Source organism: Populus euphratica, unplaced genomic scaffold (genome assembly GCF_000495115.2).
Source record: "Populus euphratica unplaced genomic scaffold, PopEup_1.0 scaffold3.1, whole genome shotgun sequence".
Taxonomy (NCBI): Eukaryota; Viridiplantae; Streptophyta; class Magnoliopsida; order Malpighiales; family Salicaceae; genus Populus; species Populus euphratica.
Genome location: NW_011499847.1, coordinates 2,646,181 through 2,775,039, shown reverse-complemented (window position 1 = coordinate 2,775,039; position 128,859 = coordinate 2,646,181). Strand labels below are relative to the sequence as shown.

Here is a 128,859-nt window from a genome sequence, read left to right as displayed (position 1 = left end):
CCCTTGAACCCCCTCATTCCTGCTTCCCCAGGTGTTTGAGTTGCTGCTAAAACCTGTTTATCAAATGTGTTTATTATCCATCACTACGTTACGAAAGAAGCATGTTAAAATTAAGATTTGATGCAATTTCCTCAATTAAATTCCATGGTATTATAAGAACTCCAGATTGGATAATGTCTGATCAATGTTGTCTTTGAGGTTTTCTTATCAGACATCTGCCAAGATAGGATGATTAGCAGTTTCTTGATCAGGTCATTGACAAGAAGATTTACCAAAAGTAACTTCTAGTATTGTACCGTGGTAAATTAGGAAATGTGAAATATGATTATATATCACTGGAAGAAAACTAATTTCAAGGTTTGATTGCTTTCTCTCAACACATAAATCCTGCGTAATAGAAAAAGGATAGCAAATGGCATCCTGGATTCTGTTTGCAGGAAATTTCCGATTCCAAAAACTGAAGTCAGAGAAATAAATACTCTAAGAATGGAATCATACCTCCACAAATCCATCCCCAAAGATAATTCCATTTCCGAAATACGTGCGCGCAAGGTGCCGGTTCAGGGAAGCCGAATTGAATTGGGTCAAAACAAAAATCTTGTTTATCCCACTATTGATGCAGTTGCTCATTGGGATGTCTATAAGCCTGTAGCACCCTCCAAGAGGTACCTGCAGAATACCATGAACTGCATGTTTATATCTCGAACTTTATAATAGTAACTCATAATCTTCTATAAATCAAGCATATTTTCTTACAGCTGGTGTTGCTGCCCTTCTGGTAAGGGGAAACAGCTGAGTCCCAGCACCTCCTCCTAATATGATTGATGCCACATTTTTCGGGTCTGCTTTTCTTCTCTCAAATCGTGGTGGTTGAAAGGTCTGCCATAAATTAGAAACCGTTCAAGGATGAGTACGCATCAAACTATGATCAAAGTCATGCGTGTTTAAAAACCAAAATCATTCTTATTCAGAAATTGAGATGGCCATATTGATATTATAGGAAATTTTAGATATGGAGGATATCAAAGAATGATCAAGAAATACAAAAACTGATTATATTGTCTAATCAACTTACCACAGTTTCTCTGCCATTACTTGATGTCAAAACAGAAAAGGCAACACCAGGCTTGAACTTATTGACACTCTTGTCAACTTTAAGGCTTTTTGCCAACTGATTGACCCAAACACTGTTATTTAAACTCCCTCTGATCCTTTCACCCCAAAACTCTTTATCTCCATTGTTGAAGCCACCTTTGCTAGCTTTCGCCACATGAGTGGTGGCTTTCAAGGTCGCACAACAAGAATCCATTGCAGCACTCTCACAGGTAACCCGCTTGATGATAATCTTGATGGATCACAATAAAATTGTTGCACCCGCAAAAAATACTGGATACAAATCCCAATTAAAGCTGAGTTTTAAAATAAGTAACCAAGTAAAGTACAGATCACATAAAGATATCGTACTAACCAACTATATAATCGTAAAAATGGTGACAGTTGTGCCACATGCTCTTACAAACTTAGGGAATGAAGAAGGTACCAAATCTAACCAGCCAAAGAGTCAAGTTTAACAAAATAAAACTAACTTTAAGTACAACCGAGGTAACAGAAGCTACTAAGAATCAAGAATCTAAAGTTCCAAAAAGCAAAAGAATCAAACTTGTCTGGAAATATATTAAAGATCACTGTAGAAAACACACCGAAATGTGCTTCAAGATTTGAACTTCAGGGACAGGGAAATGATCAAGTGGGTTTTTAGAAGGTTGGAAATGGGAGTGAAATACGTGAAATGATCAACCAAATAAAAAAAATACGTGAAATGATGCTGACAGTGGTGGTTAATATGGCTTTATTGGCTTGTGATTCCTCACGAGAAATCAGGCACTTTTGCTGTTTTATTATTTTATACCTTAAATTGTTGAATGTAACCTCTCTAACTCTCTGGGTCTCTGACCACCACCCTCTCTGCCTCTGCCTCTGCCTCTGCCTCCTCGTTTTCAAGAATTCAAGTACACTTCTTACTTTAGTCCAGGTTTCCAGGCTCCCCCTCTAGTTATATATAGATGCCCTATATACCGAACAACTGTCCAAATCAAAAAAATGATATTTATCACCGCATTCATGACTAGCACTAGACTACAATGTCGGTAGACTTCATTGTCGGTTTCTTGGCAAGTTGTAAGTGCATCATACTTCCATGAATTTCGTGTCAGGTTTTAAATAGAGAACATCTTGATTTATCACTATATTTTTTTAATTTGTTTTTTATTCTAGGCTTATATTTAAAAGAAGTAGAGGCAATGTCATTACCGATGATAAAAGGTGGGGCCTAGGTTCATAATTAATATCTAAAGATAGGAAGAATACCGTGTTCAAATGATATTGACCTGGCTTGCTTCCGGGTGTAATTTACTATTTTTAAGTTTCGCTGTATACTGAGCGTGAATATATATTTTACGTGTTGAGTAAATTAAATATTTTTAAATTCAGTCAACTGTTAAGTTGAAATATATTTGAGTTTAATAAATTATTAAATTTAATATTCTTAACAGTTAAAATATATTTGAGTTTAATAAATTATTAAATTTAATATGATCATTAAATCCAAATATACATAAATGTGGTGAATTATTATACCTAATGTTTTTTAATTTAGTCATGCGTTAAATTTAAGTAAATATAAATCAAGTAAATTGTCAAATTCATTATCCTCGAACTTGACATCATGTTAAGTCAAAGTGTATATATACCTGATAATTATTATAGTTTTTATAATGGTGCATGATGTTGTGTTTTTTTATTTTTATAACTTTTAACATAAAATATTAATATAAAAAATACTCATTTATTTACACTCTTAAGTATATTAATTTTTTTTTAAGAATTTATCATATTTTTAATAACATTAATATTATAAAAAAAATATTTATTTTTTATTAATATTATATAAAAGATACTTGTTGATATATATGTGTCTGTATGTATGTGTGTATATATTATGTTATTACTACAGAGGAAGATGATTCTTTATCAATTTCACACTAGCCATAATGATAAGGTGAATCACCTAGATAAAGATTAATAATTTTTGTTATGAAGTATTTGTATTTTAATTTTTAAATTATTTATAATACAAAAAATAAGAATAAAAAATCTTATTTTTTAATTTATTTAATTTATTTATTATTATCGGTTATTACAAAGTTATTAATTTTATAACATGAGAGTTTCTAAACCGCATAAAAAAAAAAGTTTTAATGGTGTTGAGTTTTCTACTATCAGCCATATTATAGAGAATATTAATGTGAACAAATTGTTATTCACTTTACAAACACTAAAAAACCTCGGAGCATATTATAGATTGAGAACATCGTATCTACTGGGCTCTCGAGGTGACCCGTGAGCCAACGCCTAGATTTACTAGCGTTGTTATTAGTGAAGTTAATTAGACATGCATAGTTAATTAATTCTGTGTAAAAACTGTGAAGGAGACGCCTAGTAGCTTAGCAGTTGAGAGAAGGTTTCCTCATTACACCCTTGGCAATTCAAGCTGTTGTAATCTGTCATTTTTCAGCTAAGATTAGACATGTCCCGCAACTTGGACATGCTGTCAATATGTAATTGATGATGAACTGACTAATTTCTCCATTGTTATGAACTTAAGGTGATGTTACCAATAAATCATCAAATGACAGTGCCACTCCCTGAAATGGCACTGCTCAGGAATCAATTAGCGTGTTTCTCTTAAGATCCTGGAAAAACAGAAGGGAAAGGAAAGACAAAAGATCCCCACTGTTCTTCAAGTTGGTTTTTTCTATATTAAATTACAAGATATTTAAAATCTCATTGTTCTACGTATAGAATGGTATGCCATTGGCCGGAGAATTTTATGAATGAAAGAGGTCATATGATTGCTTTGGTGGTGCAGAAAAGCCTGCCCACAGGAAATAGAGGTGTCACCTTTCACTCTAGTTTGTTTCCGATTCATTGAGAAAAGGGAGTTAACAGTATACAAATATTGAACCCTGCCAATTATCAAACACTCTATGCTGTGTTCATATCAAGATTTCCTGCCACTGCCATATCTGATCTTGGAAATGTTGCAGCTTCCGCTTTAAATAAATTTTATTTAAAAAAATCATCAAATTAATATTTTATTATTATTTTAACAGGCTAATATTAAAAAAATATTTTTAGAAAACCCAAAATCACGCTACTAAACACATACAGGGATCCTTTCTTAATCTTTCACAGTACCAATCACGCAGATCCTTTCTTGATCTTTTGAGTTTAATCAATTTTGTTTTGGATGCAAGTGCAAATGTGCAGCTCCACTTTCATAAACTGCTGGGAGGGGCCATTGACAGTTTGTTAAATTCTTCGATGATGTGCTTGGTGCTTCCCTCCAGTTTTGGACACATGTCATGCCTACACCCGTGGACGGTTCTTATTACATTGAGCAGAGGCCCATGATGCCCTCGCTAGGCCCACGTGATCTCTCAGAAAAATGATTGCAGCTTTTGGTGGGACATCTTTCCATTCTACACCTTAGATTTTTGTTTTTGTCTCTTTTCCTTTTTCTCATTTCCTTTTCAGTAATAATTCAACTACTCTGCGCCGTCCACCCAAAAACCCACAATAATAATAATAATAATAATTTTAAAATAATTTTATGTTATTTTAATATATTGATATTAAAAATAAAATTTTAAAAATAAAAAATATAATTTTAAAAAACAAACCCATTTACAAAATCAAATCAAAATAATAAAATTACAAAATCAAATCAAATAATAAGATAATAAATTATAAATATAAAGAATAAAAATATATTATTTTCCCTTAATAATTATAAGAAATATAGTTTAATTGGTTAGATTTTAAATTTATTTTTTATAAATTATCAATATAAATATCATAAATTTCAAAACCACTAAAAATAAAAATAGAGACACGGGATTAGTAGTGGACCCTGGCCCTTAAAATTTTTTTTCTCTTTCTTAGAAATATTTATATTTTTAATCTAAATAATAAAATAACTAGTATTTTGATCATTTTAATTTTATTTTTTAATTTCATCCTTATCAAAATTTTATATTATTAATTTTAAGATTTTAAAAAATTAATTAAAATATATATAAACTAATCTAAACATCAACCATTACTTGAAAAAAAAGTTATTTTCTCCTAATCTTGTAAATCAAAGGATCTCCACTATTCAGAATTTAAATAGAGGCTTCCCTGTAAAATTGTTATTTTGAAATCAAACCATACACATGAAATAAAAGAGAAAATATGCATATATGCAATGCAATGAAATCCAAGAACTCGACATGGAAGTGAAATGGGACTTGCCAGCAAGCAAATCGGAGCTAATATCTGACGAGAGAGGGCACGAAATATCAACAGGAGGGTACATTATATGGATGCAGCTAAAGTAGACAGTGAAAGGTGGCGAAAGGGATTGATTGGCAAATTGTGGTTCAGTGACTGCATCGACCATGGCTGAGATGAAAATAATCTAGGATGCATCCAGACAGAAGACGCTGATGGGCCATTTGACTTCAACTTTGGACAGGGGACACGAGTCTAATAGGGCCTGCTGCTTTCTTGGCCGCACACTTGTCTCAGTTTTATTTGCATTACTATTGTAAGAAATACTAAAACGTGTGGGGGAATTTACCGTGCAAAACGCATTCCTTATAGTTTTTGTTTTTTTTTTCGACCAGATTGTAGGCTAAATTTTTACGAGTACGAGATAAAAAAATAAAGGATTAAAATAAAAAAAATTAGATGTTCTTTTATATCCTATTTAATTTAGTTTAGTTGCCAATTATATCCTTTTGTTTTATATTACACACTAAAAAAGTTGTTGATGCATATATTGCATGTATTATAGCAGCTCCCATGCTGTTTAAGGGTTTTTTTTTTAAAAAAATTATTATTTAATATTGAATTATTTTATAATTTTATTTATTTTGTTTTTATTAACAATTTATTTTACCTTTTCATTAACATGAATGATTATTTAATTAAATACAATGTTTATTAAACGTGGTTGAGTACTTTGACTTGTGCTATAATGTTAAATAGCTTAATTATAGTTGTTTTTTAATTAAATATTAATTTAATTAATTAAATGTGTATATAAGCAAGGTTATGAATTTTTTATATCTAATAACACATGGGAAAGGCCTATATATTTATTTTTCTACTAAGTCTTTTTTTACTCAAAGCTAAACACGAATTAAATAGTTAATTTAAAATAAAAATTGTTTTAGTATATATGTTTTTTAAAAGAAAAAACAATGGTTTTGAATAATTTTATTTTATCGTGTCAACTTATCCAGTGATCAAAATTTAACCTCTTGAAATGCAATCCGAATGTAATAATTGTCTGATATATATAAAATGACGTGCGCTACAGTTATAAAAATCGGCAAACAGTCGGTGAGTTGGATTTTTTTTAAGCGATGAGTAAATAGCATAATAATGGAAAATCTGACTTAATTAGCGTAAAAGACACTGAGAAACCTTGTTAAATGTATTTAATTATCCAGGAAGCTACCTCCTCCATTAAGAGAAATAAAATAAAAATAAAGATATAGACCTGTTGGTTGATAATAATAATAATTGCCAATATATTTTCCTTAATCACAATGGTAATACACTACAAATTGTACACGCAGAGATAATAACAAGATGAATCCATCTTCATTTTATTCTCTATACAGGTATATAACTTGTTAACTACACGAGATATATGCTTAACGATTCCTTTTTCTCATAGTATTCGTACCAAGACCAGGCAACAGGAAAAGAAAAACCAGCCAGATTAGGTTAAAGTTTATCACCTTAAATTTTCATAATTTCCACAGTTGGAATCATCAATCAAATGACAGGAGCGCCATGTATGTGGTGCGGATTGGTGACAGGAAGGAACCCAGTCATGTTTTATTCGAGTCGCCGTCGTGACTGTTAAAGAAAAGAGGCAGCTCTGAAAAAAAACAAGAATACACAAGCAAAAGCTAAATGCGTAATGCTACTTGACAAAATTTCACGTGGCCTGCTAGTAAATTATGAGAACAAGTCACCCACTTGAGATCTCTGGGTGATATCAAATCTTGATCCACCATCTCACCCACACTAAATTGAAAATTCACCGGGGCCCTGAAAAGATGAACCAGAAAATAAAGCATTGCCAATCCTGAATATTTCAATGTTCAATTGTCATTTTCATGCATGCCCAAATAAAAACATCCTCGAACTGTCCCGGGCCGTTAAGGTCAAGTTGGGATGTTCTTTAAAAAAATGAGGAAATGAATGCGTGGAAGGAGCTCGTAGGTCTCAGATTTTCAGTAATATCAATTGATTCAAGGAGGGAAAATGGTCGGAACCAATCCGAAGCAGCACGAATCATTTCCTTTCTCCTGAACGGCCTTTGTGAAGAGGGTTGACTATGGGAAATTAACCTAGGTGAGAAAACACCCTTTGGCAGGATCTATCCTCTCCTCTTTAAAAGGGTGGCTGATACATTACTAGACCTTTTTCTTTGGAGGAATCATTTCCTTATTTTATTCGACAATTTACTTATCGATAGGTAAATGGCATTAGGCCTAGTACATTACTAGTTAATCCAATGAACCACGTGGTGGGGCAACCAACACCATTCTACAAGTCAACTCCCGAAACACTTTATACTTAATTGAATGTTCAAAATCAAGAAACTCTACGCTATAGGCTGCACAAAGACATACTTCCCGAATGGGCACTCTAACACGCACCAAGAAATTTGTGTCTGATCGATACCCAACTAACTTCTGAAACCAGCGATGCGCGACTTCATCCACAAACAACCAAAACAACTCAAAACAAAAGGCAACAAATCATGCACAAAAGACCCAAACCAGTGGAACAGGGAAATGCATGTCACATGGCAGAACATGGTTTCAAGATACATATCCAGCATCTCAAGAACTCTGCAAAATATTCATTCAACACAAAAGGTAAGGAAACGTCTTAAGATTGTACTCACAATCACTTGAACAAAAAAGTAATAGTAGCTGAGAAACTCGGCAACATACTACTTAGAACTAAATAACCAAATACATCAAGACACCTAGGTGTTGGTTGCCCTGGTGTAAATCTGCTGGCTTGCATGGGAAGAGACCATCCTAATGGAACCTCTAGCCATCAGTTCCCTGATTGCCTTCCTTGCAAGTGATCCACTAATCTGAAAGATACATTAACACACAAAATCAAATGAAGCATGTACACAAATTTAAATAAAACATGAAATCAGAGTGGTATCAGTACTGGTCAAGCTAATGAAAAGGCATTAACAAAACAATGCCCGGGTAGAACACACGAAGGCATGTATAATAGTTTACAGATTCTCAACCCCAGTAGAGAGATAAAAAACAGTACAGTAATCATAGAATAGAAACTTTTTAGGTACAGAAACGCAAACTCACTAGATCTCGAAAACATCCTAGACATAAATAAGCATACGAGAAATAGACAAAAGGTCAGCTTGACTAATTGTCAAAACTAAATACAACACACCGGAAGTGACATTGCGATGTCAACAAAATAAGGGACCTAAATACCCAAAAAACAACAATCTAATTCATGATAGTTTCAAGTAACTTCAATCTTTTATCACCTAAGGAAATTTAAAACATTCTCTCAAACTCTTCCACCACTTTACCACTACAACTTACGAGAACTATTAAAAATATTGCTACCGACAGCTAAAACTTAATATTCCATAGAATGGCAACAGCTTGTACCAAGTTAGAAACTTTACTTGAAGAGCTAAAATACTCCTTAGAAGTTATGCTACATCACCTGAAACCTAACAGTAAAAAATGCGCGACATCTGACGGCAGACAGGTTCCACAATTGTTTTGGCGAGTATATATTTGAAATAATGCTAATATTACAGAGATTCTTCCAATAAAAGATCCTCTCCAATTGACTAGTGGATCCGACAAATTCAACGGTTGAGATCCTTTCGGACGTTTATAAGTGAAACTAGTATTGCTCGTACATTGGTACTGCACTTGGTCCTAAACCCAGTAATCGAAAAATTCTAACATGATCAAAAACAAAAAATAAAATTAAAACCCCGCGATTTGACATAACAAAAAGCATGAAAATGGCGTAAGCTTGAATGAAAAAAGTAGTAAAACGTATTATTACCCTCATACGATCGGAGAGGACAGAAGGAGTGATAAGCTTGTACTTAGGAGCTTCGGAGAGAAGCTTATCATAAGTAGCTTGATCAAAGAGAACCATGTTGTTGACTTTCTCCTTTTGCTTTCCCTTGCTCCACTTCTTCTTCTTCTGCTTCCCTCCTCCTGATTTCGCTGGCTTTGATGACGGTGGCGGCGCCTTCTCCTTCTTCGGTGCCTGCAGACAACCAAAGAGAGAAACCGTTAATCCAATTGGGATTGTCGAGATTTGGATAGTTTTGTTGAGAAAGAGAGGATTACCATTGGATTTGTTGATGTTGTGTGAGAGGAAAGGGAGAAGAGGCTGCTGCTGCTGCGGGGTACGCGTTGTGTTGCTGTTATTTGAGTAGTGTATCTAGGGTTTCTAGGGAAGTTCAGTTAGTTTACTGGGCTGCTTTTATTGTTTCAAGTTGAGTTAAAAGGCCTGTATGGGCTATTTGTTAGAAAGCAACGTATCTATTTTAATCTTGTGCTAAGCCCATGAACAAGTACATTTCAGCCCATATCCTTGACCACTGCTAATTTCATTTAACTTTCGAAACTCCCCGCACACTCTATTCAAAATTCAAGTGGGCGAATCCTAAATCTTTAGAAAGGTGATTTCGGATGGTATTTTTAGGGAGTCAAGATTTTTATGGAATTTTCGCTCGGTGATGGTTTTGATTCATGCAAATTTTTTAGTTGAATAAATAAATCATGAATTGATGGTACAAGAGTGGTATAGGACTTTTATATGTTTAACTAATGTCTGATCAACAATACTGTTGTTTATCAGTATTCTCAATGATCTTAGAATAGTTTTTGAATTAAAAAAATAATGTCACCTCGATATATTTCACTTTTTTATATCTATGCGTGAAAAAAGTTTTTGAATTATTCATGATGTAATTGTAAATCCACATGGGTCAACCATCAATCTCGTGGAGATCATTCTTCTAAGCACAGAAAGAGATAGATTTATAGCGTAGAAAAGGAAGGAGAGGATCAAACTTGAAATCTCTTTAAAACTCGACGATTTCTCAGGTGATACACATATCATGGTTCATGACTAGCAATCGAGGTGCCAGAAGCATGCAAATCCAGGGAAATCAAAGTGGCAAGCACCATGCATGGCGTCCTTTCATTCCTTGCACTGCTGGTCACAGTTTGGCGAGCTGCCACAAAAGCAAGTCCATGTCTTGCTCCGCTTCTGCAACCGGCATCCATGGAACACATGTCAGTATACAATACTGAGCATAAAACATGAATTTCTCTTCTCTTTTCGTTGTGGTATTATGCAGATTTTCTCCCTCAATTTCTTTAGGCTGGAGGCTTTTTTCTTCTCACTGATCTAGTCCTTCTATTCTTTATTTAATTCAATAAAGTTTCTTGCGATACTTTTATAGATTAGATTAATATATTTTAAGTATCCGTGATCAACAAAACCGACCTTAGCTCAGTTGGCAGAGCGGAGGACTGTAGTGGTGCCTGTAATCCTTAGGTCGCTGGTTCGAATCCGGCAGGTCGGACAATCCTTTTTCAGACTCTAGAGTTTGGGCCTCGAAAGGCTGTCCACTAATAAATCCATTTAATTGATCCAACCGTTGATTTTAATTTTGGATCAGAGTCCAAAGATAGTTAGGTACCTACATCAACCCAACCTGGTTTAATTAGTAAGTCCATAGTTCGAGGTCCACCATGTAACTTGCTTTTTCAGCTTCTTTTTTTAATTTTTTTTTTTGATATTTTAATGTTAAAAATAAATTTTAAAAAATAAAAAAATAATTATTTTAATATATTTATAAATAAAAAGTATCTTGAAAAACAACATCTACCTCGCATCTTTCTTTTAAAATAATCATATACTATCATTTGATATTGAGAAAAAATAATAATAATAGCCGGAGTGGACCATTTATAAATTAAAAAAAGAAAAGAAAAAGGAGAAGTTCTTGCTAAGGAAATAAATTGAGCAACAAACACAGTTAGTGGGATCCGACTCAACAATCACCGAATCCAACGTAGTTGATTTTGTGGGCAAGTAAGCAAACCGAGGGCATATTTACTTATTTTTCCTTGTTCTTCTTCTTTTTTTTTGGTAAAGAATATATATTTTTCATATCATATAACTATCCACATAAAGGAATTTATAAACTTTGTGTCACAAAAACAGAGGGTGAATCTTAAGCTCCCGTGTCATTGAATCAGCCTCCAATCCTTCGGAGGAGGATCAAAAATAAAATAAACCGAGAAAAAAAAAGGGAGCTTGATGTTACATCAACTCAACTTGTGAAACAATTAATTAATCACCCAAATTAAGCTTTCAGTTATTTTTCTAACGCCTTATCTAGACTCCAAAACCTTTACATGCAAGGAAAGTTTGCTTTATTAACATCTTGAAAAGAAATATTATTCTTGGAATGAACGTGGGATTCGAAATTCTTTGCTTCCGAGTTCGGACCCCATTCCGAATCGACTCCTTAGTTGATAGCCACGTTTCCATCTTTAAAAAAACAGGAAGACTCTTTATTTTCCCGCTTCTTGTCTCTTTTATGCTTTTTCCCCGTCACTGTTGTCAAAATAATAGAGCAAATGGAGCCCAGAGATCTAGGCCCATTTGAAGTTAAAGTGAACCCTGTAAAGTCCAATACTCAATTCTTTTATTTGTCTGCCAAGTGTTTTTTTTTCTTTTTCCCTAATGATTTTTTTTTTCTTTTTCCTACATGACAATGTAAGCTATTTTAATGGAACTAGGGAGGACAAAAGCTTGGAACATCTCTACTTCTTGCTTAATAATCAAACATCGAATGTAGATGCCAATTAAGTGATCTGGATTCAATAACGCTTACCTGAAAGACGGGAGGGATTTGGGAAACGAGAGGCTAATAGCTCGTAATATAAGCCGAAAAACTAAAAAAACCATTCGGAATTAATTTGATCTCAAAGTTTTGAGAGTCAGGCCTGTCTATTACAGGCAGTGGATTCAAGGAAGAAAGGTACTGCTTTAACTTGTTTCTAAAAGAAGGGGAAAAAAGAGGGTAAGAACCGAACCGTTGATGCCTCCTGAATCATTCAGGGTCTCGGATCAAACAACAACATGAAAGAACACGAACAGTTCTGATTTTGACAGAGAAAGAGAGAGATTGAAGCTAACCCACAAGAAGATAACAAAGAGCCACGTGTTATCATAACGAATGTAACGCGCAAGGAAAAGAAAGCTGGTCGTCCACTCTGTAGTGGGATCATTGGTGGGTCTTGTCTTGAAGAACAGGAGGATTCAGTAACGGAATGCCGGTTGAAGGTGAAGAAAGTTGATAAAATAATGGAAATAAGGAGAGAAAAGCAACATTTTTTTTTCTTAGTATGGAAGAAATGGGCCTGCTTTCGCGATGATTTGTTACTGTAATTGCCATGTCCCAAACTTTTTACCTAACATTCTACGAAATAGTGTTATTACAGTGACATTCAGGTCATCCTTCAACAAGATTCAACCTACCAGATTACCAGATCTTTTTATCTATCATGTAAAAAGAACTTTTATGTTTATTTGTTTTGATTACAAGGGGGATTCTTGTTCTTTCTTTTTTTTTTCAATTTTTCCGAGGAGCTTAATTTTTTTTGGTTTTAGCTAACATGAAGATAATTTTAGTAAATAACATAATTATTAAACCCAACTAAACCTCATAAAATAATTAAGAAAATATACAATCTAGAATTTTATTGAAATTATGTTTCAAATTAAAGTGGTTTAGTATTAATTTAATTAAGATTGACCATAACTCAATTAATAGGATCAAACTCAGTCTAAACTTTACCAAGTTAATATAAAAAAAATTAAAAAAATAATATTATTTTTAATAAAAATAATAGATCAGAATTGACTTGCTAACCTATAAATTTACCCAACAACACAGTAACTTGGATTTTTTTCGGGACAAACCTTGAGCCAGATCTAATAACATGTAGTACTTGATGTAACATAACTGGATTGAGTGCAATGCGACTATTTCATGAGAAAGTTGGAACATAAACCTAGTCATGGAACAAGATTCTATCTTGTAATATTGCTGATGTATTCTAATATTCCATGAACATCATGATGCGCAGGTCAGTGTTGAATAACGAAACTGGTGAGTTCAATGTATGCCTGCTCTTCTAGTCGGTTCATGGGATATTCTAAAAGAATGTGGGTATATTCGGCAGAATAATTTCCCACCAAAGTTGAAGAGAGTCTTCTACTAGGTGTAAAATCTAAGCTTCAAGGGAGGTGGGAATAATAGGGCAAGATAAAAAGAAGTAATAATGGTGTGGAAAAATCCCACAACTTGCACAGTTCGAAAAATGCTAAAGATGGAATATAATACTTTTACCCAGAAAAATTACAAATTAAAAACATATAAAGAAAGATTGGATGTAAAGAAAAAAAAATGGATCACATATTCCACCATCTATAAATAGTCTACCTCAACAACCAACGGCTTCAACAAGAACAGCGACATTTTCTAGTTGACAAGCACAGAGGGAGAAAAAACAGAGCTGCGCTCTGATTCCCCTGCTTCTCTCCTTTGTATTGTTTTCTTTCTATCAGTTTCCATGCTCCTTGGCAGCATAATACCTTCACTGTATACTATAGGTATGGTAGATTCAGTATTGACTCTACACAGAGAAATGGAAGCTACCGGCGCTTTGCTTGTTTACAACTTCTCTGAGTGAAAACCCATAATCCTACATCTTCTCTGCCACCTTGCTGTTGCTTTTAATTCTCAATCCCCATCTGTAAATGGATTCATTTAACATCACCAGCATCAAGATTGAGAAGGCGAAAGCGATCAAGAAGCATAGGAAGATTCAAAAGATTTCAAGTTTGTTCAGGTTAATAGAAATAGGCGCTGTTCTAGCTTTGATTGCCAGGTTTTCCATTCAACTCCCGGTTGCTATCAAGAACTCTAGTGAGTATTTCAAGGACTTAACAGTAATCCTCGTAAGTCCTTGGTTTGTGTTCGTTCTTGGTAACATGATAGTCATCACTCTCTTTGCAAAGTCAGGCCAGTTTTCAGGTCAAGATTCTAATAGGAAGAATCCAAGCACTGATCTTTATGACGAGTTTGTAGAGAAGAGTGAAAAGAGTCAGGAAACTCATCAATATGAAGCTGAATGCAGAGAGAAACAGGTCACTTTTGTTGAGTACAAAGTCACTGAGGATACTTCAACTTCTTTAGAACGAAAGAAATATCACAGGAGTCAATCAGAGAAATTGGAGAGGCCAGATAGTAGCCGGGAACTGAGGAGGTCAGCGACTGATAAATGCAGGAAAACCATTGATTCTGCTAAGGAATCGGAGAAAAGTTCATTTCCCAAGGATAAAATGAGCAACGATGAGTTTCGGAGCACGATCGAGGCTTTCATTGCCAGGCAAAAGAGGTTTCTAATAGACGAAGAGAACTCTTATATTTTATAGTAAAAACAGGGGTGTGAGAAAAATCCAAGTTCCTTTTTTCCCTTTTTTGTTTGCATATCTGTAAGACTATAGGCGTGTGTACATTGCTAAATCATAAACGCAGTGTAAATTTACCTGTAAGCTCTTTTTTTGTGTGAATTACAATTTACAACTTTATGCTTTACATTTTCATGGCTTTATCAAGTATAAAATCTTAGCAGAAAAAAGGATTAATTCTTGCAAATTTCCAGCAAAGTCAATTAGATGCCAATTCTGATTTCGAGATTGGATAGTCTATGCAGATACGGAATTTCCTGAGGTCCAAGACTTTCCATGCTCTTAATGTAAGATGGATATGGCATAATAGGAAGATTTACATTCTAAACTCTTGACGAATATATGCTTTGATTCTAGTGTTGCCTAGTTGGTCATGTCTTGAATTTTTCAACAAAGAGCACTGCCAAGGATGAAGCAAAGATAATAGAGCTGCTCTATTTTTTGACTGGTGACTGGTTAGGCCTTCCATGCACAACCCATATAATATAATAGCATCTTTATCTTTTCTCTCACAAGTCTAAAGCATAACCAAACCAGGAGAGAGTATAAATTCTGGCACAAGTAAATTCTGGAACAAGTAGTAGACGTGTTGTGTGAGCTGGAATTCACTGAAAAATAGCATCATTATGATTTATGACTCTGTCCCACTTGCAGCGTACTCGTTTCTTTTAATCAACAATGGAATTTGCTCGTGCACATTAGTACAAGATAATATGAGTACTTTCATTTGTCATCGGACAAAGTTTCTGAAAATCGATTTCTGGCTTTGAACAAAACCAATAGATTTTGCTTAGAGAAAATTTGTGTGGGTGATTGACATAAGTTTGCTTTTCATCTCATCCTTGGAGTTTTATCTGAAAGGATTGGCATCTTATGACTGGGATCATCAATCTAGGCTTGTCCTGGCATATGATTAAAGCCCTTTGAAAAAATTATTCCTTGCATGCATCTCTTTACATTTCATCACTAGATTTTTCTTTTACTATCTATTCCATTCCTTTAAATCCTATTCCATATTTTCATAGTGGCTTAGATCCATGTGAAAAGGGAGAGTGTAGAGCTGGACATTTCTTTCAGCCTGCTTTTGGCAGCCTAGAGATTCTGGACATTGCTAGTAATTAAAAAAGTAAGATTTGGGCTATATCTTGCACTGTATCCATTAATTGAGAGCAGGTTGGTTTTTTAATTTCATCATTGGTAGCATAATCAAGCTCTTTGAACATTTGAATTATGAAAGTTGCAAGTCAGCTTGATCCAGTCATGAATCCACATAAGACTATAGAAGAGATTCAAAGATTGCAAAAAACAACAAATGTTCTTCCACAAACCAAGCTATTCCCACATGAAGTTGGAAGCTATTTTGATAAAGCCAAAGTTAGGTTTATACCACAACCCTCCTCCTTTATCCGGGTTTGGGACCGGCTACTCTAACCTAAGATACACAGGCGGAAAAGTTACACTGCAGCAATATTAAGTTGAAATCATTTCCCGGAAGATCATTTAAAATGACAGATTTTAGATGCTCATCAGGACCATACATTTCAGGTGTTCCTGAATGATCATCCATGAAATGATTTCAACGTAATATTAAGGTCGCTGCCTAGCTTCTATGAGAAGATCAAGAATGACATGGGAAGCGATTTTGGGCCATGTTTCACAACAGGAATGCTTGGAAATTTCTATGAAAGGCTGTTTCGTAACAATTTTTCTCATTCCCATCTTCAATGGCGTTCACCGGTTAGCAATCCTTGAAGTTTTCCTTTCACAACACCGTCAAGATGACTTGTACTATTTCCAGATTGCTAAAAAAATTCCTCGAAAATAAGCAATGGTTTGTTCTTCATCAACTCCATTTAGTTTTTTTTTTCCCTGTGAAATCAAAGGAAAAGACTAAACCCTTCAAGTTGAGAATTCCACTTTGCTTGATTTATTTTGAATTCTCTAGACTATTTACTGTTAGAAAATTAGATGAAGTATGATATATGATTTATGTAATTCTCTAATATTTATTTAAAAAAAAAACATGCTTGCTCCCTAAAAGGCTTGTGAATGAGAAAGGATCACCATTGAGTAAAGGGAATATTTATCTTTCCAAGACAACCCCCCCAGTATGTTTAAAGCTTACTTTGTTCTTTTCGAGAATGATTTCATGGTGTCTCTGAAATCACGTTCAGAAGAAATGATCCCTGGAGGTCATATGGTCCTCACTGTGATTGGCAGTGATAGGAAAGCTAATTTTTCTGGCAACCAAAGATGAGCTATTTGAAAATTACTAGGAAACATCTTAATGACATTGTCTTAGAGGCATATTACAACTCTCCCTCTGTTAGAACATGGACTACTGCATTTGATACTGCCAAAAAAGGCCTAACTTACGATAGTTTACTGAATCTCACAACCTTACGATGTGCCTAGGTCAATGTTGCTATGGTTTTTAAGAACATTTTTGGTGTAAAACTACATTTTTGGTGTAAAACTAAACCAAGGATGAAGTATAGCTAGTTCTCATAGAAGAGGCAAAACTGGACAGGTTCAATCTGCAGCTCCTGCAGAAGAAGCTAGGCATATTATTGAAAAAGAAGGATCTCTCAATATCGAACGATTCAAAGTATTTCAAGTGGATTGGGATGCTTGCATGGGCAATGACTTACGTTTTGATAAACAGGCAAGAGGTAAGCACATAACAACAAGCATAAGAGTGGTGATAGAATCCAGTCTAGATAGTAAATCTGGTAGTGAGATCATGGAGGTTTGCTACGAAGGTAGTGGAGCATTCGGAGGTGGAGAAAGGTGAGTGCTAGGTATGGTCATTTCCATGGCCAAGGGATCGTGATATTTGGACCCCTGATATGGTTGGATAATGTTTCAAGTCAATTTTTATATCACGTCAATTGTGAGTGATTCCCATAGACGAGCAAATATTGCAATCTTCATTTGTGATTACTTAATAAATGACGATCATTGAAGATTGCAACTTAAGAGGCTTGATCGAGTTCCCTGAAGAGCATAAAATGTCAACTTAAGAGGCTTGATCGAGTTCTCTCAAGAGCATAAAATGTTATTTCTTTTTCACTTTTGCAAGCTGGAAGGCTACTTCCTGGACCTTGGCAAAGACTCGCAAAATTGTTAACGAGACTGTTCACTGCTGCTGGTCAATCTCAACTTTTTTAACAGAGGCTCGAAAGGACCCCATCAGCAGATAATTTCCGCACACAATCAGTTTTGAACTTCTGAAGGAATATTGGGATGCTTCCAAAGCAAGAAGGTCCGTATGAATCAAAAACTCCACACACACACTTAACACGGAAAATACTAAAAAATTATATTTTACTTGTCATTCTCACAGATTTTATAAAATCCAAACCAATGAAAAAAAATGAAAAAAGAAAGATTAATAAGAAGAAATTTTATTCTCATTGTTCGTGAAGCTCTAGAATCTAGGAATGGCGATAAAGGGATGCTAATTACATATATATCAACTCTCCTTTTTATTCAAAGAAAGAAAAGATTTCAAATCTTATCATGTCTTTGATTCCAAGAAAGCAATCCATTTGATTTTAAAAACCCTAAATTTTATCTATGATGAATCCCAAAAAATTTCCAAAATAAATAAAAAAAATTCTCTAAAAAAAAAAAGCTAAAAAATACATGCAAAAAACATAGATTCAGGTGTGGTAGCCCGAGCCCACACACCAGGAACCCTAGCACCATCGTGGGCTCAGGCTATCACATCCAAACCTAGCGTATTTAAATTATATTTTATAAAAAAAACATTGAACAATCAACTCTTAATAATTATATTTTTATGAAAATAAATATGGATAACTATAATGACCTGACCGACTTATGAGACCATATATAAAATGTATATGGTAGTTTAGAGTTGGTCATCCAGACAATAACTCAATGTAAAATTTCTCCCCACAACTTTTCAGAGATCTACATGTATATGATACAATAATTTGAATTCAAGTTCTATAGATAGATTAGATGATCAATGTGTTAAGCTGAATACTAGCATAAACATGAAGAAAAGTTCCATAACATTATTTAGTGTTATTTAGTAAGAAGACAAATTTACGTGAACATATTTAAAGGTTCAATAAAATAAAAATATTCAAGGTAGAAGAATTTTTAAGCCACTAGCTAAGGGGTTTTGATAAGAAAGGTAGATAACATGTTTTTTTTTAAAAAAATATTAATTTAATATTTTTTTAAACAAAAAATATTTTTAAAATATACTCAAATATAACTTTAACAATAATAATAATAAAAAAAAAACTCGAGACCTTAATGAATTTTGTCTTCGGAATTCACTCTAGCCATTCAACAATATGACCATCGTAACTGCAACGTTCTGTTCAAAGCGGCATAACTATTTCTTGAACCCATAATTCCTCTGGATGCACAAAGACTTGAATTTTCAATGTCCAGGACAGAAACTAAGTAGTCAATGTCCGTAGACAAAAAAAACAAAATTGTTGAAAATAACGATGCAAAATCTTCCCCTGAAAAAAACCAAGTCAAGCGACGGCAGGGGCCTCTGAATTGATGCCAAAAATAACCAAAAAGAACAGGAGGCAGAAGAAGCCTAGCACCAAGGCAGAGGAGCAGTAAGTCTTCCCTCCTTCCCATCTAATGGTCAATTTTTTATGCTCTGTTTATTTGTAAAAAGGTTGTTTTTAAGTAAATTTTTTAAAAAATAAATTTTTAGAAAATAAATTTTAGAAAAAATAAATTTCTGAAAAATAAATTATTTTTTTATGTTTGGTAATATTATGAAAAATAAATTGGAAAACACTTTCCAGTGTTTAGTTATGTTATGGAAAATAAACTAGAAAATAATTTATTAATGCTTTATTTTTCTCAAGTTTATTAAAATAATAAGGAACAAATTTTACAAATTAAAAAATTGAATAATAATGAAATTGAAAAAAAAATAATTTCATAAATTATCTCAAATAAAATAAATAATAATCAAAATAATAAAGATCAAATCTAAAAAAAAAAAGATGAAGAAATTAAAATAATAATAATTAACATTTCATAAAGTATTTTAAATAAAATAAGTAACAATCAAAAGACTGAGAACCAAATTTGATAGATATGAGAATCAAATTTGATATAATCAGCAAATAACGACATTTCTAAATTTTTCACAACTTCCGGAAAGTGTTTTCTCTAAATTTTTCAGGAAAGCACTTTCCTGAAAACCAAGCCAAATTTTCCTTTGACTAGAAAATATTTTTCATTTACCAACTTTCCTAATAGCAAACGAACACAAGAAAGTTCGAAAAGTGATTTTCCGGAAACCACTTTCTGGAAAACAAACACAAGAAAATTTGGAAAGTGTTTTCCCGGAAGAAAAAAACTTTCCTAAAAACCAAGTCAAATTTATTTTTGACTGAAAAATATTTTTCGTAGATCAGAAAGTATTTTTCATTGATCAGAAAATGTTTTTTGTTGACCAAAAAATGTTTTTCATTGACCAACTTTTCTAATAGTAAACAAATACTAGAAAGTTTGAAAAATAATTTTTCAAAAACTATTTTTCAAGAAACAAACATAACATTGATCTTGAATACTACATGATCTAAACACTGTTGTAAAACCCGGAAGAGGTTGTTCAATTGACTTAGAACCTAAACTAGTTTGGATTGAAAAAGAAATATATAAAGAAAAAAACAAAGTGGCTTGATCCAAAATTGTGGTTGACTCGCAATCCGAGGTCAATCAACTTGTTGAATTTTTTTATAGATTTTTTTAGTTAAAAAAATTAACAAACCTGAGTTAACTTGGTGAAATATGACCCATGTGGGTCGGGTTTTATACCTTTGCTCTCTAGAACAGGAGGCTAGCTTATTAGTCTCAAAGTCAAGGTTGATGCCGTTTGTATAGCTGAAACACGGATGAAGAAGGATATGCGTTTTTCTATGATACATGGCAATTTCTCTTCATTGAATTTTGTTTACAACCACAACGAGAATCCGCTGGGTAGAATGTGGTTCCTTTGAAAGAATACAGTAAATATCCAAATAATTGCTAAGCATGATCAGTATAGTATGTACGCTGTCAGATTCTTCTACCAGATGGCTCCTCTTTATCAGATGCATCATTTGTATATGGTTCATATAATGATTTTGTTAGAGAAGCTTTGATGAAAGAAAAATGGTCAGTATCAGCTCCACTTTAATTGAATATATTTTTCTTGAAAAACAAAACTACATGATGGAGAAGGTTTTTTTCAGAGGGAAGGAGAAGATTAGGTCTCTAATTTTATTATATTTGAATTTTATTAATTAGATTCAAAGCAGAACAGGAACCATGCTAGAAATCTAAATCGAGTAATTTAAGAATGTCTAAAACAGGATCTTAATGCAGGACTTGTCTTTAAATCAGACACATTCTGTCATTTTAGAATGTCTAAATCAAAATTAAAAAAATTATCATAATATTGGTAGTCAATAAAGTAATAAAGTAGCATAATCCCTTAATAATCATGGCCTATCTGATGATGATATATATATATATATATATATTATTTTAGTTAAAAGTTAGTTTAAAAATATCATCTCTCTTATTATTTAAATATATATATATATATCTGTCATTTTAAAAATTTAATTTAATTTAATTTTATATTTTTATATTATCTTATTATTTAAATATCAAAAATAATTTTTATAAAAATATTATTAAATATTTAAAAAAACAACTGCACCACACACTCATAATCACTCTCTCTTGACATTCGTTGTGAATTCACTGAGACTATTCATAGTCATCTGCCAGTGACTTTTGCATCAAAATACCATATTTTCTTTGTCAGTTTGCTTCAGTCTCTATATTTCTATTTCTCTGCAATTTCGTTGGATCACTTTGCATCGACCAATGCTTCTTTTACGTTTTCTTTACTATATAGCCATCGGGCTTGAAAGGGACCCCGTCAGAAGAGACACTAGCAAGTTTGCAAGAAACTTCGTAGCAGCAATGAATCAAGAACCAAAACCCTAACTCCACACTCGACAACAGAACATGTAAAACACCATTCAGTCGTGCAGCTTGTCCATTCCCCATCAACAAGTGAGAATTAGAGCGTGTTGTTCACTCACAATGTGCAATAGTGAGCATAGAATACCTAATTCCTTGACGACTTGAGTCAGAACGCTAAGTCGTTGGCATGCGTAGGGGGCAGAGCAAGAAAAAGTCTTCTTGGTGGGGCTAAAGTATTCGACGAAAGTTGCATTTCTTTTCGTATAGTATTTCTATACTTTTTTTTTTAATTATTGGAATGTTTATTTATATAATTGATTTAATTATTTCAATAATTGAATCATGAGTGAAATCCTAATCCCTAATTCTATATGGATTATTAAATCATTTCTAAAAATCAAAATTATGATGTTGATCACAAAATGAAAAGCATAAAAGTTTTCATGGCTAACAAACAAATGTTCTTCGGTACACAGCATCAATCATGCATAAGGAGTCTACCACCAAAAACACCGTCATTCACTCGTCACTCTTTCCTCTGCACTTCGCAAACACCATTCCTACTCTCAGATTTTGCATTATAATAAACAAAGAGTCTCCTCGATAGCATTTGCCAAAGGATCTGAAAGCAACAAACTAAACACCACAAATCCTCCAACACTAGAAACGCTAAGAGCCCTTCAATCACACAAATGTTTTGGAGGCCTAAAACCATGTTTCCCGGCAGTTCAGCCACCCAAATGCCCTCCGCTAAGACTATGATCTCTGCAGCAGCCTCAGCTGCTGCCACAATTGTGCTCTTCCGCTCCATTGTTAAGGAGTATCTTCCTTCTGAGTTCCGAAGATACATCTTCTACAAACTCAAAACCTTGATCAACTCTTTTTCTTCGGAGTTCACTTTAGTTATTGAAGAATATGACAACCTTAACCAAAACAATCTCTTCAAAGCCGCAGAGCTCTATCTTGAGTCCATAATTCCTCCGGATGCAAAGAAACTCAAGATCTCACTGATCAAGAAAGAGAGTAATTTCTCATTCTCTTTAGATAGAAACCAAGAAATCGTTGATCCCTTTAATGGGGTTACTCTGAAATGGAAGTTCATCTCAAAACAAGGGCCAAGAAAATATATACCAAGCCCTAATAATTTTAATTCTATACCAAACTATGAGGATAAGTTCTTTGAGTTGAGTTTTCACAAGAAGCATAGGGATATGGTTATTGATGTTTATTTAAAGCACGTGATTAAAAAATCAAAAGAAACGAAAGAGGAGAAGAAGAGTTTGAAGCTTTTCACGCTAACCCCTGACAGGATGTCGGGGAGGAGAGGGGATGTTTGGCAGTCAGTGAATCTTCATCATCCTGCTACATTCGATACGTTAGCAATGGATATGGAAGGGAAGAGGGTGATCATGGAGGATCTTGAGAGGTTTGTGCAGAGAAGGGAGTTCTATAGGAGGGTAGGCAAGGCATGGAAACGTGGGTACTTACTGTTTGGTCCACCAGGGACTGGAAAGTCGAGCTTGATTGCTGCAATAGCTAACTATCTTAATTTTGATATTTATGATCTGGAATTGACTGATCTTAGGACCAATTCTGATCTTAGAAGTTTGTTGATCTCAACTGAGAATAAGTCCGTACTTGTGGTGGAGGACATCGATTGTTCCATTGAATTACAGGATAGGCTTGCACAAGCCAGAGCAATGATGCCATCTCGACATTATCTAGCATATGACCAAGTAAACCAGGTAATTATTCCTCTCCATTTTATATTACGTTCAGAACCTATATTTTAGTCCTGAGGAGGATTTGATAAAATCCATATTATGATGAGATTACTTGGTATGCTAATGAAACATCGTTGACCTTTTCCTTTTTCCAAGTCAAGAATGGCATGGTATTACTGGTTCACACTTTCTTTCCAGATTATGACTGGTTGGATACAGGAGTTTGTGTGATAAGGAGTAATGTCTCAGGCAATGAGTTATATACCAGATATTCTCTTCAAGTAAACAATTTCCATGCATGACTGAAGGTCCTCCCCATACGGGGATCTGATATATAGATGACAATAATCAAAACACAAGCTTTTATTGCTATTTTAATGAAGCTTGCAGCGTTTCCCATTCTTGACAGACATGATTTTGTATAGTATCAGGTGACCCTATCAGGATTGCTTAACTTTGTGGATGGATTATGGTCAAGCTGTGGGGATGAACGAATCATAATATTCACTACCAATCACAAAGAAAGACTTGATCCTGCTTTGTTGCGACCTGGTCGTATGGATGTGCACATTCACATGTCCTACTGCACTCCATGTGGATTCAAATTGCTGGCCTCCAACTACCTTGGGTTTACAGAGCACCCACTTTTCCCTTGTGTCGAAGCGCTAATAGAGAAAGCGAGGGTTACTCCTGCAGAAGTAGGCGAGCAACTGCTGAGATACGAGGAGCCAGAGAGTGCTTTAACAGGTCTTATTGAGTTCCTTGAGGATAAGAGCGAAAGACTGAAGAGAGAGGACGGAAACAAAGATAGCAATGGAGAATCAGGAACAGCAGAGGGAAAACTTGCACAAGAGCTTGACGGGAACAATGGTGAAGTTGTGAAAAAAGAGCTTGACGAGAGTACTGGTGAAGTAGTGAAAAAAGAGGAAGGTGCACAAGAGCCAGATGGTGAAAGTGGTGAAATTGTGAAAGAGGAGGGTAGGAGTAGGGGAGCAATGGTAAAGATCCAGTAATTTAAAGCTTATTTTAGGAATGTGGTCGCGCTTGCTAATAAACGTAGAGTTATTTTGGGTTCCCATTTCCTTTCTGTTTGCTTTGTTTACGCACTACTGCTTCCCTGAAAACAGCTTCTTGGGACCTTTCCCATCAGAAGATTCTGTGTCATGTTTAGATGTTGATTTGATGGTTTTGACAGAAAATTTAAATGTTTATAGATAACAAAGCTATTCTGAAAACTTCATTGATTTTATTGACAAACATAAATCTTATTTAAACAACTCCTTGAAACACCAAAAGCAAATAAACAGCAGCAAAATCTGCTGCTGTTTGTTACATAACAGAAAAGAAGATTATGGCAAATCCTCACAAACTTTGAAAACTTCAATTTAGAATGAGTTTTGTTCAACACTAAACTCTTTCCATCTTCCACATCAGCAGCTTCTGAGACATTAATTCAACATGATTAATCAAACAATTACCCGATGATAAACCTAATTTCAAGCTTAGTTTTACTAGTAACCAAAATTTGCACAGCATGGAGCAGTAGTTTTGAAATGATTTTAGCTGCCCATCAGGACCATACATTTCAGGTGTTCCTGAATGAACCTCCATGAAATGATTTCAACGTAATATTAAGGTCGCTGCCTAGCTTCTATGAGAAGATCAAGAATGAGAAGGGAAGTGATTTTGGGCCATGTTTCATACAGGAATGCTTGAAAATTTCTATGGAAGGCTGTTTCCTAACAATTTTTCTCATTCTATCTTCAATGGCGTTCACCGGTTAGCAATCCCTGAAGTTTTCCTTTCACAACGCCGTCATGATGACTTTTACAATATCCAGATTGCTAAAAAAATTCCTCGAAAATATTAAGCAATGGTTTGTTCTTCATCAACTCCATTAATTCTTTTTTCTACCTGTGAAATGAAAGGAAAAGATTAAACCTTCAAGTAAAGTTGAGAATTCCACTTTACTTGATTTATTTTGAATTCTCTAGACTATTTACCGTTAGAAAATTAGATGAAGCATAGTATATGATTTATATAATTCTTTAAAAAGTATGCTTGCCACCCGAAAGGATCTCCGTCTTTCCAAGACAACCCCCCCTTCGAGAATGATTTCATGGTGTGTCTGAAATCACGTTCAGAAGAAATGATCCCTGGAGGTCATATGGTCCTCACTGTGATTGGCAGTGATAGCAAAGCTAACTTTTCTGGCAACCAATGGTGCGCTACTAGGAACATCTTAATGACATTGTCTTAGAACAACTCTCCATCTGTTAGAACATAGGCTCCTGCTTATGATAGTTTACTGAATCTTACAACCTTACGATGTGCCTAGGTCAATGTTGCTATGGTGCTTAAGAACATTTTTGGTGTAAAACTAAACCAAGGATGAAGTATAGCTAGTTCTCATAGAAGAGGCAGAACTGGACAGGTTCAATCTGCCCCATTGTGCAGCTCCTGCAGAATAACCTAGGCATGCTATTAAAAAGGAAGGATCTCTCAATATCGAACGATTCAAATTATTTTAAGTGGACTGGGATGCTTGCATGGGCAATGACTTAAGTTTTGATAAATAGGCAAGAGGTAAGTACATAACAACAAGCATAAGAGTGGTGATAGAATCCAGTCTAGATAGTAAATCTGGTAGTGAGATCATGGAGGTTTGCTAGGAAGGTAGTGGAGAGTGCTAAGTATGGTCATTTCCGTGGCCAAGGGATCGTGATATTTGGACCCCTGATATGGTTGGATAATGTTTCAAGTCAATTTTTATATCACGTCAATTGTGAGTGATTCCCATAGACGAGCAAATATTGCAATCTTTATTTGTGATTGCTTAATATATAAATGACGATCATTGATTGAGTTCCCTTAAGAGCCTAAAATGTCACTGCTTTTTAACATTTGCAAGCTGAAAGGCTACTTCCTGGACCTTGGTAAAGACTCGCAAAATTGTTAACGAGACTGTTCACAGCTACTGGTCAATCTCAACTTTTTTAACAGAGGCTAGAAAGGACCCCATCAGCAGATAATTTCCGCACACAATCAGTTTTGAACTACCAAAGGAAAATTGGGATCCTCCCAAAGCAAGAAGGTCCGTAAGAATCAAAGACTCCACACACACGCTTAACATGGAAAATACTAAAAAATTACATTTTACTTGTCATTCTCACAGATTTTAGAAAATCCAAACCAATGTAAAAAATGAAAAAAAAAAGATTAATTAGAAGAAATTATATTCTCATTGTTCGTGAAGCTCTACAACGTAGGAATGGCGATAAAGGGATGTTACATATATATCAACTCTCCTTTTTATTCAAAGAAAGAGAAAATTTCAAATTTTATCATGTCTTTGATTCTAGGAAAGCAATCCATTTGGTTTTAAGAATCCTTAATTGTATACGTGATGGATCCAAAAAATTCCCCCCCGACATATCCAAAGAAATCCTCTAAAAGACTCAGGTGTGATACCTCGAGCTCACACACTAGAAATCCAAGTATTTTCATAGACTCGGACTATTACACCTAAGCCTAGCGTGTTTGGATTATATTTTACAAAAGAAACACGTTAAATTAATTTACAAAGAAAAATATTAAACAATCGATTTTCTAAAGACCATATTTCTAAAAAAATAAATATGAACAACTATAATGACCTAACTGACCTAATAGAGCATGTATAAATGTACATGGTAGTTTAGAGTTTGTCATCCAGAACAATGACTCAAAGTGAAAAATCCTCCTCATAACCTTCCAGGGGTTTGCTCATGTATGGTACAATAATTTGGATCCAAGCTCTATTGATAGGTTAGGTAACCTATGTGTTAAGCTAATAGCACGCTTTAACACTATCATACCTATAAAGAAAAGCTTTGTAGAACTATTTGGGGTTACTCAACAAAAAGACGAATTTACACAAGCATATTTGAAGAGATTTGATAAAGAGATGCTCAAGGTGAAAGAATTTCTTGAGCAAGTAGCTATGAAGGTCTTGATAAAAGAGATATGAGAATATGCCTTCTAGAAAAAAATTTATACCTTACTAGACAAAAGTTTGCTTAAAGTAAAACAAGTCATGGAAAATCATATACCGGTGAAAAAGGTTGATTTGCTACGATATGACCTTCTTATTATATAGACAATCAGGGACCTTTCAAATGAATTCATTCTCCTAGTAACCCCCTTCTTATTATATAGACAATCAAGGACCTTCCAAATGAATTTATTCTGCTAGTAAAAATAAAAGCTCAAGAAAAAACCTTAATGGATCAACCAATAATTGTTTGGTATATCCCAAGAATCACTCATTTAAAGTTATTAGAACAGTCAAAGAAAATATTATGATGCTACCTCCATAACATGTTGCTTTTAAGAACCTTCCATGTACTTATCACTCAAATTATTTTAGGATGCATAATCCTCAATAGAAATATAAGATTATTTTTAAATAAAAATAATGTATTTATGACATGTATTCCCTAACTACAGATCTTTAGTGAGGACTTCCAACCACTCTGCTTAAAGGAAATTGACTTGATCTCCCTAGAACAATATCCTAACAATCATTAAAAGTTGATCTTGGATCCCTACTCTCTAGTGTAATCTTGAACTAACATATTGTCTAAGTGATGTCAAAAGGACTCTCATCAATTTGCTAGGGGTTAATCTTGAACCCCCCACTCTCTAATGCATTCTTGAACTGACACATTCTCCAAGTAATGCCAATCACAAATTCAACAGGGGTTGATCTCGAATCCCTCATTCTCCATTGCAATAACGAACTGACATATTCTTCAAGTAATGTAAAAAGATCTCTCATCAATTCATCAGGAGTTGATCTTAGATCCTCTTTATCCAATGCAATCTTGAACTGGCATCACTCTCTAACAGGAGGCTTTCATGTCTCATGCTATTATAAAAAGATTATATATCTCTTAGGTACCATTGACTATTCTTCAAGGAGAGGCTTCCTAGTCTCTACACCATCATAAAGAAGACTTGTACAGACCTCCCACTTTTTAGATCTTTCTTTAATTTAAGGCTTCTATGCCTTATTCCATCCTAGGGGGTCACATTCCTCTCACACTAAGTATGACCACTTTTTAAGAGATTAATTTGATTTTTCTGATGCTATAAAACTATCTTTTTTATAATTTTTTTTAAATATGGATATTATCAGAGATTACTCTCTTTAAGTTCCCCTCAACCCTTTAAAAATATTTTTTAAATATGATTATTACCGGAGGTCATCCTCTTTAGATTTCTTTTAGCCCGTTAGAAATTTTTAATTTGTTATTATTATTTTTTATATTAACACATTAAAATCATCAAAAAATAATTAAAAAATATTAATGTAATATTTTTCAAACAAAGTATATTTTTAAAACATACTCAAATATAATTTCAATCACAATTTCAAAAAAAAAAATCAAAACCTTAATGAATTTTATCTTAGAATTCACTCTGGACATTCATTAATATGACCATCGTTACTACGATGTTCTGTTCAAAGCAACGTAGCTATTTCTTGAATCCATAATTCCTCCGGACGCGCAAAGACTTGAATTTTCAATGTCCAGGATAGAAACTAATTAGTCAATGTCCACAGAGAAAAAAAAAAAAACAAAATTGTTGAAAACAACGATGCAAATACTACAAAATCTTCCCCAGAAAATAACAAGTCAAGCAACAGTAGGGGTCTCTGAATTGATGCCAAAAATCACCACAAAAAACAGGAGGCAAAAGAAGCCGAGCACCAGTGCTTCTGCATCAAGGGGAGCAGCAAGTCTTCCCTCCCTACCATCTAATGGTCAATTCTCGAATACTATATGGTTTAACAGCTCTCTAACACTGTTGTAAAACCAGACCTAAACTAGTTTGGATTGAATATTGAGTTGATATAATAAAATATAATTAATCTACACATTAATTTTTTTTTAATTTTTTTTATAAAATGACAATGTATTTATTTTTGTTAAAAAAATTAACAAGCTCAAGCTAACCTGATTCCATGTGACCCACTTGGATTAGATTTTTTATCTTTACCATGTAAAATATGAGGCTAGTTTATTAGTTTCAAAGTTAAAGGCTGATTTTTTTTTAATTAGTGTAGGTATTTAAATTAATTTGTGCATCTCAACTAATTTTATAGGATCTTAAAATTAATAATTATATAAATTTCTAATAATACTTAAACTTATAAGACTCAAACCAATAACTTTTAAAAAACAAACTTGGAACCAGTAAAACTACACCCTTCATGTTAATGTCTTCTGTATAGCTGAAACACGGGTGAAGAAGGATACGCATTTTTCTCTGATACATGGCAATCTCTCTTCATTGAATTTTGTTTACAACCACAACGAGAATCCGTTCGGTAGAATTTGGTTCCTTTAAAAGAATAGAGTAAATATCCACATAATTGCTAAGCATGGTAATTGCTAAGCATGGTCAGTATAGTATGTACGCTGTCAGATTCTCCTACCAGATGGCTCCTCTTTATGAGATGCATCATTTGTATATGGTTCATATAATGATTTTGTTCGAGAAGCTTTGATGAAAGAAAAATGGTCAGTATCAGCTCCACTTTAAACGGCTCTCCTTGTTTTGTTGCTGGTGATTCCAGCATAATCAGACAATCCACAGAAACAACGGGAGGTGCAGGTCATAGTTCCTCTGCTATGAACGATTTCGATCAGTGTCTTGATGATGGCGGACTAGATGATCATTCCTTCACTGGCCACTTTCACTCTTGGTTTAATAAGAAACTAGCCAACACCATATTCAAAAGGCTGGATAGAGTGTTTTTCAATGATGTGTGGCTCTCTCATTTTTCAAGCAGCACAGTTGAATTCCTGAGTCCAGGAGTCTCGGACTCACTTCTGAGAAGAAGGTTTCATTAATAAAGAAAGAAAAGAAAAGTTGTTCTTTGCTTTCCCCCCTTTTTTGACTCTCTAATTAATTGTTTTCTAAGGACTCTGTTTTTAAAAAAATTAATTTTTTTTGTTTAAAATTAATTTTTATATTGTTTTATTGTTTGGACATTAAAAACAATTTTAAAAAAATAAAAAAAATATTTCAATAAATTTTAAATAAAAAACACTTAAAAAACAAGGAATATCAATCACACGTTGGTTGTGAATTCACTGAGACTATTGACAGTTGACTTTCATATCAAAATACTATTTTTTACATCAACATATTAAAATTATTGAAAAACAATAAAAAATATCAACTTAATATTTTATAAGTAAAAAATATTTTTAAAACATACTCAAATATAATTTCAACCACAATACTAAACAAAAAAGCTCCAAACCTTAGTGAATTTTGTCTTCGGAATTCACTCTAGTCATTCAACAATATGCCCATCTTAGCTACAACGTTCTGTTCAAAGCAGCATAGCTATTTTTTTTACCCATAATTCCTTTGGATGCACAAAGACTTGAATTTTCAATGTCCAGGACGGAAACTAAGCGGTCACTGTCTGTAGAGAAAAAAACAAAATTGTTGATAACAGTGATGCAAATACTACAAAATCTTCCCCGGAAAAGTAAAAAAAAAAAGAGAGAGTCAAGCAATCGTAGGGGTCTCTGAATTGATGCTAAAAATCACCAAAAAGAATAGGAGGCAGAAGAAGCCTACCATCTACATTTGTTAACTTTGGTTATTTTTTGTTTTAAAAATATTTAAAAAAATTAATTTTTTATTTTAAATTAATTTATTATGTTTTTAGATCATTTTAATAAATTAATATAAGAGAATCAGTAGGTCTTCTCTCCTTACCATCTAATGGTAAATTTCTTAATCTCAAATACTACATGGTCTAACAAGTCTATACATTATTATAAAATCCAGATCAGCTTGTTTAATTGACCTGCAACGTAAACTAATTTGGATTGAAATATATATATATAAAAAGAGAAAAATCAAGTGACTTGATAAATTTTTTTGGTTAATTCGGGATTTGATAAAACCTGATCAATTAACTCTTTTTTTTTAGATTTCTTGTATTTGTTTTTGTTAAAAAAAACAGTAAACTCCATGTGGGTTGGGTTTTACAGCTTTGCTTTCTGGAATAGGAGGCTAGCTTATGAGTCTCGTAGTAAAGGGTGATGTCTTTGGTGTAGCTGAAACACGGGTGAAGAAGGATATGCGTTTTTCTACGATACATGGCAATTTCTCTTCATTGAATTTTGTTTACAACCACAACGAGAATCCGTGGGGTAGACTGCCTGATGAATTTTATTTTGTAGATTCATAGCAGAACGAGAATCCATATTGTTTAGTTATTCGTTTCGAAATATAGTTGAAACCATATTTTTTTTTTATATATTATTTTGCTATTTAAACATAAAAAATAATTTAAAAAAAATATTATTTTAATATACTTTTAAATAAAAAATATTTAAAAAAATAATTAAACCGCACTCATAATCACCTTTTAAGGGTCGATGTGAATTCACTATTTATAGTTATCTGCCAGTGACTTTTGTATCAAAATACAATATTTTCTGTTAGTTTGCTTCAGCCTTTATATTTCTTTTTTATTTTATTTTTTGTGGTTGTTATTTTAAAAAAAATAAGTGTAACAATAGTATAGTTAGTTGAGATTAGTTGAATTTAAATACATATTTAATAAAAATTATAGTTAAAATTTATACATAGCAAAAAATATGTATAAAATATTTAGAACTTGTGTAGTTGTAGTTATTTTTTAAAATATTTTTTATTTGAAAATATATTAAAATAATATAATTTTAATTTAAAAAAAATATTTTTGATATTAAAGTATCAAATTAATCTAAAAACATAAAAAAATATATTAATTTGAAATAAAAAATTCAATTTTTTTTTAAAATACTTTACTAAAAACCAAATAATATTTTACAAAATTCAATTAAAAAAACATGTAAAAACTACTTCACGCCAACTAAATTTTAAACTCAATTTTTCAATAAATTCCATGATATAAAACATAATTTTTACTGTTATCAAACACCTTTTATATATTTTTTGCACTACAAACATAACAGCAGGTACAAAACAAAGACAACCTAAACAGCCATCAGGCTTGAAAGGGAACACATCCCAAGAGACACTACCAAGTTTGCAAGAAACTTCGCAGCGACAATTATTAGATGAAGCATAATATATGATTTATATAATTCTTAAAAAAGCATGCTTGCCTCCCGAAAGGATCCCTGTCTTTCCAAGACAACCCCCCCAATCCCCCCAGTATGTTTAAAGTTGCTTGTTCTTTTCGAGAATGATTTCAAGGTGTGTCTGAAATCACGTTCAGAAGAAATGATCCCTGGAGGTCATATAGTCCTCACTGTGATTGGCAGTGATAGGAAAGCTAATTTTTCTGGCAACCAAAGATGAGCTATTTGAAAATTACTAGGAAACATCTTAATGACATTGTCTTAGAACAACTCTCCCTCTGTTAGAACATGGGCTACTGCTTATGATAGTTTACTGAATCTTACAACCTTACGATGTGCCTAGGTCAATGTTGCTATGGTGCTTAAGAACATTTTTGGTGTAAAACTAAACCAAGGATGAAGTATAGCTAGTTCTCATAGAAGAGGCAGAACTGGACAGGTTCAATCTGCCCCATTGTGCAGCTCCTGCAGAATAACCTAGGCATATTATTAAAAAGGAAGGATCTCTCAATATCGAACGATTCAAAGTACTTCAAGTGGACTGGGATGCTTGCATGGGCAATGACTTAAGTTTTGATAAATAGGCAAGAGGTAAGTACATAACAACAAGCATAAGAGTGGTGATAGAATCCAGTCTAGATAGTAAATCTGGCAGTGAGATCATGGAGGTTTGCTAGGAAGGTAGTGCAGCATTCGGAGGTGGACAAAGGTGAGTGCTAAGTATGGTCATTTCCGTGGCCAAGGGATCGTGATATTTGGACCCCTGATATGGTTGGATAATGTTTCAAGTCAATTTTTATATCACGTCAATTGTGAGTGATTCCCATAGACGAGCAAATATTGCAATCTTTATTTGTGATTGCTTAATATATAAATGACGATCATTGATTGAGTTCCCTTAAGAGCCTAAAATGTCACTGCTTTTTAACATTTGCAAGCTGAAAGGCTACTTCCTGGACCTTGGTAAAGACTCGCAAAATTGTTAACGAGACTGTTCACAGCTACTGGTCAATCTCAACTTTTTTAACAGAGGCTAGAAAGGACCCCATCAGCAGATAATTTCCGCACACAATCAGTTTTGAACTACCAAAGGAAAATTGGGATCCTCCCAAAGCAAGAAGGTCCGCAAGAATCAAAGACTCCACACGCACGCTTAACATGGAAAATACTAAAAAAATATATTTTACTTGTCATTCTCACAGATTTTAGAAAATCCAAACCAATGTAAAAAATGAAAAAAAAAAGATTAATTAGAAGAAATTATATTCTCATTGTTCGTGAAGCTCTACAACGTAGGAATGGCGATAAAGGGATGTTACATATATATCAACGCTCCTTTTTATTCAAAGAACGAGAAAATTTCAAATCTTATCATGTCTTTGATTCTAGGAAAGCAATCCATTTGGTTTTAAGAACCCTTAATTTTATACGTGATGGATCCAAAAAATTCCCCCCAACATATCCAAAGAAATCTTCTAAAAGATTCAGGTGTAATACCTCGGGCTCACGCAATAGAAATCCAAGTATTTTCATGGACTCGGACTATCACGTCTAAGCTTAGCGTGTTTGGATTATATTTTACAAAAAAAACATTAAATTAATTTACAAAGAAAACTATTAAACAATCGATTTTCTAAGGATTATATTTCTACAAAAATAAATATGAACAACTATAATGACCTAACTGACCTAATAGAGCATGTATAAATGTACATGGTAGTTTAGAGTTTATCATCCAGAACAATAACTCAAAGTGAAAAATCCTCCTCGTAACCTTCTGGGGATTTGCTCGTGTATGGTACAATAATTTGGATCCAAGCTCTATTGATAGATTTGGTAACCTATGTGTTAAGCTAATAGCACGCTTTAACATTATCATACCCGTAAAGAAAAGCTTTGTAGAACTATTTGGAGTTACTCAACAAGAAGACGAATTTACACAAGCATGTTTGAAGAGATTTGATATTATGCTCAAGGTGAAAAAATTTCTTGAGCAAGTAGCTATGAAGATCTTGATAAAAGAGATAAGAGAATATGCCTTCTAGAAAAAAAATTATACCTTACTAGACAAAAATTTGCTTAAAGTAAAACAAGTCATGGAAAATCCTATACCGGTGAAAAAGGTTGATTTGCTACGATATGCCCCCCTCATTATATAGACAATCAAGGACCTTTCAAATGAATTCATTCTCCTAGTAAAAATAAAAGCACAAGAAAGAACCCTAATGGATCAACCAATGATCGTTTGGTATATCCTAAGGATCACTCATTTAAAGTTATTAGAACAGTCAAAGAAAATATTATGATGCTACCTCCATAACATGCTGCTTTTAAAAACCTTCCATGTACTTATCACTCAAATCATTTTAGGATGCATAATCTTCAATAGAAATATAAGATTATTTTAAAATAAAAATAATGTATTTATAACATATATTCCCTAACTATAAATCTTTAGTGAGGACTTCCAACCACTCTACTTAAAGGAAATTGACTTGATCTCCCTAGAACAATATCCTAACAAACATTAAAAGTTGATCTTGGATCCCTACTCTCTAGTGTAATCTTGAACTAACATATTGTCTAAGTGATGTCAAAAGGACTCTCATCAATTTGCTAAGGGTTAATCTTGGACCCCCCACTCTTTAATGCATTCTTGAACTGATATATTTTCCAAGTAATGTCAATCACAAATTCAACAGGAATTGATCTCGAATCCCTCATTCTCCATTGCAATAACGAACTGACACATTTTTCAAGTAATGTAAAAAGATCTCTCATCAATTCATCAGGAGTTGTAAACTGACATCACTCTCTAACAGGAGCTCTCATGTCTCATGCTATTATAGAAAAATTATATATCTCTTATATACCATTGACTATTCTTCAGTGAGAGACTTCCTAGTCTCTACACCATCATAAAGAAGGCTTGTATAGACCTCTTGTTTTTTAGATCTTTCTTTAATTAAAGGCTTTCATGCCTTATTCCATCCTGGGAGGTCACATACCTCTCACACTAAGTATGACCACTCTTTAAGAGATTAATTTGATTTTTCTAATGCTATAAAACTACATTTTTTAGATTTATCCCCTATCTTTTTTATAAATCTTTTCAAGTACGGGGATCATTAGAGATTACTCTCTAAGTTCCCCTCAACCCTTTAAAAATCTTTTTTAAATATAATTATTACTAGAGGTCACCCTCTTTAAATTTCTTTTAACCCGTTAGAAATTTTTAATTTGTTATTATTATTTTTTATATTAACACATTAAAATCATCAAAAAATAATTAAAAAATATTAATGTAATATTTTTCAAACAAAGTATATTTTTAAAACATACTCAAATATAATTTCAATCACAATTTCACAAAAAAAAAATCAAAACCTTAATGAATTTTATCTTAGAATTCACTCTGGACATTCATTAATATGACCATCGTTACTACGATGTTCTGTTCAAAGCAACGTAGCTATTTCTTGAATCCATAATTCCTCTGGACGCGCAAAGACTTGAATTTTCAATGTCCAGGATAGAAACTAATTAGTCAATGTCCACAGAGAAAAAAAAAACAAAATTGTTGAAAACAACGATGCAAATACTACAAAATCTTCCCCAGAAAATAACAAGTCAAGCAACAGTAGGGGTCTCTGAATTGATGCCAAAAATCACCACAAAAAACAGGAGGCAAAAGAAGCCGAGCACCAGTGCTTCTGCATCAAGGGGAGCAGCAAGTCTTCCCTCCCTACCATCTAATGGTCAATTCTCGAATACTATATGGTTTAACAGCTCTCTAACACTGTTGTAAAACCAGACCTAAACTAGTTTGGATTGAATATTGAGTTGATATAATAAAATATAATTAATCTACACATTAATTTTTTTTAATTTTTTTTTATAAAATGACAATGTATTTATTTTTGTTAAAAAAATTAACAAGTTCAAGCTAACCTGATTCCATGTGACCCATTTGAATTAGATTTTTTATCTTTACCATGTAAAATATGAGGCTAGTTTATTAGTTTCAAAGTTAAAGGCTGATTTTTTTTTAATTAGTGTAGGTATTTAAATTAATTTGTGCATCTCAACTAATTTTATAGGATCTTAAAATTAATAATTATATAAATTTCTAATAATACTTAAACTTATAAGACTCAAACCAATAATTTTTAAAAAACAAACTTAGAACCAGTAAAACTACACCCTTCATGTTAATGTCTTCTGTATAGCTGAAACACGGGTGAAGAAGGATACGCATTTTTCTCTGATACATGGCAATCTCTCTTCATTGAATTTTGTTTACAACCACAACGAGAATCCGTTCGGTAGAATTTGGTTCCTTTAAAAGAATAGAGTAAATATCCACATAATTGCTAAGCATGGTAATTGCTAAGCATGGTCAGTATAGTATGTACGCTGTCAGATTCTCCTACCAGATGGCTCCTCTTTATCAGATCCATCATTTGTATATGGTTCATATAATGATTTTGTTCGAGAAGCTTTGATGAAAGAAAAATGGTCACTATCAGCTCCACTTTAAAGGGCTCTCCTTGTTTTGTTGCTGGTGATTCCAGCATAATCAGACAATCCACAGAAACAACAGGAAGTTCAGGTCATAGTTCCTCTGCTATGAACGATTTCGATCAGTGTCTTGATGATGGCGGACTAGATGATTATTCCTTCACTGGCCACTTTCACTCTTTGGTTTAATAAGAAACTAGCCAATACCATATTCAAAAGGCTGGATAGAGTGTTTTTCAATGATGCGTGGCTCTCTCATTTTTCAAGCAGCACAGTTGAATTGCTGAGTCCAGGAGTCTTGGACTCATCTTCTGAGAAGAAGGTTTCATTAATAAAGAAAGAAAAGAGAAGAAGTTGTTTTTTGCTTTCCCCCCTTTTTTGACTCTCTAATTAATTGTTTTCTAATGACTCATTTATTGCCTAAACTGCTCTTCTTAAACCGTCTTTCAACCACATAAATAAATGAAAACAGCTTTCGAAATTAATTGAATATGCTTTTCTTGAAAAACAAAACTGCATGATGGAGAAGGTTTTTTTCGGTGGGAAGGAGAAGATTAGGTCTCTAATTTTATTATATTCGAATTTTATTTTGTAGATTCAAAGCAGAACATGAACCATGCTTGAAATCTAAATCGAGTAAAACAGGATCTTAATGCAGGACTTGTCTTTAAATCAAACACATTCTGTCATTTTAGAATGTCTAAATCAAAATTTTAAAAAAATTCTCGTAATGTTGTTAGTCAATAAAGTAATAAAGTAGCATGGTCCCTTAATGATCAAGGGCCAAGTGATGGTGGTATATATCATATTTTACTGAGATATGAGTGAAAATTATGTTTTTTAAAAAATTAAATTTTTTTGTTTAAAATTATTTTTTTATATTGTTTTATTGTTTGGACATTAAAAATTATTTTAAAAAATAAAAAAATTATTTCAATAAATTTTAAATAAAAAACACTTAAAAATCAAGGAATCTCAATCACACGGTGGTTGTGAATTCACTGAGACCAGTCATAGTCGACTTTCATATCAAAAAATTATTTTTTTCTTCGTCAATTTGCTTCAGCTATATATTTTCTATTTCTCTGCAATTTCTGTGGATCCCTTTGCATCGACCAATGCTTCTTTTACGCTTTCTTTACTAGGTAAGGATATGTTTGGAATTGTAACGGTTCTGGTAATTTAATCAAGGTTGTTTTGATTCGAAGTCTTAGACGCTCCACTATTACTCTGTTTTAATTAAGTTTGGATTTTGACAATGTAATGAGTATTATGAATTATTATTTTGTTTTAATTACTGATGAAGAGTTTTGACTATCCTTTGATTTCATCAGCTTTGAGTAATATAATATTTCTGAAGATTATGAAATGCTGCGTATTTTTGAATATCTATTATTTTGATATGTATGTTTTGAGGCTTAGCGTAGGTGGGGTGTCCTTTCGACACTCCTCCTGCGTTGCCGGTCATGGACCCGGGATTTGGGTCGTGACACATTCAGTCGGGCAGCTTGTCCGTTCCCCATCAACAAGTGAGAATTGGACCGTGTTGTTCACTCACAATGTGCAATAGTGAGCATAGAACACCTAACTCCTTGACGACCACAGTCAGCATGCTAAGTCGTTGGCAAGAGTAGGGGCAGAGCAAGAAAAAATCCTCTTGGTGGGGCTAAAGTACTCGAAGAAAGTTGCAGTTGTTTTCGTATGTTATTTCTATACTTGTTTTTTTTTAATTATTGGAATGTTTATTTATATAATTGATTTTTTTATTTCAATAATTGAATAATGAGTGAAATCCTAATTTCTAATTCTATATGGATTATTAAATCAAATAAATTTTAAATAAAAAACACTTAAAAAACAAGGAATCTCAATCACATGTTGGTTGTGAATTCACTGATACTATTGATAGTTGACTTTCATATCAAAATACTATTTTTTACATCAACATATTAAAATTATTGAAAAACAATAAAAAATATCAACTTTCATATCAAAATACTATTTTTTACATCAACACATTAAAATTATTAAAAAATAATAAAAAATATTAATTTAATATTTTATAAGTAAAAAATATTTTTAAAACATACTCAAATATAATTTCAATCACAATACTAAACAAAAAAGCTCCAAACCTTAGTGAATTTTGTCTTCGGAATTCACTCTAGTCATTCAACAATATGCCCATCTTAGCTACAACGTTCTGTTCAAAGCAGCATAGCTATTGTTTTTACCCATAATTCCTTTGGATGCACAAAGACTTGAATTTTCAATGTCCAGGACGGAAACTAAGCGGTCACTGTCTGTAGAGAAAAAAACAAAATTGTTGATAACAGTGATGCAAATACTACAAAATCTTCCCCGGAAAAGTAAAAAAAAAAAGAGAGAGTCAAGCAATCGTAGGGGTCTCTGAATTGATGCTAAAAATCACCAAAAAGAATAGGAGGCAGAAGAAGCCTACCATCTACATTTGTTAACTTTGGTTATTTTTTGTTTTAAAAAAATTAATTTTTTTATTTTAAATTAATTTATTATGTTTTTAGATCATTTTAATAAATTAATATAAGAAAATCAGTAGGTCTTCCCTCCTTACCATCTAATGGTAAATTTCTTAATCTCAAATACTACATGGTCTAACAAGTCTATACATTATTATAAAATCCAGATCAGCCTGTTTAATTGACCTGCAACGTAAACTAATTTGGATTGAAATATATATATATAAAAAGAGAAAAATCAAGTGACTTGATAAATTTTTTTGGTTAATTCGGGATTTGATAAAACCTGATCAATTAACTTTTTTTTTTTAGATTTCTTGTATTTGTTTTTGTAAAAGATATCAATATACTCCAAGTGGGTTGGGTTTTACAGCTTTGCTTTCTGGAATAGGAGGCTAGCTTATTAGTCTCGTAGTGAAGGGTGATGTCTTTGGTGTAGCTGAAACACGGGTGAAGAAGGATATGCGTTTTTCTACGATACATGGCAATTTCTCTTCATTGAATTTTGTTTACAACCACAACGAGAATCCGTGGGGTAGACTGCCTGATGAATTTTATTTTGTAGATTCATAGCAGAACGAGAATTCATATTGTTTAGTTATTCGTTTCGAAATATAGTTGAAACCATATTTTTATATTATTTTGCTATTTAGACATTAAAAATAATTTTAAAAAAATATTATTTTAATATATTTTTAAATAAAAAATATTTAAAAAAATAATTAAACCGCACTCATAATCACCTTTTAAGGGTCGATGTGAATTCACTATTTATAGTTATCTGCCAGTGACTTTTGTATCAAAATACAATATTTTCTGTTAGTTTGCTTCAGCTTTTATATTTCTTTTTTATTTTATTTTTTGTGGTTATTATTTTAAAAAAATAAGTGTAACAATAGTATAGTTAGTTGAGATTAGTTGAATTTAAACATGTATTTAATAAAAATTATAGTTAAAGTTTATATATAGGAAAGGACATGTATAAAATATTTAGAACTTGTGTAGTTGTAGTTATTTTTTAAAATATTTTTTATTTGAAAATATATTAAAATAATATAATTTTAATTTAAAAAAAATATTTTGGATATTAAAGTATCAAATTAATCTAAAAACATAAAAAAATATATTAATTTGAAATAAAAAATTCAATTTTTTTTTAAAACACTTTACAAAAAAACAAATAATATTTTACAAAATTCAATTAAAAAAACATGTAAAAACTCCTTCACGCCAACTAAATTTTAAACTCAATTTTTCAATAAATTCCATGATATAAAACATAATTTTTACTGTTATCAAACACCTTTTATATATTTTTTGCACTACAAACATAACGGCAGGGACAAAACAAAACAACCTAAACAGCCATCAGGTTTGAAAGGGAACACATCCCAAGAGACACTAGCAAGTTTGCAAGAAACTTCGCAGCGACAATGACTCCACACTGGAGAACAGAACATGGAAAACACTATTCAGTCGTGCAGCTTGTCCATATCAACAAGTGAGAATTAGAGAGTGGTGTTCACTCACAATGTGCAATAGTGAGCATAGAACACCTAACTCCTTGACGATCGAATGTTTATTTATATAATTGATTGATTTATTTCAATAATTGAATAATGAGTAAAATCCTAATCCCTAATTCTATATGGATTATTAAATCTTTTATGAAAATCCAAATTATGACGTTGATCACAAAATGAAAAGCAAAAAAGTTTCTATGGCTACCAAACAAATGTCCTTCCGTACACAGCATCAATCATGCATAAGGAGTCTACCACCATAAACACCGTCATTCACTCATCACTCTTTCCACTGCTCTTCTCAAACACCATTCCTCCTCTCATATTTTTGCATTATAATAAACAGAGAGTCTCCTCGATAGCATTTGCCAAAGGATCTGAAAGCAACAAACTAAACACCACAAATCCTCCAGCATTAGAAACGCTAAGAGCCCTTCAAGCCCACAAATCTTTTGGAGGCCTAAAACCATGTTTCCCAGCAGTTCAGCCACCCAAATACCCTCCGTTAAGACTATGATCTCTGCAGCAGCCTCAGCTGCTGCCACAATTGTGCTCTTCCGCTCCCTTGTTAAAGAGTATCTTCCTTATGAGTTCCAAAACTACATCTTCTACAAACTCAAAACCTTGATCAACTCATTTTCTTCTGAGTTCACTTTAGTTATTGAAGAATATGACAGCCTTAACCACAACAATCTCTTCAAAGCCGCAGAGCTCTATCTTGAGCCCATAATTCCTCCGGATGCGAAGAAACTCAAGATCTCACTCACCAAGAAAGAGAGTAAGTTCTCATTCTCTTTAGATAGAAACCAAGAAATTGTTGATACCTTTAATGGGGTTAATCTGAAATGGAAGCTCATCTCAGAACAAATGCCAACAAAATATATGCCAAGAAGCCCTGATAATTTTAATTCTATACTAAAATCTGAGGATAAGTTCTTTGAGTTGAGTTTTCACAAGAAGCATAAGGATATGGTTATTGATGTTTATTTAAAGCACGTGATTGAAAAATCAAAAGAAAAGAAAGAGGAGAAGAAGAGTTTGAAGCTTTTCTCGCTAAGGCGGGGGGGAGGGGGTGTCTGGCATTCAGTGAATCTTCATCATCCTGCTACATTCGATACGTTAGCAATGGATATGGAAGGGAAGAGGGTGATCATGGAGGATCTTGAGAGGTTTGTGCAGAGAAGGGAGTTCTATAGGAGGGTAGGCAAGGCATGGAAACGTGGGTACTTACTGTTTGGTCCACCAGGGACTGGAAAGTCGAGCTTGATTGCTGCAATAGCTAACTATCTTAATTTTGATATTTATGATCTGGAATTGACTGATCTTAGGACCAATTCTGATCTTAGAAGTTTGTTGATCTCAACTGAGAATAAGTCCGTACTTGTGGTGGAGGACATCGATTGTTCCTTTGAATTGCAGGATAGGCTTGCACAAGCCAGAGCAATGATGCCTTCTCGACATTATCTAGCACATGACCAAGTAAACCAGGTAATTCTTCCTCTCGATTTTATTTTGCGTTCAGAAACTATATTTTAGTCCTGAGGAGGATTTGATAAAATCCATATTATGATGAGATTACTAGGTATACTAATGAAACATCGTTGACCTTTTCCTTCTTCCAAGTCAAGAATGGCATGGTATTACTGGTTCACCCTTTCTTTCCAGATTATGACTAGTTGGATACAGGAGTTTGTGTGATATGGAGTAATGTCTTAATATTATTCTCTAACACACCCCCTCAACTGAAAGTTTTTTGAGCTTGAAACTTACACAAATCTATATTACCTTATGCTTAATTTTTATCAAATAAATAGGGATGATGACATTCGAACTCGTGACCATTTGGTCATCAAGATTTTAATATTATGTCAAAGAATCATCTCACCTAAAAACTTAAACTGTTAAGTGAGATTCTAGAATATGATTTATATTATTTTCTAACACGGGCTTCTGATAAATAGATGACAAAGGTCAAAACACAAGCTTTTATTGCTATTTTAATGAAGCTTGCAGCGTTTCTCATTCTTGACAGACATAATTTTGTATAGTATCAGGTGACCCTATCAGGATTGCTTAACTTTATGGATGGATTATGGTCAAGCTGTGGGGATGAACGAATCATAATATTCACTACCAATCACATAGAAAGACTTGATCCTGCTTTGTTGCGACCTGGTCGTATGGATGTGCACATTCACATGTCCTACTGCACTCCATGTGGATTCAAATTGCTGGCCTCCAACTACCTCGGGTTTACAGAGCACCCACTTTTCCCTTGTGTCGAAGCGCTAATAGAGAAAGCGAGGGTTACTCCTGCAGAAGTAGGCGAGCAACTGCTGAGATACGAGGAGCCAGAGAGTGCTTTAACAGGTCTTATTGAGTTCCTCGAGGATAAGAGCGAAAGATTGAAGAGAGAGGACGGAAACAAAGATAGCAATGGAGAATCAGGAACAGCAGAGGGAAAACTTGCACAAGAGCTTGACGGAACAATGGTGAAGTTGTGAAAAAAGAGCTTGACGAGAGTACTGGTGAAGTAGTGAAAAAAGAGGAAGGTGCACAAGAGCCAGATGGTGAAAGTGGTGAAATTGTGAAAGAGGAGGGTAGGAGTAGGGAAGCAATGGTAAAGATCCAGTAATTTAATGTGCTTGCTAATAAGGACTTGTTATCGTCCTAGGAACATGGAGTTATTTTAGGTTTCGATTTCCTTTCTGTTTGCTTTGCTTACGCACGACTGCTTCCCTGAAAACAGCTTCTTGGGACCTTTCCCATCAGAAGATTCTGTGTCATGTTTAGATGTTGATTTGATGGTTTTGACAGAAAATTTAAATGTTTATAGATAACAAAGCTATTCTGAAAACTTCATTGATTTTATTGACAAACATAAATCTTATTTAAACAACTCCTTGAAACACCAAAAGCAAATAAACAGCAGCAAAATCTGCTGCTGTTTGTTACATAACAGAAAAGAAGATTATGACAAATCCTAACAAACTTTATAAAAAGTAGAGCTGTATGATGAAAATAATCTTTTGCCCTTTACTGCTAAATATGCTCCACTTCCAATTCTTATTTCAGAAATGGCAGTTTTATCAAGCTTTTTGAAAGCTCTTGATCATAGGTCATGTGGCTGATACAACCACCATCTCTATAAGCCAACTTTCTGTTGAGCTACTGGTAGCAAAGCATGATGCTATAGACAGTTGCTCGTCTTCAGGTTGTTCGATAGCAGTTTTGACTTCTCCTTCTTGTTGTTGTTGAGATTTGCATACCCTTTCAATATGTCCTAACTGACCACACTTATGACATTTTATATACGACCTCCACCAGCATCTGTTTTGTGAATGATTCGATTTTTTGCAGTAAGGACATGATGGAAATGTTGTGTTGTTATTGCTGTTATTTTTGTTTCTTTGTTGTATGTTGTTCTGTGATTTAGCAAAAAAAGCACCTTTCACATAATCTATTTGCCTCATAAGTCTTCTCTGTTCTTGAGCTTGCAGTGCATTTAGCAGTTCTGCGAAAGTGATGTTTGATGCATCCTTTGAGTTTTTTATTGATGATATTGTAGCTTCAAATTTTTCAGGAAGTGTTACAAGAAATTGTTTGAAAAATTCTTTGGATCAGAGAAATCAGAACTGGATTAGCTTTTGCCTATGATTTTCTTTGCTTCTTCTCTATATGATTTTTAATTTGAGCGATGGTTGGATCGTCAAGCAAAGGAAGAACTTCATGTGTATCTGCAATAGCTTCCCACCTATTAGTCGCGTTAAGATATGCTTCCATTCGTACAGCCCACGCTTGATAATTGGTTCAATGGAGAGTCTGAACTCATTTGAAGTTGATTGGTTTTTTGTATTTTGATTAAGGAAGGTGGTAAGTGTTTATGCTCTCTCAACCTCACAGGTCTCGAAAAGTTTATGGCTCTGATACCAATTTGATGGTTTTGACAGCAAATTTAAATGTTAACAGAGAACAGAGCTATTCTGAAAACTTGGTTGACTTTATTGATAAACGTAAGTCTTATTTAAACAACTCCTTAAAACAAAAGCAACTAAACAGCAGGAAAATCTGCTGCTGTTTGTTATATAACAGAAAAGAAGATTATGGCAAATCCTCACAAACTTCGAAAACTTCAATTTAGAATGAGTTTTATTTAGATTATGGCAAATCCTCACAAACTTCGAAAACTTCAATTTGGAATGAGTTTTATTTAACACTAAACTCCTTCCATCTTCCACATCAGCAGCTTCTGAGACATTAATTCAACATGATTAATCAAACAATTACCCGATGATAAACCTAATTTCAAGCTTAGTTTTACCAGTAACCAAAATTTGCACAGCATGGAGCAGTAGTTTTGAAATGATTTTAGATGCTCATCAGGACCATACATTTCAGGTGTTCCTGAATGAACCTCCATGAAATGATTTCAACGTAATATTAAGGTCGCTGCCTAGCTTCTATGAGAAGATCAAGAATGACAAGGGAAGTGATTTTGGGCCATGTTTCATACAGGAATGCTTGAAAATTTCTATGGAAGGCTGTTTCCTAACAATTTTTCTCATTCTATCTTCAATGGCGTTCACCAGTTAGCAATTCCTGAAGTTTTCCTTTCACAGCACCGTCATGATGACTTGTACAATTTCCAGATTGCAAAAAAATTCCTCGAAAATATTAAGCAATGGTTTGTTCTTCATCAACTCCATTAATTCTTTTTTCTACCTGTGAAATGAAAGGAAAAGATTAAACCTTCAAGTAAAGTTGAGAATTCCACTTTACTTGATTTATTTTGAATTCTCTAGACTATTTACCGTTAGAAAATTAGATGAAGCATAGTATATGATTTATATAATTCTTTAAAAAGTATGCTTGCCACCCGAAAGGATCTCCGTCTTTCCAAGACAACCCCCCCTTCGAGAATGATTTCATGGTGTGTCTGAAATCACGTTCAGAAGAAATGATCCCTGGAGGTCATATGGTCCTCACTGTGATTGGCAGTGATAGCAAAGCTAACTTTTCTGGCAACCAATGGTGCGCTACTAGGAACATCTTAATGACATTGTCTTAGAACAACTCTCCATCTGTTAGAACATAGGCTCCTGCTTATGATAGTTTACTGAATCTTACAACCTTACGATGTGCCTAGGTCAATGTTGCTATGGTGCTTAAGAACATTTTTGGTGTAAAACTAAACCAAGGATGAAGTATAGCTAGTTCTCATAGAAGAGGCAGAACTGGACAGGTTCAATCTGCCCCATTGTGCAGCTCCTGCAGAATAACCTAGGCATATTATTAAAAAGGAAGGATCTCTCAATATCGAACGATTCAAAGTACTTCAAGTGGACTGGGATGCTTGCATGGGCAATGACTTAAGTTTTGATAAATAGGCAAGAGGTAAGTACATAACAACAAGCATAAGAGTGGTGATAGAATCCAGTCTAGATAGTAAATCTGGCAGTGAGATCATGGAGGTTTGCTAGGAAGGTAGTGGAGAGTGCTAAGTATGGTCATTTCCGTGGCCAAGGGATCGTGATATTTGGACCCCTGATATGGTTGGATAATGTTTCAAGTCAATTTTTATATCACGTCAAATGTGAGTGATTCCTATAGACGAGCAAATATTGCAATCTTCATTTGTGATTACTTAATATATAAATGACGATAATTGAAGATTGCAACTTAAAAGGCTTGATCGAGTTCCCTCGAGAGCCTAAAATGTTATTTCTTTTTAACATTTGCAAGCTGAAAGGATACTTCCTGGACCTTGGTAAAGACTCCCAGAATTGTTAACGACCCTGTTCACAGCTACTGGTTGTTAGGATACTGATATATAAACCCGACAAGATAAAAAATAAGGGACAAGATAAAATAAGAAATGACACACAAGAATTTACGTGGTTCATCCAATTCGACTACGTCCACGAGCAAGTATAGAAGGATTTTACTAAGTAATGTGGGAATACAACTTCTCTCTAATAATAGGAGAATAACAAAAAATCTCTTTATTATTAGGAAAAAACACCTCGCTTACTATCTCACAAATACCTCACAATTTTGTGGGATTACTCTCTCCTCACCCTCTCTTCTTTCTCTCTTGTGGTGTATCTATAATGTTTGGATATATTGCCTATTTATAGGCAAACATCCATGCAAAAAACAAGGGCAAGGTAGGTAGCACCAAATTGGTGTTTAACATTATTGACAAAACATTGTTGACTTTGTCAACAATGTTAGGGTGGTTTCACACTGGTCAATCTCAACTTTTTGAACAGAGGCTAGAAAGGACCTCATCAGCAGATAATTTCCGCACACAATCAGTTTTGAACTACCAAAAGAAAATTAGGATCCTCCCAAACCAAGAAGGTCTGTATGAATCAAAGGCTCCACACACACGCTTAACATGGAAAATACTAAAAAAAAATATTTTACTTGTCATTCTCACAGATTTTATAAAATCCAAACCAATGTAAAAAATGAAAAAAAAAAGATTAATTAGAAGAAATTATATTCTCATTGTTCACGAAGCTCTACAACGTAGGAGTGGCGATAAAGGGATGTTACATATATATCAACTCTCCTTTTTATTCAAAGAAAGAGAAAATTTCAAATCTTATCATGTCTTTGATTCTAGGAAAGCAATCCATTTGGTTTTAAGAACCCTTAATTTTATATGTGATGGATCCAAAAAAAACCCCAGGTATCCAAAGAAATCCTCTAAAATACTCAAGTGTGATACCTCGGGCTCACGCACTAGAAACCCAAGTATTTTCATGGACTCAGACTATCACGCCTAAACCTAGTATATTTGGATTATATTTTATAAAAAAAACATTAAATTAATTTACAAAGAAAAATATTAAACAATCAATTTTCTAAGGATCATATTTCCACAAAAATAAATATGAACAACTATAATGACTTAATCAATCTAATAGAGCATGTATAAATGTACATGATAGCTTAGAATTTGTCATCCAGAACAATAACTCAAAGTGAAAAATCCTTCTTATAACCTTCTGAGGGTTTGCTCGTGTATGGTATAATAATTTGAATCCAAGCTCCATTGATAAGTTTGGTAGCCTATGTGTTAAGCTAATAGCATGCTTTAACACTATCATACCCGTAAAGAAAAGTTTTGTAGAACTATTTGGGGTTACTAAACAAGAAGACGAGTTTACACAAGCATATTTGAAGAGATTTGATAAGGAGATATTCAAGGTGAAAGAAACGCTTTAACACTATCATACCTATAAAGAAAAGTTTTGTAGAAGTATTTGGGGTTACTCAACAAGAAGACGAGTTTACACAAACATATTTGAAGAGATTTGATAAGGAGATACTCAAGGTGAAAGAATTCCCTGAGCAAGTAGCTATGAAGGTCTTGATAAAAGAGAAAGAGAATATGCCTTCTAGAGAAAATTTTATACCTTACTAGACAAAAATTTGTTTAAAGTAAAACAAGTCATGAAAAATCATATACTGATAAAAAAGGTTGATTTACTACGATATAACCCCCTTCTTATTATATAGACAATCAAGGACCTTCCAAATGAATTTATTCTGCTAGTAAAAATAAAAGCTCAAGAAAAAACCTTAATGGATCAACCAATAATTGTTTGGTATATCCCAAGAATCACTCATTTAAAGTTATTAGAACAGTCAAAGAAAATATCATGATGGCAACTCCATAACATGTTGATTGTAAGAACCTTCCATGTACTTATAACTCAAATCATTTTAGGATGCATAATCCACAATAGAAATATAACATTATTTTTAAATAAAAATAATGTATTTCTAACATATATTCCCTAACTACAGATCTTTAATGAGGATTTCCAACCACTCTACTTGAAGAAAATTGACTTGATCTCTCTAGAACAATATCCTAACAATCAGTAAAAGTTGATCTCAGATCCCTCCTCTTTAGTGTAATCTTGAACTAATATATTCTCCAAGTAATGTAAAAAGAACTCTCACCAATTTGTTAGAGGTTAATCTTGGACCCTCCACTCTTTAATGCATTCTTGAACTGACACATTCTCTAAGTAATGCCAATCACAAATTCAACAGGAGTTGATCTCGAACCCCTCACTTTTCATTGTAATAAAGAACTGACACATTCTTCAAGTAATGTAAAAAGATCTCTCATCAATTCATCTTAGATCCTCTTTATCCAATGCAATCTTGAACTGGCATCACTCTTTAACGGGAAGCTCTCATATCTCATGATATTATAGAAAGATTATATATCTCTTATATACAATTGACTATTCTTTAGTGAGAGGCTTCCTAATCTCTACACCATCATAAAAAAGGCTTGTACAAACCTCCTGCTTTTTAGATCTTTTTTTAATTAAAGGCTTTCATGCCTTATTCCATTCTGGGAGGTCACATATCTCTCACAGTAAGTATGACCACTTTTTAAGAGATTAATTTGATTTTTTTTATGCTATAAAACTATCTTTTTTAGATTTGTCTCCCATCTTTTTTATAAATCATTTCGAGTATGGGTATTATCAGAGAGTACTCTTTTTAAGTTCCCCTTAACCCTTTAAAAATATTTTTTAAATATAATTATTACCGGAGGTCACCCTCTTTAGATTTCTTTTAACCCGTTAGAAATTTTTAATTTGTTATTATTATTTTTTATATTAACACATTAAAATCATCAAAAAATAATTAAAAAATATTAATGTAATATTTTTCAAACAAAATATATTTTTAAAACATACTCAAATATAACTTCAATCACAATTTCAAAAAAAAAATCAAAACCTTAATGAATTTTATCTTAGAATTCACTCTGGACATTCATTAATATGACCATCGTTACTACGATGTTCTGTTCAAAGCAACGTAGCTATTTCTTGAATCCATAATTCCTCCGGACGCGCAAAGACTTGAATTTTCAATGTCCAGGATAGAAACTAATTAGTCAATGTCCACAGAGAAAAACAAACAAAATTGTTGAAAACTATTACAAAATCTTCCCCAGAAAAAAACAAGTCAAGCAACAGTAGGGGTCTCTGAATTGATGCCAAAAATCACCACAAAAAACAGGAGGCAAAAGAAGCCTAGCACCAGTGCTTCTCCATCACGGGGAGCAGTAAGTCTTCCCTCCCTACCATCTAATGGTCAATTCTCGAATACTATATGGTTTAACAGCTCTCTAACACTGTTGTAAAACCAGACCTATATATATATACAAGGAAAAACACAAGTGGCTTGATTAAAAATTTTGGTTTACACTATCTGAGTTGATATAATAAAATATGATTAATCTACACATTAATTTTTTTTAATTTTTTATAAAATGACAATGTATTTATTTTTGTTAAAAAAATTAACAGGCTCGAGCTAACATGATTTCATGTGACCCACTTGGATTAGATTTTATACCTTTACTCTGGTTTTAAAGTTAGGTTGATTTTTTTTAATTAGTGTAAGTGTTTAAATTATCTTGTATATCTCAACTAATTTTATGATTTTTGAAATTTAGACTTACCACACTCAAACCAATAATTTAAAAAAAAAAACAAACTTATAACATAACAAGTTAGCCTAGATCCTTCATGTGAATATGTATAGCTGAAACACGGGTGAAGAAGGATACGCATTTTTCTATGATACATGGCAATCTCTCTTCATTGAATTTTGTTTACAACCACAACGAGAATCCGTTGGGTAGAATTTGGTTCCTTTGAAAGAATACTGTAAATATCCACATAATTTCTAAGCATGATCAGTATAGTATGTACACTGTCAGATTCTTCTACCAGATGGCTCCTCTTTATCAGATGCATCATTTGTATATGGTTCATATAATGATTTTGTTAGAGAAGCTTTGATGAAAGAAAAATGGTCAGTATCAGCTCCACTTTAAATGGCTCTCCTTGTTTAGTTGCTGGAGATTCCAGCATAATCAGACAATCCACAGAAACAACAGGAAGTTCAGGTCATAGTTCCTCTGCTATGAACGATGTCGATCAGTGTCTTGATGATGGCGGACTAGATGATTATTCCTTCACTGGCCACTTTCACTCTTTGGTTTAATAAGAAACTAGCCAATACCATATTCAAAAGGCTGGATAGAGTGTTTTTCAATGATGCGTGGCTCTCTCATTTTTCAAGCAGCACAGTTGAATTGCTGAGTCCAGGAGTCTTGGACTCATCTTCTGAGAAGAAGGTTTCATTAATAAAGAAAGAAAAGAGAAGAAGTTGTTTTTTGCTTTCCCCCCTTTTTTGACTCTCTAATTAATTGTTTTCTAATGGCTCATTTATTGCCTAAACTGCTCTTCTTAAACCGTCTTTCAACCACATAAATAAATGAAAACAGCTTTCGAAATTAATTGAATATGCTTTTCTTGAAAAACAAAACTGCATGATGGAGAAGGTTTTTTTCGGTGGGAAGGAGAAGATTAGGTCTCTAATTTTATTATATTCGAATTTTATTTTGTAGATTCAAAGCAGAACATGAACCATGCTTGAAATCTAAATCGAGTAAAACAGGATCTTAATGCAGGACTTGTCTTTAAATCAAACACATTCTGTCATTTTAGAATGTCTAAATCAAAATTTTAAAAAAATTCTCGTAATGTTGTTAGTCAATAAAGTAATAAAGTAGCATGGTCCCTTAATGATCAAGGGCCAAGTGATGGTGGTATATATCATATTTTACTGAGATATGAGTGAAAATTATGTTTTTTAAAAAATTAAATTTTTTTGTTTAAAATTATTTTTTTATATTGTTTTATTGTTTGGACATTAAAAATTATTTTAAAAAATAAAAAAATTATTTCAATAAATTTTAAATAAAAAACACTTAAAAATCAAGGAATCTCAATCACACGGTGGTTGTGAATTCACTGAGACCAGTCATAGTCGACTTTCATATCAAAAAATTATTTTTTTCTTCGTCAATTTGCTTCAGCTATATATTTTCTATTTCTCTGCAATTTCTGTGGATCCCTTTGCATCGACCAATGCTTCTTTTACGCTTTCTTTACTAGGTAAGGATATGTTTGGAATTGTAACGGTTCTGGTAATTTAAAGTATTTTTGGTTTAAAAATATATTAAAATACAAATATTTATTTTTTAAAATTATTTTTAATATTAGTATGTAAAAATAATCTAAAAATATAAAAAAATTATTTTAAATAAAATAAAATAAAATTTAAAAACGGCACTCCAAACACCATACATAGCCATCAGGCTTGAAAGTGACTCCATCAGAAGAGATACTAGCAAGTTTGCAAGAAACTTCGTAGCAACAACGAATCAAGAACCAAAAACCTAACTACACACTCGACTACAGAGCATGGAAAACACCATTCAGTCGGGCAGCTTGTCCGTTCCCCATCAACAAGTGAGAATTGGACCGTGTTGTTCACTCACAATGTGCAATAGTGAGCATAGAATACCTAACTCCTTGACGACCAGAGTCAGCATGCTAAGTCGTTGGCAAGAGTAGGGGGCAGAGCAAGAAAAAATCCTCTTGGTGGGGCTAAAGTACTCGACGAAAGTTGCAGTTGTTTTCGTATGTTATTTCTATACTTGTTTTTTTTTTTCATTATTGGAATGTTTATTTATATAATTGATTTTTTTATTTCAATAATTGAATAATGAGTGAAATCCTAATTATGACGTTGATCACAAAATGAAAAGCATAAAAGTTTTCGTGGCTATCAAACAAATGTTCTTTGGTGCACAGCATCAATCAAAAAAACCGTCATTCACTCGTCACTCTTTCCTCTGCACTTCGCAAACACCATTCCTACTCTCAGATTTTGCATTATAATAAACAAAGAGTCTCCTCGATAGCATTTGCCAAAGGATCTGAAAGCAACAAACTAAACACCACAAATCCTCCAGCATTAGAAACGCTAAGAGTCCTAAAACCATGTTTCCCAGCAGTTCAGCCACCCAAATACCCTCCGTTAAGACTATGATCTCTGCAGGAGCCTCAGCTGCTGCCACAATTGTGCTCTTCCGCTCCCTTGTTAAAGAGTATCTTCCTTATGAGTTCGAAAACTACATCTTCTACAAACTCAAAACCTTGATCAACTCATTTTCTTCGGAGTTCACTTTAGTTATTGAAGAATATGACAACCTTAACCACAACAATCTCTTCAAAGCCGCAGAGCTCTATCTTGAGTCCATAATTCCTCCGGATGCGAAGAAACTCAAGATCTCACTCACCAAGAAAGAGAGTAAGTTCTCATTCTCTTTAGATAGAAACCAAGAAATTGTTGATACCTTTAATGGGGTTAATCTGAAATGGAAGTTCATCTCAAAACAAGTGCCATTAAAATATATTCCAAGCCCTGATAATTTTAATTCTATGCCAAAATCTGAGGATAAGTTCTTTGAGTTGAGTTTTCACAAGAAGCATAAGGATATGGTTATTGATGTTTATTTAAAGCACGTGATTAAAAAATCAAAAGAAACGAAAGAGGAGAAGAAGAGTTTGAAGCTTTTCTCGCTTAGGCATGACAGGATGTCGGGAGGGAGAGGGGATGTCTGGCAGTCAGTGAATCTTCATCATCCTGCTACATTCGATACGTTAGCAATGGATATGGAAGGGAAGAGGGTGATCATGGAGGATCTTGAGAGGTTTGTGCAGAGAAGGGAGTTCTATAGGAGGGTAGGCAAGGCATGGAAACGTGGGTACTTACTGTTTGGTCCACCAGGGACTGGAAAGTCGAGCTTGATTGCTGCAATAGCTAACTATCTTAAGTTTGATATTTATGATCTGGAATTGACTGATCTTAAGACCAATTCTGAGCTTAGAAATTTGTTGATCTCAACTGAGAATAAGTCCGTACTTGTGGTGGAGGACATCGACTGTTCCATTGAATTACAGGATAGGCTTGCACAAGCCAGGGCAATGATGCCTTCTCGACGTCATCCACCATATGACCAAGTAAACCAGGTACTTATCCCTCTCGATTTTATTTTGCGTTCAGAAACTATATTTTAGTCCTGAGGAGGATTTGATAAAATCCATATTATGATGAGATTACTAGGTATACTAATGAAACATCGTTGACCTTTTCCTTCTTCCAAGTCAAGAATGGCATGGTATTACTGGTTCACACTTTCTTTCCAGATTATGACTGGTTGGATACAGGAGTTTGTGTGATAAGGAGTAATGTCTCAGGCAATGAGTTATATACCAGATATTCTCTTCAAGTAAACAATTTCCATGCATGACTGAAGGTCCTCCCCATACGGGGATCTGATATATAGATGACAAAGCTCAAAACACAAGCTTTTATAGCTATTTTAATGAAGCTTGCAGCGTTTCCCATTCTTGACAGACATGATTTTGTATAGTATCAGGTGACCCTATCAGGATTGCTTAACTTTGTGGATGGATTATGGTCAAGCTGTGGGGATGAACGAATCATAATATTCACTACCAATCACAAAGAAAGACTTGATCCTGCTTTGTTGCGACCTGGTCGTATGGATGTGCACATTCACATGTCCTACTGCACTCCATGTGGATTCAAATTGCTGGCCTCCAACTACCTCGGGTTTACAGAGCACCCACTTTTCCCTTGTGTCGAAGCGCTAATAGAGAAAGCGAGGGTTACTCCTGCAGAAGTAGGCGAGCAACTGCTGAGATACGAGGAGCCAGAGAGTGCTTTAACAGGTCTTATTGAGTTCCTCGAGGATAAGAGCGAAAGACTGAAGAGAGAGGACGGAAACAAAGATAGCAATGGAGAATCAGGAACAGCAGAGGGAAAACTTGCACAAGAGCTTGACGGAACAATGGTGAAGTTGTGAAAAAAGAGCTTGACGAGAGTACTGGTGAAGTAGTGAAAAAAGAGGAAGGTGCACAAGAGCCAGATGGTGAAAGTGGTGAAATTGTGAAAGAGGAGGGTAGGAGTAGGGGAGCAATGGTAAAAGATCCAGTAATTTAAAGCTTATTTTAGGAATGTGGTCGCGCTTGCTAATAAACGTAGAGTTATTTTGGGTTCCCATTTCCTTTCTGTTTGCTTTGTTTACGCACTACTGCTTCCCTGAAAACAGCTTCTTGGGACTTTTCCCATCGGAAGATTCTGTCATTTTTAGATGTTGATTAATCAAACAATTATTACCCGATGATAAACCTAGTTTCAAGCTTGGTTTTTATAGTAACCAAAATTTGGACGGCATGGAGCAAGAGCAAACATGGACAGGATCATAGTCATCACGTCCCGAAACCCTAATCCAAAATCCTCAATTGCTGCCATGCTTGTCCTCCTTCAAAGCAAGCTTTAAAACAGTCTAAATTTATAGTTGTTATTTCCTTAAACAACACAACATGTTTTAACGGACGCATTTAAACAGACCTCCTAGATGGAACAGGGCGACACGTGTGCCAGTAAAATTGCTCCTAAACTTGTTCGTAGGTTTTAATAACCTGACAATCTCGTCCTCACATGATCTCAGATAAGAATGTCTTCTTTCATAACTAACGGTAGTAAATACATTACTTTGTACCCTTACTATCGGATCTCGTTAGAAGCATGCTGCTTCTAGTTTCGCTCTAATTGGAAATCTTTTAATTTTATTCCATTAATTCTTGATATTGATAAAAACCACGAGTCAAGTTTTATTCAAACTAATCAATTTAACTAACAATTTTTACATACATTACAAGTAAAAATGCAGCAGGGAGAAGAACCAGCAGTAAGTTCAGGAATATTTACTTTCATAATCTCGTCGTTTCATTTTTCTTTACTTCCAATAATTCGGGACCTAACACCAAATTCACCAATAGCAAAGCACTGCAAAGGAAAATAGCTGTCCAAATTCCAATCCACTTCAAAAACCAAAAACAAAAGCACTGTCGAGTATTGTTGCGGTTAAAGTGATGGATCCATGAAGAAGAAAACAAGAACGCTTGTTAAGAGAAAAAGAAAATACAGATCCTAAATCACCTTGGAACCACGACTAGGAGTGGAACTAAAGGATTCTCACTATGTAAGCAGTAGCTTGAAGTATATCCCAAACTACCACATTTATATTTGACATTCATTTCACACTCTATAGCATGATGAGCTTCCCACATCGGTGCCTGAAACATTACAAAGAAACCAAAGCTTCAGATCCAAGAATTTGTTGATAATTTTCTGGTATGAATGTTATTATAAGTTTCCCCAAGCACTAATCAAGAACCATAAATCCTTAATCTAAAGGATAGTAAACGGTTCAAACTTCAATCTAGCAGGAAAAAAAAAAGGAAAAAAATTCACCTAATAGCTTAGTGTCTAGAATAATGCCTTGTAGAGGTTGCTACTGTTCTTTCCTTCACCAGCCCTCCAGAGATCCTCAAAGGCCCTAAATCACTAGGTGGCCAGCTCTTTCAGGTGCACCATTTACTGTTTTCACACCACCCATGAGGCATACCAGCCTTACTAAGAGGTCCTACTAAATGATACCAAGTTACATGACTATATCATCAAGTAAGAGGCAACCGGCAGAGGAATTCTAGGTGGCAGGTATGCCAGGCATGGACTGTTATATATCATAGACACAAACCACATATCTATATTGATTGGCATACAGAACCTAGCTAAGGCAAAGCAAAGTTCAGCATATAAAATGCATCCATACCGTTCAGCATATAAAAAGCATTCATACCTTTAAAAGAAGAAAGAGGAAAATTGCAACATATATGTTCTTGCCACAAAACTATGAGCATATATTGCCGAGGGATCAGAGTCTCTAATTTCACTTAATCTTTAATGGAGCTCTCTATACTGCCATTTTCATTTCAATTTTCTGGTGAGGATCATAGCCTATGAGTTCAAAATCATCCGCCACAAAAGAATCAATGTCTTTCTTCTCAGAATTGATCTTCAAAATCTGCATGAAGTAGATAACAGAATCTAATAAAATAGCATAGAGAATGGAAGAAAACATGTAGCAAAATAATTCGAGGTGAATTAGCACAAGTTCTGCTATTATACTTACAGGGAAAGGCTTTGGCATTTTACGAAGCTGCTCCTGCAGAGGCCTGATATGAGTATGATAAACATGAGCATCACCAATCACATGAATGAAATCGCCTGCAACGAGATCTGCACATGACAAGAGTAAAGGCATACAGATTCTGAAGACAAGCAATTGCAATGCTAAAGAGATTAAAACTATTATAAGAATAATCTATTTTTCTAGAGCAGACCGGTATAATGGTAAAAGTCTAGTGCTCGAAACCACAAAATTTTCCATCCTGATAACAGAAACTATGCCCCCAAAAAAAGCACAAAAGAATCCACAAAATATCCCCCCTTAATGTGACTATATCTGAGTCCTTCAAATATTTCCATCAGGGTATGCAAGTTCGCTAATATCATAGTTATAAAAAATCTCTTTCATCAATTTGAATTTGCAAAGGTCCAAAAAGTGGTGTCCTTAACAATAATATGCCACCAGATCCATCAGCAGAGGTCTCCTTTTGTCCATTAAATCATCAGTTCACTGAACGTTTCCATGTGTTATCAACCAAACTACCAATTTAAAGACCAGTAAATCAAATGTCATGGGTCCATTGACTTTTGTGGGTGTCAGTTCACTCATATCACCCTTTCAAATGCCTGAACATGCACATCTAGAACATTAAACACCCTAGCAATTCAACGACCATGATTGGTAAATTAATGGTATGATTGCAAAGACATACCACAGACATGAGCAATAATGTGTGTCAAGAGAGCATAAGATGCAATGTTGAAGGGCACACCAAGGCCCATGTCAGCAGAACGCTGGTACATTTGGCATGACAATTCTCCATTGGCTACATAGAACTGAAATAAAATATCAGGATTAATTGTCAATAAAGAAAATGATTTAGAAAGTAGAAACACAACGTTAATGCAGACCTGAACAAACATATTGCAAGGTGGAAGCACCATCAATTCGAGATCAGAAGGATTCCAAGCTGAGAGTACAATCAAACGATCATTTGGATTGTTCCTGATCTTGTCAATAACATCTAACAATTGATCGAATCCTTGGCCAGTGTAGTCAGCATGCATATCAGTATACCTAAAAAACATGTAGCATGTATGCAACACAATTACCCCGATACTCTTTCTTGTATGATCCTACAGCTAAACATCCATAAAGGAAATTCCACAAACCTAGCACCAAAGTGTCTCCACTGGAACCCATAGAAAGGTCCCAAGTCACCCTCCTCTCTGTCCTTTAACCCAACACTGCTATTACAATTAAAAATATCATTTAGAAACTGCATATATGAGCAGTGGTTAAAATATAAAAATAAGCAGAAATAAAGGAAACTAAAAGCTAATATGTGCCTGTCAAGATAATCTCTGGATGCATTGCCATCCCATATGTGAATACCCTTTTCCTGAAGGACCTGCTCATGGTAGCAGCATTTAGAATTGGGTTTCATACAGCTATATTCTGTCATCTACAACTAACATTAGAGGAAGTCTTCAAGGACTATTATAGAGAACTCATGCAAATAGAGTGACTTTCATATGATACACAACAGTATTTGACGGTCAGCTGGAAGCTGTAGCAGAAACAAATAATACATGCCAAATAGCAAATCTTGCAACCCTGACATTCCTACATGCAGCTAAATAATCATAAATATCATACTCTAAAGCAAGATAGGAAGAATAATACATCAGTCACTTTGCAGCGCCAATCACATGGTAAAGTTTCTAAAACAACTGGTGACCAATAAAAACTGATAGCTCCCATCCACTCCCATCAAAACATAGAAGACTGGTAGGAAGAAATGGAAAATAAAGCATACAACTAAGATAAGATTACCTTGGCATTTGTTGAACCACTGATGAACCACAAGAGCTCTTCAACAACACCTCGCCAAAATACTTTCTAAAAACAAATTGAAACAGTTTGTGTCAACTTATAAATGCGATAAATAAATGGTTCTTTTTCTTTTTAAGTTGACCTCATAGTGAAGCATGAGTGAATCCAGATTAGTGAGAAAGAAAGAAGGAAATGTATACAGAAGAACTAATTTGGTTACAGAAATAATAACAAGTAATAATGAAAATAAACGTGCCTTTGTTGTAAGAAACGGAAAAGTTTTGCGCAGGTTGAACCGCATCTGTGTATCAAATGGAATAAATTGATCAATTAGCAATCATAATTAACTAAAAAAATTGTAATTGCATGGACTCATAATTTAAGAAGCACAGACAGAAATGTAAGCAATCAAGGGTTGATGTTACCTGGCAACCAAATTTTGATGAAGTACCAGCTCCTGTCCTGCCATCCTTCAAATTGCCATCATTGATGATGTCTTGAACCAGTCTGAGATACAAATACTCCTCGTGTCTCTCAAAAACCATCTTGGGAAGGAACGAGAACCTTTTTACCTCAAACTCACTGTTTTCTGAATTACCATCAGAGCTCACACCATTATTTTGACTATGGGAATCGACCGCAGAACTCCTCACTCGAACATAAGTTGTAAAGCAATATCGTATGTCATTTTCCATCTTGGGAAAAGAAGAGCACCAAGGCTGAAATACAGAGGTATCAATTGCAGGGATAAAAGTATCGCAATCAAAATCCATCTCAATTTCTGTAATGTGGATAGCATCACATCCAGGCGCATTCAAAGATTCCCTGCATTAAAACATGATCAATACAAGAAAAAATCATCCATAAACTAATCCAACTTTCCAGAGCACAAACCTTAATATCTGACCACCTCCAGTTACAAACACTTTCTCGATCGACAGAAAATAAGGAGATGCAGCCAACAACTCCAAGGCTGAACCCATGCTTCCACAAATCACAACATTCTCATCGGTAGCAATATCAAAACTTCCAGAACGAGTCAAAACAACATTAAGCCGACCAGGGAAAGGCCTGTGCTCAAGTGGAATACTTTCCCAGGTCTTCCTTCCCATTATAACCGCATTCTTCTTCCCAGGATCAGACGTGGTCAAGGTCACATCCTTAAAAAACTTGACATCCGAAGGCAATTTCCATGGTTGCTTCCCATCTTTCCCTATACCCATGTCCTTGGTGGCAGCCACGACCACTTGGTAAGTTCTTCGAGGATCAGGCTGCTGCGTATTCACATTTCCATTGGAAAGGTTTGCCATAGAATCCCCAAACATGGTCGAATAAAAATCACAGGAAAATCTCAAAAAAGAACGCCTCTTAACCTGCACTGCACGCTCAACTTTTTTTGGTAGAGCTGTAAGCCCTGAAACTGGCAAATAACACTTTCACTTCAATACATCCAAATTAATTAATTTAATAAATAATCCCTAGATGATAAAGGAATTTAATAGATAATCCGTAAATAATATATTACAAAGCAAAATCAATAACAGTAAACTTCACAATTTTTACCTAAATAGATAGAATTTGGAAATCTATAACAAAAACCAAAAATATTAAGTCTGAAATGCTAAACTAAAAAAACAAATAATACGACCTCTTCGATCTATCAAAAACAATTGATGATCCAAAAACATACACTGGAAGGTAAAATAAAGAACAGTAAATTTCACAGTTTTTACGCATATTACCAGTTAATAAAATTCACTAGAAATCTAAAAAAATATGTCAATTTTGGGTACAATTTCTTGTGATTAATTTTTATGAAATAGAATAGGAGTGGTGAGATTTCAAATCATGACCACCTAGTTAACAAAACTCTGATAACGTGTTAAAATAAAAAAATTGCATGTCAAAAAAACCATATCAACTTAAAAACTTAAAGCCTAAAATATGATTTATATAATTCCATATCAAAATAAACTAAACTAAACTAAACTAAACTAACTAGAACAAGACAAAATAAAATCCATAACGCCAACAACAGATTAAAAAATAATAAAAAAGAGTTAAAATTACAGGGGAATTGAAAAAAGAAAAGAGGACAGAGAAACGTGCAATATACGCAGATAAGACAGAATGCAACATTTTGAGTAAGTGAGTAGCTGATCTCAGAGTGAATCACAGAAGTCTTGATAGCTTGAAGCCCTAACTTTCAGTTAGGCGTTTGGTGAAAATGAGAGTGGCTTTTGTTGGTGCTAGAGTGAAGATGAGTAAAACAGATGGCGAGAGAGAGAGGATGCGGGTGAAACAGGGAGCTAAAAAAACCGCTTGCTTCTAGCTTTTGATCTCTCTGCTCTCTCTCTGTTTCTCTTTCGTTTTCAATGAGGGGAGCGAGAAAAAAGAAAGAAAATCCAAAAGCACGGTAGACGCGGGGTACCGCCAAAGTGAAAGAAAATATAAGCGCGCGCGTGCGTGGGCATCTGCCTAAGGTGTCCCCTATTTATTACGGTGTGAGCATGTATACCCCTCATCGATTGATTGAATTAGTTTTCAACGTGATTCTTCCGTCTAAAATAGTTAACAGATCCGTTACAATTATCATCGTAATTTATCACGTTCACTGTTTATGTAAATCCAAAAATAACAAGATGATGATTCTGTAAATAAATTCACAGTGGAAGCATACTTATTTACCACGCGAGCTAATATATTCAAGATATTTTAATTTATATCATAGTTTAAAAAAATACGAAAGTCATATTAAACTGCAAAATTATACTATAAGATTTGTAAAACAAATTATCTTATTGTAAAAAATGTTTCAAAAAAATACAATTTTAAATAAGTGTTACAGGTATATATTTACAATGTCAAGTGTACTTTTACAACTACGGCCCAAATGAAAGCTGGTCTGTTTGAAATTATTTTTAAGTTTTTTGATATTTATAATATATTAGTGTCAAAAATAAATTTTAAAAAATAATAATAATTTAATATATTATTAAATAAAAGATATTTTAAAAAATCACCATTATATTTTCAAATATCTTTTAAATATATCTGGATTATCTTCGTAAATTTTATTGAGTGCACGGCGAGTGCATCATAAGATTTATTCCCGTAAAAATGTATTTTGCAAACTAAAAGTGATCTAAACTTTGAAATAACTTGAGAAAATTTATACCTTCTGTTACTTTATTTTATTTTATTGATAATAAATTTCTCTTTAATGGCGGTTTAAATAGCCTGTTCCTTCTGTTACGTTATTTGTCTCCGAATACCTGCATGGCGGTGAAATGAAAATGGGCCGCGAAGCTAGGTTGCTGCTTTTGCCATGCCTGAAATGGCAGGAAATTCATAAAGGAACTAATTACGTAATGACACTTGTCAATACCACATTGTTCCATTTTTAAATGACTTCTGACCTTACACTTGCCACTAATCCACGAGGGTTGTCACTGGTCAATAGCTTTTTTTGATGGACTCCATTATCATGGATCAAAGACAAGGTGTTCCTTCAACGTTACGGGTGGAAGGTGAAATCTCAGCCGTTGACGTCAGAATCGTGAGACTTGTTGTCTGTGATGTGTGTTGTGATTTTCGAGAATCTTTTCGGACACAGATCTATCCTTGCTATATCAGGAAATGTTGAGAATGTTTGCGTTGTGGGATGCAACAGTTGATTGGAACGTGTACCACAGCTAGTGGTCCAAAGAGGAGAAAAATAAATTGATCCCCGTGATATTTTTCTCGTCCTCGAATTTTATTTTGTTAAGAACCCATCCACAGGTAACGAAGAACTTCTCTAAAATAATAGACTCTGGGATGCCAAATGCATTCACGATTTCATAAATGGTGAATTTAGACAGTTTTTCTGAAAATGCATAAACATCCTCGAAGTTATGTAATTTAAACTACAGTCATGGCAGATCAAGAGGTTTAATTTATTGTTATGTTTGGTAATCTTATATCATCACGCGTTGTTACTCCTTTTTCTTTTCTTTTCTTTTTATTCTCCGTCTGCATGATAAATAGTTGTTTGGTAATCTTATATCATCACGTTGTTACTCTTTTTTTATTTTTTTTTATTTTTATTCTCCGTCTGCATGATAAATAGAATTTACCGAACAAATCTTTATCTTCATTTTGTAAAAGGTGGCAGGATTTTTATGCTCGATGAGAAAATGGCTGCTATTATTCTTCATTGCAACGTGATGCATGTGACCCAGTACTTGTTAAACCTATTTGACAAGGTATTCTCCCACCCAATCCAAACTCATTTATTAAATTAAATAACGGGTCGGGTTTTTACTATCCTTTGAAAGTTAGCATGATCCGAAAGTATGGGTAAAGTGTTCTTAGATATCAGCTAAAATGGGGGGGGGGCATGGCAATGTCAAGATCATAATCCAGAGATGCATGGGCAACTAGCACTAGCTTGCTCGGAGTCGATGTTAGTTTCGGTTCCGAGTAGATGGTTGTTCAGTGGCTGTCAAAGTCATGCACGGATAAGATAGGACCACTAGGAAATTGCTTTCTCTTGGCCATCTTTTCTTTCCTTCTCATAGGGCTAAATTATTCGTTTTTCACGAATAAGGGAAGAAAAGTGGGTGTGGTGAAGACAATTCACGCGGGGAAATTGATATTTTTTGTGCAGTGATTGATGGATTAAGCATCTAATCAATTCAATTGACTGAGCATCGAACTTGCCCTCGCATTGAAGAAAGTAAGCATATTTGCTCCCTGTCAATTTACTAGCGAGAATTTCTTTGCCGTGGCCTTGGCGCGGCCACGGCAGAGGCACCCTGAAAGTCTCTCTCTTTTTTGTTCTTTTTTTTTTACACTTACATTTAAAGATTATCTCCTAGTAAGCAGTTTTTTGGTTCCTTCAAAAATAATTTATATTTCCCTGTGATCTTTCTATGCTTTAGCATATTTTCATTCACAACACTCCAGCTCCGCTTGAAAGGAAACAACAAAGGAGAGCAAAAGGATACAGTGACCACAGAGGGAGTTACATTCGAGCCTTTGTAGTTGGAAACATTCAAATAAAGGCATCCGCTCCTCTTTTCTATACTCCATTGGCCAAAAAAAAAAAATAGATAAAAATCCCAGGGTGTCAAATTATCGCAATATAAGTAGTATAATCTTTAAAACTCCAATTAGATATTGATCTCGTCAGCTCTTATATTTTAATAATTAAATTTTAATATGCGCGTGTGTGTGTGTGTGTTAAATAATAAATTACGAGCCTAAATATAAATTCAGTTTTTTTACGACCTCCAGTCCATTCATGTCTATTACAGGCCTAGTAAATACAAAGAAAAGCTACATCCCCATCACGTCTATTAGCCCACTCATGTCTATTTATATACAAACAGCATTAACTTCGTTTGTAAGGTTAGAGATTTATTTTTGTAGAGCTCTTCTTTTTCCCCGTCAGGGACACCATTCTTCTTTTTTACTCTCACTCTTCTTACATAATACTTGGATGCTTTGTTGTTTTTGAATTTATGACGTTAGGGTTCCTTTTTTTTTAGTAATCTTCTTTCTTTTTGCATTTTAATATATATATAACATTGTTATGTAAGTTGATGATAGGAAATTTTGAAAAAATATTCTCCTCAACATTAAGTCCAAGATCTAGCATGTCCAAAAATATTCAAGAAAAAAATTAAATTTGACTCAACCTTTTAACCAGATTGTATCTCAAATTATATGTTTTTGGATGATGCAAAGTCAATATTTTTCATTATTTTCTTTTCAATCTTGCTAGCCCTGGCTTAGGTCATTTGGGCTGATTTTACCGATCAAAGTTTTAAAATTTGTGAAGGTTTTGTTTGTTTTTGTATTTAAAAAAATTTAATTTTTTTGTTTTAAATTAATATTTTTTTTATATTTTTAAATTATTTTGATGCACTGATATCAAAAATAATTTTAAAAACATAAAAAATATTATTTTAATATATTTTTTAATAAAAAATATTTTAAAAAATAACTGCATTCTAAAAAAAATCCAAATAATTTGTCTTGACTTGAGAAGAAAAAGAAGAGAAAAAGGAAAAAGAAAAAAACACGAGGGGAGGGGGGATGAACACGCCAACCAACCATAATAAAAAACCACATGATAACCATCTAGGTGGTGGCCAAGTAGTAAGGACTTGGGATCAAGGGGTTTGCTCCCTCTGTAGTCTCAGGTTCGAGTCCTTGGTTGCTCATATGATGGCCACTGGAGGCTTACATGATCGTTAACTTCAGGGCCCGTGGGATTAATCGTGATACGCGCAAGCTGACCCGAACACCCACGTTAATCTAAAAAAAAAAAAACCACATGATCCTTTACTAAAGAGAAGCAAAGACCAATTCATATGTCATCTCCTAAATGGTTCGGGCCATTTAGAGCTCTATCGTGTCTCTTTAGTTCCTTTACCTCGTGTTTCTTCCTTGATTCCTACGAAATCTAACCAATTATCTTTATCGTAATCTTAATCTTTGAGTATTTCTATAAAAGAAGTGGATTTTTTAACCGTACAGGATTTTATTCTTTGTCCTTTTAAATATTATCACGAAGAGTTGTATAAAATTTTATATTTTTTAATTTATTTTTGTTGTTGATGATTTAGTTGTAATTAAAAATCAATTGGTTTTAATTTTTTATAAAAATATGAAATAAAAAAAAAACTTAAATAAAATAAATATCAGATATAAGTGACATGCTATAAACTTTATAAAATATATATCTTAATCCTTAAATTTTAAAAATTAAGTTAGATATACAATTTTAGTATCTCAATAGTTTTTTAATTTAGTTTTGATAAAAAAAAAAATTCTAGTTTCTACCAAAAAAAATCACGGGATTCCGATGATAGAAAGAGAAAAGTGTTATTGACTCCAATTTAGACTGTTAAAATGAATGATCTTTGTATCAAATGATTCTATTGGATGAAGAGAATTCATATTATGTGTTTTTTCACCTTTAAAGTTTGTGAAAAAATATATATGAGTTTGGATTGATTTTTGATTTTTTGAACCTATTTTTAGGCTATGAATAGGTTTGCTACGATTCCTATATTGTTTTATAGATGTTTCTAAGTTAAAAAATGTATTAAAAATAATATTTTTGGTAAAAAAAACTTAAGCTCCACATAAAAACTTGTCATCTAATTTTTCTTTTCAAAACACTTTGGCAAATAACATGTTTTTCGTTTTAATTACAATAAATAAATAAATTAAAGGCTCAATTGTGCGGCATGTGAGGCCTTAACAAAATAGATTAGGTAGGCTGGCATAGCTTGCCAGGCCTACCAGTACATAGTTTTCACTTCTTTTATTTTTCTAGTTTTTTTAATAAAAATAATAGTAATTATTGATTTATTTTTTAAAATCATTACATTTTCTCTTTCATTTTATTTGGAGAACCTCTTTAATTAACAATTATATTTTCTAGTTGTACATTTAAATTTGAAAAGTTTTTATATATATATATATATATATATATCTCTTTTTATATTCGTAAACTTTATTTTTTAAAATAAATAAATTTATTTCAAGATAATATTTTTAACATATGCAATCTTTCGTAATGTTTTTACCCTTTCACTTTATTTGATCAATTTAATTTACATCTTTATTTTTATTATTGTTTTCTTAAATAGAAACTATATATTTTAATAAATAAATTTAAAAAACACAACTTAATAATATATCTTATCTTTCAAGATTCAATATTTTGATCCATACTATACGTGCCTTTTGATTTTTAAAATTTTAATTTTACATATCATTAATAACCTTTTACTTATTTATTTATAAATATAATTCTTGATTTATTTGATTATACATACACATAAATTTCTTTACTCGAAGTTAAATCTTTTAAACTATAAAATTTTTAAAAACCAAGAGTTCGTCTCCATTATCCACTAGATCGTAGGGCAAACTTCAATTTAACCCTTATAAATTCATCTATATTTGACTTTTATCCTTATAGTTTAAATTTCCCCGGTGTTATCTTCAAGTTATATACAAGTTCCAATGCTATCCTAGTCATTAAGTATTAAATTTGGTTTTTCAGTTCTTCTGAGGTTTCTTACTGTTCCTGTAACATATCAGACAACTCATGGGGACTTGAGAGGGGGGGAAGTGGAAAAATAAAACAAAAAATATGAAAAGATAGCCTTTTTGTTTGCTAGTCAGTAAAATTGAAACTCTCAAGGAACCACAAGGGCAAAAGTGGAAAATTGTAATACCTGCCGATTGATGCTCTTAGGTTATAAAAAGTAGTTTTTAGAGATGCCTGGATTCTTCATCCTCATTTCTTTTCCCTACCTAAAAAGGATACGAGTAATATACAGACAGTATGGTTACCATGTTGAGCTGTGCACACGAGTGGTGAAGAATATATTGTGCTGGTTTATAATAGGATGGTAGATTATCACCTATTTGATTTTGAAATTACTTTTAAAAAAAATTAATTTTTTTAAAAATATTTTTTGATATATTTTTTTGATGTTTTTAAATCATTTTAATATGCTAATTTTAAAAATAATTTTTTTAAAATAAAAAAATTAGATTAATATATTTTTAAATAAAAATCACTTTAAAATATAATTGCAACCATACTTTTAGTAACATGAATAAAAGCATTTTATCTGCTAGTTAACTAGTAAATTTCAAAATTATTAAATTCAATGGATTTATGGTTCGGTTTAAAATCTTTAAATTATAAATTGAATATTTTAACTTGAGTTAATAATAACATCATTTTAATCTTTAAAAATTAAATTAAAATAATATTATTAATGAAGAAATAGATTTACATGTTAGGCTGACCTAGTGTCACACCGAGTTGAACTTTTTTTCAAACTCAATCTAAGTTACAAGTCAGGTCGACTAGTTTATATCAATTTAGCATTGCGGTTGAAGCTGCTTTCTCCGCTAGTGAATGGGTTATGATGAAGATTACGGGAGCAGCAGTCCAAATAAGAGGACAGAACAGGGGTTGGTGAGAAGAAGCAAGAAGATATTGTTAGTAGCCAATAGGCTAAAGCTTTGCCAATGGGCAATCTCTGACCTGACAAAGGTCAAGGAGCCAAACCAACGAACGAGGCCCCGAGAAGACAATCTATTTGATTGCGTGAATGAATCTCACAAAGCTCTCCTAACGGAGAATCCAAGATAGCAGCAGATAATGACCACAGCTCCAAAATGCTGACGACATTAACTTCATTGTACATTTAAAGCATAGGTGGGAGACATTATTTCTATTGTTTTCTTGCATCAACTTTTTTCTTAGTTGATTATAGATTGATAATTTCAGTTAAAAAAATTAATTAAAAAATCAATAATATTATAGTTAATTAGTGATCTAAATAAAATAAAAAAGAAATAATATGAATTAATAAATTAATAACATGAAAAAAATAAATTATCTTAGAACAAAACTTTTTAATACAAGGAGAAAATCACTGAATAATAAGAATAAAACCTAAACCTAATGACAACTTGATTGTTTCTTCCGCTCCAAGTTTCCAATTAGCAAGGCTCCAAGTTTCCAATTAGAAAAGCTCCAAATTAAGTGAAACCTAAATTCTAGAAGAATAGAAGAAAACACACAATTTGGCCCCGTAAAACTCAAGGTTTTTCTCACCTGTCATGCTTACATGATGTAAATTGTAACATAATTAATAAATATATGACAAATATTAAAAAAAAAAATTCTTTTAATAAATGCTAGGAAAATATAAACTCATTTTCCGCTATCTCTTAACGTAGGTTTTCTTTAACAGGAAGAGAGGAAATAAATAATTTAATTTAACAGTGTCAAATATAAGACAAGACTATTGCTAAATATCCCTTTAAAAGTAATACTGATATCTAATTTAATAATATTTTAAATTTCAATACAATATTATTTTATAATAAAAATTATATGTCAAATGATAGAAAATAAAAATATAGGCAAGAATAGAAATGGTATAAATTATTTTGTTTAAATGAGTTTTTTAAAATATTTGTGACTATTATAAAAAATAATGATAATTTTTTTATAGAATATTTTAATTTTTATAACCATTAAGTCAAAACTAATTTCAAAAGTCAAATTTAGTTAACTCGCAAACTCCTTATTATTTTACTGATATTACGAGGAAACTGACGATTTTGACAACAATGCAGCTGCTAATTGAATATCTGGATTGTACATAAAAACCAGCAGGGTGGGAAATGCAGATTACACGACAGAGGCAAAAATTAGGTCTAATTGCCTCAGCAGAAATGGTTACAAGTCTGCAATCAAAGACCCTCGAAGAATCGAATATGGTCTTCAAATGTCTCTCCCTGTCGAATTTTGGACACTGATCCATCATCTTCAACCTAAAAACACAAATTCAAAATCTAAGAACCATTATTCTGGCCAAAAACCATTTGAACAGCATAAATCATAATTTTTTTATTGTTAATGAGATGTTCCAAAATTTAACAGCAGTCTTTTGTTATATAAAGACATTAGCAAACAAACGATATGAGTTAGCGAGACAAACATTCTAACATGATTTATAACTCAAGGCATTGTAAGATCCAAAGTTATTCCATACCCAGTACTCAGGAGGGCGCATCTTGAGATTGTATGTGGACGCCATACTCATACAGTAAGCACCTGCATCATGAACAACCAAACCAGCTCCGTGCAGAAAAACTCTTGATAAGAAAATGTTAATTCTTGCTGCAAACCACAACAAAAGAAAGGGGAGGGCAATAAAAAAGAAGAAGAATAACCTTAGCAGGAGTTGGAAGTTCTCTATCCTTTCCCAGGAAATCTGCTGACTCACAGACAGGACCAACCACATCAAAAGTTGAAACTTCAGCCTTGGGTGATGCAGGAGAAACAAGCTCTATGTGCTGAAACCAAACACAAAACGAGTCAACTCCAAGCCAAAAAGAAAACAACAGTGTAATGACATTCAAGTGGGGAAAAAGAAAAAAGAAGCCCCCCTAGTAACTAGAAACAGTTGTCAAAAGGGAGATAATACAAATACATATAGCAACATGAAAGCCTGAGGAAACCCAAATTTCTTCACTCTAATAAGATATTATATCGATCTATAGCAATAGATGTGTAACTACACGTAGACATTAGCAGCAGGCCATCCTGAAAATAGTCAAACATCACCACCAACCTGAAAGAATGTCAAACATAGTTTAGACACCCAAATCATTTTCAAGGCAATCATTCAGTACCGCCTAAAATCCTAGTCATAAGGCAAACGAAAGTGTTATTGTATTCTTCTAAAATATACATTACAACAAGGCTAGATCAAAACTGGATGCCTAAACCATCATGATATCTAAGTGTTGCTATCAAGTAACCACTTTCAGATGACAAAATATTTATAAAAAAAAATGACATCATAATACACTAAAATAATTCCTGTAGTCAAACATAACAAACTCAATATTAAAAAGGGTTTATCATGTTCCAACACTTACTTGATAAGCATCATAAAGACTAGGACGGATAAGTTCAGCCATGCTGCCATCTATCACAACAAAATTTTTTGTTCCATTAGTTTTAACCCCAGTGACCCTGTTCACCAGGCAGCAAGTATTTGCAATGAGAGATCTCCCAGGTTCAATAATGAGATTGAGATCTCGTGAGAGCACCAGTTCACGAACCTAACACAAAAAACCCATAATGTAAGTATTGAGACTGTAAATATCAGAGTGTACTGAATATGATCTAAGAAAATGATTCTTACAGTGTCAATGAGATCTCTTGGAGTAGGAAGGACAGCACCAGAATGATAATAATCTATACCCAAACCACCTCCAATGTTTAAGTAATCAACCTCAAAGCCCTGGGCTCGGATTTCATCAATGTAGTTAACCATAAGAACTGCAGCATCTCTGAATATGTCCACCTAAAAGACATAAAAAAGAGAGGTTCAACTTGGACATTCAAACACTAAAATAATTGTTATGTAGAGAAAATACATGAATGAATTATATATGCCCCAGAAAAATGTAGAGAGTGGTGTTAATAGAAGTAAATAGAATAAGAAAGAATGATAAATGATAAATATATGTCAAGCATTCATAGCCAACAATTAGTAGAAAGGACGCACGCGCACAAGCACACACAAAAGAAAAGAGCATTCGCAGTTGAGATACCTTGGTGATGGTTGATCCAAGATGGCAATGGGCCCCCACAAGCTTCAGATCATTAGGGTGTGCCTTCACAGCATCCAGAAACCATTGCAGCTTCTCATTTCTAATACCAAATTTAGAGTTCTTATTCCCAGTAGCAACATAAGGATGGACCTGAGGAATACAAGCACAAAGTATTTGATTACACAAAATGCATTTGAAACCCAGAAACCTCCACCAAATCTCTATCACATAACTTTAGAAACTTAATCAGCACAAACTTAAATGTCCACAAATTTATAATATTGATTTTGAAGCATGAAAAGGAAAGCTTATCAGGAATAAAGGATTAAAAATATGATGACAGATCTGGATGAAGTGGTGGTGGAATGAGAGATAAAATTATTCAGTAACATTATGGACAAAAATAAGAGTTGCAGTGTTGTTAAAGGCAGTAAATTTGGAGTTCCAAAAGAATGCAGTGTTGACAAGGATTACATTATAGAGCTGCAGCAGATGAAAAGGTGTTGAGCATACACTGCCTGTACATTTATATTATTGACTCAAAAATAGCTAGAGGCTCCATCAGTTCCAACTTCAAATTTCTAACTGATTCTCTGCACAAAAATCTCATTTATCTAACTTCACATAGGCCATGAATTAACTCATTCAAAGAACTCACGCTAACTTCACATAGGCCATGAATTAACTCACATGACTTTTGTGGTGCCAGTTTTAAAATATATGAACAAATCAGCAAGCATTATCGTTTTCTGCACCATCAAAATCACTTGCTCATATGGTAGCTATTACATACCTGAGGGTCAACATCTGGGTTGATCCGAAGTAGAACATTGACCTTCTTGCCAGCAATTCTAGCAGCAGCCACAATATTTTCCAAATCGAATTCACTATCCACGTTAACAAAAACACCTTCTTGAGCAGCTAAAACCAAATCATCCAACAGCTTTCCATTTCCATTAAAAATACACCTGTCCATCCACACATTACCCCTAAAATCAGACCACAAAAATTCCCACAAACACAACACCAATCACCTCTCTATAACACAGTAACCTAAATCCCAATCTACCATGAAACCAAGCTCATTTAAATTCGGACATAAAATTTCAAAACTGACCGAGTCATACACATCAAAACAGTAAAAGAAGCAAAAACAAGACAGGACTGGATCCCAATGACACAAAATATATTTAAAAGACACATACTTTGCTTCAAGTTAAAATACAAATGAGGAAACAAGGCCTAGTCTTCCAATAACCCAGCACACATATAAGGACACAAACTCTTTACACAAATGCACAATAAAATCCACATAGACATACCTCGTAGGATCGAAACCGGCACGGAGAGCCAGCCTAAGCTCGTTACCACTAACCAAAACAGCACCACAACCCAACCCTCTCAAATGCTCCAAAATCTTCAAGTTATTATTAGCCTTAATAGCATACCCAATGATAGACCTCAATCCTTCTAAAGCATCTTTATAAGCCTCAACATTTCTAGTAATCTGTGGCTTACTGTACAAATAAAATGGTCTCTTCTCAACACTCTCCATAATCTCCTGAACCTTAAGATTCTCACAGTAGAGAAATCCATCTTGGGATTTTGTAAAACAATGCTTAAACTGTGTGGTTTTATTTGTTGTGGCTGTAGCAGGGTTTTGCTGGGATATAACTGCCTTGAGAGAGTAGCTTTTTGAGAGTTTGAAAGGCAAAGTTGGGTTTTTGGGAAATGGGTTATGGTTTAGAGAGTGAGTTAGGGTTTTGGAAATGAAGGGTGAGTGAGAGAAATTAGTAGCAGCCGCCATTGATAGAGGTGAAGCGAGTGTGAGAGAAAAGTACTTGTATTTAGGGTTTTACAGCGAAGCGTCAATGGGAAAGTCAGATGAATAGTAGCAGGCAGCAGAGAGGTTACGAGCTGCCTGCCGTTGGAATTTTATGTTGCATTTCATGACGTGTTACCATTAAAGAAATATGTTGTAATAGAGTTTGAACAACAATCAGAATACTTGTCGTTTCCATGGCTGCTTGCGAGTAGCATTTTTTTTACAAAAAATCACCAGATTTTGCACTTTTCATCTTAAAATTTACCGTTTATATACACCTTTTCTTTTTATTCAATTACACGTTCAATTCCAAGAATAAAAAAAGATCAAACCCAGAAATTTGTAAATATCATGTACCCAGAAAGAGGAAAAGGGAAATGAAAAAAAAAAAAAACCCAGCTACCAAAGCACGAAACATGCAGCGGCAGAGGGACGCTTTTGCTGGCAGATTGATGAAAGGCAACTGAAACGACATGTCATGTCATGGTGCGATATACAACAGGTCAACTACTCTGCTCGCCAAGAGCGTGAATCACCCATTAATTTACCTCGTCAGATTTTGTGTTTGTTTCTAAAAATTATTAATTATTAAACATATACGTTAATAAAAAAAAGAAGAAGAAGAAGAAGAGGAGCGTGAATCAACCATGTAATGGCATCAGCAAAGCTTCAAAAATAAGAGCTAGCTACTGTAAGAGGATTTCAAAAATAAGAGCTAGCTACTGTAAGAGCATGCTGATACTCCCATGGTATACGTGTACCCTCGAAGGCCCATTATCTCCCATCAAGGCTCTTCTACTTGGATCAGCTTCATGCTGTAGGAATAAGTAACCCATCCTAGATAGAAATGGATAAGAAGATCTTGCTCGAGGAGAAAGCCGAAGAAACACATAGATATAGAAGTCTCGAGCATAGATAGGCGAGCCCAACCAAAACTTGGAGAGCCTATCATACTTTACACCATTTACAAGAATCGACAAAATGTTTAGTTTATGAGGGTAGTAAATATAGATTTTGAAATATATTAAAATAATATATATTTTTTATTTTTTAAAATTTATTTTCAATATTAGCATATCAACACAGTCTAAAAACAATAAATAAATATTAATTTGAAACTAAAAAAAATTCTAAAAACATGATTAGAATACAATGTTAGATAAGATTTAAATGTAAGAATGCCTCAATTTTATTTTATTTTTTCTGTTGAGCGATATTCTATGTAAATCATCAAGGTCACACATCCCTTGTCAATATAGTTTAGTGGCATGATAATAAATAATTCTACTATGATGCAACAAGACAAGAAAGAGAATTTAGACCTAGATTTTAGATTATCAAATACTCTCTTCTTCTATCTTAGATTCTGCGGTTTATCTAATAGTATTTGTATTATTTATTAAGTATTTTCAAGCGTCATCCCCCCTTTCATACATGCACTTAGGATTCCCTAACCCATTAGAAGATTTATTTTACAGTATCCCAGTGATCTTAATCCTAGACAATCACTATTTGCCATCCATTTAGCTGTGAAAGAACAACATCATCCTTGAAGTTTTTTCGAATTCATCACATGCTTCATTGGGTAAACAATTTGCAAGAGCTTTTAATTTTCTTCTCTTACACGAGCCAGCAAGTACATATATATATATAGATTGGCATGCCGTCCTCAAGAGGCATTTTTCAAATAGATCATCTTTTCAATGGACTCGTTAGTGCAATTAGTGAAGTTGTGGAGCTCCACAAACAAGCAATTGACTTGTGCATCCTAACCTTGATGCAACACAGTGGCTCTGTGGTCGCTTTAAAATTATAAAATGTCAAAAAGCTTTCGTGATCATGGTTACCGAATGCCGACAATTTCATAGAACAAACCATCTTCAAACCATATCACCACCCAAGCAACCTCGTAATTTATTAGATAAATACGTGAAATGAACATGTATAGTGGATATACACGACAAATTGTTATTCATAATAAATACATTAAATGTAGCGGTTATTCTAACTAGATATATTATATGCCTGAATATCACATCCATAACCAAGCATGTATATGTTTGTAACGTGATTCAAATAATTTTTGTAAAAATGTACGCTAAATTTAATGTTTTTATTATTATTGTTCTTGACATTTACATATTAAAACAAGTGGAAAAATATTTTAAAAAGTTTTTATTTGTTATATTTTTCAACCAAAACGCAATAAAAATGCATTATTAATAGAGGAACCTAAGATCACCTCTTTAAATTTTCTTGAGTGCTAGAATCACAATTTAAACTTAAAAAAATCAAGAAATGAATCATATTTTTTTAACTACCAAGTCAACCACTTCTGATTCTAACCAAAGATAGATAGGCAGGTGCACAGGAATAATGCTAGAAAAGGAAAAACAATCTTAGTGTCTGAAGATTCTGCCGGTTATATATTTCAAGATTTATGAGATCCATAAGGGGGCTTCACTCCTTCGATATATATGAGATTTGGAGAAGAAAATAGAATATACGTGATAAAATTGATATTATTATAGTAACATATAAAAAAGCAGGAGGAAATTTTGCCGGGAAAAAGGAGAAGACGTCATGCAAAGTTAGTTAAAGTTTCTTTGGGAGTTTGTTAAAACCAAAATGAAGGGAGTTGCTTGCATTTAGCTATGGCTACATCTCTCTGATCTTTAACTGAAAGACAATGCCTTTATATTTTAAATTAGACCATGTCAATAGAAGAAAAGAAATTAAAAAGAGTTATATATATTCATCGACTTCTAATTCTGTCAATATCATCTTCGGTGTACATTTTATAATTAGCACCCCCTGTTTGAGAGATTAACGCGAGTCTGTCTTAAATTCTCTCTTATTTGCACCCTTCGGATTCTTTCCCTACATTCTTGCCAGTAGGTAATTTCTTTTCCTCCTCTTCTCTTCCATCTTCACTGGAAAAACCTAATTGTTCCTGCTTCAAATTCTTGCATTTTTCTCACCCTTTTTGGGAATTAGCTCCTTCATTTGCATGGATTGAGAAATGTATGTTTTTCTTATGGAGAATTCTTTTGATTTTATGTTGGCTAGAATACATACATTTGAAGTGTTTAGATGCGTAAACATGTATGGTTCTCTTCTGATTATTAAACTTTTAATGTCCATACATGTTTCCATTACGAAGGTTTGATGTTTGAAGCTCGATCCGGACAAACCATATAGCCAAAGATAAACCATGGACAAAACTCCCCCTTCCCCGTTTTGCTTGTATTGAGAAATGGGGTTGTTTCCTCGGCGAAACTTATGTGGTAGCTTCGGGCAAGCTTTTCAAGCACAAAAACTAAAACGATATTGCTGTGCTATCCTCTATAGGGAATTAGAAGATGTCCATGATGCTGTGACCTTTCACTTGATTTATTCTCATTCCAGTTTGATCTGATAATTTCCTACTATTATTTCCCTTTGAAATATTGATTGTGTAATATTTTTGGGCTTTGTTGTTGGATGTGTGGAGTAATTAATATGATGTTAATTCGTTAGTTTCCTATCATGCTTAATATTCATTTTTGACCCTTTTTATCTTCCTTGTTATCCTAGCCGATCCTAAGCCTAAAATAATGCAAATGTATTCATTGCATTTGACTCCTAAGATTTACAGGTTGAGAAAATTGTTATGTAATTTCAGTTGCATTGGATTTGTCTCCTTTCTGATCTTTTTTGTCTTCATTTTGATATGGTCTTAGGCCTGAAAATATTATTAGTGAGGGGCAATAGTTTACCGGGTGCTTGATTCTCCAGCTACGTTTGAGATCACAAATAGATCATCAGCACTGCAAAATTTAGCCATGGCTGATACTCTGTCTGGACCACTTGATCCACCTATCAAAGGGGGTAAATGTTCTAAAACATCGATTTTATTTGATGAGCTATTCTTGTTCAATCCTTTTGTGATTCTTGCCTCCATGTTCGGCATATATATATACATATCTAGTTGCTCTACGAAGCCAGAGCTTTTCTGCCTTCAATTTATCTCTTTACTTGTTATATTCGCAGCTTAAATTGGAGTTCTAATAGATAAGGAAATATGGATTTTGGCTGATAAGACGGGCCATCCTTTTGGTTCTTTTGTAATGCTATGGTTTATAGAAACCCTGGAAAGGAAATATGCAGCAAACGGAAACGATACATTCCCTTGCTGAACAACTCCTTTCCCTATAATGAGTTACTTTGAAATGTGCTGACTGAAAGTAGTTCCATTCAAAATTTTGAAGTTTTTGCATTCCATTGTTGATGATTTGAGCAGGTCATGAAAAATCCGATACTGAACACTCTGAGGATGAGAGGAAGACAAAGCTTGGATCATTGAAGAAGAAGGCAATTAGTGCCTCGAACAAGTTCACGAATTCCTTGACAAAGAAAGGACGCAGACACAGTAGAGTAATGTCTATTTCAATTGAGGATGACCTTGATGCTGAGGAATTACAGGCAGTGGATGCGTTTCGCCAAGCACTTATTTTGGATGAACTACTACCCTCTAAGCATGATGATCACCATATGATGCTAAGGTTACTTTCTATTTTCAAATCATTAATGTTTAGAATGGCATGTTCAACAACTCTCATGAAAATCACTTCTTTGACCTGCTCTAAGCTGCCTGGTTTTTTCACATATTGTATCACGACACAGATTTTTAAGGGCCAGGAAATTTGATGTGGAGAAGGCAAAGCAAATGTGGTCTGATATGCTCAAATGGAGGAAGGAATTCGGCGCTGACACAATCATGGAGGTAACCTACTTGCCTACATAAAAGATTTAAGAATGTCACCATATGGTAGTTTCTGAATTATTTTGCTTACTGGTTCTTCATTCAGGAATTTGAATTCAAGGAAATAGATGAAGTCTTGAAATACTATCCGCAAGGATATCATGGAGTTGATAAGGAAGGAAGACCAGTTTACATTGAAAGACTAGGTGAAGTTGATGCTAACAAGCTGGTACAAGTCACAACATTGGATCGGTATATGAAATACCACGTGCAAGAGTTTGAGAAAACCTTCAATATCAAGTTTCCAGCCTGTTCGATTGCAGCGAAGAAGCATATTGATCAGAGCACCACTATTTTGGATGTGCAAGGAGTGGTACGTGAAGATTATTACTGCTAGAAAATAGGCAACTATCAGACATTGAATTGCATCAAGTTTACTTGTTGTGCTATTAGAATAACACTACAAGAATGTTCATGGCCAGGGGCTTAAACAATTCACCAAAACTGCAAGGGAACTTATTAGCCACATTTCAAAGATTGATGGCGACAATTACCCTGAGGTAATCAGCTCTATCGTTTTAACTTTATTTTCTGCTTGTTTTCTTCCCTTAGATGAGTAAATTATTCTCGTTTCGCCTAATTCTATTTGAATGTCCTGATTATTGTAGACCTTAAATCGGATGTTCATCATTAATGGTGGTCCTGGATTCAGGCTTTTGTGGAGCACAGTTAAACAGTTCATTGACCCCAAGACTGCCCAAAAAATCCATGTAAGCATTGATCTATTTTTCTCAGAATAAAAAATAAATAAAAGAAAAGAATGAATGAAAGAAAAATTCTATAAATCTCCAAACTAAGCCATTGCTGTAGAGTCACTAATCTGTTGTGTTGTAACTATTTTTATCAGTTTCTGGGTAACAAATACCAGAGCAAGTTGCTTGAAGCAATTGATGCTAGGTAAGTTTATTCTTGATGACATGAAACTTCGCTTTTCCAACGCCTTTTGAACTCGTCTTCTGACACTCATGGTGCCCTCTTCTTCTTCTTTTTCTGGATTATAACCAGTGAATTGCCGGAGATTTTTGGTGGTACTTGCACCTGTGCCAATAAGGGTGGCTGTATGCGTTCTGATAAGGGTCCATGGAATGATACGGACATAATAAAGGTACATTTTTTCCCGCGTATGATTTTGTTTTTGTTGATTACATTTCTTTGTTTGCCGAGCATTTCATAAGACAAATAAGAAAATCATGTATCCTTCTTTCATTTTAATGATATAGATGGTCCAAAATGGTGAAGCCAAATGCCACAGGAGAACTTTTTCAGGAATTCACGAGAAGGCAATCTCTGAAGATGATCAGCCATGCATCAAGGTACTCATTATCTTGTGACCTTCTCTATTCACATCTGAGACACCCAATTTCATGCCAATGATTGATTGCCTAACATTTTTTTGGTTGTCTGGCAACATGAAGACGAACGCTTCTTTCAGCAAAGAAACAGCTGCTGATGCTACTGATTATGGACATCCAAGGAATCACGGGGAACATCAGATTCTTTCTCCAGTTCCAGAAGTGAGTTATCAGGATTCAAATCTGACATTGCGAATCCTTAGTAATATGTTTGAGCTTCGTAAAATTGTTACATTATAAATTGGAAAGTCATCAAGTTGCATCCTTCGCTAATCTCAGAATTTTGTTCCTCGTATACTTGCCTTTGTAACTTGGAACGAACAGATTTTTGGGTGTTCTTTCCGGTGAAACAAAATATACTATATCACAACTGCTACAATGAACCATGTCAAAATCTTCGAACATTATTTGTCACCTTTTGATCTTCTGTATATTCATTTCCGATGTTCTCTGTATATTGCAGTCTCCCTTGAGCAAAGGGAACAAAAGTGACCAAGAGTATGATTACTCCATTCCAATGGTTGAAAAGACCATTGATGCTGCTTGGCCTACACGGCAGAATAATAGATATGACCTCTCTAAAGGTATATAATTTGTCCTTTTCATACACATCTTTCATAGAATCAGTAGTTCTCATCAAAGTTTAGCCTTATCAAAACCACATGAATGTCTTGTTTGACAAGTTTATAATTTTAACACAACTTCTTAAAGTACCTCATATTTTAGCATCGAGAAGGAAATGTTTTGTGCACTGCCAAACTTTTGAAATCTTTCTGGGATTCATATGAACAAAACTTTGCTGTCTGTCAATGCTACAGAGTCTCGCCTAGAGCATGATGTTTACAAGGCTCAAAGACGGAGCAGTCAGATAGTAAACGGGATAATGGCCGTCATGATGGGAATTGTCACCATGGTTCGCATATCACGCAACATGCCTAGAAAACTTGCTGAGGCTGCTGTTTACGGTAGTCAAGTTTATGCTAATGAAATGGCTAAAAGCCATGCATTGCCAGCACCATCCATCTCTACTTCTGAATACAAGAACATGATGTCGCGCATGGCCGAAATGGAAGAGAAGCTGAATGTTCTCAGCTCCAAACCTCAAGTCATGCTCCCTGAGAAAGAGGAAATGCTGAATGCTTCTATTAGGCGGGCCGATTGTCTTGAGCAAGAGCTATCAATAGCCAAGAAGGTACCCACTCGGTTTTCGCTTATTTTATCTGGAGCTGTTTCCATTGTGGGAAAAAAATATTCAACTGAATGTAATGTTTGAGCTTTTTGTTTGTCCAGGCACTTGAGGATGCCCTTGCTAAACAGCAGGAACTCCTAGCCTACATTGACAAGAAAAAGAAGAAAAAGAAAGTAAGTTTACATGATCTCTGATACTGCTCGGCAAAACTGAGCCATGCATGAAACATTGTTCTAATCAACCGTCTGTTCATATTTTCAGATTTTTGGATTTGAAATTAAGAGTTCATGCAGATGAAAGTAACATATACTGGGACCGAAAATGGTGGCGGTAGAGATTTTTAGCCCCACAATACCAGAATGTTTTCAGACCTTGTCTGCCTTGTGCAACACTGAACTCAAAGCTCGTGTATTTTATTTATTATTGTTATTATATACAATCATCTTCATGATGTGATTCTGTAAATTGAACAAAGACCTAGTTTAATGTCTAGCCTTCAACACCTAGCGTGGTGCAAAGGTTGGAATGAATTAATTAAAGAAAATTGAAGGTGCGAAATTCATCACAAATTAAATTAGCCCAACAGGTCTGTCTCTCGCTAAACCAGAAAAGATAAATAAATATTGGTAATAAAGAAAATTTAATTGGTTATGGATAAAACTCCATCACCATTCACCCCCGGGGCTGATTAAGGATAATCGGAAATCAACCTCTATTATTGAGTTCATCCGGCCACCTAATTTTGATTATTAGTCAAATAGGGACAGAAAAGTTTTGAGCTTTTCATGGACTTCTACCCTACTTCTAATTCTCAGAACTCATCAAATATATACTTTGGCCGTTAAATTCTTGAAGTCTATTTTAATCCTTAATTGGAAAATATGTTTGGATGGCCCCATGATTTGTCTCTTTTATTCCAATCTTACTATTTTAATATTAATGTTGATTTGTATACACGTGTAGAAACGTCCTTGAAGTAAAAAAAAATGCGTACAAATTTTTATCTGAAATATTCTGCTTTGTCTAGCATTTTTTTTTTTTTAAAAAAAAGGAAATAACCGATGGCCATGATTTCCTTTAATTTTTGACGCATAAGGCGTTGTTATTATTGATATATTTAATGATAAAAAAAAATACATTTTGGCTTTTTTTCACGTTTAAAAAGATTCGGCGATTTTTTATGATTGATATTAATCACCAAAACAGGAAATAACTTTAATTTTTCTGCAACAAAGCATGTGAGATTTAACGACGACGGGTTTAACTGGAATACAACCATTGGTCGTGCGTCTATGTATTCACAAAAAAATGAACAAAAAATTCAGGGCTTTAATATAAACATATGATATAAAATATAAGATTATAACGATAAAAACCATGCATGCACGTTAAAAATATATTTATTTTTGGGTTTAAAAAATAAACATTAAAAAAAATTTGAATTCTTTTTTCTTTACATCAATTTTTTTTTTAATTTTAAATTATTTTGAGATGATCATGTTAAAACTGATTTTAAAAAGAAATAAAAAAATATTATTTTAATACCTTTTCAAGTAAAATATTAAAAAAAAAAAAAACAAAGCTTACATAACCACAATCAATATCACAAATTGTCTTTGGTGATAAAGTGTGTTTACCAAAGTCGCCGTAGTCAATAACTCTTCATACACGAGGTCCCAAACAAGATCTGGGAAGACAGTGCTCATGCAACACAAGGTCTGGTCTGTGTTCTTCCCAAAGTGACAGAAAATTACATTAATTGAGAAAGAGTTGTATCCCAGCAAAGACAACATCAGTGATCGTATGTCATACACTCTGTATGCGCACACTCGTCTAGAAACAACAACTACGAGTACCCGATGAGAGCGCCATCATAGTCTCTAACTTGGCAAAAACGTTTTTACCAGCAGAACTTCTTTTTCTGATATGCAGGAAGAGCAATGTTAGCCACACGGTTTTTTAAAAAAATAATGTAATTCCTACATAGAATTAAACAGAGATCTGTCTCCCTACCCGGCGGAACTTGGCTTCTTCTTGACTGTCTATGTAAGCAAGCAGCTCTTCCTGCCTCATTAAAGCTTCATATAAAGCCTGCTCAGGAAGCAGAAATGATTTAAGTCATCACAAAACTTGAGAAGAAAATCCATGAAACAAACTAAATGCAATTAGACTAACATATGCACATTTGTGAAGAGATACAAAATTTTTGCAATAAAAGCTTTCTGACATACCCCGAGAGTAAACTATTCAAAAAGCTAATAAGCAATTAGAATTTGCATTTGATAGCTGAAGTGGTCTCCAAAATATAAATTGACCCACAGCCGTAAAGAGGTAACAACACTGAATGGTATGCAGTAAGATCATGGAGATGTGCCTTAAGAGTGAAAACTAGAGAAAATTGAAACAGACAGGCAGAAGCCCAATTGGTGATGATTCTAGTATAATGCTACGAGAATCATCACATTGCAGAAGCTCATGTTAAAAATAAAAAAAAACACCATCGCATGCTACATGCAGAAGTTTCTTAATGCAAGCTCACAGATTTGATGTTGAACAATACATTCGCCTAATGGAAAAGGAGCTATAATGAGATCAATGTGTCTGCAAGTAGATGGAATTCTAGCCTAAAGAAAATCACACCTTTTTAGTTGCAATCAGCTCTGCTTCCAACGCATCCACACGACAAACAGCAGCATTCAGCAATTCCTCTTTCTCGTAAGGCATCACTGATGGCTTTGCTTGAAGTGTATCAACTTTCTCCTCAAGCTCACCAAGCCTTTTCAGTACAGAGGAGAGAAGGTCTGCCTCAGTAAAAGCAGAAGTTGGTGAAGAGGGAAGGCACTCCTCTTTTTGAGGTGCATCAAGAGCAGGTTCAGGAGAACTCTGGTCACAATCAGACAAGGTGTGCGGAAGCCTTTTGGTTACTTGGGATGCCAGTGAGCGGAATAGAGTAAGAAGTGTCATAAAGAAAGCCACAACAGCTACAAAAATTCGAACATGAACCCCTTCTGGAGTCTTTTCAGTGTTGGGCTGGGGGGTTGTAGCTGCATCAGAAATTTTCAATTTCAACGTCTACTAAAATAAAATAATCGAGGGAATGCATTAAATCAAACAAATTTTTATGCATGAATCATATTAAACACTGAACAGGATAAAATAAAAAACTACACTAAAGTAGATTCCCTAAATCTGACTTATCACTAGGAAACATTTACTAGACACAGCCTCTTTTTCTTTTTTTTTGGAAAGAAATAGTCCCCGCCACTACTTTGATCTAGGCCCTTCTTTGGGATGGGTAATAATTATTCCCCATGCTTGTACACAACTAACTGTGATGAGGTAGAAAGGAAATTATGAAGCACTCAGAGCCAGACTTCTTTTTTCAAAAAAAAATCATTGCACAATTCTAAGGAACCTTAATGACCTATTTCATATCAAGTTGAAAAGTGGGGAGAGGATTATGCATTGTACTTGGGCCGAAAAGCAAGTGAGTATAAATTCACAGGCGAGTTGCTCTCCTACAATCATATGAGGCTACAACATTGTAACCAACATAATTAACAGAGGCCGTGGACAAATGCATAGTAATACACTAAACATGATACAGTAATACACTAGAATATACTTTTGCTGACCTTTGGAAACAGAAGGCCTCTGGATGGATGCTTGCTTTTTCCATTCAGCATCAACAACTTTGTCAACCATGGGAACGTATTCATCATACCCTGAGAAGTTAACACCATATCCTGCCTTTCCAACTACCTTAGCCTGCAAATTCAATGAAGAAAATAAATATAATGAATATGACAAGACCAGGCCTCAGCACTTGACCAGCTGCTAGATACCATAATTGGTTACTTCAGACAGTATAATTGAAAATTGCCAGTTCCGGATGACATTTTCGCTTTGCAACTGCTCAGAGCAGAAATATTTAAGAGTGCAGAAGAAATTCCCAGGGAAATAAATAATACAAAAGGAATTGCTAGAATAAATAAGAAAAAAGACATTTTAAAACAGAACTCAACCCTGTGGCCATGTCACTTCATCATTCATTTTGACTGTGTAAAGTAACAATCATAAAAAAAAAAAAAAACATTGTGTATTGCAAGAACAGTGTCTCAAAATAGCAGGTAAAAATTCAAGGATAAAAAACATACTTCTTCACGAACAGGTGTCAGTCGAAGATGGGAATAACTTTTCAGTGCTTTAGGGGAAGTGACATCTTCAGCTTCAGATCCTGACTCTGCAGTGGATGTATCGCTGCCTTTGAACTGCCTCATGATACCAAGGCAATGTGCTAACATTAGGAAAATCAAAATTTGCACATGTCAACATCAAGATGAAGATAGAGAATCTCACCATTGGATACTGTGGCTTAGTATAAGTAATAACCTTGCCTTCGCTGTTTAAAACTTTTACAACCTGCCTGCCTCGGCGTGGTTCACCGTTAAGAACCATCTGCAACAATATCAAAGTGATCAAATTTTTCATTTGTTTGTTGCTTGTAGTTTGTATACCACAAATTAGCACGTACAGCCAAGGAGGTTGGTGGCGCGGTGATCTAACAATTATAACAGCATGCACATCACATATATTAAAGTACACAGTAAATAACCTTCAATATTTCTGGGTTTTTCCATGGTCCCTTATCAGACCGAAGGCAACCCCCCTGATCAGCACATGTGCACGTACCACCCAGAAATTCTGGCAATTCACTGCGAAACTTGCAAAGTTCTGATAAGTGAGAATACAATTTGTGACATTTATATTAACAAATATCAAGAATTTCAAAATAAAAGGTTGAGTGAGAATCATGCAGTAGAAATTACAAAATAGATATGTATTATATAGCTAATTCCAGCCCAATTCACCTGGCATCAATTATCTCAAGCAATTTGGTCTGGTACTTGTTCCCGAGAACCTAAATTATTTCCAAAATACAAACATACATGGAGTTAAGAAATTGTAACAAGCATATGCCAGCAAATTCCAATACATAGGAGAGTAGAAATCTTAACATACATGAATCTTTGATGTAGTTTTAGGATCTAGAAAAGTCTTTATAGTGTTCCACAAAAGCCTAAATCCAGGACCAGCATTGATGATGAACATTTGATGAAGTGTCTGCATCAATTAAAGCAGTGCAACAAATCCAGTTTCAAGTACCCAATAATGATAACACTTCAAGCAAGGGATTATCAAAACAACTAAAATCAGATTGCAAACCTCAGGGTAATTGTCACCGTCAATCTTCTGAAGCCGCGTGATGAGATCCCTTGCTGACTTGTTAAAGTTCTTGAGGCCCTGAATGAATAGCAAGAAAGAGAAGAAATAAGCAGTTGACTGAAATCTTGATATACATGTGCTGCAATGTTACAAGTAACATACCACGGCTTGAACATCTAAAATAGTCGTGCTTGAATCTATATGCCTCTTGGCAGCAATAGTACAAGCTGGAAACTTTATTGCGAAACTTTTCTCAAACTCCCGCACATGGTATCTCACATACCGATCCATGGTTGTAACATTCATAAGTTTGTTAGGATCAACTTTTCCCAACCTTTCTATATAAACAGGTCTCCCCTCTTTATCCACACCATGATTACCATGAGGGTAATAATTCAAAACTTCATCCAACTCCTTAAATTCAAAATCCTGATAACATACAAGGTAAATTTTGGTGAATAGGGGAAAATGTCAAATAGCAAAGCATTTCAAGGGAATTGTTAGATAACATCGTTACCTCCATAATGGTATCAGCACCAAAATCTTTTCTCCATTGAAGCATATCAGCCCACATGTGCTTAGCTTTTTCATTGTCAAATTTCCTTGCTTTCAAGAACCTGAAGGATATAAATCACATAAGATTATAGGCCATTATTACTTATCAAACCATGAGAAAACATGAGACTCGAAAAGGTACATAATTCATTATGGGTCTCAACAGATTACCTCAACATCATATGATAGTCATCATGTCTTTCAGGCAATAACTCATCCATAACCAAAGTCTGTCGAAATCGATCAACAGCCTGTAATTCCTCAACATCTCGAACATCCTCGATGGAAACAGAGCTAACTCTTCCATCACCCTTTCTCCTACTCTTCTTCTTCAGAGAATGCTTGAATTTAGTAGATGCATTAAGCGCTTTCTTTTTCAACGACCCAATTCTAGTTCTCCTCTCATCCTCAGAGTTCTCAAAATCAGATTTCCTCTCTCTCCGCTCATCACTACTATAAAACCCCTCAAAACCTGCCCACATAAATAACACCAAAACATTAACACAAACAAAAGAAAAGGACTTTCTAAGTCAAAATTCATAGCATCAATTTTGCTTCCAGTAAAGTAAAGTAGTGTAGTAAAATTTAACTCAGAAAGAATTAGAAATAATAAAAAATAATAATAATGCTTATCGCTAAAAATTACAATTTAAAACGTAAGGAAAAAAAACAAAAAATCAAGCAAAAGCGTAGCAATCTAAAGTGAGAAAGAAAATAAAATAAATACAATTAAAAACCCAAAAAGCAGAGAGGTTAAGATAGATTGCTATGATTTAAAGCGATCGAGGCAAATAAAAAAAAGTTATTTAAAAAACGTACAAGTATGAAACTTTCAGTGAAACACTAAAATCAGTAAAAAAAAAACACTCACAAGGTCTGGCGAATCGATCCAACGGACCCGACATCACAAATTGATGCAAAGCACCTGAATTTCTCTCGATAAAATCAAACCGATCACCGCATCAATCACCGATAACAATAACTTCACCTACAGATAATCACAGCCGATATATAATTCACATTTCAATAAAAAAGATTCAGAAACCCTAGAGGAAAATCAAGACAGCATTTGACAAAGATTAGGAGAAAGAAACGATGAATGCAGCATAATGTATGGACTAGGTAGTACCTGTTGTTAGTTAGTTAGGGATATATGATAAACAATTTATATTCCTTTAACACGGATCACGAGTTAGATCGGATGGTTACGAACGCATGAAATCAGCGCAAGAGGAATTATAATCTGTAAACGGAAGGTTGGTTACAAAATTAGCTGCTGTTGATGATAATTAGTAAATATATAAATAAGAAATAGGGGAAATAAATTAAATTCGCCGAGTATCTCGACAGCAAAACGAGAGCCGTTTTTGTTGCGGAGATGGAGGGGGAGGGAGGAGGGGTGTTTGTTAGGTTTATAGTAGGGGAGCGAATCGTGGGTGGTTGGGTCGTAGGGCCTACTCGTTTTCGTTTTTTATTGATTTTTTTTAGGTTGCTGCCATGTGGCAGATGGAGAGTCGGCTGGGCATTGAATTAACAATGTGCCGGTGGTTTTTTTTTTTTGACAGATAGGCTCATTATATATTTGTTTTTAGAGTAATATAAGAAGATTAAATTTTAAAGTGTAATGGACATTACATTTATGATAACCGGAACATAACAGTCACTGGGTGAAAAAAATGGCATGCGAAACGACATATAGTATTAGAGAATATTATTTTTTTGTTGCAAAGCCGCCTTTTTTTAGACCATGAATGAGAATGAAGTTTACCGCGGTTTGAGTTCTATGATTTTATGTTTTAATAATATTTTAAAAAATTTTATTTTTTATATTATTTTAAAATTAATATTAAAAAAATAAAAAATATATATTTTAATATATTTTTAAATAAAAATACTTTCAAAAATAAACATAACCACATCCTTAAAAAGCTACGCACCCAATTTGTATTCCAACTGGTACACTTTATTAGAAAAAAAAAAACTCAAATCTTCACCATGAATAATAATAAGAAATATCAAACTTATTTAGCATGAAGAGTATGGGGATATGTTTGGAAGTATGAAAAAATTATTTTTTAAAGAGTTATTTTTAGAAATAAATTGAAATAATATATTTATTTTTAAAAAAATTATTTCTTGCATTAATACATTAAAATAATAAAAACATATAAAAAAATTTAAAAACAATCTTAACACAACGTAAAATAAAACACAAATCTCGAAGCTGCAGTTGTCTCATGTGAACAGGAAGGAATCCGAAGAATTTTGCTTGCTTTTGTAATGAGCAATCATGGGTTGATATGATTGCAGGTAGTTGTTCCTCTTTTTCATTTATCTTTTTGTTACCTCTGCTCTTGTTTTACACACACACACACACTCCATTCTCTTTTTTAAATAAAAAATAAGGTTAGATAATTGATGGGTAAATTCGAAACCAATTTAAGAAGTTATAATAAAAGAAAAATATTTTTTTCGAAATTGAATTATCCAGTCAAGGTAATCTGGACCGCAGCATTAGCAAGGAAAGAGAATAAAAATAAATAAAATAATTTTCCTTACTCGTTCCCTTTTAGTTTCTTCACGATTACCAGTGCACGAACGGAGAACCACTCTATTCTCTTCCATTGTATGATAAATACTGACATATTAAACTAGAAAATAAAATTTCTTTGCGTGACCATCATCATAATTATTTATGGTACATTTTTTATTTTCCGAAAATGGTGCTACAAAATGAAAATCATCAATGGCTTCGATCCATCACATCCAAGGGAACCCACTTCCGGTCAACTCTCCTGCCGTGTGCCACCGTTTGATGGTGTTGTACAACAACCATATTTTTTAAAAAAATTAAATTTTCTTACCGCAGCTGGTTATCTCATTGATTTAGAATAGAAAATAATTTATATTTTCTACCTCTAACCCTCAAACTTTGCGAATGCCAGGCAAAAACATAGCGTGGAGCAAGATATGCTGCGTGATTGCATGGAGAATTGAAAAAGTCGCGCCGCGGATGCAAGGTTGCTCATGGCTTTCCAAAAGCCAAGGACAGCGGAGAGAAACAAGTGCACTAACGCCTGAGAAAAAGAAAAGTGAGACACCAGTGCAGACAAGGCCATTTTCAAAAAGCCAGTCAAACAATTACAGAAAGCTAGATTCCATTTGATTTTTTTTTTACAGAAAGCTAGATTCCATTTGATTTTAAAAAAAATCATTTTAAAATACTGGTATGAAAATATATTAAAAAAAATTATTTTAAAGCGATAAAGCTTTTTAGCTGTCTGGATAGAAACGATTCTGGGCACGTTGAAGTGAATAGAAAAACTGAATTGCTGGCAATTGAAAAACCTTAACTTCTTCGCTAAATGTCAGAAATCAGAATATATGTCACCGATCTAACAGTAGGAACAGGTTAAGAAATGTACAATGCAACTGCCTATCAAGTGCCATGCGCATGCTGTCCACGCCATGCTGTACTTACCAAAGTCTAATGCTAAAATATTCACGAAGGATTTGTTTCCCTGATTTATGATGATAAAAAAGTCAACTCCGGTATAATTGAGGATTGATTCCCACCGTTTTGGTTGCTCTTTTTACATGATGACATCCTTTCAGGCACCGATGGACACAGGAAAAGCTATAATGAATGAATGGCACGAGGTGCGAGTGAATGATGGGGATGTAAGGCATGGTTTTTATTTTATTATTATTATCAATATAGGTAACCATATTATCATAAATTTTAAAATTAATAATTATATAAATTTTTAATTATTTTAATAAAACTTAAACTCGTAATCATTAAAAAAACCTTAATAAGATATAATTTTAAATCCATTACCAATGGATTCATCTCTAGATTTAATAAAATTTAAATTAATTTTATGACGTTTTTAAAAACTTGGTTGTGGTAGTTGATTATTTAAAAAAAATAATAATATACGAGAGCTTTGGAATGAAGGCAAAAAATTGACCAGTGAGCAGTCTGGACAAGACTCTCCACCCACCTGCAGACTTAAGACTAAAATTATAATACTGTACGCCATGATATAAAAGAAATTGAAGGAGCTCAATGTTCCACGGTGTTTCTTGTAATTCATTTACGAACTTGCTATTTATAGCAATGTTTATTATGTCGGTTTTCCTCTTAGGTCCCTCGGATTTTTATCCCTTTCCACTTTGGTAACTAAACTTTACATTTTCTTTTAATTTGGTTCTAATAAATTATACTGTCGTGGTTTTAATATTTTTTTTGGTTCGGATGCTCCACGCATATGAAACATCATTTCATATTTATGCGATAAATAAAAGATTGATTCTACAAGATAAATTCTTAAGTTATTACATAAAATTAAAAAACCAAGAATTAAAATTGACATAGGCAAAAAAGCCCTTTTTTCGTCTACATCATTCAAAGCATAGAGAACTTCATTTTAATCCTTCCAACTTTATTTTTTACATATTGGGTCCTTGATGGTTTATAATATTACATTTCAGTTGCAAATTTTATTTTTTAACATTTCAATCTCTCGATGCCGAGAGAGCTAGACGAAGTTGCTTGAAAAAGAGACGGGGGAAGGAAAGGATTCGGTCCATCACTTTCCGACCACAAAAAAGAATAATCTTGGTGCCATGAATATTGGCATAAATGCGTGCTTGTTTCAACGGTAGATTTTGAGCCTGCAACCCTCCATCTCCTCTCTGTTGGCGCCGCTACTATAGATTACGCTGCCGCGTCTAAGCAGCACGGGAAACACGGGATAAGCCACTGAAAGACGTCACTGTGAGAACAGTGATCATAAACATATAAGAAAAATTCACAGGAGGCCATGTCCAGGTCCCACAGCTGGGCTTCCCTCCACTTTTACAAGAGTATTTGGTTTTACTGTTATTAAAAATTTTGAATTTTTAAAAAATAATTTTAATCTATTATTATCAAAAATAATATTTTAAAAATAAAAAAATTATTTTAATAAATTTTTAAATAAAAAACATTTTAAACAATTATTATTAGAATATTAGCATTTATGTGACAACATCTTAACCCTATTCTAAAAAAGAATTATTATTATTAAAAGTTTATAATGTTTAGTGTGTATTATTAAATAAGTTGTATTAACATTTGATAAAATCATACAATTTATAATTTATATATTGTTATTATTTATGCCATAATTTATGATTTTTTGTTAATCATTGAATTACCTATAAATAGAAATATTATTTAATAGTAAAATAAATGATAGTTAGAAAGTGAAGAGAAAAAAAAAAAAGGAAATATTATTTAATAGTAAAATAAATGATGGTTAGAAAGTGAAGAGAAAAAAAAAATGTTAAGAGCATCAACTTTCCTGTCATATACAACGGTATATAAAAATAACGAGAGCTGAATTTGAGTAAAGTGATTCTTTTGTTTTATTTATATTGTAATTCTTTTTACATCTATTTGTAATAACATTAATTTCTTATGTGAATATAGAAAATTTACCAAACCATATTAAAAATTATACCTTCAATAAATAACTCCGATCCAAATTCCCAATAATTACCACTAATATAATTGCAGACATTAGTTTCGAAGCATTCAACTCTGCATCCTCCTCGCCTGACTCGTCAACTATGTCATCTTGTAAGATTCTTGTTGCTCCTGAGCAGCAGCAGCAACTTCTTGCATCTGCTCAATTAACTATTCAGAAAACGAGTGATCTGCAAAACTAAATCACATTTAAAACACATGATATCCAGCAAGCTTCATCTCGCGACTTTTCGACTAGGTCATTCTTCTGGGGCACGTTACAATATATATATATATAAAGAGGATCGCAGTATAAATCCAGGGAGCGCCAGTATCAGCAGCCCGGTAAGAGGTGATGATAAATTAAATGATGTGTAATAGCGGAGAGTAAAGTCCAGTATGAAAAGGCTGGATTAGGCATGATTGGGCCCAAGTTGGGTTAGAGCTTATATCAATTTTTGTTGCTAGTTAGTGGGCTCTAAGAAAAGGAACCGGCAACTAGGGATTATTCGAAAAATATTATACAGAGATTATTCAGTACTTCCAAGTGCTAACACGATATTCCTCAACTCAGATCTCTTGGAGATCAAGGGCACTCATTAACATTCAGGTTGGAACCCATACGAAATACAGCGACGAAAAAAAATAAACTTTGTTTTTGTTAACATAGGATTTTAGATGCGGGTGTTTTGCAAAGAATTTCTAGTTCCCAGCAGCACCTGTAAGATAGTTTCGAATGATTGTGAAATGATGGGGGGGTTGGAGCGAAGGATTCTACGCCCGTCACTTGGGAAAGGATTCGGTTTTAGTGCAAGAATATTGAATTCCATACAAAATATCCTGGAAATCAATGGCATGTCATGACAAGTGGGTTCTACAATGATGCGAGTGATAATTTTAACTAGAAATTCGTTAAAAATAATTTTATGACCGAGGCTAACCAACAACAAAGCGGAAACCGATGGAAAATCCAGTGTGATGATTTCATTAAAAAAAAAAAAAACTATACGCATAAATGGAATTTTATTGGCTGATAAGTCTTGGGCGTGTATTGATCCTATAAAATAATTTTTTTGTAGAATGAGAGATACTCTAATGTTATTTTTTATCAAATAATAAGCAGTTAGACTTCTAGAAAATGAAAAATAATGTTTTTTGTGTATATAAAAAATCTGTGCATTCTCTCTTGTTCAATGCGTGTTGAGAGTCAATCATGAGTTTTCATGTGTGGAGTCAAAATTATTATGATGAAGAAAAAACATATTCTGGATAGGTTGAGTCGACCCGGATGGAATGCCCAGGTCCAAGGTCTACCTCGCCCCAGCATGGGTGAGCTTCACTGGGCGAGGTGGGGATCACCTAGTCGGGCCGTGGCCCAGGCAAGGTGATGCCCCGCCCACGGAGAGCTAGGCTGGGCTATTACTGTTTTTTTTTTTTTTTCACACTTCAACACTGTATCTGAGGCTAGAAGGAAATTCTCGCCAAGGCAAGGCTTTAAAAATTGTGCAGGTAAGGCTCGATGATCGAGAAAGCAACTTCAGCTGGAGCCTTTGATAGCCGATAGAAAAAATCTCAAGTAAATGAGTGGTCAATTTTTTACTTTAAAAAACTAGAGGCTGCGATTGGTGGAGAAGGGTTGCTCTCCTGGGAGACAAATTTTTGTCCCATTTTCAAAATACAACTGCATTCTGGTCTCGAGTTCTATCTTCACAGCATAGATTGGCCGGGGTCTGCGTGATTATTTTCTTTTCCAATAAAATAAAAAGGAGCCCTGTACCTTTCTTTTATGTCGAAGATAATCATGAAATACATTTTGCACCAGGGCAAAAAGCAAAGAGAAATTGGATCCATATCTTTGGTGACCCTACTGCAATAAGGAATTGGGATATTTTGGTGGTAGTACGTCAAGCGCCTTCGTTTTCCGAATGTGTGCCCCCCTTGCACCTTTCTTCGTCCTGAAGGCAGAGTTTCAATTCGAGAGTGGATGACAGCATTTCATGTGTTGTATCAGATACAGCAGGGGTAGAGCATTGGCCCGTTCTGTGCTCGCAGCACGATGGCACTCGGAGACCCACGATGCTGGCTGTGTAAACTTTCTTCCTTTTATATGGTTCTAAAATCCGATCTCCAATAATACATCAGATCGGATTATGAATCTCGAATTAAAAAGTCAGCTTCGGAATAGACTAAGATTGTTTTAGATAAAAATTAAGTGCAACCGTGCAAGTGGCAGTTGGATTGGCAAAAGATTGCAATCATTAGTTTTCTTGAGACTTTGAATTGAGAAATACCAAGACAATATGCTGCAAGTTGCAACAAATCAGCATCCATCCACTCATTGTGTATGGGAACAAAATGTTGCCACGGCGCATCACTCCTTCAAACTGCCACCCGCTCGTATACCCTACTTTGGATTTGCCTTTCTCCCATCAAATCCACTCGTATACTTAATAGTATGAATAATAACAATAACATTAATAATATGATAAGAACAATAATAAAATAAATAATAATAATAATGTTAATAAAAAATAACAATAATAATGTTAGATATAATAATAATAATAAGAAGTTTGATGATTACCAATAATAATGTTAGATATAATAATAATAAGAAGTTTGATGATTATGATAACGATTACGATAATAATAATATTGATGACAATAAAAAAATACAAACAACAATGAAAATTCTGATATATTGATGGTAATAGCAGTGATGAGGATAATAATAACAATAACAATAATAATTAAATTAATAATTGTAACAAGGATGATATTATTAATGATAACAACAATGATAAAAATAATTAATAAAAACAATGAAAATAATAATAGTGGTAATTATAGTGATAATGATATTACTAGTATTATTAACAGTCATGACAATGATAGCAACAACAATGATGATATTAATAACCGTGATAATAATATTGATGGCAATAATAATTGCGAAGATAGTAATAACAATAACAATCATTATAATAATACTAATAATGAAATTAATGATTATAATAGTAATAATAGTAATAATTTGCTATAATTATGATAATAGAGGTAATTTTAATGACAATAGCGATAATAATAAAATGATTATGATACTAATAATAAATGTATTGACAATATTAAAAATGATTATAGTGAAAATATTAATCACAACAATAATAATTATAACAATAACAATAATAATAATTATTATTACTATTATTATCATGCATGAGAGAAGAAAAGGAAAAACAATAATGATAATAAAAACACTAATAATAGCAATGGGTGATAACAATAACAGTGACAAAAATAATAATAATAATAATAATAATATCATGGTAATTATTGCTAAGATAAGAACAATACTAATAGAATTGCTAGTATGATTATTAGCAATAATAATATCAATAATAATGGTGGTGATAATATAATAACAATAACAATAATTCCAATAACAAAAAAAAACAATGTTAATAAAAAAAACAGTAATGATATAATTTTGATTTTTATTATTTGAAAATAAATTTTTTAAAATAATAATTTTTTTAATTTTATTTTTTAATATTTATGTTGCTGGAATATTGTTTTTAATATATACAGAATGAATTAAGTTTAATGGCATAGATAATGTGTTTAAAAAGTAAATATATATTTTTTAAAAAACTTTGTAATCTTTTTTATTTTTTCAGAGGATATTTTAATCATACAATATTTTTAAAATTATTTTTTTGCTTTATTTTAATATTTTAATCTAATTTTTTATATATAAAAAATAAATTTTTGATCCTAAAAATGATGGAAACCAGAAGCCAGACAGCGTCTATAAAACAAGTCCCCACCAGCCAACTACAGCCTTCATTCCCTTCCTTTGTCTCTCCACCCAAAACACAACAGCCCCCCACCACACTACAACCGTGAGCTTCTATCATTTTCTCTAGCAGATCACCATCCACAAAGTCATCTCCACCGCCACCACCACAACCACCAATTTCCTTTTCTTTTGTACACTTGTTTATTTATTTTTTATTTTCCTATAAGAATGTCCTGGAGCTGCTTTTGGGTTAAAATCTTGAAATCTTCAACTTGTGGATTAGAAAGAAGAAACTTGAACTAGAGAGGAGACTAAACATGGGAAGAAATTAGGTATTATGATTAAAAAAAGAAGCAGCATGATCTCACCGTTCCCAGCTTGTCTAATTTTATGATTACGGTTATATTTTAAAGTGTTTAAAGTGTTTTTCTGTATAAAATATATCAAATTATTTTTTTATTTTTAAAAAATTATTTTTCAGATCGATACATTAAAAAAATTAAAATAAAATTAAAATAAAATTTTAAAAAATATAGGTTAGCTCATGTTTTCAAATAAAGCTTAATCATTTGATCATCAAAGTTTAATTAGGTGAATTTCTTAAAAAATATATATTTTTTTATTATGATTAAGTTTATTATCTGAGTCCACCAGGTTTTAAATAATTTCTTTTTTAATTTTTTCAAGTTTGAAATTATATTTTTTTTTTGTTCCACTTCAAAAGGTTTCACTTTTATGAAGAGAACTAAAAGTTCATTGACAACCTTTTGGTTTTATACAATACACACGAATGCTATTAGCGAATATTATTCCGATTGAACGGTAGGAATGGCTTCTCCCACTTTCTTTCCCACAACCAATATATTAATTAAAAACCAACATTTCCTACAATGATTACTACAAATGCAACCGAAATTCTTATACATCTACGCAGTGGTTCACTATTTCTTAAGTTCAACTCCTCCCCGGACGGATTATAGAACCAAAAAAACCCCCGAACCTGGCTATTGAATGCGAGGCTTGGACTTGAGATTTCGCCTTCTTACTCGTAAGAACACCACTTGAATTAAGAGTGAATTGGTTTGACCCCTCCACGAGGAATTATAATAATAATTTAAAAATATTTTTGAATATCATTTTATTAAAATATTAAAAATATTTTTAAATAAAAAAATAAAATTTTAAAAAACATGGTTTCCAGCGGTAAAAAGTGAAAATGGATGTTCACGTGGGAGATTACTAATGTTGATGCAAAAGCAGTACAAAATCATTTAAAATGCTGTGAGGACAAGCGATGCCGAATCTCAGGACAGAAGTAGTGCCGTTACATCTGAATCATTACGCCAACCGCCAACCTTGGGCTCAACTTCTTTTGTGTCACGGCCATTCTTCAATCTGGCTATCATTGCAATGCTGTAGTAAAGTGGTTGGTGGTCGTTTTACATCAATTTTGGTCCGAAAGGCTATGATTAGTTTCCTAAAAATCAGTGAACTCTCTTCTTATCTATCATCTCGTACAAGATGAATTGAAACCAATATTTTTTTTTTAAAAAAAAAATCCTTTGATCTCAAGGCTAATAGCAATTAATAGATCGGTGGTGATTGTTTTTTAAGTGTTGTTTTATTAAAATATTAAAAATAATATTTTTAAATTTTTTAATATCATCATACCAAAACAATAAAAAATATAAAAAATAATTTTAAACTAAAAAAACTTGATTTTTTTAAAATCTAATGCGTCCTCAATAACCCTGCAGTCACAGCCCATAAATACCACTGAACTGGCATTTCCCACCCACTCTTCGACTGCCAAAAAAAAAGAAAAAGAAAAGGAAAAGAACTCAGAAGAACGACCTTTGGGCGGCAATTTACACAGGTTACATTGAACTTATTATGGGGTCAAAAGAAGGGGCCCAGTTGTCCGTCGGCGGAGGGCAAAACTCCGTTTCTAATGTTGTGATTCGAGGGCTTATTTGTCCCTTTGTTTCAAAAATATTTTTTAATAATATTTTTTAATAATTTTTTAATTATATATATTAATCTTAAAAATAATTTTTTAAAAATAAAAAATATTTTAAAAAATAATTACAATAACACTCACAAATACACTGTTTACCACAATCCGCGAACCGTAGTTACAAGACTGTGGTCTACTTGTTAATGGTATCGTGGGTTAGAAAGGTTGATTTGAGGGTACACGTCAAGTTTTGAATTTTTTTTTTAAAAAAAACAAATATACTCATTAGACGATGTTTCAAGTTTTTTTCCTAGCAATTATTTTTAAAAAAAAATATAAAACGTGTTTTAGATTTTTTTTAAAAAAACAAAACAACATAATTTTTTTATAAATAATAACAAGATGAAGCGTGTTAGATGCTATTGAGCATTCTAGAACCTTATCTTTTTAAACATTATCTTTTTAGTCTTAAATTATTATTTTTTATTGTTTTAGATTATTTTACATGCTAATATTAAAAATAAAATTTTAAAAATAATAAAAAATTATTTTAAAATATCTATAAATGAAAACATTAAACCCCCCCTAAAAAAATATATTTGTTGGATCGGTTTAATTATCATCTCAAACTTGAAGGGTAACTGAATTATAATATTTCTCGTATAAAATTGAAACTATAAGTTACAGTAATCATCCTAGTATTTTAGATTGATCCATTTAAATTAAAAGGTATCTTAAAAAATAAGTTTGTTAACTAAAAAATAAAATATTTTAAATTAAATTTACAATAAAAAGGTAAATTTATGAAATATAATGGAAAATTAATTTTTTAAGTTGCTAAAACATTTGCTCATATTAATATATATTTTAAATTTTACGAATAAAAAAAAATATTTGAATATAAAATCCCAGTTCCCCTATTCTAGTTATATTTTTATTATAATAAAAAAACACACACCAGAGCAGGGTATTATTATATTTCGGAGAGTACGTGCAGTCCGACGACAAGAACAAGGCTAAATTGGAGAATTCGGATATTGAAAACAAATAGATTATTTAGATGCCGAGCACAGAACCCAAGGTGCAATAAAGGGCTACACCCTACATCCCTAGATTTGCTTTTTTCTAAGTGACTCGTGTCAAGACATCATCCGTGGACACTGAACATAAACTACCAAAAAAGCTCAAATCTGGTTCAGGTTTTTTTGGCGAAATGGTGGCAGCATTTGGGGATGTGTGATCCTGCCTCCTCCTTGCACCAATTTCTATGTTGCTCGTAATCCGACGCCGTTTTGTCGATCTTGCCTAGGTAGCCTCGGCTCGTGATAGAGCGAAAAAGGCAAAAAAGCTTTACTTTGCGAGGTGAGCATGGCATGCAGTCATGGAGGTTCAGCTTTCACTTCGGAGTTTGTAGTCGTGGAACCAATTATAAACGTGCAAGTACATGTCTTGTGCATGAAAACAGAAAGAAAGCTTTTCTTAAAACCGGGTTTCTTATTAAATGTGATGTTAGGTATGGAACCAAACATTATTGAATTTGGAAAAGGATTTTGAGCTAGTTATTTCCATGTGTTTAAAAATATTTTTTTATTTTTTAATTAAATTTTTTAATAATTTTAATATGTTAACATCAAAAATATTTTTTAAAAAATACAAAAATATTATTTTAATATATTTTTTAGTTAATTCTTTAAAAAAATATTTACCAAGTTTCTAAACATAACTTTCGTACATGTATATGGAAGGACATGAGAGTTTTCTTAAAATTGGGTTTACAGTTTAATCAAAATATAATGTTAAATTTGAAACCGGATGCTTTACTCTGCTTGGAAGAAGACTGGTTCAAGAAATAAAATTTGTTGTGATAAAAGAACAGCAAGATTTTCTCTTTGGGAGGAAAAACTATAAAAAAAATCGAATTTTTATTGGTGAAAACATTTGTATCTGTGATGGTAATGGGGTAAGGTGTATCAAAAACCAAGAACATGCACTGGATCTGATGTTTATATTTGATCTAAATCCAGAGACATGCAGAAAATCCACTCACTGTTTCTAGTTTTTTTTCTTTCCTTTTTTCAATAATGCGGTCGCAGTTTCTTACTGGCTTAATTATTGCTAGAAAAATATTTATATAGATTCATAATAAAAATGTTATAATATCTTTTTTGAAATCATTACAGTATCTCCAAAAAAGCTCTGTTTTCTTTACTTAAGAAAGAAATCTCAACATTCCCAGGCCTTCACATCCAGAAATCAAGTGCTTTTCTCGTTGTATCTTCTTGCTGTTTGCGTTCGTAAATATTAATGGCATCTTGAAAATGTTACCTCCCCACCAATCAGTACACCAGATGTGGAGGTGTCGCCTCAAACCTTTTACCTCACTCGGCAGTGAATCCGATACGAATCACATAAATTTCACTAGCCGCCACCCTGGAAGTAAAAAAGTAAAGACTGGTGGTTGATCCCAGCTGGATCTGGACAGTTCTGGAGTTCTATGCTACCCCCATCTCTCCTCACGTTGTCCCATCTAAACTTTTTTCTTGCAACTTTCTTTTTTCCTCTCGAGAGAGATTCCACGAAGTTATTTAATTTCTCTTCATTTTTATTTTTTAAAACTATTTTTCCCATCAACTTGGTAGTCTCTTTTTATCTATAAATTCCATCCTCTCATCACTTCAAGTCCCCCCCCTCTCTTCCCCTCTCTCCCTTACTAAATCTTTAGCATCTTTTTGGTTCCTTTCCTTGGAGATATTCTGCTAGTAATGTTTTTTTGTCCTTCAAATTAGCTTTGAACTGAAGCCATATTCGTCCATTTCTGTTCTCCAATCTTGATCCTGGATCTCAGTTTCTTGAATCCAAAATCAATTAGTACGCTGTGATTTTCTCCATCTTGGTGCAATTTTTCTGTGCCAAGCAGGGGTTTTAGGCTTTTTTATAATATCAATTAGTACTCACAATCTTTTTCTCTTGGGTTTTAGTGGGATTTTTTAAAAGTTGTCTTGATGATAAGTTTTCTGCTCTTAATGTTTGAGATTCATGTCTCCAATTCTCAGTGAGATTTTCATTTCTGGGTGTATGATAAATTCCACTTTCAGGCGCAGGACCCATTTAGTTCAATCATTCTCAGTTGTTTTCCTTTACTGGTTGTATTACGTTTCATGATTTTTGCTCAAAATCTGACCTTTAGATTATAATTTATATATAATATATATATTACCATTTCTACTACTGTTGTCTGCATTAGTTTTGAGTCTGTTGCTATCTGGGTCCTGCCATAACTCTTTCTTTGTTGCTGTTCTTGTGTAAAAGTTGATTACTTGTTTTGTGGGTCTCTCATGGCTTCGTCCAGTGGAACATCTTCAGGGTCATCTTTGATTCAGAACTCGGGTTCTGAAGAGAATTTGCAGGCATTGATGGATCAGAGGAAGAGGAAGAGAATGATATCGAATCGTGAATCGGCAAGGAGGTCTAGAATGAGAAAACAGAAGCATTTGGATGATCTAGTAGCTCAAGTGGCTCAATTGAAAAAGGAGAATCACCAGATTATTACCAGCATCAATATCACCACTCAACATTATTTGAATGTGGAGGCTGATAACTCAATCTTGAGAGCTCAAGTTAGTGAGCTCAGCCACAGATTGGAGTTTCTGAACGGGATCATTAGTTTATTGAATTCAAGCAATGGCCTCTTTGGAGATTCAAGCATCTTTAATGAGCCAGCACCCGACAGCTTCTTGAACCCATTGAACATGTCCTATCTGAATCAGCCGATAAGTGCCTCTGCAGATATGTTTCAATACTGATTTGTTCTCCATTATGGGCGTGATCCTAGGACTTCTAACAGAAGAGAGAGAGATCCATTTGGCACTAACAATCAAGCTCAAGAAATTATCACTTAAAAGTTGTTAAGAATTCAAGTGGTTTGGAATAAAGGTCCGGTGTGAGAGCGGATATGTAAGAAAGAACAAAAGGGTTGTGGCTATAGGTTCTTGTTCTTGTTCTGTAAATGGGGTTATTAATATTGCTGTTTGATGTTGAAGGAATTTGCTGTTATCCTATATGTAATGGTATTTTAATGAGTTTTGCTTCTTAATTGTTCCATCTTGTGTGTATGAATGGTCTTTTACGGTGACATCAGTTCTATGGCTCTCGCATTATTCTCTTCAGAAAAATATCTGAAAAAACGATTATGGGGGTCTCTTATGTTTTGACAGACTGAAACAACCGAGTACAAACACAATACTTAATTCAAAAGTGTATAAAAACAAAGCAGCTTTCTTCCTCCAAGTGAATGATCATGGAGTTTTTTATATCTGTAGTGGTATATTTTTAACCAACTGGCTTGGAGCGATGAAGAAGTGCGCGCTGATTTATACTGCCCTTTGAATTTGTGAGCTACAAAATGATTTCATACACTGTGAGAAGTTTCAGAGAGTTACCACCTATGATTGCTTCATTTGAAACAACATATAATGATTTGATACTTTTGCTCCAAGTCATTTTGCAATGATATCTCTACCGATAATATCTTCGTATGAAGTGAGAGAACGGGACTTTTAACGAGAACAAGTATCTGATCCAAACCTGCATTGTATATTTAGCACCTCTCGTTTGCAGATTAATTGAATGACAAGATCCCAGGAGGAGTGGCCAATGGCCCCCAGCATCTTTACTCGAATATTGTGAGACTGGAGAGTTGCAGTTAAATATTGAATCCATGGATCAGGACCATTGAAACTCCTAGGAACTGGTTTAGTTGCCTCCGGCAGATACTTTTCCCTCGAGGCTAAGTAATATTTTCTAATCATTTTTCAGGTGTTGAAATTAAATCAACTTTTTTGATCCATTCAAATACCAGCCAAGTTAACTCGCAATCACATTTTTTATAATTCACAGTGCTGTTGCCGGGGCTGGTTCCCGTTCACACGAATAAACTCTTGATGGATGCAAATGAGCTCTCGCTAGAGAGAGAGGAGCGATGAAAAGCAAATAAAAAAGGTAACTGAACAGTTGAAAAATTGTTAAAGATACACAACAATAGTAATAGGATTTTTAAAGCTGAAAAGACACAGCATGATTTCTCAAATAGCTATGGTTCTTGGAGTTATGCAGCGAATCCCCGTGCAGGGAACAATACTTAAAGACACATTATGGTGAAAAATAAGAGTAATTATACTTCTGATTAATTTTATTTTTCTTACATCTTCATAAACAATGTAAATGGTTTATTCGAAATTCACCAAAGATAAAAATAAGAATACAATGATTTAAGCGACCAGCCAGAACGAGGTGAAAAACTGAGCTTAGTAATTTTCGTGCGAGGAGAAAGGCAGCAGGAAACAAGGCAAATGGGCTCCAGCTTCGTTTGTTGGGAAATGGAGGCTGTGGATTTACACTTGCATGTAAAAATTTTTTTTAAAAAAAAAACATAATGAAGGGCTTTTTTATAAGTTTCAATGACGCCAAATTTGTCCTTTGATGCTACATCTTCCTTCCACGTAAATAAATACAAAACATAGCAAGGTGACAAACATTGTAATGCCCTGGTCGCAATCACACGTTTCCGTAAGCAGTTAAGCTACTTGCTTGGTTCTTCTTTTCTTAATGGCGTTCTTCAACAGCCTTTAGGGAGCCGGTAAGATCAAATTAATCTTCAATTAAAGTGAGACATAACATTGAACACCGGAGAAAGCTAGTCGACATCATCGCAGGTTTTTCTAAGCATTTTCTTGACTTCGAGATCAACAGTACTGGCCTTGGCTTTTTAAGTTCTAGAACAGTAGTTTTTGGAGCAGGCTAAAAAAATATGGATACTTGGTAAAAAACACGGGACTGAAAGTTATTTTCTACTGGAAATTATAATTAAATATTCACGTGTTATATATTGTACAAGCAAAAATGAAATGTTTATAGAATTCTATAAATATTTTTCATGGACTTCGATACAAAAATTATATATTCATAAAAACAATGGAGCTTCCTCGCTGGGATTCAAAGCTTGGAGCTCCAGAAACTCCAAACACTCCAGCGAGGCTTGGATTGAGTTTTGAGAATGTTGGTTGATGGTTCCGGCGTATGGTCTCTTCTTAGTTATACACTAGATTTTTGCAAAAAAAAAAACTATGAAGTTATAAAAAAAAAAAATTAATCAATTGATAAACTTAAAATAAAAAGAATTGTAATCATAAAAACAGGGTTGAATTAAAACAAAAAGGTGAATTAAAATCAAAAAATAAATTTTAACTAGAAAAAAAATTAAAAACAAAGTAAATAATAATAAAAAATAATCAAATTTAATTAAAAAACATAAAAAATTAAATATCAATAAATAAAATTAAATAAATAAATAAATTAGATCGAGAGATTAAGAGATTAAGGATTCCTTTATAATTTTATAAGGCCATCATATCTTATCTTTTAAGGTTGAAAAAAAGAAAAATCATTAGAACTATGTTGTGACCTAGCAATAGACACGTGTTAGCTCATGGTTTAGAAGATGACACAATGCTTTAAACGCTATCTTGAAAGATGACTAACAATCACACTATAAACACATCCTAGCTCACCATTTAGAGGGTGACACAACATTTTAAACGCTATTTTAAAAAGCAACTAAATTACAAATTTAACACACACCAGCATTTTTAAAAGAATCAAAGTTAAAAACCAAAAATGTCGATAATGTTGGCATTATATTTCGGAAGCATTTCTAAAAAAGTTTAGATTTTTTTTTTATTTTAAATTAATATATTTTTAATGTTTTTAAATTATTTTAATACGTTGATATTAAAAATAATTTTTAAAAAATAAAAAAAATATTATTTTAATATATTTTAAAATAAAAATTACCTTGAAATATCAATATCACAGTTCCGAACGCCTTAATGCTCAAAAAAACCGACTTGACGCGGGGCGGAACATCTGCCCATCCAGTCACTGCAAACAGTACACTGTCACAGTTCCGAACGCCTTAATGCTATAAAAAAACCGACTTGTCGCGGGCGGAACATCTGCCCATCCAGTCACTGCATACAGTACACTGTCACTGTGCCACTCTGCAATCCAATTTATATCTATTGTTTTTACTTTTAACTTTTAAATACGGCTCCAAGTCGGTTTACAGCGTTCAATTCAAAGATGTACTCTTTACCGCTGGTCCAGAGGCTCAGGACCCATTTTGTCACCTTCCAGCTGTGACCATGCCATTGCTCACAGCCCCATCACCCACCGTTTATTTGGATAGAAAGAAGGCTTCTTTCGTGGGTAATTGATGTGACCATTTCTGACTTTTGCTTTATTCATCCAGCAGCCCACTGATCTATCAAAAAACCAGCACCCCTTAACCTCACCTCCCGCGATAATTAAAAGTTAAAAAATTAAAAATACTCTTTGATCTTTCACCAAAAAAAAAAAACAAGGGATATACTGTCGTTATATTATATAAAAATTATGAAGATTCAAAAACTCTATTTAAATATTAGCTGCCTTTTTTTTTCTTCAAGTATGAGCATAATTATACTGCGCAATAAAATGAGAAAATACCACTTTACTCCTGAGTGTGCTTTCAATTTCTGGGTTTTCGGAACGCAAAATTGTAAATTTAATGTGGATTGAACCGTTCCACGGTAAAACACTAGGCCGATTAAACTTTATATCTAATTAAACTTCAAATTAAGACCATGACAATTCATTAAAAGCAGTGGAGTTATAATTTTTTTTAAAGAGTCAACGAGTATCCCTAATAAAAGATTTCACGTGCACATGGAAATAATGAATAAAAAATTCAGATATCTAAACCACATTATTGTTATTATTAGTAAATTTTTTTAGATTAACATAAATGTTCAGGTCAGTTTACTTGCGTACATTACCACTAATTCCACGGATCTTGAAATTAACGACCATGTAAGCCTCCAATAATTATCATATGAGCAACCAAAGACAAACCACAAAAAAAAAAAATCTATTGGTCTCAAGTTTTTACCATTTAACTATCATCTAGATGGTTATTATTAATAAATTTGTTTAGGAGCTTAATTGTATTGTATCATATGAGCAACCAAGGACTCGAATTTAAGATCATAAAGAGAACAAATCTCTTGATCTCAAGTTTTTACCATTTGACCACCACCTAGATGGTTATTATTAGTAAATTTGTTTAGGAGCTTAATTGCATTGTTTTTTAAAATATATTTTTATATTTTTAAAATATTTTTTAATATCATTATAGTGCAGAGCATAAAATAATTAATATTCAGTAAAAAAAAAATAAAAAGCAAGAGCTTCTTTGGATTTTGGGTTCCTGGTATTTGTAGATTACGAAAATCAACTTCTAAAACTTGCTGGAGGTACCAAGGATACGGTTATACACCTATAAGCTATAAGATACAAAACACAAATCACTGGTTTTTTTTAGAATCAAACAAATAGATGGAAGCATTTAACAGAGTTTTAATATTTCAGCAAGAAGACGAAGTCGAATTTGAATTAAAATGGAGAAAGAAAGCGAAATCCAAGTTCGTGTTGTCGTCCATCAGAACCCGTCGAGGTGTCCCGGCAGATTACATGCCTTTACTGGGCCATCTCCAATGGTGGTCAATTACCCTCTCCTTTAACTTAATTTAAAAACGTGATTAATTACGAAATTATATTATTTTAAGTCAATATAGATAAGCCTCATCCAACTTTTTGATCATTTTATATATAAAAAAAGGGATCTTATTGAGTGTTGACCAAGTATAAATGGTACAGGATTAAAGCCATCGTGCTTAAAGGAGCCTATATATATATATAGAAGCATGCTTGTTACTTTAATTTGTTGCTATGCAAGAAAATAGAACAGGCAATAGCCATGCATGGCGTGAACTAGCCATTTTTAATAAAACAGGTTTGAGTTCAATAACTCTGATTTATACTAGGAGATGGTTATCTTTGAGGGCCTATCAAGCCTCCCAATAAAGGAAATAAATAAATAAAAATAAATCGAGATAGAGGGAGAAATTCCAAATGTGGCATATATCAATCTCGCTCGACCGAAGCAATTTATTTTTGTTCGGGGAATGGGAAAAAAAGTGGGAAAAGACGAGGTTGAAGACGATAGAACTGGGCACGATGGCCCGCGATGGCAACTGGGAGCTACCCTGATAACATGCACGAAGAAGCAGGTAGAGTGTTTTAAATAAATCATTTGTTGCATAAAAAAATATTTTAAGATATCTTTTTTTTTTTTAATTTGAAAGAATTCGAAAAAATAATAAGGAAACAAACCCGTTTTGTCTATTTATACAAATAAACAAACTCATTTATTATCCAAACCAATTCCCAAGTGACTTCTCTTTTTGGATGTTTGGCTGGGTAGTGTAATAACTGTTTAATTGCTTTTGTTTTAAATTATTATTTTTATTTTTATATGTTCGTATATAAAATAAATTTAAAGAGATAAAAAATATTATTTTAATATATATTTAAATAAAAAACATTTTAAAAAGCATTATTTATCATTATCACATGCACCCCCCTTCTTGTCTCTTTCTCCGCCCATCGTAATGGCTTGCCTCTAATTAAGCGTACAAGCACATGTAAAAAAATACGCTTAGTTTCTTCGGCTTGATTTTTTAATTAAATTTATTTCATTATTATAAAATTGGACGTGATAAATTTTAATTTTTTTTTCAACGGTCAAGCATGGTCTCTCGAACCTGGTTTGTTAACTAAATAAAGATAAATGGTGAGATTCATGACCCGTGGATGGTGAAAATTAATAGAGTTTTGTTGAAAACTACAGATAAATGCATTAAATTACAATTTCTAAATATATTAAATACACACATATTATTGAATAGTAAATTAAAAGAATCTTTTCTCCATGCCCATTTATTTTTGGGTTTGGGAAGAAATAATTTTTTTACACAGTGATTTTTTTTTTTGGAAGAAATAATTTTTTTACACAGTGATTTAAAAAAAAAAAATTAAACCGATAACAAGTTACCAACTGTGTTTTTTGCCACTTTAGTAACTTTTAAATTCAATTTTAATATCTATTCTGATTTCCTAGAAACAGAAGGACGGGGAAGGGATGTCTATGCATAGCAAACCTCACCCAAGGCTTCAATAACAAAACAAAAAACTCGATGGTATGATTTTACCTACTATAACCTACCTATCTTCCTTTAATAAAAGAGATTGAAGGTGACATTTACCATCCAAAATGGATCAATTATTAGGTAACGACATGCAAATTGCAGTATTATATAGATGCATGCCACCTCTTCTCATTTCATGCCACCAGCTGCAGCTGGATGGCAAGAAAAAAAGGGAAGAAAAGTACTAACTAAAGAAAAAAAGTGAAAAGTCGGTGATAAGCAAAAGAAATTATAGCAGGTGGATATTGTTAATAGACCCACCATGTAAAGAGAGGGCACACAGGGTGATGAAATCTCCTCCCATGCCTTTTTTTTCTTTTTGGATTTGGTTGGATGCGGGAAAGACGAAGAAAAAAAATAGTGTTGGTGAGGGGAAGGTGATGGCATGTGGCCAGCCATGATATTCCACGGTCCACATGCTCTGAGGAAAAAGGTGTCTTGTATCCTGGTCTTGCTAGATGGGAAGATTGTATGCTTTAAAATGGGATTTATATTAGTAACTTAATAGTGATGATGTTAGCCATGGAGTGATCCAAGGCTTTGCTGGCTCTCAAAGAATGATTAAATTAGCGAAAAGAGAAAAAGACGAAGGCTTTCATTAGCAGTGATGTCTTGTTAGTTGAATACAGATGATGGGTGCTCATGACGTTTAACTAGACATTAAGCATCATTGATTGAGAGAGAGACACATATATTTATTCGAGGCCGAGAGAATAGAGACGAGCTCTGCTTCTGTTGATATTTAAGATGAATATAGATATATCTTGAATAATTTTTTAAAGTTAAGACAAGTCTCTAATAATTTTAAAATATATGATATTTAAACAAACAAATTATAAAAATTAAATTTATAATTTGACCGATTAAACTATATCTCTCGAAGCCTGCATCTATATTTGCTGTGAAATCCCACCCTCAGGATTTGAATACATGCAGCAGGAATATTGGGACAGTACAGCTAATGTTAAGCCCACCAAATCCAGAAACAAAATTTATGGATGGGCATGTTGTTTCATGTCGAGATCACTCTATCAAAACTATTTTAGCATATCTTTTTCGATGCTCTCCCCCGACTCCTTGGCTCATATATAGTTTTTAAGCAGGCGATTCTTATTCTGATTTGACCGACAATACATGCATTTTCATTAAATTCATCCCATTTGCATTTTCAATGAGCATAACAATTTTAACTTTATCGAAAGGCATGTCCCGACCAGAATTCTTGAAAACTAAATGGGGATAAATTGTTCTTCAATTTTTTTTTTTTTTCTCTTGACTTTCCGAGAGATTGACAGACAAGAATCCTGAGATATTCTCTGTATCTTGCAATGTTTAAAAAATTATTGCCTAACAAATGGTCCGCTGGTTTAACAAGGACAAGTTCACTGGTTTTGTTAACCAGCCATCACACGTGAAGACCGTGCATCTATGGAATTGGAATATTTGTTGCCTATCAAATATTTTAAATAAAGCAAGACCTTCAAGTTGATGAAAACTTCGGCACGCCTGCTCGCCTACTTTGGCCTGGATTATTGTCTTGGATTGTTAGAATTCCACACTATCTGACGAGAAAAGGGACCGTGAAACAGAACTTTGCTTTCCTGTATTGGAGGCAAAAGACTCATTAGCCATCTCTCTGTTTTGTGGCAACATGGTTGTGCCTGGTCCATTGTTTGAGAGCCACTGCATTTGACCCCGTCCCGTTGGCTTAGCAGTCAAGAACTCGCTTGAGACGGGTGGTTTAGGACTTTAGCTTCCTGGGTTTGATTCTGGGTAGTTTAGGACTTTAGCTTCTTGGGTTTGATTCTTAGTGCCGCTTGCTGCAAACAACTCCGTATCTGAGCGCCATTCGCCCGGCCCTTGCCACGTGACTCACAAGTTCATGGATTAACTGGGTTCTTGTAAACAGAACCAGAACTCATCGGTTTTTAAAGTCTATAGATAAAAAACATATAATTCGTGTAACCCAAGTTTTTTTTTACCATTGTTAAAAAAAGAAGAAGAAGCAATTATCCAAATTATCCTGGAATTTGAAATAAATTGTTATGTTAATTGTTCGGAAAATTTAGAGTTTAATTTTTTTGATAGTGCTCACTCCTGGTGGGATTAGTAGACGTGCCGGACAAAGTTCTTTTTGCATGTGCATTTCACAGACTATGACTATTCACCATATAACTTGCAGGTAGGATAATCAACATGTAGCTTGCTGTTAGGGTAATCTATTAGTACCAAGTGCTATTTGCTTTTTCACTCGGAGAGGTCATATGCAATGTATTACCGGCTGTTTCCTCCATGGAAGCAGCAGATTTATAAAAGAAAGTACTGTAGTTTGCGACTTTATGCATCCGAGTTCCTTTGGATAGATACTGGCTTACGTCCCTTCGACGTTTTTTACTTTTCCTTTTTTCTTTCGAGAACTTTTTCGACGTTTTTCTTTTCGACGAAGCAAGTGCGGACAGCTTTGGTAAAGTCCTAGCTCATAGATTGAACTTTAGCTTTTAGGAAAGACCATGCTGCTTGGAATTTGAGGCTCGTTTGAATCCGAGCATGGAGGACCTCACGGATCAATGACAAAAGGAGTTGCATGGCTTCCACTCAAGGAAGCTAGCCCCTTTTCTAACAGATAATATAAAAAAGGCCCGGTTAGTAATGTACATTTAGGTTAAGAATTTGACAAGTGATCCCAGAGGTAAATGTGAGCATGGATCCCAAAATTGTCTTGAGTTCTGAACTTCGATATCTGGGTAATTAATCAAGCTTAAGCTCGTCGTCTTTTCTTTCTTGGAGTGTTCTTTAGTTACTAGGCCTGGTGCTCGTAGGTAGACATAGCATGTACGCTTCATGCCTCGACTCCCATCTCCCTAGCAACATTCACGGTATTTTGAGGTTATACTAGTTTGAATGTCCGTGATATGCTGCTGGGGACTCGAAAAATTTTATATGTTAAAACACTTTCAGGTCTTAATAAATTTTTTAGCATTATTATTAAATTTAAAATATAGATTTTTTTTTGTAAAGATAATTTTTTTTATTAGAGTATTTCTGTTTATCTTAAACAATATAATGTTTTAAACTAAAATTATTAATTATATTTTTTTTTTATTGTTGTTAACGTAAATTGACAAAAAAAAATATCAAAGAGTTTTTCCATGTTTTGTGTAGTTGAAAGCTAAAAAAAATCACAAATGTGATAAAATCAAGTTTAAAATCAATTTAAATATTTTAATAATATAAAAGTAATTTCAATGGAATTTTCATAAACAATGTTATTATTTTTTTCTTGTCTGATATGTAATAATTGAAAAAAAATTAAATTCAAATGAAAATTTATAATATTATTTAAGAAAAATATTAAAATTAATAAGCAAGTGAACGGGATAAAAAAGATTTATACCTGTAAAAAAAACACGTGGAAAAAAAGAAGAAGTCACAAACAAAAGTGAACGGGATAAAAAAGATTTATACCTATAAAAAAAACACGTGAAAAAAAAAAAGAAGTCACAAACAAGATAAACACTGTTTTTTTTTTTTAATCATGGGGGCAGATCTGTTTTTTTTTTTTTTAAAGAAAATGATTTAAAAAATAGTTGGGTCTCGCAGAAATTGAACCCAGAACCTCTGGACTAAATTTTCTTAAAAGCAAATGGATACCCGAATCCTTGGACGCTAGAGAATGAGAAATTTCCAAGAGAGAGCTTTTTTTTCTTAATTTTTTATATCAATAAGAAATACTATCAATTTAAAATTTTTAAATAAAAATACTTTAAATATATATATAAAAACAAAAACTACGCCTGGAGGTTCATTTGATTCCATCACGGAAGGGATAAATAGAAATGACAAAGCAGGCTTTCATGGCCCATGTGGAATCCTCGACTAGGCCTACCGTCTAGGCAAGGCCATTAGTGGATCAGCGATGCCCAAGGCCTATCAAGTAACGTTGGTATGCCATTAGGAAGCCCATTTAAATTCTGATTAAAGTGAAAAGGCCCATTTAAAATGATATTCAAGCATTTTAAATTTTATTATATATAAAAAAAAGGGTTAAAATGACACTGTTTTTAATTATTTTTTTAAATTAAATAAACTTTTAATCGGATTAACTGAGTGCTGCTTAAAATGACACTGTTTTTAATTATTTTTTAAAATTAAATAAACTTTTAATTCAGGTGGAGGGAATAGTATTTTGAAAGTACAATTACGATTATTTTTAAAGTATTATTTATTTATTAATATATTAAAACAATATTTTTATTTTTAAAAAGTTACTTTTAATATTTATATATCAAAATAATTTAAAAACACAAAATAAATATTAAATTAAATTAATTAAAAACACAAAATAAATATTAAATTAAAATAAAAAAATATATAATTTTTTAAAATATTTTTAAAATATAAAAATAAATAAAATTTAAATCAGCTAAACTGTTGATTTTTTTAAAAAAACCTTACCCTGGGTACGAATAACTATAATTGTTTTCTTTTAATTTTATGGCTCGACGTTATTAAAGTAATAGCGACAGGATTAATTTGAAAGTGAGTTTAAGTTAGAAACATAACAGAATTAATTTCTTAAGTTCCTGAAAAAAACGCTACCGTTTCTTATAATCATTGACATGGTTATTGGTTAATGTTTCTTTTTTTTTTATTAACAAATTAAAAACTTTCGAAAGTACAAAAAGCCTCCGTGTCTTTACAATCCTCTCTCTAATTTCTCTCTTAATCTTCTGTAATGTAAGTTCAAGATTCCTGATGTTGTTTTGTTGTTTTTTGTTGCAATTTCTTTAATGCTCTATGTTATAGGTTTTTATTTTTTTCTTAGTATTAGTTAAGATCATGGTAAGAATCTCCTTGTTTTATCAAAAACCCGATCTTGTTATCTGGTTTTTTTGATCCGATTCTGCTACATGTCTTTTATCAATGAGGAAGCTATATTTATGCTGCATGGCATTCTATAATTTGGAAGCAACGCATGCTGTTTCTCTTAGAAAGGAAGATTGTTTTGATGTTTAGAAATGGACACAGTTTGCTGAATTGAATTTACTCTCTCTGGTTTGTCAATGAGGCTGATTCGTTTTCTTGGTTTCTCTGATCTTAAATGTAGTTCTCGTAAATCTAGATTGAAAGCAAAACCAATGGTGAAAGATACAACTTTTTATGACATTTTGGGGGTTAGTGTCGAGGCGTCACCGGCAGAGATCAAGAAGGCTTACTATCTCAAGGTGAGCTTAAGCTCTCAATGGAAGTAGTTTCTATCTCGTGGATTAGCGACGCGGTTTATAGCTTCAATCCTATGGACGGAAAAAAAATAATGCACTTAAGTTGTTCTTTTGAGAGGGCTGTGAATTTCGAAATATGGGCTTAATTTGCAGCTACAAATTTTTTGTTTTTATCATGAACATGTGAAAGAGCTTTTTTTTCCTGCTCATTTACTCAGATTCGTGGGATTGTAATTGAGTGTGGTTTTATGTGTTCTGCACAGGCAAAAGTAGTCCATCCAGATAAAAACCCCGGCGATCCAAAAGCTGCAGATAATTTTCAGGTTAGCTAATAAATTTGATCATCGTTGAAGACTACATCTTGGTTATTGTGGCATAGCCTAGTGCTAGTCAGTTATTTGTCGTTTTGAACAAATAATCCTATGGTAGAGTTTAAGTTGTATTGATATTCAACTGTACTGCAGAATGAGGAAAACCAAGTTCTGATGTCTATTACAATTGTCATTTATTTGGACCTAGTGTGCCTCCTTGCTTGGAAAATCAGAGTGCATTGCCTTTTCATTTCATTCCTTGATGGTTATGAAAGGCGTGAACTTGAGTGTTTTCAATTCCAAAAATGCATAGTTTCTCCTCCAAAAAGGGGATCCATGATATAGCAGTCAGCTTGACGATCCTAAACAATGGAAGAAGACATTTATCTGTCAACTTTCATCTGTTGTTGAGCTTCTGTGTGCTTATTTATTTGCTATGATACATGTTTTTAGATACTTGGTGAAGCATACCAGATCTTAAGTGATCCTCAGAAACGTGAAGGATACGACAAGTATGGAAAGGAAGGAATAACAGAGTAAGTTTAAATAATGTAAAACGAGATTGTAAATTTTTCTACCATAAATTGCTTGCTATCATTCTGCTACTTAAACTTCTTCGGGGACTTTCTGGAACACAACATAGAGGAACACTTTTAGCTATAGAAATATTTCATTTTGCTAAGATGCTGATTCCCTTAGTTTTTAATGGGAAGTTGATGAAGATTGAATGCAAAATCAGGTACACGCCTTTAGTTGCAGGAAAATAGAAGGTAGGATGTTTCATTATAAAAACAGCTCCAAATATGCTTACATTTTAGCCGATTAATCCTAGTGGAATTAAATTTGTTAACAATAAAAAAAAGGGAATGAAGCTTAAATACATGCTACTCAGGTTAAAATATAGAAGTTACAGAAGATAAATTGAAGAAGAAAATGATAATCTTTTTTCTCACGATGAAGAAAAACAGTTGGATACGGTCAGGTTGGGACTTGCACACTGCCATGACGACCACATTAATCCATTCAATATACTTGGCCACTGACTTGTTCAATTCCAGGGCTCTAACCGATCAGCCAAATACTAATTTTATCAGCGAATGACTTGTCCTTTATCTTGCACTAATATTGTGTTGAAAGGGGTCCCTCTGTTAATCATTGTTGTGTTTCTCTTTGAATCTTTGTTTCATTTCCCGCATCTTGTTTAATCCAGAAAAAATCATGAGAGATACTTTATTTTCCAGGGAAATCATGTTGGATCCTTCAGCTGTCTTTGGAATGCTATTTGGGAGTGAATTATTTGAAGATTATGTTGGTCAACTGGCACTGGCTACATTATCATCTTTTGAAAATGAAGACGACATACAGGACAAGGAAATGCAACAGCAGAGAAATCAAGAGAAGATGAAGGTATTTTATTTACTTAAGTTTTTCAATGTCAGCGTTCGGTGCACTCCATTAAAGCACCTGTCTTTTTTTTAATCAACAGGTGCTGCAGAAAGAGAGAGATGAAAAGCTAATAACAAATCTCAAAATTCGCCTTGAAACATTTGTTGAAGGCCAGGAGAATGAGTTTACAAATTGGGCCCAGTCAGAAGCACGCCGCCTCTCTACAGCTGGTATGTTTTCTTCCTCAGTTAACATGTTGAATCACTTAAAATCGGTAAGGAACTTTGAGAAGTGTTGACTCTGGAAAAGCTGCTGTAAGAAGGAATTTTCATGTCCTCTCATTTTAGTGGCTGTTTCTGGGGTATATCATTGTGGTCCAACCCGATGATTCCTTCTTGAGCATATAAGTGCAGCTAGAGTATTCTGGAGAATAACTCTTTTGATGTGGAAGTAGGTCCTGTTCCCTGCCACTATGTCATGCACCATCACTTCATTTCTTTTTTCCTTTTGTGAAGCTTGTCTATATCCTTTGACATAACTCAGGATTCCATGGCAATGCCTAGGTGATGCTAATATTGTCCAAGCTGCTGTGCCCATCCTAGTCCACAGGGCAGTGGTAGATCGGACCCAATATTGAGTTTATGAAGGTTTTCGGCCATGCAGGAGTTATCTTTCAAATATTGCTCTTAAAAGTCTTAGCTACGTAGCAACATGAAAAGAGTATTATTTTAGTAATTGTGCATTAATCAAATCCTGCTGGAATTGCTTCATCAACTTCTTGCTTTTAAAATAAAATTTTCAGAATTTCTAATTGAACTCATAACCACTAAAATCATCAGCATTTGGTGAGGCTATGCTGCACACCATTGGTTATATCTACACGAGGAAAGCTGCTAGGGAGCTTGGAAAGGACAGACGGTATATGAAGGTACCATTTTTAGCAGAATGGGTACGGGATAAAGGACACCTGATGAAATCACAAGTAATGGCTGCTTCAGGTACAGTTCTCCGAAATCATAGCTTTAATATCTTGAAACAGGCTTCAAGGTCATTCATGTTAGTTTATAATTTAAACAGAACCTAAGAAGAGTATATTCTCTTGAATCTGCAGGTGCTGTTTCCTTAATTCAAATACGGGAGGAGTTAAAGAAGTTGAATGGAGTAGAAAACCAAGAAGAGGGCATGCAGAAAATCCTTGAAGATAAGAAGGATTCGATGCTTCAATCACTTTGGCAGATCAATGTGCTTGATATTGAGAGTACTTTATCACGTGTGTGCCAAGCAGTAAGTTGTTCTCTTTTCCCTTCTTATTCTCATGTCATCTTAATTTATCCTGCGAGCCTTCGTGTTATGATGTTATGGAATAGCAGTGGTCAAATGGGTTATCCCTTAGCTTTTATTAGTGTACAGACTCATGACATTAAATTGCAGTTCTAAGTTTTTTTAAGAATCAAAGAGAATGAATTAGGTGGTTGCTAATTTAAAGCTTTTCACATCTTATTGGTAGTTCGAAGAGATTAAGAGGAAATAGAATTCATTTTCGTCTGTTATTAAGAAACTGAAGTATTCACTTGCCTTCTAAAACAAGCACACTGGTTTTTGATAGAAGCCCTTATTCCAATTTTACCTGGTGATTTCTTTCTATCCTGTCACAAAGTTCTAGGCTGACATGCTTGAAAATTATGAGGTGACAGTTGACTTCATTGGAAACATGCTTAACATACACCTCCGTCGACCTACTTGCTGACCGTATCACATGCCTTCAAGTTGCTGTATGTTGAAGTTTGGCACCAGCATGCTCCTTGGATTTAGTTCGTGTGAAGCATCTTGTCTTCCATTATTTTCTTTTGTGCAATGCAAGATTTGATATCCTATGAATGCCTATTTGGTTCTGAATGTTTGGTTAGGGTCAAGAGGTTACGAAAATGATTTAAAGTTGTGTCAAGACTCAGCAGACATTTTGTATGGATGGATTGATCTCTAGCAAGGGATTGCATGGAAAACGATGGTGTTCATGCTGAAGTTAAGAAAGATTTCTTAACTATGTTTTCTGTTTCAGGTACTGAAAGACCCTAGTGTGTCCCGTGATGTCCTGAAGTCACGGGCTAAAGGATTGAGAAAACTTGGAACAATCTTCCAAGTGAGTATTGCTCGCCTCCTTCTATATCCATGTAAAGAGTTGTGGTTTGATATTTCTTTCATGATGAAGCATTAAACAGTCTCATCAATTCAATCTCCCATTGTTTCTCAGGGTGCCAAAGCTGCATACAGTCGAGCCAACAGTTTGCGCCATGAAGATGACAAGGCAATAAATACCAGTTCAACATCATAGTTATATCGATTGATACTTGGCAGATCCCAATTCTTGATCTCTACAGGTGCATGTGGACTCTTCGTTGTGTTTGAAACTAACCAGTCTATATATTATAGGCGAAATTTGTTAATTTAATCCTATATCTGTATTGATTAATTATTTTATATCTCTTGGTTTTATTTTGGTAAAAAAACCCTTTTGTTTTTAATTTTTTTAAAATTATATTATTATTAACCATGGTTAAATTTGATAGTCAAATATGATGACATGGTATTTGATAGGATCAGGAATTAAAAAATAAGTAGAACTTCTTTCGGATTAGGTTTTTGCCGAACAATATTAGCATAAATTGGCTTCCTAGGTTTTTGCCGAACAATATTAGCATAAACTGGCTTCCTTGTTCTTTACGGAGATTTTTTACATGATTTAACTTAAAAACTTTCTCAGAAAGAGAGAGATAACGATCATATAATCGAAATGTTTGTAATTTATGTTGCCTTTGGGTCTAGCGAGTAGGTTATAGTGCTGTCATTAATTAATTAATTGCTTGGTAGCATAAAGTATAAATGGATGTTCCTTCCTCGATTCCATGTATTTGATGAAAAGCAAGAAGACTTAATGAAATGAAAAGAAAATAATGTGATCTGATGTATTCTATGTTGGATTGGAGCATCTGATAAGATCAAGGGGCCTGCGTGTATCTTTTTATTGGAGATCAAAAAGCAAAAGACATGCTAAAATTAACAGGTGCCCAGGCATGCTTCACTAAGTGGCAGATATTAAAAATATTGGAGTGGCCCACCATGATAATATTTAGTGGGACAAGCATGCTCTTGCATTTTATTCTCCCAGTCCTCCGTTCACTGGTGAAAAGAAACCACAAACTCCCTCTATGCTGAAGATGATACAAACACTGCCAAGCTGATCTCTTAGTCCATGATATACACCACATAATTAAGTAGCATAAAATGAAAAATCTACTCTAATCATGCTTGCTAATCATGTATTTTTGGTCTAACTTGACACGTATTTAGGATTGTTTACAAGGAGATTGGCCAATAATTGGATACACAAGACAATGAAGGGAGGGGTTTACTTGACTATGGTCGAAGTGCTTCTCCTAAAGCTAGCCTCTTCGAATACAGGGAAGACAGATGATACTTTATAATCCCACGATGACTTCCTTTATTTTTCATCAGTGTCTTTTCATTTGTATTTGATGGGTTATCCTTGTCGTAGTTAAAGATTATCCGGAAAACATTATTAGAGGCTTGAGCAGATCCACACGAGAGGATCTTTGTCTCACCAAACACATACCTTAATATATTTTTATTATTATTTTTCACAATGGCGCAACATATATAATTTTCTTTATACGTACACATATTTGTTTCTATACCGACCAAGTTATGTTACATAATCTCTGTAGTTCATATACATCTACACACAGTTACGCACTCTATATATCTTCATTTTATTTTTCTCTTCTTGTACATTATATATATATATATATATATATATATATATATATATATATATTGACTTAAACATCATAGTATCTCATATTATTATTAAGAATTGGTTTTCAAGAACAAGCTGAGTTAGACAAAGATCCAAATTCAAGCTTTGTCTCTTTCGACCCAGGATATAGTTATAAAAACTCCATATTTTATATGAAGTATTTTCACTGGCTGTCTTAAAAAAGCTATTTTATACCATCTTGCTCATTTTTAGAACATAACCAAATGAAAAACAAAACTCAAATCAACAAGCATTCATGACCTAGTTTTCATTGATATTGACATATCTATCTTTTATGGAGAATAATTAAGTGGGCATATATTAAGTTTTGACTCATCAATATCTTAAATTTGAAAATTAATATGTTCGATATTTTTTATACATAGAATTCTAGATGTTCCGACCAAGATTAGATTAGGAAAGACTTCATTAATTTTGACGTGTGAAAACCAATTCGACAACCTTGATCATTTTATAAAAGTGTTCTTAAAAAATCATATAACATGATTCTTTTTTAATTGTGTCTTGCATGTTACGTACCACCATGAATAATTAAGTTAATTATAACCTTATTATTCAATTAAGTGAGTTCAGCTATTCGTAAAGCATCTTTTGTTAATCAATAACACTATGTTGATATATTTTCTTTATCCTGTCTATATTTATGCGTTGGCTTCGCTTTGCTTTGTTTTTGAAGAGAAATCCTTCCATCATCATCATCATCATCTAACCAAGCTTTTCAGCCTCTAAAATTCGAGGGAGATTTTAATAATTTCCACTAAGGCCACCCTCTATGGATCAACTACCCCATAGATCCACTAATTTCATCGACTCGGTCCCCGACAAAAGAAAAGTGGTCTTCTTCAACTTTTATTTTGAATTTTAAACTTAAAGGCTAAAGTTTGGTTTTCTTTTTCAAATAAATTAATCGTCAATCAGTTTATTATCTCTAAGACTTCGAGTCCAAGTGCTTTCAATTATTATAGAGAGGGAGGCCCGTCTTGGCGTTCCCTCTTCGAAGAGAGAAAAACAACATATAATTAGAAAGACAAAGTTGCCTAAAATGGTGTCCAAGAAGATTAGCTCTCTCCCTCCTCATAATTTCAGCATCATTTCCATCAACTTCTTTTGCTGGTGGATGTGCTCCTTTGCCGTCTTCCTGCTGTCCATATCCGTACGAGAAAGAAATAATAGTTTTTTTTTTTTTAATTTCTTACCCCCACCAAAAGCCATGCCATCATATTTAACTAGAGATTTAACCACAATTAATCAGCAATAAACATAAGGATTTTTCCTACCAGATAAAAATACAAAGTTAAAATTAAATAATTGATGTAAATACAGGATAAATTGAAGAACTTTGCCTATAACATATAATCTAATAGTTTTGATGTGAAGATTTAACTCGAGTATAGATATATTTATATAAAAAAGATGAATTTATTTCTTGCCGTCGTCCTTTCATACGCTATTAATGACACCCTTGAGAAAAGCTTGGAGGACGAGAACAATCGAAATTTCCCATTTCGAGTTAGATTTTTTCCGACCACTTTTAGCATAAACTGAGCTCCTTCTTCTTCACTGGAATTTGTTACGTGAATTAGCTTTATTCTGTTATCCCTTCTCAAAAAGAGAAAGACAGTGATTGTATAATCGAATTGCTTGTAATTAATTTATGTTTCTATATATTGGGTCTAGCAAGGAGCTGGCTACAGTGCTGTAATTAATTATTTGGGTATAGATGGGTGTTCCTTGATTCACTGGAGATCACAAGGCAAAAGATATGCTAAAGTAGGTGCCTAAGGCATGCTTTATGGAAGTGGCGGATATTAAAAATATTGGGACGAACCACCATGATAATATTGTTGGGCGTGGGAATTATTAAGACAAGCATGCTCTTGCATTTTATCTTCGGTTTTTAATTTGACTTTTTGTTTTTGTGTTTTTTTTTTTAAAATTAAAAATATTTTTTTTTGAATTTTTTATGTTTTTAAATTAATTTGATATACTAATATCAAAAATAATTTTTAAAAAACAAAATATATTAATTTAATTTAATTTTAAATAAAAAATATTTTAAAAAACAACGATTATTACACTACTAATCTTATTACACTACTAATCACTCCCTAAAAGAAACCACAAACTTCTCGTTGCCCCGTGTATCACATTTCTAGGTCGAAGAAGATGATATGAACATTGCCAATTAAGCTGATGTGTTAGTCCATGATAAACACCACAAGTCACATAAATCTTCTCTAATCATATTTGCTAGTCGTGTGTACTTCTGTTCAAACTTGATGCATTGTAGTTAGAAGTGTTAACAAGGAGATTGGTCAATAATTTGATAATTAAGGATGGATTTACTAAAATTAACACTTCTGGGATTTTTGAATTTCCATATGGAATATTTTGTAGGGGATCACACACTCATTTTATCAGTATTTATACACTGATTTTATTAATAAAAATTTTATTCACGGAATCACAAATAAAAATACTTTACTGAAAAATTTATTATCAATTATTATAGATGGATTTAAAAAAAAAATCATGTTAAATAATAAATTTACTCCTAATCTATCAAAGTTTTCGTTTATATTTATTAATTTTTATTTTTATTTGTTAATTTTATGGGAATGGTAAATTAACTAGAGTAGGGGTACTCCTAATACCAATTTATTAGAAAAGAACAGGAAGATAAAGTTACTTTGTGATCTCACGGTGGCTTCGTTTAATCTCCACTAGTTTTTTTTTTTTTTTTTTTTCATTTGTATTTGATGGGATGTCCTTGTCGTTGAGGATATAATTGGAAGCACCAATCGTATTTAAAAGCTATTTTATGCAACCTAATTCATCTTTAATTAATTAATTAATCAGGGCACCAACCAAAGATCAAACAATACTCGAATCAGCAAGCATTCTTGACCTAGTTTTCACTTATATATATTTATCTTTTTTGGAGAATCAGTGCTCTTTAATTCTGACTCATCATTATCTAAAATTCAAAATTAATTTAATAAGAGCTCGATAAATGTATTTATTTTTAATATGACTTTAATTAGGTGTCTCAGCTGAGCAAAAACTTAATTCCATGTGATGTGTAAAAACTAATAATTTCTTTTTTAATTATGTCTTGCATGCTACTAATTACCAATATTTGTAAATTACCTGATTATTCAATCAAGGGAATTAATCCAGTTATTCGTAAAGCATCTTTTATATTTTCGTTATCCTATTATATTTATATATATATATATGTGGGTTTTATTTGCTTTATATATTTTCTGAAGATAATTCCTTCCATCGATCATGGAGACCAAAGGAGCTTAATTTCCAGGTTCTAAAGATGGAGGGAGATTTTGGTAGTTTCCTCTGAGGCCACCCTCTCTGGATTAACAACTATATAAATCCACTAACTTCGTAGACTTGTAGTCCCGACAAAAGAAAAGTGGTCTTCTTTACCTTTTTATTTTGAATTTTATACTTAAAAGCTAAAGTTTCTAATAAATTAGTCGCTATTCGGTTTATAATCTACAAGTCTTCCACTCTAAGACTAGTGCTTTCGATTAACATAGAGAGGAAGGTTAAGTTAAGCGTACTCTCCCTGAAGAGGATTGGAAAGACAAAGTTGCCTAACATGGGTCTCATGCTTCTCAAGAAGATTAGCCTTCTCTTCCTCCTTATTTCAGCATCATTTCTATCAACTTCCTTTGCAGGTGGCTGTGCTCCTTTTTCTGTCTCTTTGCTGCAGCTTTTGGTGCACATCCGTACGATCACACACTAAAAAAAAGGATGCAGTATAAATATATAGACAAGATTCAATCCACTGTGCCTTCTGTAACCTTCAGATATTTCTGGACACCAAGTGTCAAACCTGCAATTATGCATGCTAGCTAGGGTAACATGCATGCAAATAAACATTCCAAGGGAATTTGATCGATTTAACTCTCTTTTTTTCTTATTTTGGGAATTTGTGACCTGTAGCAGGAGAATTAGTTTGCCATTAACACGCCTTCAAATTGCAGGTCGACGGTCCAAGTCTGTGAACAAGTTGGCGGAGGGAGTGGAGGCCAGTGCCGCCACTTACGAGGTTTGTAAATAGCTAGTAAACGGTCAAAAACAAAATTAAATCTCTAAAGTCTTTGAATTCTTTGTAATTATGGAGCAAGAATTGAAAAGTTATTAATTAACAAGGCTGGTAAATTTCTTGGATTATAATCATGAGATTTTTCGTTGTCGCTGCTGTTGATGGTGCAAGATTTATCCATAACACGTACGAGCCTTGCCCTTTAACCATGGATCAATTGAATATAGCTCACATGCCCAGTTTATATCATGAAATATCATTGTTAGAATGTTAGCAGCTACGTTATGATTCTCATAACAAATCTCTCTTCTTTCATCAAGTTCTTTCCAATTAACGATTCATCTCACAATTATTGCCCATGGTAGGAGAAATCAAGCAAGCCATCGCACAACAACGAGGCGACAACTATCCATGAAAGGCTTCTGAGAGTTAATTCCAAAGACTATGGAAACTATAATCCAGCTCCAGCTCTTGTTAGGCCTCCTTTCAAGCTCATACCAAACTGATGTTTGGTTCAGTCATGCATGTATTAAAGAGGTTGAGACAGTCCGAGCAGTAGTATATTTGAATAAATAAAGCAAAACGAAATCCAGACGTATGCGTATGTAAGTTGTGTTGTGTGTCCTAGACTAGTATATATATCCCCCATATATATATACACACACACACGCTAAGTTCTGTACCCTGTAACAACGTTATGTATATATAGCTTTGGATGAACGTACGCACGTATCTACGAGTTGTTTTGCATGGTAAATTAACTTGATTATCTCTACATGCTGTTGCTTTGCTTTGCTAGAATTTATATTTTGAGAGATCTTAACTCTGGACATTAATCTAACTCCCATGTACAGCCTCAATTTATGAAGTTTAATCACTGGATTGATACTTCATTAGCATATATACGTATCACGGGCTATCAGAAAATTCATGTGCTGTATACGTAAAGTGCTTGAACGCCAATGTCGTGATGAACATAACATGCGGGTTTGATGAGTATGAAATATAACGTGACCTTCCAACCAGCACATGAACAAACTCGTTTGGATTATAATTTTTCTCGTCGAATCCATCTCTATTTAGAAAACTAGAGGGAAAAAATATCAATTTGAAGATTTTTGACACAATATGAATCTGCTACTTTTCTTGAAGAATATTTCTTTTTTCGTTATGCAACATGATGTTCGAAGAAACTAAGCTGAACATTTCTTCCAAATGTTTTCACGTTTTCTTGTTTTAAAAAAGGAGAAGTTAATAATTAATCATGATGATTTTCTAATTAAATTTGAATATCAAAATATGGGGAAAAAACTTATAGTAAAAAACCAAGTTGCTCCAATCATTAGCCAATATTGGCAAATTTGTAGGGAAAAAGAAGAAGAAGAAGAAGAAGGGTTGATTAAGATTAATTAGATAATAATACTGTTTAGCTGGATAGAATACAAGTAATATCTAAAATAGTTCAATTTCCATGAGATTGTATATTATATTCATATACTGCACTCATTATATTCACTGTTTTTGTCGAGCTTATTAGTGATGCATCCATTATTTTATTTGATAAAAGGTAAGAAGAAGATTTATTAAATATTAATACATATCACATAATTTTATTTTTACCTCGTCCCATTAAATTTACAGTCTCTTGTTATATTAAACTCGAATCCTGTTGCAAGAAAAAAAAAATCATTTTCTAATATTCTGCTTAGAAATTAACTAATCAAGAAAAATACTTATTTTTTATATAAAGTTGGCATAAAGATATCCCTATCTTAAAGAATATATATATATCACAAGAGAGATATCCCTATCTTAAAGAATATATATATATATATATCACAAGAGAAAATGATATAGATTTATGTATTATAAATCCATATATTTTTTTAGCAAAACGAATTTATATTTTACAAAAACTATAAAAAAAAATGAAGCAAGGAACCATATTATAAATTGGAGAGGTAAAGAAAAAAATTGTTGAAGCGGGGCATCTAGGATTTACATGATGATATGCAAGAACATTATAATATTTGGAAGTTTAAAATTGCACGTGGCAAGGCTGAATATGCCAGAGACACCTCATGTTTAAGAAAATATGGGTTGCATTTGTAAATATAGTTCTTTTTATTATTACTTTATCGGGCTAGGCTCATCAGCGCTAACTATGGGCCTCCGTACCTGTCTGGTCTAGTTTTTAGCTTGAAGCCAATTCGCGCCCATTTATATATCCCATAATACACCCTCTTGGGCTTTGGTTTGTAATTACTGGACTAGCAAATTCATACACGTCTCCGTCCTCAACTTGCCTGATTTTCATATGGTACAATGGATGTCCAGAATAATATCCATGCATAGGGTTCATAAAAAGGAAAGATAAGAGAACGGGTGGTGTTAGATTTTGGTAATGCTGCAAGCTTTGGTCGTCATGCATGTCACCGGAATTTGCCCGGGGAGAAATCCCCCGTGAACATGATCGGTCGATCTTCACCAGTCCATCAAAGTAATTAATGTTTCATGCTTTATATTTTTTCTACAATAAAAGACTTCGTTGTTTTTACGTTTTAAATTTTTTGAAAAAAATTAATTTATTTTTTACTTCAAATTATTTTTTTATTTTTTTCAAATCATGATATTTAAAACAAAACTATTATTTTAATAGATTCATAATTTATTTTTTACTTCAAATTATTTTTTTAATTTTTTCAAATCATGATATTTAAAAAAAAACTATTATTTTGATAGATTCATAAAAAAAAATACTTTAAAAGACAATTATTACAACACTCCCAGTCACTCTCAAATAGCTCATGATCACAGTATAAGAGAGCTGCAACCTAAACACTTAGGCAAAGGTGACTCACCTAATCCCCTTTGATTTAGATTTTTAATATTAATTATGTGATTAATTTAGCGTCTCCAAGCACCACACTCCACCAGCTTGACAGAGACCTTGCCCGGAAGCTTGCTTTGCATGCCCAGATTCTAAACCCAAGTGTTCAATAAAGTCGTTTCTATCCCTCTTGACTGGGCAAGTTGGACAAATTTGGAGGGTATATGTGGTATCCCATTAACAAGCTTGTCGTTAAAAGTCCACTCATTCTTGACTCTGTGCTAGTAATAAGCAATACAAAAGGTTGAACCACATTATCAACCAACCTTTTGCCATTTACGTGCACGAGTCAAAATGTTAGACGGTTTGTTTGCTACGTTTCCCCCTCCGTCTCTAACCACCAGTTGAAAGTCATTGCTGTGCCACAAAATTTCTTGTTAACTGACGTCACTAGCAGAGCAGAGACCAATGTTACGGAAGTATTTGAGAGTTTATTTTCAAATATATTTTTTTATTTAAGAGTGTTTATTTAAGAATTCGGTAGAGGGAAGTATTGATTTTTAAAATATTTTTAGTTTAGAAATGTATTAAAATAAATTTTTAGAATTTATTTTTCATATTATATTCAAAAATAAAAAAATAATTTGAAAATAAAGAAATAAAAATTTTCAAAATATAATTAGTTCACAGAATCTCAATCTCGACTTTAAAAATCTTGAGAAAAATAACTCAGGCCATCGAGGAATCCAAATTAAAGGCTAAAAGTTAATTTAATTTTGTGATTAAGTAAGAGGAAATGTGGAGGAAGGAGAGGATTTTAACCCCACCATTTTTACTTTCTTCTTGCAGCGTGAAAAGAATCGAATGCGTACTGCGCACTTCGCGTACTGCAGAAGGCATCACCGCCCCCCCCCCCCCCCCCGCCGTATCTGCCGTCTATTCCTCCATTTTCTTTTCTTTTTTTTTCATCAACATATTCCCTTGTTTTCCCTTCTTTCCTAAATTCTTCAAGCATCCAGAGGTCTCTGATTCAAGATTCTTTCTCCCTGCCATTAGCGGGCCCTCGCTTTTGTGTGTTTTTGTTTTTCGTCAAGGATATTAGACGAGCAGTGCCAGATATTAAAAAGATTAATTAATTTGTATTTTAATTGATATCAACTCTCTTCTTTCTCTTGAAAAACCCTAAAATCTTTTTTTAAAAAAAATAAAAAAAGCAATCGTTTAGCTGCCGTCTCTCTTCTTTCTCTTGAAAAACCCTAAAATATTTTTAAAAAAAAAATAAAAAAGCAATCGTTTAGCTGCCGTTAGTGATTCTCACCAATGACATGCTCTGTTTTTTTCCTTTTCATCATCATTCACTGTTTTAGATTTTTTTTTATATATCTATATATATAAATCCAGGAGTTAGATTTATGTGATAGAATTATTCATAAAAACTAAAGCTCCTGGATAAAATATTATAGCATTTTTTATTGTTTTTTATTGTAATTTACTATGGGCTGTGATAATATATTTTTTAAAAAAAATATTTTAATCTTTGATTTTATTTTTTATTTTATATTTTTAGCATGATTGGACTATTTTAAAACTAAATTCGAGATCAATTAATTTTTTTTTTAAATGAATGGTTGAGTTAAAAGAAAGACAAATAAAGTGAAAAATACACATGTTATGTGGGAGCGGTTTTGAGATATTTTTAAAAGTTAAAAAAATAAATGAATTTAATTTCTTCATAATATCTTCTTGGTAGATGAGAAAGGAAGCGTCACTAGATTCCAACATTAAAACGAAGAATTATCATTGGTGACAACTTCAATCATTAAAATAATTAATTTTTATGTTGAGTGATTTCATATAAAGAGGAAGTTAAGATTAAGTGTTTTTATTTTTTTGGTTGATTTTGGGTTATAGAACAAGTTTTTGTGCTTTTAGAGACCATTAATTGATTTAACAATGCTCCTGTAATGTTTTTCCATGTGTTTTTGGATTGAAAAAAATGGTTAAGATTGGTTTTTGGATGAGAAAATCAGAAACTCTATTTTCCTTGCTACACTAGCTGTTGCATTCTAGGAGTTTTAAATGATATATTATTTATTTAATTTTTAATAATTGGATTGTCCCATTAAATTAAAAAATAAAAATAAAAATCCTTACACCACCGGGCTCTTCTTGACAAGTGATATACTTAACTTGGCTTGCTAGGTTGAATAATTTTTGATTATTTTTTTAAAAAAAATTACAATTTTTAGTTAACACTTTTTATATTTTTAAATATAACTTTTTTGATTTATGTTTTAGTTGATACCATTCTCTTTAATTTTTTTTACCTTTTTAAATAGTAATTTGTTTTTTTATTAAATCAGGCATATTTATTTTTTAAAATGGTTAATATGATTCGTTTGTATTTTTTAATATATTTTATATAAATTAAATAATTTTATAATATTTTTAACACGTAAAACCTTTCATAATATACTTTTCTTTTCTTTTATTCAACAAGCTTCACGTGCGTTGATTTTTTATATAAAATAATTTTAATAAACAATGATATTAAATATTTTAATTCTCTTAATTTTTTCTAATTATGTTTTTATATATTGGTAATGATTTTATTTTTATTTATTTACACAATAGTTTATTATTTATTTTATTTAGAATGGTTTATAAGTTTTTTTTTAATTTATATTTATTATTTTTTTATACAAAAAGTAACAATGAAAAATTCTATATGTTTATTTTTTTTTAATCCTGCAACGGTTTTTCAACTTGATCCTTATTCTTATAATTTTATATTTTTATTTTTATTTTTCAATTCTTATCAATAGTGTATTTTTTTTTCATGTCAATTCTTTTTTGTTTTTTTATTTTTAATAATATCCTTTTTTTACATGTTTTTTTTATTTTTGTTTGAATTTATGCTTCAATTAATATCTCTTCTTTGTTATTTTTTATTTTTTTAGCTTTTTCTCATGATAATTGTGTGTTTAATTTTTTAAGAAGCCAAAATGATTCATTTGTATTTTTTTATATTTTATATACATCAAATATTTATTTTTTAATTATATTTTTAATATATAGAATAGTACATAATATTTTTTTATCCCATAAATTTATTTGTGTGTCAATTTTTATTATAAATTGATTTTAATAAACGAATTCATTAAACATACTCAATTAAATAAAAAAATTTTATGTTATCATTTTTATATATATTTTTTACTTGCCATCACTATCTTTTTTTTAAAATATAATTCAAACAAGATCAGCTTATTCCAAATAAAAAATTATTTTAACATATCCATACTAAAAAAATCGTTGCCCTACTCCAAACACCCCCGTGACATGTTATCTATTTACACTCTCAATTTACTGTAGCATTTTTAAAAGGCTCTTGATTTGACGGTGACGCCCGTTCCTTTTATTATTTCATCGCGATTTAGACTCAAATGTATACGTGGGATGTAATCAATTCTTATAAATATGCAATTAATGTAAATATCATTACGAAGTTTATTTATTTATTTATTTATTATTATTACCACTCAAGTAATTGAAAATACCAATTATTGTTTGGAAGACCATAGGATTTTGTTGAGAAATTGATGGAAGAACCATAAAATACTCCCAGTTCCTATCCCTTTCTCTACTAGCTTAGGAAAACATGCAAGAAACTGAAAGGATGTTTAAAGGTTTTTTCATCAATTTCTCAATGAAATTCCAATAA

The 128,859-nt window shown here is 33.2% G+C and overlaps 12 protein-coding genes, 1 non-coding gene and 1 pseudogene across 22 annotated transcripts in view; 9 read left to right on the top strand and 5 right to left on the bottom strand.

Annotated features, from left to right (window-relative positions):
- LOC105142287 (glucose-1-phosphate adenylyltransferase large subunit 1-like) overlaps positions 1 to 2,000 on the bottom strand; it is a 5,955-nt gene extending 3,955 nt beyond the window's left edge. The window contains exons 1-5 of the mRNA XM_011049853.1: positions 1,910 to 2,000; positions 1,076 to 1,386; positions 757 to 879; positions 499 to 669; positions 1 to 53 (exon numbers count right to left, since the gene is read on the bottom strand). The exon at positions 1 to 53 is cut by the window's left edge and continues 79 nt beyond it. Of these exons, the coding sequence (XP_011048155.1) occupies positions 1 to 53; positions 499 to 669; positions 757 to 879; positions 1,076 to 1,309 (581 nt within the window). The 5' untranslated portion in view covers positions 1,310 to 1,386; positions 1,910 to 2,000. The remainder of the gene's footprint in view (positions 54 to 498; positions 670 to 756; positions 880 to 1,075; positions 1,387 to 1,909) is intronic.
- A 5,910-nt stretch (positions 2,001 to 7,910) lies between these two features.
- On the bottom strand, positions 7,911 to 9,608 carry LOC105142280 (40S ribosomal protein S25-like). The gene is made up of 3 exons (XM_011049842.1): positions 9,498 to 9,608; positions 9,205 to 9,414; positions 7,911 to 8,233 (listed from the first exon to the last, which is right to left on the bottom strand). Exons 1-3 carry the CDS (start codon positions 9,498 to 9,500, stop codon positions 8,120 to 8,122), a joined length of 327 nt encoding a protein of 108 aa, XP_011048144.1. The 5' UTR covers positions 9,501 to 9,608; the 3' UTR covers positions 7,911 to 8,119.
- Positions 9,609 to 10,660: 1,052 nt separating this feature from the next.
- Positions 10,661 to 10,744, top strand: TRNAY-GUA (transfer RNA tyrosine (anticodon GUA)). The gene is given in 2 exon segments: positions 10,661 to 10,697; positions 10,709 to 10,744. It is a non-coding gene; the product is annotated as a tRNA-Tyr (tRNA).
- Positions 10,745 to 13,688: 2,944 nt separating this feature from the next.
- LOC105142274 (uncharacterized) lies at positions 13,689 to 14,844 on the top strand. Its single transcript, XM_011049829.1, has one exon. The coding sequence runs from the start codon at positions 13,996 to 13,998 to the stop codon at positions 14,671 to 14,673; it is 678 nt and encodes a 225-aa protein (XP_011048131.1). The 5' UTR covers positions 13,689 to 13,995; the 3' UTR covers positions 14,674 to 14,844.
- Positions 14,845 to 22,109: 7,265 nt separating this feature from the next.
- LOC105142217 (probable mitochondrial chaperone BCS1-B) lies at positions 22,110 to 24,440 on the top strand. The gene is made up of 2 exons (XM_011049741.1): positions 22,110 to 23,447; positions 23,852 to 24,440. Exons 1-2 carry the CDS (start codon positions 22,395 to 22,397, stop codon positions 24,437 to 24,439), a joined length of 1,641 nt encoding a protein of 546 aa, XP_011048043.1. The 5' UTR covers positions 22,110 to 22,394; the 3' UTR covers position 24,440.
- A 17,008-nt stretch (positions 24,441 to 41,448) lies between these two features.
- On the top strand, positions 41,449 to 43,953 carry LOC105142227 (probable mitochondrial chaperone BCS1-B; annotated as a pseudogene).
- Positions 43,954 to 53,035: 9,082 nt separating this feature from the next.
- LOC105142235 (probable mitochondrial chaperone BCS1-B) lies at positions 53,036 to 55,256 on the top strand. The gene is made up of 2 exons (XM_011049765.1): positions 53,036 to 54,067; positions 54,478 to 55,256. The coding sequence occupies exons 1-2, from the start codon at positions 53,036 to 53,038 to the stop codon at positions 54,925 to 54,927; spliced, it is 1,482 nt and encodes a 493-aa protein (XP_011048067.1). The 3' UTR covers positions 54,928 to 55,256.
- A 670-nt stretch (positions 55,257 to 55,926) lies between these two features.
- Positions 55,927 to 61,394, bottom strand: LOC105142240 (bifunctional dihydrofolate reductase-thymidylate synthase 1-like). Of its 6 annotated transcripts, none has more exons than XM_011049802.1 (12): positions 61,045 to 61,394; positions 59,830 to 60,355; positions 59,361 to 59,760; positions 59,192 to 59,236; positions 58,936 to 59,001; positions 58,449 to 58,510; positions 58,272 to 58,349; positions 58,011 to 58,176; positions 57,812 to 57,935; positions 57,103 to 57,209; positions 56,770 to 56,994; positions 55,927 to 56,203 (listed from the first exon to the last, which is right to left on the bottom strand). In XM_011049802.1, the coding sequence occupies exons 2-11, from the start codon at positions 60,258 to 60,260 to the stop codon at positions 56,884 to 56,886; spliced, it is 1,590 nt and encodes a 529-aa protein (XP_011048104.1). In that variant the 5' UTR covers positions 60,261 to 60,355; positions 61,045 to 61,394; the 3' UTR covers positions 55,927 to 56,203; positions 56,770 to 56,883. The 6 variants fall into 6 exon arrangements, with proteins under 6 accessions (XP_011048104.1, XP_011048095.1, XP_011048114.1 ...); XM_011049793.1 differs by having other exon boundaries at positions 59,830 to 60,349; XM_011049812.1 differs by having other exon boundaries at positions 61,052 to 61,394.
- Positions 61,395 to 69,032: 7,638 nt separating this feature from the next.
- LOC105142203 (diaminopimelate decarboxylase 2, chloroplastic-like) lies at positions 69,033 to 73,054 on the bottom strand. 2 transcript variants are annotated; one of them, XM_011049730.1, is made up of 9 exons: positions 72,420 to 73,054; positions 71,891 to 72,065; positions 71,098 to 71,247; positions 70,686 to 70,847; positions 70,417 to 70,602; positions 69,706 to 69,828; positions 69,525 to 69,614; positions 69,203 to 69,303; positions 69,033 to 69,159 (listed from the first exon to the last, which is right to left on the bottom strand). In XM_011049730.1, the coding sequence occupies exons 1-8, from the start codon at positions 72,902 to 72,904 to the stop codon at positions 69,223 to 69,225; spliced, it is 1,452 nt and encodes a 483-aa protein (XP_011048032.1). In that variant the 5' UTR covers positions 72,905 to 73,054; the 3' UTR covers positions 69,033 to 69,159; positions 69,203 to 69,222. The 2 variants fall into 2 exon arrangements, with proteins under 2 accessions (XP_011048032.1, XP_011048026.1); XM_011049724.1 differs by having other exon boundaries at positions 69,033 to 69,303; positions 72,420 to 73,053.
- Positions 73,055 to 75,643: 2,589 nt separating this feature from the next.
- Positions 75,644 to 80,773, top strand: LOC105142184 (phosphatidylinositol/phosphatidylcholine transfer protein SFH3-like). Of its 3 annotated transcripts, none has more exons than XM_011049709.1 (15): positions 75,644 to 75,816; positions 76,645 to 76,792; positions 77,205 to 77,466; positions 77,588 to 77,687; positions 77,773 to 78,039; positions 78,149 to 78,226; positions 78,335 to 78,436; positions 78,574 to 78,623; positions 78,732 to 78,831; positions 78,947 to 79,039; positions 79,142 to 79,240; positions 79,542 to 79,662; positions 79,897 to 80,270; positions 80,369 to 80,440; positions 80,529 to 80,773. In XM_011049709.1, the coding sequence occupies exons 2-15, from the start codon at positions 76,747 to 76,749 to the stop codon at positions 80,562 to 80,564; spliced, it is 1,800 nt and encodes a 599-aa protein (XP_011048011.1). In that variant the 5' UTR covers positions 75,644 to 75,816; positions 76,645 to 76,746; the 3' UTR covers positions 80,565 to 80,773. The 3 variants fall into 3 exon arrangements, with proteins under 3 accessions (XP_011048011.1, XP_011048002.1, XP_011048016.1); XM_011049700.1 differs by having other exon boundaries at positions 75,644 to 75,820; XM_011049714.1 differs by lacking the exon at positions 75,644 to 75,816 and adding an exon at positions 76,506 to 76,559.
- Positions 80,774 to 81,876: 1,103 nt separating this feature from the next.
- Positions 81,877 to 87,427, bottom strand: LOC105142168 (phosphatidylinositol/phosphatidylcholine transfer protein SFH6-like). Of its 2 annotated transcripts, XM_011049689.1 has the most exons (15): positions 87,178 to 87,427; positions 86,920 to 87,036; positions 86,220 to 86,520; positions 86,011 to 86,110; positions 85,656 to 85,922; positions 85,494 to 85,571; positions 85,290 to 85,391; positions 85,139 to 85,188; positions 84,883 to 84,982; positions 84,627 to 84,725; positions 84,425 to 84,538; positions 83,903 to 84,035; positions 82,908 to 83,311; positions 82,281 to 82,358; positions 81,877 to 82,188 (listed from the first exon to the last, which is right to left on the bottom strand). In XM_011049689.1, the coding sequence occupies exons 2-15, from the start codon at positions 86,951 to 86,953 to the stop codon at positions 82,168 to 82,170; spliced, it is 1,881 nt and encodes a 626-aa protein (XP_011047991.1). In that variant the 5' UTR covers positions 86,954 to 87,036; positions 87,178 to 87,427; the 3' UTR covers positions 81,877 to 82,167. The 2 variants fall into 2 exon arrangements, with proteins under 2 accessions (XP_011047991.1, XP_011047984.1); XM_011049682.1 differs by lacking the exon at positions 81,877 to 82,188 and having other exon boundaries at positions 82,242 to 82,358.
- Positions 87,428 to 100,334: 12,907 nt separating this feature from the next.
- Positions 100,335 to 100,504, top strand: LOC105142160 (uncharacterized). The gene has a single exon (XM_011049671.1). It carries the CDS (start codon positions 100,356 to 100,358, stop codon positions 100,479 to 100,481), a length of 126 nt encoding a protein of 41 aa, XP_011047973.1. The 5' UTR covers positions 100,335 to 100,355; the 3' UTR covers positions 100,482 to 100,504.
- A 66-nt stretch (positions 100,505 to 100,570) lies between these two features.
- GBF6 (G-box binding factor 6) lies at positions 100,571 to 101,420 on the top strand. Its single transcript, XM_011049662.1, has one exon. The coding sequence runs from the start codon at positions 100,655 to 100,657 to the stop codon at positions 101,120 to 101,122; it is 468 nt and encodes a 155-aa protein (XP_011047964.1). The 5' UTR covers positions 100,571 to 100,654; the 3' UTR covers positions 101,123 to 101,420.
- A 10,702-nt stretch (positions 101,421 to 112,122) lies between these two features.
- On the top strand, positions 112,123 to 116,860 carry LOC105142141 (chaperone protein dnaJ 10). Its single transcript, XM_011049649.1, has 10 exons — positions 112,123 to 112,198; positions 112,569 to 112,686; positions 112,947 to 113,006; positions 113,448 to 113,530; positions 114,236 to 114,401; positions 114,481 to 114,610; positions 115,220 to 115,378; positions 115,492 to 115,664; positions 116,440 to 116,520; positions 116,632 to 116,860. The coding sequence occupies exons 2-10, from the start codon at positions 112,600 to 112,602 to the stop codon at positions 116,710 to 116,712; spliced, it is 1,020 nt and encodes a 339-aa protein (XP_011047951.1). The 5' UTR covers positions 112,123 to 112,198; positions 112,569 to 112,599; the 3' UTR covers positions 116,713 to 116,860.
- Positions 116,861 to 128,859: the final 11,999 nt, after the last annotated feature.

Bases quoted from the DNA above. Each gene is read 5' to 3' on its own strand.
- LOC105142280 (XM_011049842.1), bottom strand. The intron at 8,234-9,204 runs GTAATAATACGT...TGTATCTTTCAG, and splicing joins TCCTCTCCGATCGTATGAGG to ATTAGTGGATCACTTGCAAG.
- LOC105142274 (XM_011049829.1), top strand. From the start codon at position 13,996: ATGGATTCATTTAACATCACCAGCATCAAGATTGAGAAGGCGAAAGCG.
- LOC105142217 (XM_011049741.1), top strand. From the start codon at position 22,395: ATGTTTTGGAGGCCTAAAACCATGTTTCCCGGCAGTTCAGCCACCCAA. The intron at 23,448-23,851 runs GTAATTATTCCT...GATTTTGTATAG, and splicing joins CATATGACCAAGTAAACCAG to TATCAGGTGACCCTATCAGG.
- LOC105142235 (XM_011049765.1), top strand. From the start codon at position 53,036: ATGTTTCCCAGCAGTTCAGCCACCCAAATACCCTCCGTTAAGACTATG. The intron at 54,068-54,477 runs GTACTTATCCCT...GTATAGTATCAG, and splicing joins CATATGACCAAGTAAACCAG to GTGACCCTATCAGGATTGCT.
- LOC105142240 (XM_011049802.1), bottom strand. From the start codon at position 60,260: ATGTTTGGGGATTCTATGGCAAACCTTTCCAATGGAAATGTGAATACG. The intron at 58,511-58,935 runs GTAATCTTATCT...TACCATGAGCAG, and splicing joins GTGGTTCAACAAATGCCAAG to GTCCTTCAGGAAAAGGGTAT. The intron at 57,936-58,010 runs GTCTGCATTAAC...ATTTTATTTCAG, and splicing joins CTTGCAATATGTTTGTTCAG to TTCTATGTAGCCAATGGAGA.
- LOC105142203 (XM_011049730.1), bottom strand. From the start codon at position 72,904: ATGGCGGCTGCTACTAATTTCTCTCACTCACCCTTCATTTCCAAAACC. The intron at 72,066-72,419 runs GTATGTCTATGT...GTGGATGGACAG, and splicing joins GCCGGTTTCGATCCTACGAG to GTGTATTTTTAATGGAAATG. The intron at 69,829-70,416 runs GTAAGTGTTGGA...GTTTGGTTTCAG, and splicing joins GTCTTTATGATGCTTATCAA to CACATAGAGCTTGTTTCTCC.
- LOC105142184 (XM_011049709.1), top strand. From the start codon at position 76,747: ATGGCTGATACTCTGTCTGGACCACTTGATCCACCTATCAAAGGGG. The intron at 78,437-78,573 runs GTAAGCATTGAT...TATTTTTATCAG, and splicing joins AGACTGCCCAAAAAATCCAT to TTTCTGGGTAACAAATACCA. The intron at 79,241-79,541 runs GTGAGTTATCAG...TGTATATTGCAG, and splicing joins TTCTTTCTCCAGTTCCAGAA to TCTCCCTTGAGCAAAGGGAA.
- LOC105142168 (XM_011049682.1), bottom strand. From the start codon at position 86,953: ATGTCGGGTCCGTTGGATCGATTCGCCAGACCTT. The intron at 85,392-85,493 runs GTTTGCAATCTG...TAATTGATGCAG, and splicing joins ACGGTGACAATTACCCTGAG to ACACTTCATCAAATGTTCAT. The intron at 84,983-85,138 runs GTGAATTGGGCT...CAAGTTTCGCAG, and splicing joins CTTGAGATAATTGATGCCAG to TGAATTGCCAGAATTTCTGG.
- LOC105142160 (XM_011049671.1), top strand. From the start codon at position 100,356: ATGTCTCCAATTCTCAGTGAGATTTTCATTTCTGGGTGTATGATAAAT.
- GBF6 (XM_011049662.1), top strand. From the start codon at position 100,655: ATGGCTTCGTCCAGTGGAACATCTTCAGGGTCATCTTTGATTCAGAAC.
- LOC105142141 (XM_011049649.1), top strand. From the start codon at position 112,600: ATGGTGAAAGATACAACTTTTTATGACATTTTGGGGGTTAGTGTCGAG. The intron at 113,007-113,447 runs GTTAGCTAATAA...ACATGTTTTTAG, and splicing joins AAGCTGCAGATAATTTTCAG to ATACTTGGTGAAGCATACCA. The intron at 115,665-116,439 runs GTAAGTTGTTCT...TTTCTGTTTCAG, and splicing joins TATCACGTGTGTGCCAAGCA to GTACTGAAAGACCCTAGTGT.